We start from the raw sequence: 144,179 nt of genomic DNA, 5'->3' as shown, positions 1-144,179 counted from the left end.
GAGAGTTTTGTCTGATTTTGCTTTAATAGTTATTGATGGCATAGACACATTACACTAAAATCCTTAATTATTTTATTTCATGGAACAAACTTAACATTTTAGACAATACTGATAGCAATAATGAAATACATTTACCTGATCAATGTAATAAACTATATAAACAGTTTATGAAGTTTTTATATACAGTAGCCTGATGTACTGTATATTAATTTATTGACTCTCATTCTTGATGTTTTTGAAATTGACAGAATTTGCTCTTCAAACAAATTCTATTATTGTCTTTGTGTTGGGTGTGACCATGGTTGTTTCCAAATTCATACAGAGGCTATAGCGACGATCTAAATATCTCATTAAAGTGAGTGTTTAAATAGAATAGCGTTACCAACTGTGGAAAATTGACAGCCAGAGCCACTTTAAGTCAATATATTGCCAATGGCAAAGCTCAAATTAGTGAGCTCCTTATCACTTTTACCAGACAGGAGAGGAGTCTTGTGCTTTATTCTGAATGTAGTTTAATTGAGAGAAAATCTGTCTCTACTAGTGGAAATTAGTCTGTGTGAAGGATTATTACATTTTCAGGTCAGAGATAAGGATAATTTTATAGCTTGAGTTTGGGTAATGGTTAGACTTGGATCAAGGCTTGAGCTTGATTTGTGGTTTGACTTGGATTTGGACTTGATCTTGGTTTATGGTTAGTCTTGTATTTGGCATTGTCTAGTGTATGTCTAGAAATGGATCAGAACTTGAGCCAGGTTTGTTTTTAGACTTTGATTGGGCTTGAGCCTGTTTTATGGTTAGATTTGGATTTGCGCTAGTTCTAGCTTTAAAAGTTGCTGTAAATTCATATTGAGGACATGGACTGATGCTGGGGAAATGTAAGTGTCAGTATTTTGATTATAAGATTGAGACGAGTGTGTTTGGTTTTTTAACAATTTTTTTACTTTTACATTTATAATGAAAGGAGAGTCTTAGATAGAAGCTCTTCAGTTCTAACAAGTACAATAAGGGGCCATCTGTCCTGTGGGCCCAGGGCACTTACCCCTTTATTGAAATCTCCCTGTCTACAGCACATCAACTAGTTTGGTGCACTTTTATAGTGCATTATAGTTTCTGATGTATGCTTTTTTTTTCTTTTAAGCAAACATTTTTTTCAGTAAAAACCACCACTCCATACAATTTATACTAGATTTGTGTATACGTTTCTAGCAATAGGGTACATTTAACACTCCACATAATCTCTAATTACGGTAATTTATTTGATAACAAAGTGCAATGGCAGATCCTATATCATAACAACCGCACTCGGATCCTTTTATAACATTGTTTTCATTTATTTAAATTTGTTATGTGACGGTTATATGAAATAAGCACAGTAGCTTTAATAAATATGAAAGTTTACACTTTAATGTCTTGTATGCAAAAAGGGTGAACCAAGAATACTGGATTTGACTAATTATTGACTATGTTAATGTTTGTATTAGCTGAAAACAGCTATGTATGTAAAATGTTGATTCATTTTTGTTTATTTATATCCGAGGAAAATCTCAATGTTTGGAATATATACAATGGTAATAATGTGATTGTTTTATATGGTATCAGCACTCTAAAAAAATTTTTTATGTCTTTCTATAAAGTTAATTTACAATAAATAATCCCATTTCTGTAAGACTGCTGTAAATTTTTCTATTTAAATTTATGAATGAAACATGGGGGGTGGGGCGGTTACTAAATACCTTGCACAAATAATTAATATTCTCTGAATGAAATATTGACATGTTTGACAGAAGTTAGATGAAAAAATGTGTTATTTTAATGTTATGCACTTTTGAGTATATTCATCCCCTCTAGGTAGTATAGTCGTTGTGAAATTTTTATCTACTAAGCTAAATGTTGCTATACTGTCCTTTTGTAGCACTTTCACATATTATTTGACAAATCCATGCAATTGTGTAGAGGAAACAAAAAGAACACTAAAAAAAAGAAAATGTTGTGTTCCAGTAAGAAACCCAATAGAGAAGTTAGACTAAAGTTAAAGTATATAAAAATCAGCAGCGACTTGTATTCAAATTTGAATTACTTTTCAAAAGCAAAATGGTCACTGAAATGATTTGTGAAAACAATTATATAAATAAAACAGATCACATTTCACTCATATTTTGATTTTCAATAAGCAATGTAATCATTTAAACAAGATGTGGTGAGTATCTTTACCACATTATCAGTTTACTCTGATAATTTTACGTAAAGTTATGAACTTTATGATGATTTGGAAATGATTTACTGTGGAAAGAAATCTATCCAAGTTTTGTTGAGCATATCCATTGGGCACTACGTCAGCTAAAATGCATTTTCCCCCATTAATGTCAGACTAAACAATACACGTAATCATTTAAAATAATGGGCTTTTAGTATTAATATGGAGTGTTATATTATCCAATTCCAAGGAACGTAATATGTTCCAGAATACTCGATTGCCCCAGGTCTTAACTCATGGTAGTAGGGGCTTATTAAGGTTAGATACTGCTAAGTTTGGTGTACAGGATATGGTAGGAGGCAGATGGTAACATTCGAAATCTGAGTGATATCAGAAAGGCAGGCAAGATTAAGGTCCAGTAATCAGGCCAAGGTGAGGTTGGTCAGAGGTTAATAGCATGTCCGGTAATCAGGCCAAGGTTAGGGCAGGCAGAGGTTGATTGCAGTTTGGTAATCAGGCGGAGGTTAGTACAGAGAGATGTCAATAGCAAATCCAAAATAAGCTGATTTCAAGGGCAAGAGAAATAAGCAAACTACACTACATGGTCCTGGTCACAACAGAAAATATACACAGGATACCCAGACACAGCTCATTGAAGCAGACAGGAAGAGGTTTATAAAGGCTGAGGAACCAATGAGAGAGAGCACTAACAGGACATAATAGAAAACACTTATACTAATGGAAAACACTGCAGCTGTCTAGCAACCAGCTAGATGCTCACAGAAAAGATGCTGGTTGCCATTGCTCGGCAAACAGCTGAGGATGAGGCTGCACCTGCTGGCACTGATTGGATGTAGGGAACATAGTTGCCAATTCCGCTTATAACAAGCGGAATTGGGCTTCTTTTTTTCCCCGAGTTGCGGGTTTTTTTAGGCTGCCACTTGTTGCTTCTTTTTGGGCTTGGACACACTGCCCACACATGGTCTCCTCAGACTGCATTTTTTTTTCCTCTTTGGTCTGTTTACATTTAGTGATTGGAGTAATCACAGGTTTTGTTTTATGGGCAGGTGCAGCGATATTCCTCCAATAAAGTGGCATTTTTGTTTGTTGGTGGGCGGAGTCAGAATAGGACATGGAATAAATCACAGGAAGACAGATCTGCAACAACCTGCTGAAATAGGTGCTGTGTCTGTACTATTGCTGCACTTATAGAGGTAACACTGCTATATAACACCCCCCTCCCATTCAGTAGCTGCTCATGTCATATGACTGCTTTCAGAGCCCTATTTTATACTGTTATATCATAGGTCTGTCTGGTACAGACATACCAGTGTCCTTGCATACATTTTACTCAGTTCACGTATGTTGTGGATCTTGCCTTTTTTACTTGCCGGGCGATGCTGTGGTGTAATTATGGTTAATAAGAATCTGTGTGTATTTGGGGATGATTATTGAATCTGCAGCCATGTCAGTTTCCCCCATTTCAAAAGGGTAATTTACTGCATTTGCTTCTTGTTTTGCCATATCAGTGTAGAAATGTGTCCTCTTGTGTTTATAAAGGTTTACTAAATGGAGATTGAGTGTAGAAATTAGTGTTCTAGAAAAGTACCGTCCCTTGTAAGTTGGGCTTCTTTTTGGGCTTTTTAGGATTGGTTTGGGCTTGTTTCACAAAAAGGTTGCTTGTTTTTCATTTCAGAGTTGGCAACCCTGGTTGGAAACCAATTGCCTTTACAAGGCAACCATCTTGGTGAACAGCGGCACCCTTACTACTGTTAATACTGTGGGCCTGATACAAGTCCGGACATATGTGGTTTTGTGTAGCATATATTTTGCATGGGTTTGCATTGCGAATGCCCTGAAACACAATTGCATGGAATTCATATCTGCCCGCATCTGACACTTACGACACCTTACAACTTGAGAGGCTGAACAGCAGAGGGAAAGGGCGGACTAACTTAGGTCAAGTACAGGAAGAGCATGTTCTCGCAGATGCAACTAATTTAAAGTCTCCGTTTAGTGTAAATACACATGTTTTCAAACATATCTTTTGCATCGCTACAGGGCACCTCTACAATTCTGATTGGATGATTGCGACACCGTTTATTCGCTGTTTAGGAGGTATGTGAAAAGTTTGTCTTAATTTACTACCTTTCATGCGTCTCATTATCTAGCACAGAAAAACTATTGGAGATCTAATCTAATGACAAGTAGCGTATATTCACATTTTTATTTTTTATTTATTTAGTTCATTATTTTAAATTATTAGATGAAATTGAAAAAATTCCAAATATACTGACTATATTGATAAAAAAATTATAATTAAATTAGTTTTTTTTCATTGATTTGTTATATTTTTACCAGTTGTTACATTAAATTATGATTATATAAAAGTTATAATTGATTAAAATCCATGTATGTGCATTGTGATGTGAATTAATTAAATAAATAAGCGTAAATGTAGTGCACTTGTTCCAAAAGCCTACTTCCGCCTGTATGTCAGTCTACACTTAACATTAAAAGCACACACTGTTTTTATGGACCATATTTGCAACCCTATTCACATCGCAGCATATCTTAGGAAATGTTTGGATTTAAATATAGGTGGAAATATGCAAAAGTTGGATACTCCTTTCAAACAAGTAAAATAAGCACGTTTTGTGTTCCTACTTGAATCAGGCTCTTAGTAAGATAATGAGATTCTGTAAAATGGGTTCAAAAGTGTCCAAGAAGTCTTGTCAAAACTTTAAAATTGAAGATTAAAAACTGAAGGAGTTCAGAGTCTATTGTAGGGATGTGTTCAGTTGTGTGATTATATAATAGTTTGCATCTAATAATAAACTGAAAAATTTATTCAGATGGAGGAGGCAAATATGGAAAGGAAAAATCAGGCTGTGGTTCTTTTTTGTTGTGTTTTCTCTGTGAAGTTTTTAAGTTTCTTATCCAAGACAATATTTATTATAGAGAAATGCTGCTTTTGATGATTCCTCCTCCACCACCTCACGCATTGAAAAGTTAATGGAGATCAGAGGTACATTAAATGCATGTAGGAATTCTCTCTGCTACTTAAAGCAGCAATCCCATGATGATTTATTTTTTTTGATTTTTTTTTACATAACTCACTGTGGCAGGCTATAGTAAGAATGTTGATATTCATTCATTGAGTTATTCATTATTCCTTGGTTCGTTTCTTCAGGCTACTGTTAATGATATATGATTCTTTTTAAATCTTACGCCCTAAATACTTCCAGGAGACCTGCTCTGGGGCTAGCTCCCCCCTCAAATCTAAATCTGCTCCAGAGATTGGGTGGGTCTGACCTTGGGACAGCAGTCCCCTGACTTTTGCTGGAGCCCTCAGGGCTCCATTGTGGTGCTTTGCCTCCTGGAACATCTCCTGGATTCATTTGAAGTCCCATCTGAAGCTGCTGCCAACGGGATCTACTATGCGGCGGATATATACCTCCATTTAACTCAGGGACGCTCCTAAAGTCCCTCCACTGGACCACTAGGAATAGGGGACCCCACGGTTACTCAGCGCACCAGTTCCCTTGAATGGGAAGCAGAGCATTGGATAGAACACCACTGGAGGCTCCCTGATTCCCACTGGACCACCAGGGAAAGTAAAATTGATTTGTTATATATGCATTTGAAACACCTTTTTCAGTATATTTACATAGGTCTACAACCAGCACACAGAGCTGTAGCGTCAGACATTAACTCATTCTGCACTGCAGTGCCAGACATCAAACACATTTATTGTAAGTACATTTTTACATTAGGAGCATAGCTTATTAACATAGCGTATTAACACGTTTGGCCTCACAGTGCTGGTGTGGTGCCAGCCATTTTCCACCACCTGGGTGAACTTGGTCACATCTATATAAATCAGTTAGTAGATAAAGAAAAAATACAAAAGTTATTCCTGGTCAAATCTATGCATCTTCAAAACATAAAGATTGGTCTGGTCCTGAAAGGGCAAAAACATGTTATTCATTTAGTGGATTGCCTCCCAATTACGCTAGTTATTTTTTGCACTTGGTCTGGGCTTCTCTAACTCATAATCCACTTTTTCTCAACAGTTAGCATGTGATGTTTAACCCCTTGATCGATTGAGGCTTTTTTAACCCCTGTGCTGAGCCTATTTTGGCACATTTTAGGCTGGTCATGTTCCAACATCAAAATCAGTAGTTTGTATGTATAATACTCATACAAAGTGTACCTTGTTTTTTTTCAGAAGTCATTGAATTTGCAAACAGAAGTGAACTAAAAGAAAATGTGTGTATTTTCTTTTATAAACACCCCCAAGAAATACTTGCTTTGGCATCAATCCACTTTTCCAAAAAAGCACATTCTACACATAGGTTGCATTCTTTTGCTACATTTTCACTTTCTTGAATGAAATGGACAAAATGTGTAGGAAGAATATGGGTAGTCCAACAAGGCATACCATTTAGGCATATCATTTTGAAAATTAGACAACCTCCCACATGAAATAAGGATACCCCTGAGTTTATTGAAGCCAGGATGGGGGTGATCTGGCCAATATAACCTCTATAAGGGAAGGAGGGGAGATGTGGAAAAGATTGTCAGGATTGATGGAGCGAGGGGGAGGGTGTGAGATGGGACAGTGAGAGTAGGGCCCGTGAAGGTGGCGAGGAGAGAGGATGGGTATAGGAAACGAGCAGGGCGGCGTGTTAAAAGACAGGGGAACAGGGAGCAAGAGAAAGGGGCAAAGGAGACAGGAGGAGGGGTAAGGGAGGAACACAGAGGGGAGGGCAGCAAAGAAAAAAAGGGAGACCGTGGTGGATCAAAGCAGAATTTAGGACTAACAGAACAGAGTAAAACAGTAACAAATAAATAAGTAAAATGGTAAATAAGTCAATAAGTAAGTAAAACAGTAAATGAGTAAATGAGGAACACAGTAAAACAACCGAGTAAAACACGGAGAAAACAAAGGCAGTGGCAAAGACAATATAAAGTGAAGTAAGAGAAACTATGGTAAATTGAAATGAAACACATGGTAATAGCACTAATGGAGGGCTACAGAGAGCCGGTACCAGTTGTGGAGGAAGGAGAACACAGGAACAGGTGAGTTGAGACAGATCAGTAGACAGATAAGGTACGTCCAGGGAACAGGAGGGCCCAGAGGGCAGGTGGGTCCAAAGTTCAAGTGAAAATGATTAGTAGGAAGCTGATGGTATGAAGGGGGGAGGGGGGGCGAGACAGAAGGAGAGCTCGAAGTGTAGAGACAGAAGCAGGGAGCATCAGAAGCACCTAGAAGAAGATATATGTGTACATGTTTCCATCATAAGAGGATAAAACAGGTAATGCAGAACAATAATAAATAACCAAATAGCAATTGAAACAATAATGTACAGTAATAGTGAGTAAAGTGCAAGGCAGAGCAAATAGGATAGCCAGAAAATTAAACTGTAAATGCAGAGTAAATACAGGTAAAGCTATACATAGTACAATAACAGGCAGTGCAGATAGCAATCAGTAAAAGCAGAGGCGAGTGTTCACCGGTACAGGTAAATCCGGAGCATGAGTATCCACGGGAGCAGGATGGTCAGGATGAGAGTCCACGGGAGCAGGTTGAGAGTCCACGAGAACAGATGGATTAAGGTGGTGGAGTAGAGAGCAGTAGATCAGGCGAGTCAGGTACAGGAATGCAAACCAGGACCTGAGACCAGATTTAGGGAAGGAAAAGGAGTCCAGGTGAGACAGAGAGCAGAATCGGACAAACCAGGTGAGTTCAGATGCAGGGACAGCAAAAGTGGAGCTGCTGGGCAGGGGGTAGAGGAGCCAGGAAGTGGCCGTAGAGCAGGAGGGAACAAACAATAACTGCAATGGAGGCCAAACACTGGGTGGATAAATGGATCTCAGGGGTGCAATGGGCAGGAAAAGGGATCCAAAGTAGGTGTTAGGAACTTACCTCCGATCTGTTCAGCGCTTCTTCTGTTAGCGCTGCCGCACTTCCGGGTTCTCCCTGCTGCCGATCATGTGACTCCTGGGCGGGGAATTCAAACTCCTATATCTCCCCTGCTCTGACACGCTGCCTGTGTCAGAGCAATGTGTTTCCTGTTCCTGGCTACAGTTCCTGTGTCCTGACTCCTGTGAACCTGCTCCCTGTGTTTCCCTCTATTCCTCCTACTCCTGTGTACCTACCTGGCTGTGACCTGACTACTCTTTGGCTTATCCCTGGCACTACGCAACTGGACTATCTCCTGTGTACCGACTCGGCTGTGTTACCGACTATTCTCTGGCTCTCCCTCTGGCATCGTATACCTGATACCTTCTGTGTACCGACTCGGCTGTGTTACCAACTATTCTCTGGATCTCCCTCTGGCATCGTATACCTGATACCTTCTGTGTACCGACTCGGCTGTGTTACCAACTATTCTCTGGATTTCCCTCTGGTACCGTATATCTGATATTACCAGTGTACTGACCCGGTCGTCTCTCTGGACCCAAATCCTGCCACGCACCCATTGGCTCCGTGCATCTACCGGTTACTGTTCCAGACCTACAACGCCTGGAATTAACGGTTAGTGCCTGTACTTGCACCGCATTGTCTATTTTCTTGTCTGCCTGCCATCACTTAGAACCTTCTCCCTTACGTCAGTAGGCTAATCTGGGGGCCGCGACCTGCGGTTCTTCGGCAGCAAAGTCCACACTACCTTGCGGTGGTTCTTGGTGAAGACCGGAAGGCCGTTAGACTCCGCGCCCTAGGTAAGCCTGTGCTAATACTGACTAAGGCATCATAATCGTAACAGTAGGGAAGATCGTCAGAGGCAGGCAGGACCGGAGGAGTGAGAAAAGGCAATGGAGTTAGGACCAGGAGGCAACAGGAAGCTGGAACAGGAGATTGAATCAGGAGGAGTAAAGAGGCATCAGGACCGGAGGAGACATTATGAACGGAGAGTGGGTTCGAGCCACGTCCGGAGTAGGAGGTGATGGCAGCGGAGGGGAGCCAGAGCAGGAACAGCAGGTGACTTAAAGCAGGAAACAGCAGGCGGCACCGAAGCGGACGTATATATATCAAATTCAAATGAGAGTACCTAGGAATTTATTGAAGCCAGGAGATCTGTGCCATCCTCCCCCATCTTTGGACTTTTTAATATTTCCTGTAGTGTAGGGTATTATTGTCTTGTGATCATACATGATGGCCCACATCATATGTAATGGCCCACATCGTTTGAAAAAGAGGACAGTCCTCTTTTCAACCAGGGTATCCCTGAATCTGTAGGTGCTGGGATGTGGGAAATTGGTCATTTTTAGCTCCCTCGCTCCATCACCTAGGTCATTCTTTTCTGTAGGGCAGGGCTGAAAACCAGCACGCTCAGTGAGGACATCATGCACCGGAACGATGATGTTATCATTAGATGATTCTTTTCTCATTCTCCAACAACAGCAAATACAAGTGGGAATTGTCTTTTGCACTTTAGGTAGATGTGGAGGACAAGTTCCACTCATTCTTAGTACTGGAAGGGCTAATAAGGTGTTTTTTAAAAGAAATGTTGGAGGTATTTATAGCTATAATTCTACATAAATACCCATATGTATGCACAAATAATAATCCTACATCTTGTATACCTGCTTGAAAACATATTCCAAAATCTTAGCTTTAAGAAATAACAGTGTAATACTATTGCTTGTAATTATAGATTCATGTCACTTTGTTAAGGTATAAAAGGGTAATGATAACACATTCTGACTAGTCATGAGCAGAAAAGGCGTCTAAGGCAAAAAGTATTAAGCTTTTTTTTACATAATATGATTTTTTAAAAATAACATGTATTAATACCCCTTGCTTTTGTGTGTTGCAAATAGTGGGCAGCTTTATTTTAATACTTCAAAATCTGTCAATACATTTTAAATTTGCTCCCCTTGCAGCACAACATGGTTTTAACTAGGTGCAAAATTGCACTTTCTGGGTGTGAGTCATTAAGGAAAGCAAAGTATACAAAAGGAGTAACTTTGCACCTGGACAAAACCATGTTGCATTGGAGGGGGGGACGTAAATTTATAATGTGGGGACAGATTTATAGTTTGGATAGGGCATGTCCTAGATCAACTATAAAAATCATTGTAAAAATAAAGCTATCAAGTATTTGTGTGCTACGTGAAAAAACAGACAGTATTTAACTTATGTGCAAAATAATAAACTAATTTGCAGCCATTGCATTGTAACATGATTTGTCCCGCCGAACATTTAGCTTACATATTTATACAGTTTCATTAAGGAAAGTAAGGCACAAAAATTTGTACGTTTTCTCCTGGACAAAACTTTGCCTCATGCAAGGGGTGCAAATTAGTTTATTATTTTGCACATAAGTTAAATACTGTCTGTTTTTTTCATGTAACACAAAAATACTTGATAGCTTATTTGTACACTGAAATTTAAAATTGATCTAGGACATGCCCTACCGCAACCACAAATCTGTCCTCACATTTTAAATTTACCTCCCCCTCCATTACAACATGGTTTTGCCAAGGTACAAAGTTACTATTTGTTTTGCTTTACTTTCTCTAATCAATCAGGCCCTATATGTGTAAGCGTGCTAGTTGGTGATGTCCCAGGAGGATAGTGATTTAGGCCACAAAAAAGAAAATGGATGCATCCACATTGTATTTCTGACAGGTACATTTTTAAGGGCTTGTTCACACTTCAAGATCGTTTTACTCAGCCACACTCCGATATATGGCTAACCCCCAAATGTGTAGGTTTTTGGTTTTTTTTAAAGCATTTCACATTATAAAATTGGAGGCTCCTAACATTTAGCCTGCCTTCTAACACCTAAAGAATATTACTGTAAAGAGCTGGGGAGGGGGGCAATCAAACTGATGAAATGACTAGAGGAACGTAGAGCAGCACCCATTGGGAATAGAACTTAGAGGTTTTTGCCATTGTTTTGAGCACTGGAGAAGAGAGAAAGTAGGTCAAAGATAGCATATGTAGAGAGAGTAGGTCTCAAACTGGTGCATACTAGGGGTTCGTGTGTATGTGTGTACAGGTAGTGAATAAATAAATAGAAACACCAAACATATTGAAAACAAGGGCTTCCACACAGGATGTGTTAATTAAGTATATAATAACCCAGCATGGTCAGGGTCATATATAAAAATATTTGACTTTTCTGATTGCCTGTAATTATGGCTAGCAAGGTTGCATGTGGATTTCAGTGACCTTAAAAGAGGAGTGATTGCTTGGGCATGTTTTGTTTACTACTGTTTAACAGGTATTGGTATCTAAAGAGATGTCAGCTTAGAATTGTACATGGAACACTCCACTCGTTCTCTCTGAACCAACACCCACACTCTCCACCTCTCTTTCCTGAGTCTTTGCATTGTTCTCTCTACACTTTCAGGTAATGCTAGCACTTTTCCCTGCATAATCCGTTTACTCCTTGCCCTCTCTGCATTATTATTCCCATTTTAAGTACTCTTCCCTACACTCCGCAATATTCCAAGTAATCCCAGCACTCTTTACTGTATGTTCTGCTTCACTCCATTCCCAGCACTCTTCCAAACACTCTACATTACTCCAGTTGATCTCGGCACTCTTCACAGCATACACTGCTGCACTCCATTTGCAGCACTCTGCTACTTTGTGTTTTACTTCTACTACTGTTAATATATGTGCCTATTCTTTATATTGCACTTCTATTAGTCTTTCTGCATACAAACATGCCCCTGCACATAGAGAGTAAAAAATATTACACTCTTCACATCTTGCTTTCTCTGTTAACACGCACTCAGGGTAAATGCTGATGTTAAGAAAATACACTAAGAAAGAAACATTGAAACATAAAAAGCTAACCTGATAACCAAAAAGGGTTAAACATTTCTGTGTTTAAACTGGTTAACTGAGAACTCACATCTGAGAATGATTTACTGGTATTGTATATTTAATATCTTACCTCTGGAACTGTACTGTCTTGTATGTAAATATTTATACAGTATGTACTGTTTTTATTATACATTTTATGTTCTTTGTGAAGTAAAATATTATGTACTCTGTTTTTGTGTGTTCATGATAACTAAAAGTATAATTGAATTGATTGCTGATTAAGCCATTGATAGCTTGACAGCTCTAACTATGCAGTAATTTCTGAGAGCTTTGGCAAGGCAGCCATCTCTGAAACCTTGGGCAAGGCAGTGGCAGGAACCTCAGACAAGACAGTCATCGCTGAGACCTCGGTAAGGTAGTGATTGGAATCTTGAGTAATGCAGTCATCTCTGTGACTTTGGACAGGATGGATAGCAAAAAAAAAAACCCGGATGCAAGTGAAGAATGCTTATACTCCGGTCCGTAGACTAGGGCAACCATCTCAGACACCTTGGACAGGGTTGCAGTCCAGATCAGTCCCAATTGTAAAGCACTACGGAATTTGCTGGCACTATATAAATAAATGTTGATGATGATGTCTCACGGACAGTTCTGATACTTAAAGAGAACTTCAAATCTTAAAGTGAGCGAGAGATAAATTTGGGAATATAAATTTCTGACAATATTTGAACCAATAAAACAGGCATCAAATTAGCTCAAGTTATTTTATCCTAAGTACATCACCTATGTGGACCAAATGACAATTGAATGTTCATAGACTTTCAAACTCCTTACCTATTACATATTCGGACATAATCCTGAACACTATGGGCCAAGAAGTTGCGAATTTGAAATGTGCACACATATTTAGAATTTGGAGAGGGTGCTTCCTAGCTCAACTCTAAATTACATTATATTCCCTGTATGCAAAAAATTTATTTGCACACCTTAGATCTCAACATGGTTTATCCAAAAATCAAATTTGCACAGTTTAGCTGGATTTGTTTCTAACTGTAACTGAGGATCTATTAATTTATTTTAATCATTTGACACATTTAAATTATCATGTCCCATTCAACATCATTTGAAATATATTTGCAATATGAAAGGATCACAGACTACTAAAAGTTTACTGATTATCTTCTTTGGTTCAGCATTAAAATGATACATGTATACTTATTTTGCTTTTTTTCCCAGTTAAGAACAAAAGTACATAATTGTGCCTCTTATCTAATGGCTAAAAGAGAAATAACATTGTTCTTATCCTTTGATATAAATCTATACATTTTTGAGACTGATGAAGTACAATATGAAGAGCTAGAATGGCATTTCAGTTATACCAACTGAATTGACAAAAAATAAATAAGTGATAATTGAACCTTCAACCTAGGTTATTGGAAACTATTGCAGATTTATTGTTTAAATTCATAAATATAAATTACTGGCATAAACAATTTCATTAAAATCAGACAATATTGGGAGCATGACAAGATAAGTGTGGTAGCTCTCCTGTTAATATCCTTATCTGGTCGCTAAGTGTTATTTTTTCCATCCAGCAGGCCCCTAAAGTGTTGGCGGAGCAGTTCCTGTTTGTTGTCTCGGTGACAGTGAGCTACATAGAGGATTAGCCCCTCCTGGACCTATCATCTACCTAATACTCACAGGATCCATATTTACCTTACCTGAACCTGCAGAAATGACCCTTCCAGCGAGGTTGAGATGTTACAGGTGCTTTGCTGTGAAGCTGAAACCTGGTTGCCAGGCACACAATTCATTCATTAGGAAAGACTTGAGGCCTACTCATCATCTTGTCCCAGGCCTCCCTCCTCCTACCTGTACCCTCCAGACACTGGGAAACTCCAGCAGTTTAGGTTGGGATTACAGAAAATTGAGAATTACATTCACCGTTAATTTCCTTTTCTTAACATACTCCATGGCAGCCCTAACAATGGGTTAATACCCTAATCAGCTTAGTGTATGACAGGAAGAATTTTGCCCCACCTGGATTCTATTTAAGGCAGCTCCTTCTCTTCCTCAGTGTCTTTTGCAACTTCCCAAGCCATCCTATAACGTAACTATTAGAATAAGGGTGGGAAAATATAGGGCTGCCATGCAGTATGTCAAGGAAAGGAAATTAACGGTGAGTATAATTTTCAATTTTCCTTTCCCAACTACATGGCAGCCCTGACAATGGGATATACCAAAGCAGTACTATATTTGTGTGGGGGGGGGGGGGTGTCAACAAAAATTTATTTACACCGTTTACTGGAGAATTCTTCTCCCATACTGTGTCTCCGTTGAGGCTGAAACGTCAAGCAGATAATGCATCGACGACCATCCGGCTGCCTTACAGATGTCTGTTGTCGATGCATGGGTTCTATGCGCCCAGGAGGTTGCTACCGCCCTAGTTGAATGGCCTTCAGTATCTTGGGTACTGCATGCCCTTTCCCCCTGTAGGCTTGTGCAATCACTTCTCTAATCCACTTCGCCAATGTGGGTGTGGATGGGGCAAGCCCCTTGCGAGGATCTTCAGGAAGTGCAAAAAGTTGCTTTGTCTTCCTAAGCTTTTCTGTCTTGACAATGTAGGTAGATATGGCTGTCACCACTTCCAGAGTATGAAGCTGTCTCTCCTCACTATTAGTGGGATGAGGGTAGAGAGGCGGTAGTACCAATTCTTGATTGATGTGGAAGGAAGAGACAACCTTGGGTAGATACTCCGGGTTCGTCTTCAAAATCACCTTATCTTCATAGATGTTCATGAAGGGTTCCTCACACAATAAGGCGTATATGTCACCTATCCGGCGAGCCGAAGTGATTGCTACTAGAAAGAGCACTTTCCGAGTGAGCCATTTGAGAGAGATGTCCTGCAATGGTTCGAAGGGGTTAGTGGTTAAGGCATACAGGACAATATTAAGGTCCCAAGGGGCTAAGAATGGTTTCACTCTTGGTCGTAACCTCTTCAGTGCCTGAAAGAATTGGAAGATGAGATCCTGAGATAACAGCTTAGTATAAAGAAGGATGTTAAGAGCAGATATTTGCACCTTCAGTGTAGACGGGGCTAGTCCTTTCACAAAACAATCTTTCAGAAACTCTAACACATTTGGAACAGTAGTGTACATGGGATCCTTCGCCATGTTTTTCGCCCAACAAATATTTTTTTTAAAAAATTCTGTAATAAATTATAGAGGAATTATTTTTCTATGCCTGAATTAGAATGTCTATTACCTCATCTAAAACACCTTTGGATTTCAATAGTTGCCGCTCAGTCTCCATGCCATCAAACCAAGGGAGTCCGGATTTGGATTCAGAACCGGACCCTGATGTATGAGGTCTGGTCTAACCGACAGTGGCCATGGATGCTCCAGCAGCATTCTCCGTGCTACCGTGAACCAAGGGCGACACAGTCATGCTGGGAGGACTGCTATCACCCCAACTTTTCCTTAATTATCTTCCTGAGTACCTGAGGGATGAATGGAAAGGGAGGAAACACGTACACCAGCTTGAACTTCCACTGCATTGACAGGGTATCTATCCCTAGAGCCCTGTTGTCTCTGTGACGGGAGTAGAAGAGGGGTAATTTGGCATTGTTCCTTGTGGCCATAAGGTCTATTTCTGGCATTCCAAATCTGCGTCGTATACGATGAAAAACCTCTTTGTGCAACTCCCTTTCTCCTGGGTGGATTTGGTGTCTGCTTAAGTAGTCCGCCACTACGTTGTCTTTGCCTGCCACGTGAAGGGCTGAGAGAGATCTCAGCTTCATCTCTGCCCCTGCAATTAGTGTGGTTATTTCGGCAAGCATTGCTCTGCTCTTGGTACCACCCTACTTGTTTATAAAGGCAACTACAGTCCTGTTGTCGGAGAATACTCACAGATGTTGTCTTGCAAGTAGAATTGGTAGTACTGGACTGCACGCCAGACCGCTCATCTCCAAGATGTCCCCTGGAGAAGTCTCTCTTCGTCTTGCCAAGTGCCCTGTGTGACCATCGTCTGCATGTGAGCACCCCAACCTACTGAACTGGCGTCTGTGGTAAGAACACACCAGTCTGTCATCGAGAGAGTCACACATTGCTTTCTCAGGGCTCGGAGCTGCCACCAGCTTAGGGACTGTCTTGCCGATCTTGAGAGATTGATTTTGGAATCTAGAGAACCCATTGTGCGATCCCACTGTGCAAAGAGGTTTGCTTGAAGAATTCTCATAGGCCATCTTGCCCATGGAACGATTCCTATTGTTGAGGAAAACATTTCTAGGAGACAAAGACAGGTTCGTGCTGAAACTCGAGGTTGAATCTGAACTTGATGCATTAAGGACTGAATTTTGTCCAATCTTTCTTGAGAAAGACAGAACTTGTCCGTTCTTGTATTTATTTGCATTCCTAGAAACACAAGCTGTTGATTACTTGGGATGTAATCTCCAAGGCTGCTTCTGCTGACTTTGCTGAAATCAGGATGTTGTCCAGATACGACCACAAAGCCACTCCTCTCTCCCTGAGTGCCGCAATGAGAACTATAAGAACTTTGGTGAATGTTCTTGGAGACGTGGAATGGCCAAACGGAAGACAAGTAAACTGGAAGTGGCGGTCTGAATGCAAAATCTCAGGAATTGCTGGCGATGGGTCGTGAACGGAATATGAAAATATGCATCCTTTAAGTCTATTGCTGTCAGAAAATCTTCTGTTTCTATCTCTTTGAGGATTGAGTTCAGGAGCAAACGCAGGATTTGAGGAGGGGGGTTTCCACGCCACAAGTGGGCGTGTCCAGTATGTGTAGGGGCGTGGCCACACACATCGTGTCAAACACACAGATATGTAATCTGTCCCATACACAGACACACACAAACACACAGGATCAAACACACAAACATGTAAGCTGTCACATACACACACATACATAAACACACATGATCAAACACAGATATGTAAGCTGTCACATACACACACATACATAAACACATGATCAAACACACAGATATGTAAGCTGTCACATACATACATACATACATACACACATACATACATAAACACACAGGTTCAAACACACAGATATGTAAGCTGTCACATAAACACACACAGGATCAAACACACAGATATGTAAGCTGTCACATACACACACATACATAAACACACAGATATGTAAGCTGTCACATACACACACACACACAGGATAAAACACAGATATGTAAGCTGTCACATACACACACATACATAAACACACAGATATATAAGCTGTCACATACACACACATACATAAACACACAGATATGTAAGCTGTCACATACACACACACACACACAGGATAAAACACAGATATGTAAGCTGTCACATACACACACATACATAAACACACAGATATGTAAGCTGTCACATACACACACATACATAAACACACAGATATGTAAGCTGTCACATACACACACATACATAAACACACAGATATGTACACTGTCATATACACAGATAAGCACAGACACATTCAAACACACAGACATGTAAGCTGACACATACACTGACACAGACTCACACACATTGTTACCTTCGTCTTCTGCTGCTGCCTTCTGCATAACACCCATGCTGGCCGTGTGGGAGGAAGGGGCGGGGCCAAACTGCCGGCAGAGAGCTGTGCTCACACAGCAGGGGACTGACTGGGAGATGATTACAAGCAGTAGTGGCTGGTCCCGGGAGAGGGGCCAGCCACTGTAAGCATACGGCACCTCAGGTAGGACAGGGGTTTCTGGGGACTAGGAAACCCCCCCTGGGTGCGCCCCTGGAGTTGATAGATTCCATCCGAAAATGCTTTGCTTTGCATATAGTAATTGAGAGCTCGTAAATCTAATACCTTTCTGAAGGCACCTGATGCTTTCTGGACGAGGAACAGTCTGGAATAGAACCCAATGTTTTCCTGATTTGTCGGTACTGGTACGATAGCCTCTGTTTTCACCAGGCCTTATAGACTTTCTTTCAATGATTGCTGTTCCAAGAAGGACGTGGGACTTCTTGACTGGACAAACCTGTTTCCTTTTGGCCAGGTAAGGAACTCTATGGCATCCGGTGACTATCTCCTGGACCCACTTGTCTTGTGTTGTCTGATTCCAAATTTTTGCAAAGAGTGATATCCTGCCGCCCACTGGAGTAAGTGGAGACTGGATCTGTAGATATCATTGGCTTCTTTGCTGTCCTTGTTTCCCCCTTTTCGGTCTGAAGGGCCGAAAGCACTGTCTTGCCATATTATCTTGGTGGCTGGAATATTGTCTCCCAGGCCTATAGGCACTGACTTTTTAAATTGTTGCCTTGGAGTGTAAGAGAGGAATCCTCTCCATTTTTTGTCTTGTGGTAGATGATTAGCATTACCACTTGCTAGCCTCTTCATCAGATTATCCAGTTTTTCTCCAAATAAGAAATTACCTGCATATGGATGCGTTGTCAGATGGCTTTTGGATTGATGATCGGGACATAACCAAAGCGCTCACGGACGTAACCAAAGCGCCCACGGAAGTAACCAAAGCGCTCTTCCCGCCACAACTGCTGAGGCCATGCTCTTGGAAGAGAACACAATCATATCCAATGAGGCTTCATACAAGAAATCAATGCTTTTCTGCATAATCTCTAAGGATTTTATAAGATACAATCTATTTATCTTCTCTTCAATATCTGTTTGCAATGTGCTGGCCCACAACCTAAGGGCTCTAGATACCAAAGCCATGGCTATCCCAGACTTTAGAGTTATGCCTGAGGAGATATATAATTTCCTGAATGAAGTCTCCATTCTCCTATCCATGGCGTCTTTCAAGGGTCCCCCATCATCCCATGGGAGAGTAGTCCTTGAGGATAAACCAGCTATGGCTGAATCCACTTTAGGTACCGAACACCATTTCAACATATCCTCATCCTGGAAGGGTTACATGCGGTTCAGTCTCCCCATATTAGGATGACTTTGTCTAAGGCTTGCCACTCCTTAGAGATCAAGTCTTTTACCACCTTATGGGTATGGAATACTCTAGATTTTACTTGGTGTTCCGAGAACAATGCATCCTGAGTTTTGACCAGAACGGTCGGTTCCTCAATGCCTAGAGACTTGTTAATATGCTTAAGAATAACATTCACAGTATGCAAATTAAACATTCTGGGATCCTCTTTCACCACAGTCTCACTATCTGAGTCCGAATCCCACTGCTGAGGGGAACGGAATGTTTCAAAGGATGGCCCTGGCCTCACTTCCTCCATATCTTCTATAGAAATCCTGTCCCTCTTTGTTCCCCGAAAATCCTGCATCGCTTTTAACCATCCATGAAAAGAATTGCTTGAATTGTTCAGGGGGGCCAAGCTCTTCTTTTGTTTCAGGGGTGCATGACACACATAACGGATCAGTACAATCTTTCGGCAATCAGCCATCACAAAATGCACACACACAATTTTTCACTTTACACTTCCTTTTTCTTTACAGTCGGTTTATCTGATTTTTTATATGTCAAGTTGTTATCCACTGGCCAGTGTTGCATATTTTATGGTTCATTTTTAATAAAGTGTTTATATACATTCATTACCCACGGATGGTTGTATATTGATTGTGTTTATCAGTCATCAGCGCTGTTTTCTGTTGTGTTGTATTTTTTACATTTGAGATCTCATTGATCTCTTCAGCTGCAGATACTGATTTACACCTGATCTCCATTTTTTTAATCATCTCTCCGTGCGCCAGGTTTTTCTTGTTGTTTTCTCAAAAGGATCAGACCTTAAAGTGTCCACAACAATAGTGAGATCACAAGGTACCAAGAAGGATTTGATACCTAGGCTGAATTCTCTTCACTGCCTGAAAAGAATGATAATGACAATAAGACCGTCTTATACTGGTGGCCAGAAAAACACTGCAGATACCTGGGTTTTCAGGGTCAAAATAGCAATGGCCTTATTTAGGCCTTCCTGAAGTAAAACAATTGTGGAAATGTTATATATACACACAAAGAAGAACATCTAGTTAGAACTTTCCCCGTTCAAACAATATTCTGTGTATAACAAAATAAATTATGTAAAACAGGAGTATAAAATAACTTTGAATAGTGTAACAATATAATGCTCTTGCAAATGAAAATGGATTCTTGTATTGGAACAATAAAAAACAATCATACATATAAAAGTGAATACCACATTAACATTTTCCCTGTTCAAACATATCAAGCTGGTCACAAAAAAGGTTTTATATAAGACACCTGTGTATAGTGTAACCATATAATGCTCTTCAGGGAAGGGCTGACATATTTTAGCCCAGGGGGCAAGACTCAGCAGCCTATTTTAAAGGAAAAAAAATGCAGGTGGCTCAGTGACCCAGCCCAAGGTAGCCCACTATGGGACCGGCCTGGGGGGCTCATGCCCCCATGCCCCCCCCAGACCAACCTGCCCCTGATGCTCTTTCAAATTAAAATATTCAGTCCTTTTTCAAGAAACAAGTGAATATACATACAGTATGCATTCAATTATGTATATTAAACTATCCCATTCATTGCATCCTTTTGTCCATTGTCTATGTACTTCTTATTAGAAGACTGGATCTGCTGCAGAATCTGCACTTCAGAGATACTCCTGAAATATTTTGCCAGGAACCTCCGAAGCCAGGTAAGCCCACTACACCATAGAAAACACTTACTACCTGCAATTACTCTGGCAAGAGACAGGAAATAGAAACCAGGGAGGAGCAGCTGCACTATATAGGGTATTGGGTTTTTCCCCCTGTCTGTACTCAAGCTAAGAAGGGAATTAACCATTTTTTAGGCTACCATGTGGAGGATTGATGAGGAAATAGACATGGAAATTATCTCCTTTCCTAATAACAAAGCCCCAGCCTTGATTGAATACCTATTAGCCTATGTACGATTTATAAGTCTTATGTTCACCAACTATTGGAGGGTTATGAGGTTAATGCTAAGGATTTCCTTCCTCCTGCTCTGTCTGAGGCACAAATAATTAATACCTAAGTCCGAAAAGGAGCAAAAATGTACCGTGAGCCAGAGTCACAGACAGCCAAAAGTCCTAGACAACAATCTCAAATAAAGTAATCTCTCAAATTATCCACCCTGACCAGACAGGCTTCATGACAGTTAATATGATTACAGAGCCTAATTTTTTTGTCCAATAACATGATGCAATATATATTCCAAAGGGATGTTTTAGGAAAATCGATTAGAATCAATCTGTTTCAATTGTATTATGCCTCACAATTATCTCACATAAAAGTTTAGGTGCAGGGGTCTAGTGTGCAAGTTTTGCATGATTTTATTTAGTACACACATTTACAGTTCCTTTTTGGGGTCTGAAGGCAGAGGGTAAACATATCATTCCTTTGACAGGACAAGAACATGTATGAATAAGTACAGATACACCTCTGTAGGAAAAATTGGGATGCCAGGGAATGTGACTTGCTGGTCTAAGTCAAGTATAGCAACAGTTGATTTCATATACTCATTCTTGTATATCTAGCCATTTGAACAACTTAGAAAAAAATTTGAAGTTCCCAGTTTTTTTTTCCAGCACTTGCTGCTTAGGCATGCACTGGAGGCACAGTTTAAGATGAATGGACCAATTGCTAATTCCCCCTCCCACTCAGTAAAGAAGCTTCTACAGGCAATTGGGTCACAAATTAATATCATCTCTATATGTGTACTTGTTTGGGGTGGGGTGTAGTTATTTTCTAATGGCTTACATGTGTCAGTGGGGGAGGAGTTGGGTAATGGACCTGGGTAAACTTACAGATAAAGAATATTCTTTCTCCTTTGGACACCATGGCAACCATAGGGTAGCTTCTGTTTCCAAGCCAGGTAGAGTAATCCTCTTACTGTGTCTTTTCTGTCTGTAGAACAGGTATCTATGTGGTGGTTTTTTTTTTTTGTTTTCTGTAGGTAAGGGCTTGCCATCTATAGATGTCACAATGATGCAGCAGTGTCTGTTGCAAACGGAGGATAGTGCTGGCTACCCAGGCTCACCAGACTACTGTGAGCCTGGGTAGCAGATCCACTACTGTGAGCAGTGGATCTGCTGCAGTAATATGAATTTGGTGCAGATGTCCTTGATTTCGGCATCTCGTCCATGTGTATGCACCACAACAGAGGTTACAGTGACCAGAAATGGAGAACCAGGCAAGATGCAAGCATAGAGCTGCTGAAAGCATCCCTACAGCTGTTCTGATTGAGTCAGCTATACCCAGCAATGAATGGCCCATGAGTCAGAACCCAAATAACCAAGGGCATCTGCACATGGCAAGCACCTAAGTTAGTGGTGCTGTAAATACGTGCATTTGATAGTTAATGTCAGGTGGTAAATACTCTATTAAGAGCTTGTTTAAAAAATGAACAACAGGATGCATAAAGTTTGGTTAAGCCTTTAAATAATGGAGTTGAAGGAGTCCTTTGCACACAATGCAACTAGTAGCCAAGAGGAAAAATCTGCCTCCTGAGTCATGGAAGGAAGTATTAGTTAGATTCATGTTCCATTCAGAGTTTAAACAGATTCCTAGACAATAACATGTGATTTTCTCAGCCTATTTGAATATTATTCCAGTGATGGTTCTGGAGCAGGTGTTAAATTTGAACGAAATGGAAATTTAGTTTATACAAGTTTACAAATTTGTATGAATCATGTTCTAGAGTGTGTTATAATAATATAAAAAAAGAATCTATATATATTTTTTTTACACTATTATTCCTACTGTTAAGGGGGCAATGCAAGGAGGCAATGCCTGTACAATACTTTTTACAAAGGCTTGTATATTGTACAGGCGGTGCCTCCTTGCATTGCACACTTAACAGCAGGAATAATAGTGTCACCCTTGAAAGCGACATCATTCTGTGGTGCCGGGATGTTGATGGGTCGCAATTGTCAGTTTTTTAAACAGTCAATATTACCAGTATGTCAGGAATCAGACGTTTGCACTGATCATGTCGGGGTAAGTGTTGTCAGTGTTTCGTTAATCGTTTTAATGACTACCACCAGCTGCAAACACTTAAGGAAAATAAAAACAACATTTTATACAGATGTCAAAAGAGAAAGCTAGCAGAGGCGTGGTCTAACCGGCAAGAGGTCTGGATGTGCCTAATTGGAGCTCTATCCTCCGCAAAAATTTACCTGCCAAAACTCGCGCTGATACCCTTCTTTTGGGTAATCCCTGGCTTGATCCCTTCCCCTAAACACCTAGGTACACACAGAATTCTCTCTGAATCACCTGTGTACCTGGTCAGCATGTTCCTGAAGGCTCCCAGGACCAGACCCTGGGCATCATTTTAATCCATGCAATGTTCTGACACTCTCCTCCACTGCTCCTCAACAGTCACAGCTACCCTTGAATGCTAGTCCTTACAACAGGGAATTATTATGGCCTGCCGCTCTATAAGTCCAGTATAGCCCCTGCAAACACGCAGTGCATTACCTAGCATGGGTCCCGGCTTGTGTGACTAGCTCAGCCTTCCCTTGGATAACCCCTAGCCTTTCTTGTTTGTTCCTGCTCAGCAGGTTTGACTGGCTTGAGAGCAACTAGACATTTCCCCACCTCATCATGCTCCCTGCCCCCTCCTCTTCCTTGCCTGCAGAGCGCCTGTATCCGTATTTTGGCCTACCTTTTGATATTTGTTGTTCTTATGCTATTCAACTTGCTCTATTGCCTACCTCATCCCATTTTTAAATGTATGCTAATATACTTTTGTTTAACGTGAAGGGACTTAATAGTCTTAAAAAATCCCTTATCCACAAATCCGGCAAAGACCCAAATCTCTAATTTATGTTGCCCCAATCTCTAATAAATAATGATATTAAATTATTCTCTAAAACCCTGGCCACCAGATTGAATTAAATACTCCCATCTCTCATACACACAAACGAGTCGGATTTGTACCCAGTAGGAGAGCTGGAGAACGACACGAGAAGGACTATTGATCTTGTCCAGCAAATTAATAAATTTCAAACACCATCCTTGCTTTTGTCCCTGGACACAGGAAAAGCTTAAACATAAAGGGCCAGATTCTCTGGCCCTTTATGTTGCAGATTTGGGATAGTTGAGCTTTTTCAAGGTAAACAAACTCATCAGCCAGGTTAGTACACAACAGCAATCTCCCTGAGCTCCCTTGTTTTTGCATTACTTATAGAATCACTAGCTGATCTCATCAAGTGCAGTCCAAATATTGGGGGAGTGGAGGTAGGAGGAGAGCTACAAATCATCTCTATTTGATGATGAAGTTTAGCTCAATTGTATCGCCACTTATATCTCCTTTCCACATATGTACAAAGTTTTCAATACCCATTCGGCTGTATCGGGTTATAAAATAAATTATTGTAAGTCTGAAGCTCTCATTTTACATATCCCAGAAGTTTATAAGTCTTTTATCGCACATATATAATTTTAATTGGAGGACTAAAAAAATAAAATACTTAGGAATATACCTCACAACCTCCTGTTATTCACTATACAAAGAAAATTTTCCCACTCTCTTCTCGGACATCCAAAGGGATCTGCATGCCTGGAGGAGGTACACTATCTCCTGGTTTGGCGGTAAATTAATATTCTACCACAGCTTCTGTATGTATTCCAGTTCCGGTTCCCTGTACTGTTCAAAAACAACTACAGCATCTATCAATAAATTAATTTGGTCTCATAAGTCACCTCGGTTGAAATTTTCCACCCTAATATTAGATCTCCCAGAGAGTGGGCGGGGACCTAGCTGTCCCAAATGATGGCCTTGTTTTCCTCCATCTTCCATCCTCTGCTTGGTGGCTTCAAGTTGAAACTACTATCACAGGGGTTATTTCCTTAGCATCTATTTTAACTTCTCTAAAACTTTCTACCCCAGTGCTAGTGTCCCAGTAACTGCCGTTTCTACATCTACCTGGTTGTATTTCGTTAGAAGATTTGCAATGACTAGAATACTCTCTCTAATGACCGCTGCATCAGATAACCCTGATTTCCTACCAGGTTCACCCCCCCTCCTTGTAGCCACTCTTGGAGTTCATTTCCCGCAGGTCCACAAATAAGCAGACTTCTTTAATGGGCTACAATGGAGGTCTATGGACTCCTTGTCAGAGAGATATGGCCTGCCCCACCCTAGTGTCTTTGAATACTCAGTTATATTCCGATCTATACTTGCAACAAAATTAGTGTGATAACCCTGTGAGCATTCAGTGTCTCATTTCTCACATAGTGTGGATTATAGTACTTATTATAGCCCATGCTTTTGTTCCCCAGCTTACCAGACTACAACTGCATTGTCCAATAACATGTGGCTAAGGGGACATTGTAGTTCAGTGTACATATGTATATTGTGTATTATATATTGATGCCTTGCAGTAATGTTATTTATTGTCCTTAAGCTGAAGCCAGGAGGGTTATGGGTAAAGATCAGGAGGTGTCCACAATACATTCATTCTCCCCCCCCCCCCCCCCCCTCCTTCCTTCCTCTACAGGAAGCATGGAACAGCTGGGGACCCGGTGACATCACAAAGTAGTGTAAGGGGTTAATTTTAGGAAGGACTCACTGTTACCTTATCCTTGGAAGTAGGAGAAGCCAATTAGCATCAATTGTTCTCCTTAGGACTAGTCCAGACATTCTGTCTGCATCCCAGCAGGGGGCTTCTGTGAAAGGACAGCTCATCTTCACTGCCCTGTCCAAACCCCCTAGTCCTGCACTGGCCAATGGTTAAGAAGAATAGACCCAGGGGTTTGCCCAGGGAGGGGAAAGACTGTGGAAATTAGACCTGAGCTATAAGGAACGACTCCAGGGGGGGAAGGGTGTTCATTCTGGGATTTCATTCATGAAGGTGCAAGCCCTACTAGTTTTGAATTGTCGTTTTCTAACTAGAGTCTATATATGCAGCTGAGAGGGATCCATGGGCCGTGAAGTCTGGACAGCAGGTGACTATAATTCCTTAAGCTATTAGGGTAAGGGACAGATAATGTGGTAAATCTGCCTGGCATTTATTTACTGTGTGTACATAAGATTCTAGTGTTGTTTGTATGACAATAAATATACTGTTGTATTTTTATAACTGCATTTTGCCTAAGTGACCATACGAATCGTAGAAGGTACTGGGTAGACTTCCCTGGCATAGGAAGGCACCCGTGGGTGGCCAGCCAGCGTGAAGTGGGTAGCATTGGGCCAGATATACCCGGTATCTTCACATTTTGGTGGCAAGCAGTGGGGTCACTCAGTCCCAGGTCCTCTCTGGGTAGAGCTGCAGGGGAACTATATCGTGATACATTTCAGGCCTCTGCAAAGCAGTTAGCACTAGAAACCAGTTACCACATTATCCTGAACTTACTCCTAAAGGCTTTAAGGTAGAAAGTGTCACGAAAAGCGTTGTGGGCTTTAGGCGAGGGATGATGCCGCTTAAGTGCCGATTTGATAAGAAGAAGCGCACACTGCCAGAGGAGAGCGGAAGATGGAACCGTGTCTCAAAGAGGGGAAATCACAGTGAGGTGAACCCTGGAAGTAAAATGGGTGTGAGCTCTAGGAACAAGAGAGCAGATCACAGCCCAGTGTTGAAAAAGTTCCCAAAGGAAGGGATGCAGCAGTCCAATACAACCAGGAGAAAGGTGTACTGGGATGAAGGACTTTGGCAGTGTCTGCAGGATGGGGATATGGATGTGATGCACCAGCCCACCACAATGCAGCACATTTTGGATTATTGGTAGAGATGGGCGGATCCGGTTCCCCGAGAACCGAACCCACCCGAACTTTGGGTATCCGAGTACCAAGCTGAGTAGCTCGGTACTCTCCCGCCCGCTCCGAATCCAAATCGAGGCCGAACGTCATTGTGACATCGTCGGATCTCGTGGCTCGGTTCTCGCGATACTTCAAAATAATAAATACACGCCTCAACAGCAATCCATCGCCATTTAACAGAGGGAGAGAGCAGGGTGTAGTCACAGGCTGATTAGAGCAGGGACAGAGAATACAATATTCTTATTCCAATTGCTGTAACAAAAAATGCTAGAGAAGAGAGGAGGATAGAGGTTTATTTTTGTAAAATTTGGCACTCCCCAGTGCTTTTGGGGTGTCCCCCATAATTGTGCATAAATATTTCTGGCTGTCAAAAGTCATATCTGTCAGCAGTATCTACCAAATAATTTTTAGCACTTCCCAGTGCTTTTGGGGTGTCCCCCATAATTGTGCATAAATATTTCTGGCTGTCAAAATTACTAGCTGTCAGCAGTATCTACCAACTAATTTTTAGCACTCCCCAGTGCTTTTGGGTTGTCCCCCATAATTGTGCATAAATATTTCTGGCTGTCAAAAGTCATATCTGTCGGCAGTATCTTACCAAATAATTGTTACCACTACAAGTGCTTTGCGCTCAGAATGGATTCAAAGCAGTCCACATATGATCAGAATGAGCAACCAGGTTCTGTCACCAGTCCTGATGTTAGTGTTCCCAGTACGTCATCTGGGCAAGGCGATGTAAAACTACAGAGTGTTTCGAAATCAGTCCAAAAAACAAAATCCCAAAATTTTTTACTGTGTTGAAGCGAAAAAGAAGTGTTACTGAGCAAAAGTTAAGTGCCGATAAAAAAAAAATTGCCAACATGCCATTCTACACACGCAGTGGCAAAGAGAGAATGAGGCCTTCACCTTTGGCTATTAGTGGCAGATCCCTAAAAGTTACTGAGCCTACAATTGGTGCACAACTACTGTTACGCGTCAAAGCCGAGCTGCAAGATAACAGTAAGGCATTAGAGGATAATGTTTGCTCTGATTCACAAATGACACCAATCCCTGTGGAGAGTCTATCCAACAGTGGTATGTCTAATCGTGAGCATTCTGTTAGTGTACCCATAAAGAAGGGCCCTTTCAGCAGTTCTGCTGATGTGTACCTGTAGCCGGTGATACACAAATTGAGGATGCCACTTTGGAATTAGAAGAGGATGAGGGGGAGATTTGTGGAGGTGATGAGGGCGCTAATGAGGATGTTGATGATTATGATGCAGACAGATACCAAATTGCCTTTCTCAATTTCTATTTATATTCTAGATTATATAACGGCTGAATAGTTTTCTATTTTACTCCTAGTGGAGAGGGAATCTGATGCAGACAGATACCAAACTGCCTTTGTCCATTTCTTTGTATATTCGAATTTCTAGTTCTACAGTCTATGCAGGCTGCTTTTTTTATATTCAACTACAAGTGGAGGGCGGGGGGGGGCATAGATAGCCACCAAAGTACCGTGGTCCATTTAATTTTACTTTCTAGCTCCACAGTCTGTGCAGGCTGCTTTTTTTTATATTCAACTACAAGTGTAGGGTGTAATATACACCCAAAGACGATGGCTACATTGCCAATAATCAAAGATGGATGAGGTAGACAACCAGGTTTGACTGTATAATTTGCAGACAAGTGTTCGCATTAAGGACGGCCTACCAGGGATTAAACTGTTTTTTTCATAATTTATTAGCTTTAGAATTACCTCACTTATCTAAGAAACTGGAGGAGCACTAAATTAGGTTATTTTAGACCAAAAAAATGGTATTTTTTTCAAAAAATAGCAAAACAAAACCAAAACCAAAACACGCAAGGGCGGTTTTGCAAAACCAAAACACGAAGGTAATCCAGATCCAAAACCAAAACCAAAACACGGGGGTCAGTGACCATTTCTAATTATTGGGATAAGGAGTGCCCAAAGATTGTAATGTGGGAAGGAGCCAGTCTACAGGAGAAATTGGAGAACCTGTTGGATGTGTTCCTAATGTTGAAAAAGGAAGCAAGTGCCTGTAATTTTCGGGATGAACCAGAATGGGATGATTTTACACATGAAGTTATTTGTACTATGCAGAATCTGGCCAAGGGAAAATCCAGTTACAACAATATTCAGCAGTACAAACCAGATGGAAATGGACTATTACAGCACAGGGACATGCCTGATGAATCCCCTGCAAATGTACTAATAGAATCTGTCTCATTAACAGATTCTACAGATCCACTAGAGACAATGGGCCTGAGTCATTAAGGCAAAAAAGGAGTAAATGTTCTCTGGGACAAACCATGTTTCAATGCAAGGGGTGCAAATTAGTTTATTATTTTGCAAATAAGTTAAATACTGGCTGTTTTTTCATCTAACACACAAAAACTTAATACCTTTATTATTACACTGAAATTTAATGTTGATCTAGGACATGCCCTACCCCAACTATAAATCTGTCCCCACATTTTAAATTTACCTCCCCCTCCAATGCAACATGGTTTTGCCCAGGTGTAAATGATACTCCTTTTTTATGCTTTGCTCTCCTTAATGACTCAGGCCCAATGAGTATGGAGGAGCCGATAGTGGAATGCCAGATCCGGGGTGCACCTTACCTGTACTGCACGCACAGGGATATCCTCAAACGTCTTTTAAAAGATCAGGAGAATCCCATCAATGCCATTAGTGTTTATAGGAAATGGATGCTCACTTTAGGTCCCCACATACCTCTCTGGGAACAAATGCAATGTCTGCAACAGAGTTTTGAAGAATCAGAGGATGAGGTATGGCGGCAAGGATTTACGGACACTGAAATGTGGCAGGATCAGTGTTATCGAGTGAATACTGAAAAATGCCAATTGCAATCTCTTTTATCACGCTCTAAAAAAAATGGCTGCTCAGTCTGTTAATCAGGGGGAGGTCCACCCCAGTGGATTATACACAGTTGCCCAAGCTACTATCTTGGGGGAGACTGGAGAAGAACTGCTTGGTGATGATGTTGTACCTCTGACTACTCAGAAAGGATTAGGAGAAATCCTCCCAATTGGTGACTTGGATGAAAAAGAGCTACCAAGTAAGTACCATGTAGTAGCATCTTCTGATAATTTGCCAGTGTTATTGACACCTGAGACTGTGTCTGAGTTAGAACAGAATTACAGAAAAGACCAGTTATTCACCCCTGTTGTGTCTGATAATGTTTTATCTAATGAAGTAACGCAGGATACCGAATGTGTGCTCTCTGGTGCAAGTGATGTACAGCTGTACCCAATTGTGACAGAAGAGAATCATAAACTTGCTCAATATATGATCTCAGCAGAAATCATGATTACAGACTGTATGACAGAATTAATGGGAGAGGATAAAAAAATTGTAATGTCAGGGGCCACTACCATGGGGCCCTGGGAAAACTACACTTATACTTTTCCCTATGCAGAATTGGCAGATGAGGAGATGTTGACGGAGTGGGTGTCTGAGAGGGCTCCAGCACAGCAAGATTCACCAGCCCCACAAGCTTTGAATCATCGCACTCCAGCTCCAAATCTGGGAATCCAGGACCCAATACCAGAGGCCTGCACTGGACTATCCTCTTTGTTTTGCTGCCAGGAGGACGAGTCTGTGTCCAATGAGGATTCACACTACCCCGATGCGCCAGAGGTGAGGGAAGTACTGCAACAGTTGGATGTGGTAGCAGGAGAGGGGAGATGCACACCAACATACTTACAGGGGCACCCACATGTGGTTTGGGAGGAGGACAGAGGATTCCCCGTAAGCAAAGAATTAATGGAGCCACCATGTTTGCCTGCCACTGGGCAGTTGTCTCTTGAGTGTTTGGGGGAGGGGGGATTGGATCTTTGCCAGAAACAAACGGACAAGGAACCAGAAAGTTTGCCTGCCACTTGGCAGTTTTCACTCGAATATGTGGGGGAGGGGAGCATGGTCTCCAGAAACAGAGGACAGGCCAAGGGACTATTTGCAGTTGGGCAATTAAGGGTGGATAAGGCACCCAAGGGATGTTGGACTACAACTCTCCTACCATGGATGTGTGCACCGCTGTGGCCCAGTTTTATTGTTGACTCATCTTATGACACAGGGCAGCATAAACCCCCACTTCAGCTAGGTGGGAAGATTTGCCTGCAGCCATGGGACCCGGGTGGGAGATTGAGGAACTGTGTACTGCTGTCTACTTTGCCATCAGACCCAGGAGAAACCACGGCAGGCCAGAAACTTTGGACTTGGGAGAAAGGTTTACTTGGGGCAAGGGAGCCACTGGGGAACAAGGGCTAAAAAAGTAGGGGAAGTATATGTGACGAAATGAGTGTGATAACCCTGTGAGCATTCAGTGTCTCATTTCTCACATAATGTGGATTATAGTACTTTTTATAGCCCATGCTTTTGTTCTCCAGCTCACCAGACTACAACTGCATTGTCCAATAATATGTGGCTAAGGGGACATTGTAGTTCGGTGTACATATGTATATTGTGTATTATATATTGATGCCTTGCAGTAATGTTATTCATTGTCCTTAAGCTGAAGCCAGGAGGGTTATGGGTAAAGATCAGGAGGTGTCCACAATACATTCATTCTCCCCCCTTCCTCTACACGAAGCATGGAACAGCTGGGGACCTGGTGACATCACAAAGTAGTGTAAGGGGTTAATTTTAGGAAGGACACACTGTTACCTTATCCTTGGAGGTAGGGGAAGCCAACTAGCATCAATTGTTCTCCTTAGGACTAGTCCAGACATTCTGTCTGCATCCCAGCAGGGGGCTTCTATGAAAGGACAGCTCATCTTCACTGCCCTGTCCAAACCCCTAGTCCTGCACTGGCCAATTGTTAAGAAGAATAGACCCAGGGGTTTGCCCAGGGAGGGGAAAGACTGAAAATTAGACCTGAGCTATAAGGAACGACTCCAGGGGGGGTTCATTCTGGGATTTCATTCATGAAGGTGCAAGATCTGCTAGTTTTGAATTGTCGTTTTCTAACTAGAGTCTATATATGCAGCTGAGAGGGATCCATGGGCCGTGAAGTCTGGACAGCAGGCGACTATAATTCCTTAAGCTATTGGGGTAAGGGACTGATAATGTGGTAAATCTGCCTGGCATTTATTTACTGTGTGTACATAATATTCTAGTGTTTGTATGACAATAAATATACTGTGTATTTTTATAACTGCATTTTGCCTGAGTGACCATACGAATCCTAGAAGGTACCGGGTAGACTTCCCTGGCAAAGGAAGGCACCCGTGGGTGGCCAGCCAGCGTGAAGTGGGTAGCAATGGGCCAGATACACCCGGTATCTTCACAATACTCTATACCTAGATCTCTGATTCTTAAGGGCCAAACCCTTATTTGAGAAAATTTGTTACTACACTCCTGATAGACTATTTCTATTCTAAAATTCTTTAGATCTACCTCTGCAGCATCCTCTCTGGGACATGAAATTGATTAGGAGAGAGATCTAGGGCTCCTAACAAATGACATGTGAAACAGGATTAGGGATGTGGTCTCTTGGGCCTCTATCTCTACCCCGATTTACAAAAAAAACAAACCCTATAAAATCTATTCCAGATGGTATCTGGTACACTCAAGTTTAAAATATGATGTTTCCTGCTTTCTTACCTTTGAGCTGGAGGGTCTGTGGGATCAGAGGAGACTTTAGCCATATTTGGTGATGACCCAAGGTTTCAGAATTTTGGAGGGATATTCATAGCCTTATTGAGCAGATCTTGGATATTAAATTACACCTCTTCCCTTAGAGTGCCTGCTACGCCTCCTTGTTTGGGGACAGAGACTAAAACTTCTTTCACATGTTCTCAATGCTGTATTACCACCCTATCTCTCAGCTCCCATGCCCCTCCAAGCTTCTCAAGAGAATTGCCTACACTCGTTTCACACACTTTCTTATAGCAAAACAACCTATTGGATCCTCTTCAGTCAGGCTTTCGCTCTCAAAACTTCAGAGACTGTGCTGACCAAGGTTGTCAATGATTTGATCACAGCAAAAAGTAAAAACCATTACTCTCTTCTAATTCTCCTGGATCTTTCTGCTGCATTTGACCACTCTCTCCTCATACAAACGCTGCAATCCCTAGATCTTGAAGGCACGGTCCTATCCTGGTTCTCATCCTACCTATCTAATCTCTTTTTCAGTGTTAATTTCTCTGGATCCACCTCTGCTCCGCTTCCTTTATCAGTTGGAGTACCATAAGGCTCAGTCCTAGGTCCTCTGCTATTCTCTATCTACACCACTTCTCTTGGAAAACTAATAAGCTCCTTTGGATTTCAGTATCCTCTCCTGATCTTTCACCATCTGTGTTGTCCAGCGTTACTGACTGTCTTTCTGCCATTTCATCTTTAATCGCCAATTTAAACTCAATCTTTCAAAAACTGAATTAATAATATTCCCACCCAAAAACAGGAACTTCCTGCCTGACATTTCTATTAATAACATGACCATAAATCCCACCCCGCCAGCTTGCGGCCTAGTTGTAATCCTTGACTCACAACTATCATTTATTCCCCACATCAACTCTATATCTAAATCATGTTATATGCATCTAAAGAACATTTGCAGAATACGCACATATCTCACACAAGACACTGCAAAAACCTTAATTCATGCACTCATCATCTCCCACATTGACTATTACAATTCCATCCTTACTGGTCTTCCCAAAGTCAGACTTGAACCCCTACAAACTATTTTGCACGCAGCGGCTAGATTAATTTTCCTTGCAAACCGTTCTTCCTCTGCTGAGCCACTCTGTCAGTATCTACATTGGTTGCCTGTATTTCAACGAATCCAGTATAAAATTATTCTACTAACATACAAGGCCGTCAACAAAATTGCACCGACATACATTTCCTCACTTGTTTCAAAATATCTCCCAACTCGACACCTCCAGTCTGCGTCTTTCTTCCACTCTCATCACATCCTCCCACTTTCGGTTACAGGACTTTTTTCGGGCTGCACCCACCTTATGGAATTCCCTCCCTCGCACAGTAAGACTTTCCTCTAGTCTTCAAGCGTTCTCTGTAAACCCACCTCTTTAGACAAGCTTATATTTCTCAAGCACCATTTTAACCTCTCTAGGTTACCCTATTATCACCCTCTACACAGCTAACACAAGACAACAACCCTCTGACCAACATTGCTACACACAGCCCACTCAATACTTTTACCTTTGCATTCTAGCTGGTCTAGTGTGCAATATGATGTAGCACATGCCTTTGTGTTTCAAACTCCCATTTTCCTATAGATTGTAAGCTTGCGAGCAGGGTTCTCTTACCTCTCTTTCTGTATGTAATACTCTGTATTGTCTTATTAATGTTCCCAATTGTAAAGAGCTACGGAATTTGCTGGCGCTATATAAATAAATGTTGATGATGATGCTGTAAAATCCACCATAGCTAAATTCTGGAAGGACCCTAGCCCACTGCCTCTCTCCCCTCCCCTCTAGCATGTAAAGAACAAAATCTGTCTTGTTGCCTCTATGGAGCAAATCACTTATCTTCTGCAGGGAAAAGTGGATAATTATAATCCCTTATTGTCCATTAGCTTGACCCGTCGCATGAGATTGACGTGTGTTGACACTTTAAATCTAGTAATTCAATGCTGCCCTTGGATTGTCTTTTAGCTCTAGATCTCGTTTGGTTTACACCCTGAAAGGTGCTCTGCTACCAATTTAACCCCCTTTCTTTCCTCCCACTTTTTACATCATAAAATGACATGCTGCCCGATGTACTGCTCTTTTTAGTGTTATTTCTATTACCGGTTTTTTTATGTTGATAAACTTTTCTCTGTACCTGTTGTTTTCAAAATAAACCATAAAAAGGGAAAAGAAAAGCATTGACAATATGCAGAGAAACCGTTTCTGTGTGAAGCATCATTGTATACCATTGCTTTTTCAACAAGGACAATGCCCTGAGAAGTGGTGGCTAGCAAACCCTTCTGGTTGTACCCTGGGCTGTAGACGCTCTGTCAAAAAAATAGTCTAACCAACCTACCAATTAAAGGATCTCTGCTTTGTGGAAGGCAAATTGGACTCTTACATAGAAGACCTTTGCAGATAAATCTAACCACTGGCCACAAGATAGAAGGCCTGAGTAGTCTTCCTTGGCTCCTTTCTACTTAATAAATCTGAAGTTGTAAGCCAGCAAGACAATATTGCAGACAAATATGACTACTACATGCAAAGAAGTAAAATAATATAAGCACAAAAGCAGGTAACTAGCTTTAAATGATGCGGAGATGCAATAGTCATTTGGTTAGAAATTGTGACCAGAGTTGCTGCACTCCTGTATGGGGTTACAAGCTATTGCATGAAAGATCTCCCCACTGCCTGTAAGAAATGGGAAAAGGGTCCTTCCATGTCAGTTCACCCAGCCATGACACTCACAGACTCATCATAAAACTTGGTACACTCGATACTACCACTTATTTACTAACCCGTGTAAAAGTTATCTTCTCTAGGCCTTATAGTTTCTGAGATATAGGGGGTCAAAGTTATGTATAATTGCTCAGAAATGCTACTCCATTTTTAGTGTGAAGTGTCTCATAAAAAAAATTCACATCTCAGTGCCTAATCCACATATCACTTTGAAATTTTTATCCTTTGTCGATCACAATATGGGTATTCCAGAGGAAAAAAAGTTTTATCCATCTTGCCTGACTCCTAGTGATTTAAAAAAACATTTTAAAAAAATCAAGAGATTTTTGAGATGAAAATATTCTTGTGTTCAAAAAGCATTATCAACCTGAGGCAGATGAGTTAACATGTCCCCTTTTTTTTTTTTTAAACTAATCCGTAAAGTATACTTTAAAAGGCTATGAAAGAAAAATAATGGGATTTTGTTTTATTAAAATTTTCTCTTTTAAAAAAAAACAAAAACAAAAGTTTTGAATCGAGCTCCTACTTCATGGAGTAAAAAAAAGTTATGGAAATATTAAATGTTAGGGAGTATGCAGTCTGTCAAGCAAGAGTGCTTCTTAATGAAAAGGGAATGTTTGCTTGTCTGTATGAGTTTTTAATGTTTAATTAAAAAATGTTCTCTTTAAAAACAAAAAGTAATTGGTTACAATTTTGCAAACCAAGTGTTCCCCTTTTGGAATTTTAAACACCACCATGAAATTCCTCATAAGGCAAAATTTGCCCCTCTTGATTGTGCTTCTGTAATTTCTGAAACAATAGTAGCTGTCAGCATTCTCAAAAAGTGATGTCACTCAAGGCAGATTGGGGCATGTTTCAGCCTGCACTAACAGGTTCATTCTTGTTGAGCCTACTGTGGTAAATCAGTCCTCTGCTATCCGTTTTAAAGTGAAGGTGTTTTGTATCAGAAGATACCATTATACTAGTATGTTTTTTATTTTTTCCTGGGGTTATTTTGTGTTTTTCAATATTCACTTGGATAAAGCCGTTCCAGAATTTCTACCTATGGTAGTGTCCACATTAGCAAGTAGTAATTATCCACAGCCTAAGGATGATTGCAAAGAAAACTGCTTTTAATGGCTTAGTGGATAGCGCTTCTGCCTCACGGCACTGCGGCCATCAGTTTGAATCCCGGCCCTGGCATTATTTCTTTGTGAAGTTAGTATGTTCTTCCCGTGTTCGTGTGGGTTTCCTCCCGGACTCCAAAAACATACTCGTAGGTTCATTTGCTGCTACCAAAGTGTGTGTGTGTGTGTGTGTGTGTGTGTGTGTGTGTGTGTGTGTGTGTGTGTGTGTGTGTGTGTGTGTGTGTGTGTGTGTGTGTGTGTGTGTGTGTGTTAGGGAATTTATACTGTAAGCTCCAGTGGGGCTGGGATTGCTGTGAGTGACAAATATTCTCTGTAAATAAATGGTGATGATGATTCACTTGATCTAGTAACAGCAATCTCCATATATCTGCATAGGACAGAAGCATTCAGCAACACAGAACAGCTCCTCGTGTTTACAGCTGGGTCCAGAAGAGGGTATGCTCCCTCTAAACCATCTTCAGTTGGATCAAGGGTAAGAGATGCAAGGTGCCAGAGATCCTCAGTGCCCAAAAGTGGAAAAATCTTTGGCAAACAAGACTCAGGTTTTGGCAGTGCAGGTGCTGGTTGGTCATGTATTCATATCTTCAATGGTCGTTATCATGTGGATATCCTATCCACACTGGATACTCAGTCTGGAAGACATGTTATTAGTTTAATGTTCAAATAAATCTTTTGACTGCAACATATTTGACGGATTTGTTAGTTGAATGGCCCTACCTATTGTTCAGTTTTGACACATTCCATAGTTATGACTGAAATGGAGTAAGAAGAAGAAAAGATCAAATTATTTACTGTTAATTTTCTTCGACAGACTTTACACCAACACAATTTCCCACCCTTGCTTTTAATGCTGTGTTTATATTATATAGTAAGCTTGTGGAAGTCACTCAAAGACACAGGGGAAGATGAGGAGCTACCTTCTATGCCATCCAGAAGGGTGGTTTTTTTTGTTGCTCATCTCTACCTAACCTGGAAAGGAAAGATACCCATAGTTACAACTGCTATGGAGTCTCTCAACGAAAACGAATAGTAAATATTTTCTTTTTATTATGGGTTTTGTACAAGAGGCCACAATTTGAGCCAAATGCCAACAGGTACAGTTATATATTCGGCATAGTGTGTACGTTCCTACAGGTACAGTTATATATTCGGCATAGTGTGTACGTTCCTACCCTCTGGGTTAGCAAAAGTGGCAAGGTAAATAGCTGTAGATAAAGGAAAGACCAAATTGGATCATACAATTTTGGAATCAACACCATGATTTAAATACATCTACATAGAAATAGTGGAAAAAATTCAGTCCAATTACACATGTATATTTACATATATACATCCAACAAAATGAAACTTGTAAACTAGAAATGTCATATGCCACAAACCTCATTAGCAGGCAATGTTGCAGAGGCTGATAGCCCCTATCCATAAGCCAAACGCAGACAAAAGAAATTCTGTACAAATGCTGCTCTTGTAGGCTAATTTACTCTTTTGATTGTACATGTTGTAAGGCTACATGAAGGATGGTTGTAAAGCTATAACGCATAGTCTCCAATCAATATGCTTATAGATCATCCAATATTCCTCCTGAAGAGTGCACTTTGGCCGTGATGCCATTTGGGAGTATGACCTAGTCACACTCCCAAATGGCATCACGGCCAAAGCTATTTTTTTATTCACAGCAGACGACTCCACTGCAAAAATAATTTTTTTATAGTAGATCGTCCCTGCCCCATATCCGATGAGTTTTATAAATTTCAAGTGTTTATTGCATCATAGGAGGTCACCTATTCAAACTACCAAGACACATACATGACATTTTCACAAATAAAACCCCAAATAATTATTTAAATTTATTATTTAACCTTTTTGGTTCAATAGTATCTAATAAACATATCCACTTGGTCTCATTTTGCTCATATTTATGTGTAGTTTGTTAAAAATTATAGTGATTATTTCAGCATTTTATGTAATCTAATATGGTCTTTATAACACCTAGTCTATAACACCATAAGCCCGTTTAGCACTTTTCTAGGCTGCTTGTGTTATGCCAGTAATTTACATGTATGAGACTGGATAATAAACCTGCAATATTATTCTAATAACCTATGCAGAGTACTCAATTATTGGTCAGTGGATTATCATTGGTAAAAATTTGGACAAGCTAGAGCAGTCATAATTATTTTATGGTTTAGCACTTCAGTTGAGTTATACCATTATTCACATCACTACTTAGTATTTACCAACTTTCTAGAATTTAACATTTACTACACATTTAGCAAAAAGAGACAAGATAGCAGTGCTGGACACTGGATACTTTAGACGGACTAGGTCAAATCTGAGCAATGAAAGGGCATAATATCACAATTAAACCCCACAAAATAAATATTATTTAACTCTACCCAGAAGCAAATTTAATTTTGGTTGAGTCATCCTTTACAGACTAACACAAATCACTCTACTTATAAAGTACATGAATTGTGAAAATAAGTTTTCATAAGCATATTCACTTTAAGAAATGTACCGTTACAAATCAAATCATACAGTCAATTAGTTAAATTTGTCCTTTTTATTATAAAGCATCTCAGATGCATACTAAATAAGTCAAAAAGCAAATAGCTGAAGATACATTTTTACAATACATTTTATGTACAGGAACTAAAATTTCCAAAGTGGAATAACATCAAATGTGAATCACATTATAGACCTATACTATAATTACAGTCATTCACAGAGATTCCCTAGTTGCCTCTGTGAATATTTTTTTTTTTTAACTGTACAAGATGAACACACCGACATCTGAATGGTACAGTGAAAAAAGTTGATGTGCGATAAAAAAAAACAATCAACGGGTCCGACAAAAACCCTAGCAGTCTAAGCAGGAAATCCTTTTCTCCTCTGGCAGGATATTTTCAAATTGCTTGTATCGTTTACAAAGCCCTCTCCATGAGCTTTTCTACCCACTAGGATTCTGAATGAGAAGCGCATGTGGTTGGGCATGCTGGGTCAGAAGGGCCCAGGCAAGTGAGATTTTATGATTTTATTTGTCTTGCATAATTCCACCCAAAACCCAAGTTTGTAGTTTTGAGTGACGGTATCCCTTTAGCATTACAATCACAATTACCAATAGTTATATATACACTATTACATGGTTGTCCAACCCGCGGCCCGCATGCAGCCCAGCATGCCTGTAAATGTGGCCCAGCAGGAGTTTTGGTTGTGGCAAGGGGGCAGCGCTGAAAAAAAAATCATGCAAAAAAAAAAAAAAAATACTTACCTTGCGGTCACATCAGCTGGCGCTCCGGCTCCCTCCCTGGTCTCCTCCTCCGTGTGGCGCTCGCAGTGAATGTCGGGGATGATGTCATCACACCCAACATCCATTGCATAGCACAGCACAGAGTCACCCGCGCGAACTAGCAGCAGCAGTGAAAGATTATCCAGTATCTTATTGTTGTTACTCTGAATTTGGACTTTCTGCACCATGCAATTATTAACTAGCTGTGTTCTCTGTATGTATCTAATATAAATATTAAGAGATAATTGTATTTTTAATATTTTAAACCATTTTAAATGTGCAGTGCTGAGTAGGGTGAAAATATCACCCACTGTTATCCTCATCGGAGGCTGCTCCATGAGCCATTTTTCCCGCCACCCTATCTTTAAATCTCTGTAGATTTCTATTAGTCCTCCTGATGCTACCTATATCGGTGACCATTTCAAACTGGTCAATAAAAAAATGATTCATGGGTGCAGAAAGAGAGGAAAAAAACGTTTTTGCCATTTAATTCCCCGAACCCCACTAAGGGGCAGATGCAGGTAAGTTAAATTGTAGCTGGTAATGGGACTACTGCTTTAATCATGATTCTGCAACAGGTTTCCTAACTCTTACTAACTTTAGTTCCAAGTAAGTTTAATGTTAACTATGTTTTCTATGGTTTTTTGGATGATCAGCTATCGTTAGTGTTAGTGTATTTTATGTGCGGCCCAAACCAACTCGTCGTCTTCCAATGTGGCCCAGGGAAGCTAAAAGGTTGGACACCCCTGCACTATTACAAAAAAAGTAAACAAAAAACACCCCCTCCCCCACCACCATTATCAATAGGTCTTTCAATATTGGAGTCTGCTTGCCTTGTAAATTAGAATATGCACTCTTATTTTAATATGGTTGCTGCAATAGAACATGTAAATAATCCTAGATGAAGCCAGTTAGCTGCAAAAGTCAACAAATAATTTAAGAGTATCATTAAAATTACCAGAGCGCTTTATATGTCCATACAATGCAGAATCAAAAGCAACAATATGTACACAAGTGGCAAAGGACTAAGGAAAACTGTTTCCATGTCATCATGCTTTGCACGAGATTCGAAAAGGAATATGTTCAGACTAAACTATCAAACTGTGCAAAAAAAACAGAGATTCATAAAATGTATAGGATTTAAATGAAATGCAGATTACTACAGTTTAGTTTATACAGTCCTACACTGATGCTTTTTAATTCTATAAATGAAACATACTTTACAGGATTAATTATCTTTAAGATGTATAAGTAGTATACTTTTACATACGATATGCATGTCTTAAATGCATAGGAAATTAAAGCTTCCTACACAATCTGGCTCACATCACATCTGCTCAGAAATTCTAAGAATTGTGAAAATAAATAAATCAAGTTTTAGCAATACTGTGCAATATTCTGAAGAATTATATCTGAATATAGAATATTGTGTTAAATCCTGGAAATATATAGAACCTTTCTTAATTGATGGGAATCTGATATTCAATCTTGCATGGAAGGAGAGCGCATTAGTTCTGGTGTGCCTCATCTAATCAAAGGTTATTTAGGTCAAAAATATAATGCAAAATTCAAATTGACTATAAAGTAAGTACATTTGTTGCCTTTAACATGCTTCTTGAAAAATTTGGGGTGTGTGGAAATCAAATTTTATACAGCAGCTGGTAGCGTTTCACTAAGTAAATATGTTAAAAACAATTCTCATAATTAAGGGAAATTATTCAGGGGAAACTTTTTGCTTACATAATGGAGGATGCATTAAAGTGCTCTTTTTGCAGATTGTTACACTTGATCATTTTAGGGAATGATTTCAATAACATGCAGCCCATAGGATAAAGAATGTGTCCATTTGAAAATACAGTGCCTGTCCCCTCTGCACCTGTAAAATAGGTATCTGTCACCCTGCATGCCGTTCTCTTTGCGCTGAGTGGAACTCTGAAATCGTCCTGTAAGGAGGACCAGATGTCTAGACCGCGTTAAAGTGATGCTTACAGTGGGATCACACTGCAATACACACTGCAACAGACAGCCATACAAATCAGGGTCCCCTTTTAGGATGACAACAAAAAACAGATGGGAAACTTAGGCCATATGATGGTAGGCATAACATTCAAGTCGTCATGTCTTTTAAGCATTATGGTAAATGCACCATAACATGTGAAGGCATTGTCTGTTTTGAAACAAGCAGCAAAGGTATATTTAGCAAAAGACTCGCTTTAAAAATAAGTCACTCTTAAAAACATTAGCGATCAGTTAAAACCAAATTAAAATTTGGTAACCTATAATAATAATTATGCCTATGTTGGTAATTTGCAAGACTCTTAACTTGAATAAACCATTGATAAAACATTTTTAGCTAAACGTACTCTACAAAACCTTCACAAGCCAGTGTCAAAATTTACAGATTTACAATGTTGCTGTGAGTGATGTGCTTTGTTGGTTACCAAAACAAAAATTTACAAATACAAAATGGCTTTTTTCCTTACATACCAAAGTGCAAACTAATTAATAATAAACAAAGAAAAAAGGCACTTCTACCCTAAAGTGCAAAACAATCTTGAATTTAGGATCGCTTCACACATAAGGGATAAATTAAAAAGAATTCACTTTTCTTGAACGCACATAGACGCAACTTCTTGCATACAGCTTTCAACAGCTGGTGGAATGATCTTCTTTGCAGTCTCTTTCCATGTCTGTAGTGCCTGGTGTATGACAGCTGGGTCACTGGGAGCCAGGTCACAAAGCATGTACACAGACGCCAATTGGACACCCCATGGCATACCTGTATAACACAATAGAATACATACTTACACACATGACAGAATATAGTATTTTACTAGAACACTGTGGTAGAGTGGTACTAGTACTTTGTTCCACCTACATTACTTGTTGTTTTATGATTCATTGGTTTTAAAGAATTCAAGTGGTAAATGAAAACAAATAAATAGCTGTTCTGTCTAGTCCAGCGATGGCAAACAGATGGCCCTCCAAGCCTTGACCTGTGGCCCCCAGCTCCTTCCTGCTTTGTCAGATTTGTTTGCTATAGCTTGTAACACTTGTTTAAAATACCTGCTGATATGCTGTTACAGATAGGTGTCTCTTTCTTTTATTAAATGTATTGTTTTAACTTATTAAGGATAATGTGCGGCCCTTTTGAAGGCCGCTGAAGGTTTCAGTTGCCCATCACTAATCTAGTCTTTTTTTTTTTTAAACCAAAACAAAAATGTTATTCCTAACAGCACGACAATCATAATAGTGTAATGGAGGGTTCTAACTAGAGTTGAAATACTATGGAAACAATTTAAAATGACAAGAGTTTTTTTTTTTTGCATTAAACTTTTTATTAAACTAACAAACCATTACCTTCTTCATTTGCATGCTGGATGAATGCAATGATAACAGAACCAATATTCTTCACAGCAGTGACAAACCCTTCTTTCAAACCCATTTGACACAGAAGCCCTACAAGAAGAAATTAGAACACAGAATTTAACAGCCGATAACAATTTGTAGTTTTGGGTGAAGTTATCCTTTTAGCATTACAAACAGAATTCAAAATAGGTATTATTCAAGATATACCCTGTACCAGGTGGCATTGTTTTTTTTAAATCCAGTATTTTTATTGAAATTTTTTAAGATATAAACATACTAAACAACAAAAAGAAAAGAAAAACAAATCGCATACATATCGGAATTAAATGACGGAATTTACAAGATTACATTAAAGCATAATAATAATAAATGTGCTATATTCATTCAGGATCATACATCGTAAATGCTTATACATAAGTATGTTACACATGCAGGGTTTATTACATGGACTCAGATACTTATTATAAGAACTGCGGTAGCCATACATTTAAGTAGATCATCTGTACTAGATGACATAGGATAGAATGGAGACTCTAACCATCTGTACCATATATTCTCAAATTCCGTCAGAGCCTGTCTGCTAGTATAAACAAATCTCTCGTGCCTTATGGTGGTATTGACCAGTGCCTTCCAATTTTTAACCGTGGGACTTGTCGGGGCCAACCACAACCTCGCTACACACACCTTAGCCAACATCAATAACTGAAATGTACATTTTTGTCAGTTTATTAACTTTCCCCTTCAATCGGAGCCCAAAGAGACAAGTGGCCGGTGAACTAAGAGACACTTCAATTCCAGTAACCTGAATACATCTCCTGATCCTTCGCCAGAAAATTTGTATACATGAACACTCCCATAGAAGGTGTAATGATGAAGTATAACCTTTAGTATTGTCTGTAACCATTTCCCACTCCTTGTCTGATAAAGGGCCAATATCTATTTCCCACTGATTCCTCAAACCATCCAAATCATCTGCAGTGGATTCATACAGAAGACATGAATACATTCAAGAGATCAGACCTCTATAACCCAAGGCCTGTAATTGTTTCCTCAGTGGATCCACCCCAAACACCAAAGTCTCCCCTTTAAATTGTGTGTTTAGGGCGTGTCGTAACTGAAGGTAAGAATAAAACATTGTTCTGGGTACAGAGAATTCCCCAACCAACTGTTCGAAGGATTTAAGTACATTTGTATCATAAAGCTGACCTACCGACACCACTCCCTGGCCCTCTTCACTGTATTCAACTTCTCAAATTTTTTATTTCAAAGTTGTTGTTTTTTAATGTCGGCCTTGTAACTGGCGTCATTGTTAATGTCACACTAACGACATTGTATTGTATACATATTGTAAGTGTCAGCATTTAGCCTGCTGACATTTTCATGTCGACAGGTTAAGTGCCAGCATTCTCTCAATAGGAATTCTGTATGCTAATAGCCTTTGTTTTAAAATGTATTATGGTATTGGATTCTCTGCAAGACAATGTTTTATATGTGTCCCATAAATGGACTCGAGCCTCGTTTCTGCTTACATTAGTATAACATCGTTGATTATCCAAGCCTCATTTGTAGAATGCACATATCTGCTTATTGTATCCAAGCCTTGTTTTGAGAAAAGTGTGGCTCATGAGGAAGTAACCTCCTTCCTATTGCTATATGCAGACTCTAGCCTTGTTTTAATTTATGTGCAGTTGCCAGAAATAATGGAAATGCAGCATTAAGAGGGACTAGAATAAGCTTGGATTTAGTTCATATATTTAGCCTTGATAAAGACTCACAACTAGAGTCAAAATGCGTTGGCATACTGGAGAATTAACTCATCACCAAAAATTTCCTGGTGCTGTAGCTTGGAAGGAGAAAGAACTTTGGGTTTGTCATCTGTCCGCAATTCCTTTTGGCTGTCATGAACAGTACCTTCTGGTATGGGGATTCATTTCATCTGTGTATGGACTAGTTCCATATGTTTTTTAAAATTATGAGTGCAACTACTTTAAGTATTTGTTAATATAAAACGATAATGCACTATATACGTTTTTTCAGTTTGTCTCTGCATTCATTATGGAGCACCGATTGTGGAAAAGTCTGTACGCAATTTGATGTGGAGGATTTAAGAATAACGCTTACAAAAAAATACTTGTAATGGAACCTTATGAGGGAGGAGGTCTACAACCATCATGGAGTGGATATCTGAAGAGAGATTTAAACACCTTTGTGGAGATGAGTCTTTCATTTTGAACTTAATTTATAGATGGCATATTGGTGGTGGACTTTTATAATTTATTTGAAGATTTTACACTATATATACACAATCTGCTTTTGAATTTATATTCTAGCTTCAATTTTGTCTAAGCCACGTTTAAAGGATTGTATTTGGAGGAGTTACTCCCTTCAGAAGACAAAAGAGCATCTCTATGGTTTAACGTGAGCGATAGATGTACGTATAAACCTTGTTGTGTTAATTTGAATCTTTTGGGGACTTGGTGGAGTTTCCATTATATGTACCAGGCTGCACACATTAGGAGCGCCATAGCATATTCTTATTATACCATTATTTAGGTTTTCACTGTCGTTCGCATATGATCTTGCAGTGAGTGTACAAAATCTGTCATGTTATATCTTTTTCTCCAAGGCTCTAGGGGGACAAAAAAACATGGTTATATTTTACCTCAAGGCAGCAAGGAACTGGAATAGCCAACTCCTAAGCCCCCCTATAACCACCACTTCCCTGCTCTGCCTCAGTTTGCAAATAGCCAAAAATAGGAGACAAGAAAAGGAGCAGAGAAAAACAGAAATGACACATTCTGTGGTGGGTCTATGTCCCCTTACAGCCTCGGAGAAAGCGTTAGGGGGACGACAGACTGATCTTGTTCAGTAGAAGGGGAATCACATATGGTAGGATAGCCCGAAGCACCATCAACGGGAGAAGAGGAGTGCTTAAGAATAAACACTTCCAGCATCGGAAGGTGATCTGGATCTAAGAGCTCAGTAACAATTTGGGTTTTATATCCCAGGCTCATTAATCGCAAATAAACTTTCTTTAGATAAATATATATCTATATTTTACTGCAGCTCAGCTTATGAGAAATACGGATTGGAATTGGCGATTAGACCAAATGAGATTGTTCTCGTATTAAGTACATTTTAGGGTTTGGATTATCATTCACACCTAAACAAAGAATAGTTGTTTTCTATCAATACAAACATGTAATAATATTTATTGTATTTATTAGTATTAGGGTATCGATAACAACCATAGTACCAAAAGCTTTCTACTATTTACACATTAATGTTGTGCTGTGAAATATGAATTGCCAGAAGTTTTTTGGTTGTGAAACCAAATATTGTTATATATTATGTTGTTTTTTTATATGCATTTTTTACTTTTATTTATGAGCTATATTTTATAGTGTTATGCTTTTTCATCATTAAATTGTGGGAAATATACTAGAACGGTTCTCTTGTTACTGGTTCCGTTGGGTTGATTGTATTTGTACACATTACTGTGAGACACTTTATAGATCTCTTTTCTGCGTTGCCTAGTTCTCTTTTTTGGTGCACTCTGCAAACCCCATTATTCACTTTTTTCCCCAGATTTCCTTTCTAATTATGTAATGGTACCTATCTTCTCACTTTTTCATTTCAGCTAAAATTAAAAGCAGAAAAACATCATACCACCAATAACAACTTACCAACGAGGCGAAGCACAGTCGCAACGATTATATCTGGGACAAATGGGATATTCACGTTGCCCTTTTTACGTTTTACCCATTTGTCCAAAATTGGCCAAAGTTCTTTACTAAGGAAACATGAAAATACAGATAAGATCTGTGTTATTGTGCACTGTAAAACATTTTAAAATACAGTTTTGTTTATTCACAAATTATGTTGGGAGTATATAAAGTTGTATGTAAATGTTTGTACATTTCACTTAGAGATTCAGTGAAACCAAATCAATTTCACATGTTGGGAAAAAGAATAGTGTGAAGTATGGAATATACAGAGGTAAGACCACAACTTTTTTTTTTTTAATAAAAGTGTTCTGTAAGAAAGCCACCGAGATGTGCACCAGGGATGCCACATGCACTGTACGTCAACAAATAGATTTTCTTAGTTACAAAGGGGTAAATATATGAGAAATATTCTTCAAATCAGACAGTGTCTGAACATTTGTCAAATTGTAGCTCTCTGCACTGAATATTATTTTATTCAGAAAGCAGCTTTGTGTCATGCCCTAGGAACACAAATATAAACTAACAATATAAATACATGATGTGAAAGGTCAGCAGTAAGCTAAAGTGAAAAGAAAACAATTTGGGAAAAGTTACCGTATCTACAAGTCAATCAAATAGGTAATCTTAAATTTAATAACCATTCATTTTTTTTTTTTATAACAAATTTGTTGTCTCACATGTGCGACCGCTTATATAAATACAGTGCAATGTTTCTGATAAATGATTGTGTTTTGAAAACTGGCATTATAATAAAGATGAAGGACCACTAATACCTTATAACATTATCATGTGTCCAAATCCATTTACAGTGGTTGCACAAGAGATCAACAGCAAACACATATTCCCAAATGTTGTCTGTCAAATCTTCTCCATATTTCTCAGTTTGACAAAATTTCACATCAGGATACAGCTGTATTGCCATAAGAACACTAGACAGTATGACGTTTACATTCATAGGCGGTGTCTGCAAAATGGGATATAACATTGAAAATGTGACATTTCATTATGTATGCAAACAAGTCCAGAGATTATTAATTAATTTATTTATAAGGCACCACAGATTCCGTAGCACATAATACACACAAGTAGCACAGATGAGTGTGAGTAATAATATGGGGACCCACACACAGTGCAGCAAAAGCCCGTGACCAGACGAGATGTACGAGGGAGTCAGACACTAGACAGAGGTGGGACAATAGGTAAAGGACTATATATATATCTATATCTATATCAAAAGCTTAAGAGGGTCTATGGCGAGGACTCCTCCAGCAGACAGGGGTTGAGGATTTGATTTAAGCAGTCAGACAGATCCTTGATATTCAGGGTGTGGATTCAAAAGGAAAAAGAAGCAGTCAGTTTTTTTTCCTTCTTCCCCAGTTATTGGAACTCTTCGGTGAAGCTTGGCAAAAACGAGAAGTTTCTCTGAAGTAGCAAAAAAGAGCCATGGGAGATCCTGCTAAGAGTGGATGCTTCGATTGCCCATCTTGCCAAATCCACTACCATTCCTGTTCCAATTGCTGCTTCTTTAAAAGACAGCACACACAGGAAATGCGAGTGAATTTTAAAAACAAATTTAGTTGTAACAGGTTTCACGTTCAGACCCATTCTTGCAGTAGCTGGATAATCAAAGCAGTGAAAAAAAGGGCTAGACAACTCAGAATGCCGAGATCGTAGTTGACGCCACTGGCGGATTGTGTAAAGGAGGCGTTCGAGTATTTGGGGGACGCTGTCTTTGATGCAGGTCTGGGTCTATCCAGGACCTCTGCCTTAGTGGTAGCAGCCAGAAGTACTCTCTGGCTTCGATCATGGGAAGCAGATGCAGAGTCCCAAAAAGACTCTGGAAGCCTTGCCTTTTTGAGAAAACTGTCCTTTTCGGTTCTGCACTGAACAAGATCCTCTCTGGCCACAAGAGGAAAGAGCTCCATTCTTCCTGATACTACCCCAAAGGCTAGATGCCAGAGAATCTGGATTACTACTCAAGCTTATTTCTTGTACGCAAACCGGGCATGTCTTTCCAGCTCATCCTGAACCTGAAGTCACTATATTTACACTTGGGTGGACAAATTCAGGATGAAGTCCATATCATCAGTGATCAATGCCATTAAGAGACAAATTTCTCGCCTCCATGGACATAAAGGATGCATATCTCCACATCCGAATATGAAAAGGACATCACAGGCTTCTCAGGCTTGCGGTGGAGAAATCCCATTACCAGTTTCAGGGCACTACCCTTTGGTCTGGCTATAGTACCAAGGGTATTTACCAAAGTGATGGGATCAGGGCAGCTCTCTTAAGGACAAAATGGACGATTGTCTTACTGTACCTAGAATGCCTTTGGATAAAGGTGGACTGTGCCCCTCTTCTCCTGACCCATTTGAGTTTGACAGCGGAAACGCAGGAATCGCATGGATGGGTTATAAAACAGTCTTTTCCCAGCCCAGAGCATCATTTTTCTGGGTCTACTCTTCGACATCAAGCGTTAGAGAGTTTTTACCAGAGTAGAAGATTCTGGCTGTTCAAAAATAAGTAAAAGCCTTGTTGTCCCTCAGGCAAGTCTCCATTGCATGAAGCGGATGTGGAGAGTAGTATCTTGTTTCAAAGCGGTGCTGTTTGATTGCTTCCATTCCCAGACATTCTTGAACGAGATCCTAGCCAGGTGATTGTGGTATAACTGTCATTTGGCAACACTATTTTTCAAAAACTGTCCCCGAAGACCTGCAAATCCCTTCTGTGGTGGCTGAGGGAGAAGAATTTGAATCAGGGGTGACCTTTCTCTGGTCTGGGACTGGACTATCATAACCATTGATGTCAGCCTGCAGGATGGGAAGCGGTGACACTGGACCTCAGTCTTCAATGGTGGCTTTGGTCCCAAGAGGAAGCAAGGCTTCCCATAAACTTCCTCAAGCGAAAAGTGGTTCTAAACAAGGCGGGTGGGGGGGGGGTGATTTTGAACTTTATCCGGGAGGTACCGTGCAAGCACCAGGGATCTCCGAGCATTTCCTGGAAATATTCCAGGCCCCCTGGAAATATCAACTAGTGTATATTTTCCCTCCAATTCCCATGCTTCCTCAGGTACTAAAAAAGGCCAAAAGAGCGGATGTGCCAATTGTGGTAGCACCAGACTGGCTGAGAAGATCATGGTATGCAGATATTCTAAGCATTGCGGCAAAACTAACATGGAGAAGACTACCTATTGGAGAAGACCTTCTAAGCCAGAGCTCATTTTACGACCAGGACTTAGCATAGCTGGCTTTGACGGTTTTTGGTGGTTGCGGCCAGGATTTTTCATGCCAAGGGTCTACCCGAAGAAGGTCATATAGACCATGACCATGGGCAGGAAATCGGTCTGTTCTTAAAATGAACACATAGGGGCATATTCAATTGACGGCGGAATCGCCAAAAATCCCGCGCTCCAAAAATATTACCGTTAATACGGTAATCCTGCACGTAATAACCGTTAATACGGTAATTTACTCGCTGGATTTCAGCTCGCAGCTCAGGGAGCAGGAAAGAGACAGGAAAAAGACACCTAAGAAAGGAGGAGTCACACTAAAAATATCTTCTGAGGGCGTTTCCTTTTCTTGTCTCTGCTCAGCTGACTAGGAATTAACCCATTATTCAGATTTACCAGGGAATCCATTCAGGAAATTTATAATTCTTGCCATAATTTTATATATGTAAAAGTATTATGTTTAACAAACCATTTATTATATACATAAAAAACAAAAACAAACAAACAAACGGTAAATGTACAAACATTATTGCTAAAACCTATTTCAGTATCAAAATGGACATATACATATATATATTTTCGATGACTATTATAACTACAAAATGCACTCTCATTGTTTGTTTTAACCTTTGTATGAATTTTGAACACAAATGATTTTTGCTTGTGTAATGGACAAGGCATCAAGCAAAGCATTTTACATATATTTTATTAATATTTGTAGCAGAAGGTGTTTAAGAGCTGAAATTACCATATATAGGTTCAATCATCTATATAAACACCCCCTAGTTCATTCAGCAGAATGCAGGTTCTGTGCTAGAGAAAATGCAGCGCTTGAAACATATTGAAGAGCAACAACTGTGATAATGGTATAATCCATCCTGATTCCTACTCAGTGTCTATCTCTAGAATGAATGTTACATCACAATGTGTGGGGGAGAGCAGACCCAAAAATTCAGTGCTCAGTGCCTTGTCACTTATTTTTAAAGAGGCTGTAAATTTTTCAATTAATCACATGATCTATGAAAAGCCTGTTTTACTTATATTACTTTCTAAATTGTTGTTGCATTGTTTGGAGAAGAGCCATTACAGTGAGTGTTAGAGGTCTTGAGTTCTATAGAACTGAGTGACACAGGCATTAATAAACACATGGTTCAGCTAGTTCAGGGTACGCGAGATGTTTAGCAGGGGTGGGGGGGGGAAGGTGGTTAAAACAAATACAGAGATCACATTGTAGGTTCCATTACCACTTAATCAAATTATAAAATAGAGGATACTGTCCCTCTAAGGCTGGGTACACAATACTGTGTTTTCAGCCAATTATCGGGCCAATCAGATGATAAACAACTGATAAGCCCAATATCACAGTAGTGTGTACCTTAGAACGATGAACAGTTATCGTTCCAAAGCACATAAATTCGTTGATCGAGATTTTCATACTTCAAAATCTTCTTCAATGAAGAAACAATGTTGCATATGCACTCTGATGAAACAATGTGTGCATGCACTCTGAAAAATTGGAACAAACACATGAGTGGGGCGGGAGGGGCTGGGGGAGGGGCAGACACACTGAAGAGGAAACATCTCAAGTTGGAGCACTCCCAGAAAACAAGTCCAATTCTCTTCATGCTGGAGAATGCAAGCAGGTTTGGCAGGCAGCTCACACCCCTCAGTGGAGTATACCAGCGTGCAGTAATCGGTTCAAAACTCTACAAATCAGCAGCACAGCCCTGTAAATCCATCCCTCCCACTGGCTTCTTGACACAATCAACTCTTTTTTTTTTTACCCTCTTGCGTCCTGACAATATGTTTGGAAGACTGCGCGGTAGTAATGGATTTAGACCGTTTCCCTGGCAGACTCTGTAGGATGTAAGCACCTACAGGGATAGGAGGGGCTGCTTAAAATATGTAGATCAATCACTTTAGCCCTAACTGCACAGACATAATATATATACAGAGGGGTTTCTCTCTTCGCTCCCTTCTGCTGTGCAGGGGGTAATAGTAGCTTGGAGCTTATTCACTGCTGACGCTCTGTATATCTCCTGTACAGAGCGTCATCTGCTGGGTATCCCTGCGGCTCGGAGTTGCAGCCGATTGTTACGACAGATGAGCACAGATCTGAAGGTAATAGTTCAAAACGTGTAAGTGTGTACACATGCAAAGCCAGACTGATCGGAACTTCAGACGTTGGTACAATCGTTTTAGATAAAGAATTGGTCTAAAGTTTTTGTAGTGTGTACCTAGCTTTAGCATGTAGGTACATTGGGCTATTCTCTGCCTGGATTAGATAAACTTTAAAGTAGAGCAAGGCAACAACAAATGCATTTAAAACAGAGTAAAATGTATAATCTCTGTCACTGAATTGCCTGTTATTGCAAGGCAACAAATGCTGTATTGACCCTTTATATTAATACACTTCAATTGCAGCCAAAATGGCTGGGACTGGTACTTATATTTATTTTGTAATTTAGTACCCAAATGGCCAATCACTGACCAAAATATTCAACTTAAATCTGACAGTAGCCTATATATTGTTACTCTTGATACTGCAAAGAGCAGAAGAGCAAACTATGGAAGCGCGTGTGTGTGTGTGCGTGCGTTTTTGTTAGTCTCGGTAAACGTACTATGGGGAAGAACCGTCATATGTATTATACACATTACCAAGAGTTTATAATATAAAAGTTATAAAGGGATCTACTCTATTACATCACAGTTTATAGTACATGTAGAAAATGTTGAAGTTCATTACAACTTAAACATTTTGAAATAATAGCTGATTAACGAGTGTTTAGTTCACATGCACAAAAGACTTGTCTGTAAACTACAACCTTTTGAGGACAGTGTGAATATTACAAAACACCTTTTCACACTGGATGAAGGCGATTTTATATTTTTCACTATGTGATCGCATGTGGAGCATTTTTTCTGCAGCAGGAGTAAGTGGTAAATACTCAACTATTGCCCAAACTCAAGCTTCTGATGTCCCACATAATACACAAGTTGAACTTACCTTTTCCCAGTTAAGATAAGCACTTAGACAGGGGCCAACCTCTTCTTTTGTTAGGCTTTTAAGAACTGCCTGTATTGCCTTACTAATAACTCCATGCATGGATAATAGATCATTCCATGAACTGATTATGAACAGAAACAATTTGTCAGGCTCCGGGAAATCTAAAAACAGCAAGAATTAGATAAATTATACATAGTCAAGTCTTTTTTACTCAAGTCAGCTTTACGATTCATATCTTAAATTTTTGGACACTAGTGTTGGATCTTCACAGTAATTCACAGGATTTGAGATCTATACAAAAGTGGAGTTACTTGCTTTAAATTTAAGTTTTGAAGTTCATGTTTTCCACATAGTATGTACACCGTGAATGTTTCCAAAGCATCATTCATGTGCTGGAATTTTACCTAAACAGGTAGAATTTGAAACAGGTTTAATGGCATTAATGGAAAATTCACAGGGAAGGAGCATTGACATTTTTAAATGGTCAAAGAGCAACATTTGACCCATGGAACCTTCAGTAGGACCTTCAGGATCAAAGGATTGCTGTTTTAATAGTAGGATGCAACTCTCATTTAGTATGTTAACTTTTATCTTTCAAGAGCAAGTACCTGCGTCCATCATTTTTCTTAGCTGTCCTTCTACAAATCAATGTCTCCATTTCAAAATCTAGCTGGAGCAGCAGCAAGAATGGCTGAATGGCTGCTAGTCGCGCACACACGCACGCACACACGCACACACGCGCACACACACACACACACACACACACACGTTAAAAGGCAGAGGGGGAATAAGGAGACATTCCAAAGCTCCTCCCTACTCAATATGTTGTATTACATAGCATTAAATTATAACTTTGTGAACTCCACTAAAAATTTTATTTCAAACATTAGGTGGAGTTATTTAATATTTTGAGCCGGTTTTAGGGGGGGGTATTCAATTGTTCCTCCGGGCGCCGCCGGAACGAGCGCGTTAAAACTATTACCGTTCATACGGTAATTACTCGCTCAATTTCAGCTCGCTGCTCAGGCAGCTGCGAGCTGAAATTGAGCGAGTAATTACCGTATGAACGGTAATTACGCGCAATATTACCGTATAAACGGTAATAGTTTTAACGCGCTCGTACCGGCGGCGCCCGGAGGAACAATTGAATACCCCCCTCAGAGTTGGACACCGCACTGCACTTGCATAGTAAAACAAAAGCATAAGTTTGTGTTACTTGCACTTCACTATGCCTCAAAAGGCAGATCAGGGGAGTGAAAGTTGATTACATTAAGGGTGTGTACACCTATGTGTAGCACTCCCCCTGGAGAGCTGAATCTTCAGATACATCTGTTAGGACTCATAAAAAGTATGGTTCTTTAAGCTTTGGTGGAAATACACATGCTAATGAGGTTTCCCTCCCTTAACCGTCACAGTGTTGAAAAAAGCTGGGGCTTTTCCCAATCCCTTGGCTTTGGGATAAAGTGTAAAAATTTTTAAATACATGATGTTTGTGGAACTACAAGTCTAAGTAAACCCTGACTAAATGCTTGGGTATGCAAGTGCATGTAGAACTACAAATGCGAGAATGCCTATGGTTACCAAACAATGCTGACGCTTGCAAAACTACAAAGAGTCAGCATAACTTAAAACATGTAATTGCAGCAACCTAACTAATAGTAAATAAACACACGAACACCATCTGCATAAATCCTTCAGAAATACTCACCGAAATGAATGGTCTTCCACTTTAATGTACTCACAATCCATAGTGTGCGCTATTGTATTCTGTCCTGTAGTAATCCAATATTATTAAAAAAAACAAAAAGAAACCCGATAGACACCAAGAAACTGCTCAGAATGGAGCAGTGTTGTGTATGAATGAAAAGGAGCTTGTCTGCGAATTGCTAATCACAACAGCTTGCCTCAACTTGGCAGGAGTGTAAGAAAACTGCTTTGATTGGCTATTAGCCTATATATACCTATTGTCTATAAATCAACTACATTAATGACAATGAACTTTATTGATAAATGTAGCTCATTAGTATGATGTAGTTCATTAACAGACCATGAGGGGGTCTATGTGAATAGGCGATCAGAAGCAATCGACTGATGGACTGACAATTTATTTGCGTTGCTGCTCTGCCAGGAGCAGGTTCTTTACATCTATAAGGGTTTCCCTACCCGGAAATGATTATTATAAATATTCTTAATTTAAGAATACAAGAAATTGGAAAACAAGGGATTTTATGAGTGCTTATTTTTAATAAAGTATTTATTCAAGCAGCGTTGTAAGTTTATTTACTATTAGTTAGATTTGTTAAACTACATGTTCCAGTGGCCCTGGCTGGTAAAGCTTGCTGGCTCTTGTAGATCTACAAGCACTAGTATGCCCGCTAGGGCTTGTTGGGACTTGTAGTTCCACAATGTTTTCCAATCTTTTACCCTGCCTTCAAATAAAAAAAAAAAAAAGAAGTTTTTCACTTAATTTAAACAGCATGCATCAACAAGGTTAAAACAACTGACATATCTTTACCTCAAACCAAAATTGGCTGAAAGTGCACCTTGATGCAGCTGCATACTTACAAAGAATTTTGAGTTGCACGCTTCTTACCATACTCAAAATGCAATTCAAAACACATTTTGGTTGCATTTTTGCATATGGATGTTTATGTGTACATTCAGGCCTACTCTAAATCAGGCCATTTAGTTCCCCTTTGTAAACATTGCCTTAATGTGTAGTCTTTTTGACACAAAAGTATTTATCACCACATAAACATTACCTTAATAGACTAACAGTGCATATTGAATCTAGATGAAATGTCGGCATAAAAGTTTTACAAATACATGTGAATCCCATCAACAAGCCAAAACCATTAAAAAAAACAAAAAAACAACCTCTCATGATAGGCAGTGTTTGGAAAGAGTTCACATATAATCTTACCTTCTTTAAGTATACTATAACAGAGAATACGCGCTCTTTCAATGTCTCCGAGTTGACGACACAATCCTACATAAACTCTACAAAGTGCCTGAAGACATGCACTGTCCAACAATCTTTTTCCAGCTTTCAATTTTTTTAAAAGTACATGTAGGAAATGGTCAGCTATATCCTGAATGCACAAATAAAAAACAAAAAACAAAAACAAGTTTGCTATTTCATCAATGACACATTCATGTTTTTGCTCACATCTATGAAACAACGCTATAACAGGACTGAAAACATAATACAGAGGTGCTAATTTCCAGTCTTAAAAACAACAATAATGAACACATTCCAAGCTTTGGGATCATTGATTCCTCTGAAACATGAATATTCAAATTATAGTGGTTTATAAGAAAAAGGGGGACTGATCAAAAATGTCAAGATTCTAGAAGCCAGCCTAAAAATGTAAGAACCAGGCAAATATTTATACAGTATTTTCTAAGAATTAGCTGGCCAAACACATAGACTCCACCCTCTTTACATACAAACTCTCCCCTCCTATATGCATCATAACCTTTCTCTAGTCAGACCTTAATCCTGGGCCTGCTTGTTCAGAGTGAAACCAACTTGTGATCATTCCCCTTTTAAATTTACGGATGACGCTCCAGAATGTCAGGCAATGTGCACAGCATTCTGGGGCATTAATTAGATGCTGGTATTGGCAGTAAGTTTAGAGAGTCCATTACAGAGTCTTCTCCTTGAGCACAGCCTGACAAAGCAGCACTTGGCGGAGGGCGTTCTCATTCACACAGAGTACGGCTCTCCAGGTTAGGCGTCATAGCATATTTTTCAGATGCTACGGTTAGCCGGATTTGAGAAGCAAAATAGTGTGTGTGTGCTAGTGGGTTAAGTTGGCTAGACTTCATTAATGAAAAGTTACCTCATTATATGGAGTGAATCACTTTTGGCATTAATGTGAATTTATCAATGCAGTTGGGACATGACTACACAAAAAGCCAGCTATGGTCATTTTCCAATCACATTTACCAGCATGCCCATTAAAGGTCTAATAGATTTTTATTATCAAATCTATTTCATACAGATAATCATACAGCATTGCGTTATTAGCACTTGTTCATTTTTCCTTATCAAACTCCATGGCAGATCCTACGTATAGGTTTAGCCTCTAGTTAGTGGAGTATAGGCAGACAAAAAGTTGACACCCCCGAAAGGTATATAGTGCGACACCTCCTATCCTACCATGTCTCTTCAAAACAGAGCTAGGCAGAGTAGGGAGATGTGTTTCTTTTACCAGATTATGACTCAATTCCTGGAGAGGATCCGGAGTGTCCCTTTGCTGCTTCCTTCGGGACTAGCTCACTGGGACCTGTTTTCTCCTACCATAGTAGTAGATGCGGTAACAGACATTTGGCAAGTTTGAATTTTGCGCGTGTCAACATCACAGCATGACAGGAATGCCTGATGTATATTCAGATTAGGAGCTTAAGGAACAAGACTGCACGATACTGCATTGCTTGTCTGATACACATCCGCAAATATAGAGCCAGAGCCTGCATTCAAAAAGTTGATGGACACCCACACCAGGTAAGCCCTCGTAAGGGATATTGAAGTTCATATTTAGTTATAATTAGTTTAGGTTCTTACACAATTTCTTTTCCATGCTCTTTCAGAGCCTGTGGAGGGAAACAAAACTGGAAACACACATAAACACGTTCAATTAAGAATTATCAGATGATTATATGGAAACATAGTCTTTGAAGCGCATCCCTAAAGAAGATAGTTTGGTGCAACACTCAGAACAGTTTAAAGTGCTGAGAGACCAGAGGAGAAAAAAAAAATGTATCCAACAATAAAAGTAAGACAAATAAAGGGGTTAAAATAACAATATCCCATACAAGATTAGCCTGGGAGAACATACAGGAGTTGTCTTTAGAGTAATCTATAGTCGTGTGAGGCTACCTCATCTAATGTTGAAGAAGGAAAAGCTAAAGACTGTGACAAAAATCACGCATATTATTAAATGAATTATTAAACACATGGTATTCATAATACATGAAGTACTCATAGTACATGAAGGAATTACTTGACAGAGAATGGGTATAACTTGATAAGCAACACTCTAGCAACACAAAATTTGATATTATGTATCTTTTCAAGGAGGAGGAGATTAAAAGACTGAACCTAAAGTGGAATCTGCAGTAGCTTAATTGTACACAAAGACTGCTATATCACTAATAGATGGAGGCTCAATGAGCCACCAGAACCTAGATAAACAATCAATATGCCGATACAAAAGAAAAAACAAGTAGACAATACTGACTAAAAACATGGAGGCTGTAAGAAAAGGAATGGTTTTCTTACTTCAAGCATAACTAGATATTGTCACAATCACTACTAGAAGTGTAGCTTCCACTATAGTGACTAGAAGAGACCTCTGGCTACGTCCATGGACAGCAGATCAAAAGAAATCCCCAACGACTATGGTTCGATCCAGTCTCCAGCCACCCTGGTGGGCAAAAGGATTTCAAGGTATGTGGGAGCTTGGAAATGTGCTACACAGGACCACTGGGCCCAGAACATTCTAAACAATGGGTACAAGATACTCTTGGGCACTTTGTAAAATTTAATTTTTTTTGTAGTCACAAGAACCACAACCCCTGGTACAAAAGACAACATTATACAGTAGTTTACAAATATCGATAGAGCAACAGGTAATTTATCCAGAATCCTATGAATCTGAAGGGAACAGGATTTTATTGCAGACTGTTGTTTCTAGTATAAAAACAGTCTGAAAACTTCAAGGATGATATGGACTTGAGAAAACACAGTTTGTAAAGACCAAAAATAAACAAAAAACTTGTCTGCAAGTTCCATTGTGAAAGTAGGAGATTTCTTGCAATAAATATATTTACAGGGGGGCTACTACATTCCAATTGCACCTCAGTATCACCGCTTTCTCACATTATGTAGTATGGAACACCATTACCACTTGGCTTTTCAACTTTTCCAGGACATTCATAAAAGTGTTAGTGGTCCTGAAGGCAGCCCTCAGAAAGCAGGGAATTACAGTGCAATCATATCTAGAGGAATCTGAAAGCAATTCCAAAATCAAGACAAGCAAGGTAATTGTGTTTTTCAAAAACCTCTGGTGCCACCACAGCTGCAATTCCTTGGAGTACAGAAAAAAAATCAGCAGTTGGCTTATCTAGTCCAATCACAGAAACAGTCCTTGGTGAGGGAATGCCTCAAGCTCCTAGGTATGTTCTCAACAACAAGAATTCTTCCCTGGGTGACATGGCACATGTGGGGTTTGCAACTATTGAAACAATGAGAACACAACCCAAAATCTCTGAGGCAACCTCAAAGAATTACACAGAACACCTAGAGGTCTCTGTCATGGATCCTGAAAAGGAAATATGATCAATTTAACTTCCTTGAAGAACTCCATGATAACCCCAATTTTCCCACCCATCTTCTTTCGAGATATTTTTCACGGACAGCTTGGGAAGAAACTCAAAAGACAAGGACAGAGAGGAGGAGTCACGCCACATACCTAAAACTTAAGAGCTGCCACTATGAACTTCATTTATCAGGTAAACAAAATTTACATATATGTGTACTATTATTTATCTAAACTCCATCTATCTTGTATGATTAGCGTATTACTAGCGCACATAAGGATAATACTGTCAATTGTATGAAACTTATGTTGTAATGGTTTATTATTATTATGGTAAATCAATAAAGTATTGGGGGGGGGGGATAAAAAGAAGTAAACATGCATTTGGTGTATTGCATTTGCAAGACTTACTTTTTTGGAGCTGCTGAATTCATAAATCACTTCTTTTTCCTCATTTCTCATTACTGGAACTTTGGGAATAGTTCCGACATGAACATGGCTCCGAATTACTGGCAAAAGATCAAAACACAAGTCTTCTACCTTTTTAAGAGCATTGGTTATAACTTCTTCATCAACATTGCTGTCTTTTGGAACATCTGGAAGCAACTCACAGTAACTAATGTTTTGACAAGAACCTTCCAGTTTCAGTGCTTTGAAGTTCTTTTTTGCAGGAATTGTGAAACTGTCTTTGATGCTTTCTGCAAATGGAGATTCACTGTCTAGTCGAAGTCTTTTGGCACTTTTTGGCATGGAGAAAGAATTGGTTGCCTTCTTGTTTACTGCACAGCTGCTGGTTGGCTGTTGACCTGCACAAGAAGTTAGTTTGTCTTTACTGCTGTTTGCTTTTAAGTTGCTCCCAGTTTTGATGAATGCTGTTGAAGTTGATGTAATAGGTTTAAAGCCAATTATTTGGCTAACAGGTACAGTTTTGCAATCTCCAGGCAAACCCCGATTTAGTTGAACATTGCCCTTTAAGATGTTCAAAGTCCTGGCTCTTGCAGACAATTCTGGATACATTGTGTCTAGAATTTTGATAGAATTTTCTTGAACATTAGGTGTAGAGTTTCCAGGTGTAGAAAGTGGTAGTCTTCCAGGTACTGGAAGGGCATGCTTTGGGGTGGCAGAACAGAACTGTAAAGGAGAAGACAAAATTCTTCGGTTTGCTTTCTCAACAGGAGATGGCGTGGTAAATACTGGAGATTTTCGTTTCCGACCATCACATAATGGTGACATCAATGGTGGAAATGGAGTTCCCGGTAAAGGAGAAATGAAGCCATCAAGAGGAGATGGTAATGATGAGCGACTGGAAGAAGACATAATGGGCGACAGAGGGCGGAGACTTCTTGGTGGTGTTGCCAACAAAGGACCTAGTAGAGGTGGCAACGGTGGACCCATTTCTGACCTTACTTTGTTAATAGTTTCTGGTGAATGGTCTGTGTTGGTAGATGTATCAGCATTTGCTAGCACAATTTGTCCCACTTGTGCATTCTGTAAAACTGTTCCTCCATGGGAAAGTTTACGTGGGTGGATTTCTTTCCGTACACCTTGAAAATCAAAACCACTATCGTTGAACTTTTTGGATAGATCAAGACTGTCTGTTGCTTTCTCTGTATTTACACAGCCTTTGCCAACTATGTCTTCTGAGCCAGCACATACCCTATCTGAATGTGCCTTCTGTCCCTTGGTCATAGATACTACTCTATGTTCATACACATCATCAGGCCTATTAAAATTCCATATGAGATTTTTACCAGGTAATATTTTTCTACATTCTCTTTCAACACTACTGCTAATATTTTTTCCAGCATTGCTAATGCCAGATTGAAAGAAATCAGAAACCTGTGCAGGTGACACTTCCTTGCTTTTATCATCAAATGAACGCTCTACAGTATTTCCTTCAGTAGATGTGTCATTTGTTGACTCTACAATTAAAGCCTGACCATTCACTTTCAGATGATCTACCGAGACATCATTTTCTATTTTAATAGAATTAAAATAATTTGGAGAATCAACCTTTGAAGGAACTTGCACTGCACATTCATCATGGACCAATGGATCACATATTCTCAAGTGTCCTCCATCATTACACTTGTTAATATCTTTGGAATTAGTTTTGCAAAATTCAGCTATAGCTGGACTGCATGAGGCTGTCCGTGAATAGCTGACTTTACGAACTAGAAAATCATCTTCTGCTTCACTACTATCAAAAGAAGCATCACATACGTTAGCAGTTTCTTTAGTTTGTTTTTTTAAGCCACTACTTGATTCTGAAGGTATATGAAGAGGTTGCAATTCCACCAAAGGAATGTCTGGCATTACTTTAAATTGATTCTCTCTCAGAGGAATAAGTTCAGTGTTTGAAAGCAAACATTGGGCAGCACTTTTCTTTTTTGAAACACCAGAATCCAACTGAATGCAAGGGTCTTTATTTAGAGTTACTTCTTGACAGTTAGCTACATTTCTTAGTTCAGTTGTGGATTCTTTAGAATAAGTTTTTTTTAGCTCCTGGTCATTCATGTTGCTTACTTTTCCTAAAGACGAGTTTAGGTTTGACTGCCCTACTGAAGGTTCCTCAGAGCTGTCTCTTATGTGAACAGGATAATGTGATGGGTCATCATTTTCCATATGGTTGTGCTCGGCTTTATTTTCTACGTCATCTTCCTTATCCATGTCCACTGGTATCTTACTGTGATTAGCCACAGGAGACATACTTATGTCACGGCAAATATGGTTCTTTGGACAATCATAAATATCTTCAGCCTTAGCTGTGTGAATATCTGAGCCGCATTTGTCATTCAAGTGAAGTAAAGAAGGTGAAGAGGATTCGTGCATAAATGAACTTAACTGCCCATCAGTACAAAACACTATCTTTGCAGTAGTCTCTACCTGCACTGATCGTACTTCTGCTTTCTGGTCCACTAAGGAGGCAGACGGCTTATGGGAACTTGTAATTGAAGAAGACAGTTCAGTGTCTGTTAAAGTTCTTTTGCATTGTTCCTCTACACTATAGAATTTAGATGCACTGGCTGTTTTATGTGATTTAAAATTAAGGCTAATTTGTGCATCATATTTTGTCTCCAATAGTTTCTCATTTTGGTTTAAGCCTTTTTCCAGATCACAATCTTTCTTTCTTCCACATTCCAATTCTTCAGAGGCAAAACAAATGCTATCTTTGTTACTCAAGGATGCAGACAGAATTTTTTGTTTGTCCACATTTACATCTAATTCATGTGAGTTCTCATTAGGTTTCTGTAAATTATCTTTACATTTATGACTAGTTGAAGGCGATGTAGATTGCTTTATATCTATACAATTCCTGTCATGTGCATCAGAATTTGAAACAGCTGGCAGATGATGGTCACAGTTACAAAGCAAATGTGCTCCTTGCCCTGATGACACGGGTGGCTTTGGAATGGACTGTGTGTTAGTATTTTCAGGATGTGTAATATGTTGTTTAGACTCTTGAGTATGTGTGTATGAGAGATGCAAAACTGGCAAGCTGCCCAATTGCTCTAAATTATATTCAGTACCCATAGATGAACAAATAACAGAATTTACAGAATGAACATTTTCAAAACAATTCTCTGACTGGTTGCAGTCTGCACCAGTTGTATCCTCAAAAGGAGACAGACATGTGTCATTTGTCACATTTTCCTGAGTATTTACAGTAATTAATAGGCTAGAATTTTCACATTTTTCAGAGTTTATAGGTTGCAAACTTTCTTGATCACCATCCGGAACAGTAACACTGGAATCCTCCATGGAACTTAACTTGTTCTCATCTGCTGTCAAACTGTTAGGAACATGTAGGTCTCCAGTTCTATCAGATTCATGGTCATTAGATGCCAGTGTATGGCTGTTACCATCTATAGTTAAATCTTTTGGGCCATCTGTCTTGTTCGTATTTACAGATGGACTGCAAATGGCAGTCAAATCGGTTTTAGAACTAGAGTCATCTTCAGAACACTGCATTGTGTCAATTTCCAATTTGTTTACAAAATCTCCAGGTTTATTTTCTGCATCCAGAGGTATATTAAAATTAGCTACATTTATGATTTCAGTTGTGGGTCCTTCAGAAAGAACAGGTTTTTCTAAGTTATGTTCATGCAGGTCATCTAATTTTCCTGGAAACAAATCTACGTTCGTCTGCAGCAATGAAAGTTCCTCAGAGCTGTCTCTTCTGTTAACAGGATGATGTGACGTATCTTCATGCTCCATTTGGTTGTGTTCTGTCATCACCTCTTTAAACACAGACAATGTGTTTGACACAAGTCCAAAACTTACTTCATTCTCCAATATAGTTGGTTCTATAGCTTGCAAGTTTGTTTTCATTTCTGTAGTTGTGCAGAGGTCATCTTTAGAAGTAGAACCCTTTGTGATGTGGTATGTGAACTCATCTGTAGTTACTGCAACACTGTCACTTTGTTCATTTGAGCCATTGTATTGCTTAGTCACATTCTCAAGAACATCTCCTGTTTGTATATGTGAAATAGAGTTGCTCTGTTCTTGAACACAAACCAAGTTCTTATTTAATGTTGCAGAGTCCATTGCATTGTTTGCCACAATTTCACTACTGCCATCGCAGCTCTCAACATCACTAGAGTCTGTGAATTCTCCAAACACTTGCTGTAATAAAAAAAAAAAAAGAAGGTCAAAAGATTTGTTTAACATCCTTCAATAGATGTCACATTTATCTGAGGTATTGATATACAGTATAAAAAACATACAGGTTCAACATCCATGAGTGGAGTCCCTTAGGGAATAAATAGTTATTCTCAGGTTACAGAGTCACTGAAAAATTACTTATTCTAAATGTGATGCATGTTTTGTAGAGCTCTTCATGTGGAAATATTTATGTTAAGGAAGCTACAGGTACTTTAACCCAGTGTTCTCCCAAGAATATTTTGCCAGCCGAGTGGCATTAACAAGTAGCCAGGTTGGGGCAATATAATAATTAGCAATAATAATAAAAAAAAATGCTGAAGGTTATTGCCAAATCTTATTTTATTTATAAAGACTGGGGGTTATTACCTACTTGCAGACTGGACACAATTTTAATTTTTTTTTTTTTAAATTAATTCTTTCATGCCTGGCAGCTGAACCTCTGACTGCTTGGACTACCTGCTGGTCAGTGGTCTAACACACTCTGCTGGCTGCAGTGCTCACGCAGGGCTTATTATAATAGGGTAAACAATGGTTTGTCCTATTGTATTAAGACTACTTGGACTGCAAGAGCCGGGTGGCAAGTAAAAACAACCGGGTGGATCCCCTAGGATCCACCCGGTTGGAAATAGGAAATAGATCCTGGGGAGAACACTGGGTAAGAGGCTAGGCACCATAACTTATTGATCTTTCAAGAAACCATATATCAGGAATATGGTTGTTAAGGTTTAAGACCTACCTTTGTAGTCAATGGTGACAATTCTAATGGAGATAAAAGACGTGGGAGAGGTTTTACCCAGTTCATTACTTGCTGAACTTCTTCCATTTCATTTTCAAGATTAGAATTTACAGAATTGCCGTCACTCAGATCCCTTGGTACTAATAAGTCTGTAGTTGTATCCTCATAAAAGACACTGGCTCCATTGCATCCTGCTACAGCTGTCTCGGGAGTAGGCTTCCCCTTTGATTTTGTACACTTTGTTGAATCATGTGAGACTTGTACAAAAGCCAATTCTGAGAGTGTATTAAAATTCTGGCTTGATATTTCAGTGCTGCTGTGGCTAGATGGTAAAGTGCACTCAGCAGTGTGTGTGTAACTTCTCTCTTTTCTCACATATGTTTCTAAGATCAAACAAAACAGAAAAGGACAAATTTGGGTTAAGAGAACATCAAAATATTTATTAACCTTTATTTATATAGTACTGTACAGAGAATGTTTAATAATTCAGTCTGCCCCAATGAAGCTTAGAATCTAAATTCTCTACCACCCAAACCCACTATTATTAACCTACTAGTATGTTTATAGACTGTGGTAGGAAACCCCAGCATAAAAGAGGAATCCACGCAAAAAAACGGGGAGAACATACAAATAGTGCTTTGGTCACAATAGAATCAATGGCCTCTGTATTGTAAGGCAATGTGGTATCTGGCACCAAGATGTTAGCAGCAGATCCTTTAAGTCCTTTATGTTGTGAGGTGGGGCCTCCATGGCTCAGACTTGTTTTTCCAGCATATCCCACAGATGTTCGATCGGATTGAGTTCTGGGGAATTTGGAGGCCATGTCTGCAACAGTATTTAAGTTGGTGGTACATGTCAAAAGAGGATTTTTTACTTACCGTAAAATCCATTTCTCTATACCTATTTGGGGAACACTGCTAACCATTGGGTATAGAGGGCGTTGTGTAGGGAGTATGGCACTTAATTCTAACAGACTTGTGCTTCCCCTCTTTGCCCCATGAACTGAGACATCTCAGTTATTTTACTAGCAAAACCCTACGGATAGAACTAAAGTCCCATTCCACAGAACATATAACCAAAACAGTCAGAACAAGGGGTGGGAGCTCAGTGTCCCCCAAATGGGTTAAGAGAAATGCACTTTACGGTTAATAAAAAATAAATCGTCTTTTCTATGGCACATTCATTTTGGGGACACTGCTAACCATGGGGACGTTCCAAAGCTGCCCCTAAGGGTGATTATGCGTAGAACCAGCTGCGTGCAAAACTTTTCGACCAAAACTAGCGTCTTTGGAGACAGATGTTAAAGTTATAGGATCAGGTGAACATGTGGTCGAAGGACCAGGTAGCTGCCAGGCAAACTTGCTCTACCAAAGCTCCATTCCGCGCAGCCCAGGAGGCACTGACCAACCTGGTGGAGTGAGCCGTAACCTCACAACATAAGGAGAACACTCTGAGACACAGGCCTGATGAAGTCATCTTAAGCCATCTGGCAAATGTCTGTTTAGCTGCTAGCCATCGATGTGCGTCAGCTTCGCAAAGCACCAGAACACTGTCAGCCTTACACGCAGATGTTGTGCAATCCACATATATTCTCAAGGCACTGACCACATCCAGGAGATGGGAGAGAAAACCAATAGGTTTTGATGCACCCCTCAAAATAGAATATGTTATTATTATATGTTATTATTTTGATATTTAATTTAGAAGGGTAAACGGCACTCCCTCACAATTGGTGCGACTATCCCTTATCCCGTTTCCTTTTTTGCACATCCAGGAGATGCAAGGATTCTGGAGAACCCTCCTGTGAGTTTCAAGACAATGCAAGAATGACAATATCCTGGTTGATGTGGAACCTTGACACCACCTTAGGCTGGAAGGAAGCGGAGGTGCGCAAAACAGCTCTTTCCTCATGAAAAATGATGAAGGGCGTTCTGCAAGACAGGCCCGCCAACTCCGAAACCCGTCTGGCAGACGATATTGCATGGAGAAAAGCGACTTTCCACGTCAGGAACTTAAAAGGGACTGACTGTAATGGTTTAAAAGGCGACTTCTGTAACACTGTCAGAACCAAACTCTAGTCCCACGATTCCATGGTCTGAACAAAAGGGTGGTTGAATGTGAAGTACCCCCTGAAGAACAGCGAGAACCTCAGGTAACACAGCCAAACGTCTCTGAAAGAAGGTAGACATGGCAGATACCTAAACCTTAAGAGGGGCCAAACTCAAACCCTTGTACAGACCCATCTGTAGGTAGGACATTAACCTAGGCAAATGAAACAATGAGGTAGGAGCACCCTGTCATTCACACCAGCCTATTTGGGCTTTCAAGATCCGGTGAGAATTCCAGGAAGATGCCCGTTTCCTCATCGGCTGAATGACCCTGTCAGAGAAACCCTTTCTGTGGAGACTCGGGGTCTCAGCCAGTCGTACCAAGTCCTGATGGAAGAATGGACCCTGGCTCAGACAGTGTGTTCTGCACGAAAGCCTCAACTGCTGCTCCACGACCGCGCGCTGCCGATTTGCGTACCAGGACCGCCGTGGCCAATATTGAGCCAACAGTTAGCGATAACCCTTCCTGCTTTACCTTTTTCAGCACCCAAGGCAACATGGGATTCGGGGGAAAGAGATACACCAGACAGTAATATCACAGAATCGTCATTGCATCAACTTGGAACCCCTGGTGGTCCATGATTTAGGCACAATATTTCTTCAACTTGTGGTTCAGTGGAGAGGTCATCATGTCGACCTCCGGCATACCACACTTGTCCACAATAGGAGAGAACACCTCAGGATGGAGGGACCATTCCCTGGGATGAAGCAGAACTCTCCTTTATCATGAGATCGACAAGGTACGGAATAACCGTACCTCTACTTTACCTCTTTGTAACGTAAAAGTACAGCCATGACTGCCATCACCTTTGTGAACACCCATGGTGCAGTGGCCAGAGCAAAAGGGAGAGCCCTGAACTGGAAATCGTTTGAGCCCACCTGAGGAGGCTGTGGTGGTATGCTCATATTGTTATGTGAAGATATGCATCTTCGATGTCCAAGGATGCTAGGAATTTGTTCTGCTCCATGAAATTGATCATTAAGTGAACAAACTTCATTCTGAAACTGGGCATTCACAAAAGCAAATTGAGGTACTTCAAGTTCAGGATGGGACAAAAGTACTGATCTGGTTTCTGTACCAAGAAGAGGTTAGCGTAATAATCTTAACCTCTTTGCTTCCTCGCGACAATCAGACCTGAGGACAACAGGGATTGAATGGCCCCCTAAAGGACCACTCTCCTGGCTTTCTTTCGAGGAAGGGGAGTGGCAAGAAAATGCTGTGGTGGCACTAAAAGGTCCAGGATGTAACCTCTGTCCACAATGCCCCTTACCCAGGCGTCTGACGAAGAACTGATCCACTAGTCCCGAAAGATTAAGAGCCGAGCCCCCGCCACCACACTTCCAATAAGGGAAAGCCATGCAGGTGGCTTATCTGCTGGCTTGGGACCAGGGAGTCTTCCTGTCAAAGCCTGACTACCTCTCTAAGCGGGTCCCCGCAGGGCAAGCGACTGACCCATCAAAGAAGTGCCCAGAGATCTCCCGGTAAACAGAAATCTTTGGCCCATTGATTTATGGATAGGCACGGGTAGAAACAAGCTTTTCCCTACAGTGGCCCAAGAGATAATTTTGTCCAACTGCGGACCAATCCATTTTAAGGAGGTCCTCCACCCGGTCTACTGGAGGAATCATCCTCCCAGTCAGGTCCACATAATTAGACGTATTCAGAGTTTCCCCCTACACTTGAGGGGAATGGTCAGAATCAGGGTCTACCAAGGCGTGGACCTGAAAATGACCGTAGAGCTTTCGGTGTATAGTGGATGACTATATATTTAACAACCACTATAGGGATAAAGACACCCTAACCAATCCTTGAACAGACCTTCCAAGGTTCTGCATCCAAAAAGGGTTCTTGCAACGCTACCAAGCCGTCCAGTGCTCGCAAAGACACCTTTCTCCCTGAGGAAGGGTATCTGCAGACTGAGCCCCATGGGAGGTATAAGGAATTACATTTTCACCTACCGTCACTGAATGTGCTATATCACGTTTAAGTTCTGCAATGGATTTTGGCAGTTCTCTGGACCAGGCTAACTCCACCAGGTGCTCCGCATCCCCATCCCCATCGGCAGAGAGTCTGACTAGTCTAGTCTGCCTCTAAATAAAATAAATATATATATATATATATATATATATATATATATATATATATATATATATTTATATTATTATCTTTGACCTTTGACTTATAAGGCGTCACAAAGGGTCCGCAGCGCCATACATTACATATACAGAAAACAGAGAACCAAGACACAACATGAAACAAAAATATATACAAACACAGGTGACTGGGTTTAGCAAATCAGATTATTTCCTGGACAGATAGTGAAAGGGATGGTAGAAAATCAGCGAGAAGAAGGCCGAAGCTTAAGAAAACAGGGCTAGCGAAGCAGGCCAAGAGGTACAGAGGGTGATGGAATAGTAGAAGGAGCACACAAGGAAAGAGAGCTTACATCCTAAAGGGAAGAGGGAGACACAAATAGGGTGGTACTAACTGGGGGAGAGAGCCAGGACAAGGAAGTTAGGAGGAGTACTGATAGACTTGAATAAAGAAATGAGTCTTAAGCGCACGCTTGAAGCCTTTGAGTGTAGAGGCTAGCCTGATGGAACGTGGAAATTCGTTCCACAGCAGGGGAGCAGCCCGGGCAAAGTCCTGAAGACGAGAGTGAGAGGAGGTGATCAGTGAAGTAGTGAGACGGTGGTCACAGGCAGAGCAGAGGGGGCGGGTAGGAGTGTAGGTAGAGATGAGATTGGAGATGTAGGGAGGGGAAGATAAACCAAGAGCTTTAAAGGCGAGGGTGAGGAGTTTCAATTTAATTCTGTAGGATATGGGGAGCCAATGTAGTGACTGTTGGAGGAAGACTGCAGAGACAGAGCGGCGGGAGAGAAAAATGAGGCAGGCAGCAGCATTGAGGATAGACTCAAGAGGGTCAAGTCGAGAAACAGGTAGGCCAGAGAGAAGGAGGTTACAGTAGTCAAGGCGAGAGATAACAAGTGAGTGAACAAGGGTTTTCGTAGAGTGTGATATGGAGCGAGGGGAATGACAGGAAAAGAGGGTTGGAATTGGTCGCGAAGCAGAAACAAGAGGGGATTTGTCAGCAGACAGGAGACGAGGGGCACGGTAGCAAGAAGTAGGGGAGGAGTGGAGAAGGGGCAGATATGGGGGTTTATGAATGGGAGAGGCAGAGGGTAGGAGTGACGTGAGGGAGTAGATTACCTGGGGGGAAAAGAGAGGGAGGTGGTAAGTAGGAGCAGACTGACGTTGAGAGAAGAGCAGCGAAGGTGGCAAGAGGGAAAGGGTGTGAGTGGGGAAATGGAGGAGAGAAGAAAAGATGGAAGAGGGGGCAGCGTGTTAGATCAGGGGCCCAGAGGCACAGAAGAGAAGAGAGGAGTGAAATAGGGAGGGGAAAGGGAAGTGAGATGGGAGAGTGAGGAGGAGGATGAATATGGAAAGGTTGGACATGGGAAGCAGGTGGATAGAGGGAGTGGACAAAAGTGAGAGAGGAGTAAATCATGATAAAGGTAGAGAAGGTATGGAATAGAGAGTTGAAAGATTCAGAAATCAAGAATGGTAAGGGCCAACAAGTGGAGTGAGGAAATTGTGAGAGCACAAGAGGCGAGTAAAATGAAAAAGTGCAAGGGTAGAAGGAGAGAAAAGAGAAAGAAGAGATGTAAAGTATGAGTCAGGGAATAGGAAGCAGTAAGGACAGCAGAGATACCAGATGGGTGTGTTTAGAAAAAACAGTTAGATGAGACAGTGACATCAGGCTTGATTGGAAGGCAATAGTATAACATAAGAAATAATACAAGGTGCACTGAGCTGGTTATACAAGTCCACAGGACAAGAGGGAGCCAGTTCAAAGTTCAAGCTAAGTGGAGCAGCAGTGTGGATTAAAGTAGGAATCCAAGCAGCATAAGAGGAATCACCAAGTCATGATACTGCAGCAGGCCTGAATAAGTGTGAGAAACAGTTCAGCAGGGAGACACCAGGCAGTTGACAATCCAGGTGGTGAAGGTTATCAGATCTCAGGCTGAATGTGGAATGTTGTCCTTTTGTAGCAGTGTTTGCAGGTAAAAGGTTCCCCTCCTGTTCTCCTCTTGTATATCTCTAACTGTACTAGTTAATACACTTGGAAGAATTTCACTTAGAAGAATTCTCACTAGCCAACAGCCTCATAGGCTTAAACAGCCTAATACTGTTGTTTAAATAGGTTCAAATAACCATGTGACCACTTTCATGAGTTAACCCCCACTAATCACACACTACAAACAAAGTAATAAAATCCTTAAACAAAACAAACAATACCATATAACTAAAATCTACACAATTGATCTTTTACAGATAGCTTGTAGCAGTGGCTGAATGAGATATTTACCACATAACTAAAATCTGCACAAATGATCTTTTACAGAAATAATTTGATATATATATATATATATATATATATATATATATATATATATCAATCAATGACGTTTTGCCTCGTTTTCAATTCCAAAAAAGCGCGTAAGTACCGAGCTGGCTCGGCTCTCGGATATGCCAAGTTCGGGAGCCCGAGCATTTCTAGTACACACACACACACATATACACACACACACAGGTAGATAATATATTACACGCAATTTTTTGCTGCAGAGCAGTTGTGTGCACAATAATTAGTCTGTACGTAGATGGACCAGAGTACAGTACTAAATATTGGAAGATCAGTACTCAATCTATACCACAGAGAAAGTACACCGACAGCAACCTATATGGTTTTTTTTTCTGGATACTCAGAACAGTGTAAAGAGTATAGTCATAGGAGCAATATCACTGTAAGACAATACCATGGAGCAGAAAACATTTATTCCCCGAGGAGAACAAGTGCAATAAACCATGCATTACATGAGGCAAGGGAGCAGCGAGATAAATGGCGGGCTTTTACACAGAAAAAACCCAGCAAGAGGGGAGATACCACCTCCCAGTGAAGGTGAACCTCCCCCTGGAGTCTCCAACCCCTAACATGGCTGCCCAACAACTTGAGGAAAGAGCTGAAGTTCCCCTAAATGAGTTATCACCTGACTACCTTTCTCTCCAATTCAGTCTGATATCTGCAGGCAGCCGGTGATGACAACAGGCAGCCCAGTCACAGCCTGTAATAGAGTAGACTGGGGCTGCTGCTGCCGTGGGTCCTGGCGCGATTCCACTGCCCTGGTCAGCTTCTGGTGTCAATCACCACCTGATAGACATGTGTGTCTCTTGGAACAGTGAGAATAACTGAGAATACAACAGAATGCTGGACCTTGAGCTTGTCCTCAAAATAGACAGCTTAAACATCAGAGATTGAAACCAGGACATCAGCAGGAGCTCTGAGAATAGTCCCAGAGAACAGGCGCTTCAGCTCCGCAACAGAATACTTTTCTTCTTGAAACAGCACTCAGGTACAATGCAGTGTCTATATCACATAGGTAAATGTTTTATTACAAGTGTAAAAAGGTGTTTTCTTTTTCTACATAAATGTCCAACTGATATTTTTCAACTGACGTGGGGCTCTGTGTGCTGGCTGCACATATACCCAACATTTACAGAGCGCAGAGTCACCTGGATGCATATGGTTACAGCTAGTCCCTAAACAATACAAAAACAATGACCCTCAAACAAAAGAGCCAAATAACCACTGTAAATTAGCACCTCTGTAGCATTACCTGTGAATACATTGTCCAAAAACGGAGTGATACATAGAGATCAGTAATCCCTATGTGAATATGCATGTAATATGTACATACACAAGTATGTTTAAAAGAAGAAAAAAAAAAACACAAGGAAAGAGTGTACTCAAATCACAATTTCCATCACGCACAATTTTCTTCAGATTTGCCCATGTGGAAAAAATATGCATATAGACATCGTCCTTACAGTTTTTGTGCTTTCTTCTCAGGTTCTACTTTAGTTCCATGAGAAAACACATGAAATGTTAAAGGCTGTATGCTTGAATGAGGTCTATACTGAAAATAAACCATATCAATCTATATGCTTGCTGTCTTTTTCCTCTGTACGTTTGCAAGAATGGTCTGCATGTAGACCAAAACAGAGAAAAATTTCAAACACACGTAGACCATGTATCATGTATTGACTTACTCAACTGTCTGGAGTTGTTCATCTAAACAAAAATTCGATTTTGAAAAACAAAACAAAAACAACAACTGGAAACATGGATATTGAAAATTCATGCAAGAGTTGAGAAATTAATTGACAGGCCTAGTAAAAGGTACTGGTCCTCATATTTCTTATCCCAATGTCTGAGAGGGATCTAAAATCTGGCAGTTTCAGCATCTAATGATATGCACCACAGAAACTCATGTGATCTGTTCAGTGTTCCCGTCTTACATTGCTGCCAAAGTCCTGCATAAGAAAGAAGATGTATTGTACTATGGAGCTTAATAAACAGCACACACTGCCTTGCTAGCCTGTTACTTTACTTTAGATCATACTTGCGAACTCTCCTGGAATGTCCAGGAGACTCCCGCATTTCGGGTGGGTCTCCCGGGAGAGTGTGGCAATCTCCCGCTTCTGCCCGAATTAGGGCCAAAATGCCGCTATTCTCCAGGAATCGCAGCATTTGGCCCCGCCCCCGCTGTAAAATGACGCGGTTTGCATCGTTAAGTCACGGGGGCCAAAATGACGTGATTTCAGAGCCCCGCCCCCCCACCTGACCCAGAGAGCCTCCCAGACACCAACTCAAAAAAGTTGGTAAGTATGGGCAGCACGGTGGCTAAGTGTTTAGCACTTCTGCCTCACAGCGCTGGGGTCATGAGTTCAATTCCCATCCATGGCCTTATCTGTGTGGAGTTTGTATGGTCTCCCCGTGTTTGTGTGGGTTTTCTCCGGGTGCTCCGGTTTCCTCCCACACTCCAAAAACGTACTAATAGGTTAATTGGCTGCTATCAAAGTTGACCCTAGTCGATGTGTGTGTGTGTGTGTGTGTGTGTGTGTGTGTGTGTGTGTGTGTGTGTGTGTGTGTGTGTGTGTGTGTTAGGGAATTTAGACTGTAAGCTCCAATGGAGCAGGGACTGATGTGAATGAGTTCTCTGTACAGCGCTGCGGAATCAGTGGCGCTATATAAATAAATGGTGATGATGAAGTATGCTTTAGATAATGTAATGTGAGGTTACCTGCCACTAATCTGCTGCCCTTTGAACAGTTAATGATAGACATGGTACCAGGATGAACAGTAGAAGTAAAACTAACCGCTGAAAATGGAGATATCATGTTGTTCATGTCATGTTTCTAAAAATGTTACAGAATTTTCAAGCATGAAATTATCTGGCTAGAAGTTTAGGCTATGCATAACAGGCTTTATGCAATATTTGTTAGTAGTAGGCTGTATTGTTATCGCTTAAAAACCTTTAACAAAAAAACCAAAAAAGCCTGAAAATGCAGAGGATTCCAACAGCCCCAGTCTGTACACTGTATATCCTTATAGAATTCCCTCCCCCCTTCCTACACATAACTGCCCAGTCAGTGCTCAAGGGGAGCTACATGTGTTTGTATTACAGCAAACAAAATTGCACTATCCTCTCCCTTCGTATTATTTTTGATGAGCCCAATTAATACTACTGTAGATGACATTTGTTTTTCCCTCTCAAAGCCTTGTTTATGTCAACAGCAGAATAATTCTACTTTAGACAAAACCTAGAAAATAATATTGGTTTAAAATACAGTCATTTTTATAATCAAACAGTTGTATTGTGTTGTGCTTTCATTGATTGCATACTATACATGGCAATTCAAAATACAGAAAGCCCCAAATCACATGCATTCCAGATAATAGATGCTTCACGTGAATTCTAACAAATTCTGGAAAAATTTGGATGCACACAAAGATAATTAATTTCTTACCAAACATCAAGTGACCAGTATCACTTTTTTCTGTTGAAGAGTCTATACAACCCCAGAGTTCCTCCAGCAAAAACTTTATTTTTTCTAAACAACAAAAATTAAAATCATGCATTAGAACATTAAAAACATATACCTGAGGGTATATGGAGAAGGGAAACAGTTTTATGTTTATTTGACAGTCGCCAAAATACACAAGTCCTCTATACCTTAGACACATGGGAATTCCCAGTAGTTTACATACAACACACATACGTCTTAAAATAAAACTAAATGGTCACATGATGGTCACTTTAATATTGTAGGAATAGCCTGCTTTCAGTGTAAATGAGCTGATAAAAATATAAAATTTGCAAAAGAAAACTTTGGATGCTTTAAATTGATCGTTCAATATTTTTCCACAATATCCCAGACAAATGATAAAATTTGAGAGTGACCTAATAAGGAAACTATGTAAACAATGTAATAGGCACAGTCTACAAAGCATACTTTTCTAGCAATATTATGTTTTATATAAATAGTATTTTTAAATAGAGAAAAAAATGTAGCAGTGATGGTCAAGAAACAACCATTAAGAACCCCCCAAAACAAAAACGTATTAAAAATTGTTGTCTATAAATATAATAACCAAACTTGTTGTGTACTAGGTAATACTATTTTGACTTATAATTATTTAACTGGTGACTTTGGAACTACAAGCAATGTTCCCACTGTTTTAGGAAAAGAGTGAGAATATTAAATGTTACATTTGGTTTCAAATTTGACACTGCTCACCTGTTACATGTGGAAATAAGTTCACCCCTTTTCACAAATGTGTTATGCAAGCCATACAGGCTGCAATATCACAGGTGATCGCTGGCAATTGGCCCAATATCACAGCATGTTTAGCCTGAATTCTAGCCTGAGTAATCTGATCAAAATTATAATATTAATAATTGAGGATATTGGTAAATGCAGTCAGAAGCCAGCCATAGTAGCAGAAGTGATCCAGTCACACATGAAGCCAAAAGGAACAGGGACCTTGTCGGTCACAGCTCGGCGGAGTTAAAATCTGCTCATTTGCTCTATTTCTGGTGTGTTTGTGGACTACTCTCAAGGTCAGAGCAGCTGCATTGACTATTTAAATTTATTTAAACATTTACATATTACAAGTCAAAACATACTTCTGTCCAAATACTTACGTTTATCTAACATCACAACAGGCTCTTTATTGGCAACTTGGGTCTGTGCATTTTTCATTGCTAAAATGAAAGTGGGAAACAAAAATTTGTAAAAAAAACCCACAAAAACAAATAGATAAATAATAATAAAAAACAGCCGGATAAACAATACCTTTCTTACTCTTTTCCTTCTGGAAACCATCAAGTCTTTTCTGTAAAAATAAATAAAAGTCTGCAATTGCCATCCAAGTTATGCACAGAAATAGACTTTATTACAATACAAGTAGCAATTAAGATAAAAACAATAATAAAAATAAAGAAATAAAAGTTTCACCTGTATTTTCTTTAACTCCTTCTCAAGCACCTTCTTTTCCAACTGCAGCTTTTTAAAATCTTTAACATGTTTTGTAGCAGCCTCTAAAATGAAATAAAATATTGCACTCTCTTAAATGTCATACACAGGTGCATCAAAATGTGGACAATGTCAATATTACAAAAACCTCTAAAGGGGTATATTTACTAAACTGCGGGTTTGAAAAAATGGAGATGTTGCTAATAGCAACCAATCAGATTCTAGTTATTTATTTAGTACATTGTACAAAATGACACTGACACTTATCTTCTCCACTGATCTGCAGCAAAAAATATGTACGAATACTTTTTCTTTTAAGGCAATGTATATATTTCATCAGAATCTAAAGTATGTAATCACAGGAAAATAGGACAAACACGGAAAAAAGAGGATTTTTGTACTTACGTTAAATCCGTTTCTCTGATTCCGTCTGGGGGACACTGCTTACCATGGGTTGTGGAGGGGAGCACGGGAGTTGGCACCTAGCTAGTTAACTTTAGCACTGCTGACAGACCCCTCCCCTCTACAATCCCCCTGCCTCTTCCGTTAATTGAAAAGCCCCAAGGAGAAAGGCCAAACAATCAAGAGCACACAGAGGAAAAGCATAAGGGAGGGATCGCAGTGTCCCCCAGACGGAATCAGAGAAACGGAATCAGAGAAACGGATTTAACGCAAGTACAAAAATCCTCTTTTCTCTTTCATCCAGTCTGGGGGACACTGCTTACCATGGGGACGTTCTAAAGCAGCCCCCTAAGGGTGGGACCACTCTGAAAGCCCCGCTCGTAGAGCACTACGAGCGAAATTTGCATCCGCAGATACACTAAACTGATAAAATTTGGTAAAGGTGTGGACAAAGGACCAGGGGGCTGCCCTACAAAGCTGGTCCCCAGAAGCCCCATTTCTCGCTGCCCACAATGCCCCTACCGATCTGGTGGAATGGGCCGTAAGTCTCTCTGGCACAGGACGGTTAGCCCTTATGTAAGCCTGCTTAACGGTTGCCGTAATCCATCTTGCAATAGACTGTTTTGAGGCTGGCCAGCCTCTTTTATTAGAGTCATAAAGAACAAACAAAGAATCTGTACGCCTAACCTGGGAAGTTCTTTTAACATAAATACGGAGAGTCCTAACCACATCTAACTTTTCCATAGACTGCTGATCAGAATGAGAGGGCGATGAAATGACCAGAACCACAATTTCCTGGTTCAAATGGAAAGCCGAAACTACCTTTGGAACGAAAAACGGGGGAGTTCTTAATACCGCTCTGTCCTCGTGGAAAACCAGATATGGTTTTCAGCAAGACAGAGCTCCCAATTCTGAAACCCTGCGTGCAGACACAATTGCTAAAAGAAAAACGACCTTCCAGGTCAGACACCTAAAATCTGCCGGAAGTAATGGCTCAAAAGGAGTCCCTTTAAGCATATCAAGTACCAGGTTAAGATCCCATGGTGCTGTAGGTGGTACATAGGGAGGCTGAATATGTAAGACTCCCTGAAGGAAAGTCTTGACGTCTGGCAAATCCGCTAACTTCAGGTGAAAGAAAACTGAAAGCGCTGATACCTGAACTCTTAAGGAACCTAAATGGAGACCCACTTCCAGCCCATCCTGAAGAAAAGCCAATAAGCGAGGGAGAAGAAAAGAAGACGTGTGATAGGACTTATTATCGCACCATCTGATATAGGCTCGCCAAATATGGTGATCGATGCGAGCTGAAACCGGCTTTCGAGCTCACAGTAGAGTGTTCACTACACTGGGGGAGAAACCCCTAGCCTTCCAGAGCCTGGCTTCAACAGCCATGCCGTTAAACTGAGCTGAGGTAAGTTCTGGTGACGAAAGGGACCCTGCAGAAGAAGGTCGTCTTGCGACGGAAGACAATGTCATTGTCCTTCCACCATGGAGATTATGTCCGCGTACCACACTCGACGCGGCCATGAGGGAGCTATTAAAATTACCGGCAGACCGCCCTGACTCACTCGTCTGAGTACTCGAGGAAGCATGGGAATCGGGGGAAACAGATATCCCAACCTGAAATCCCATGACATGGTCATCACGTCCACCGGTACCGCTAAGGGGTCTCTCTTGCCCTTGCGCAAAACCTGTGAACCTTTTTGTTGTGTCTGGAGGCCATGAGATCTATATCCGAAAGACCCCACCTCTGAACTAGAGACTGAAATACTTCCGGATGGAGGGACCACTCCCCTGGCATCATCACATTGCGACTGAGGTAATCGGCCTCCCAATTTTTTATTCCTGGAATGAACACTACCGAGATTGCTGGAACATACTGTTCTGCCCAAAGAAATATCTGAGCTGCAACTCGCATTGCAGCTGCACTCCTGGTTCCTCCCTGTCTGTTGACTTATGCCACAGCCGTGGCATTGTCGGACTGAACCCTGACTGAGTGGCCCTGAAGGAGAGTCTGGGCCCCCCGAAGAGCCAAAAGAATTGCCTTCAACTCCAACGTGTTGATTGATAGGGCAGATTCCTGAACTGACCAAAGCCCCTGGAGCCGGAAATGTAGGACTACAGCCCCCCAACCTCTCAGGCTGGCGTCTGTTGTGGTAATGATCCATGACCATGGAGCAAAGGACCTGCCCACCGACATGTGATCCTGAATCAGCCACCACTGAAGCGATTCTCTTGCCCCCGGAGACAGCGAGATCCTCTGGAGATCCAAACGTAGGTGAGATCCTGACCATTTTGTCAACAGATCCCACTGGAAGCATCGAGAATGAGCCCGGCCGAAGGGAATCGTCTCGAAGGAGGCCACCATCTTTCCAAGTAACTCCATGCACAAATGAATTGAGGGACTGGGAGAGGACAGGCAGGAACACCTTCTGCTGACTGGTGTCCATGATGAGTCCTAGGAAGACCATGCGTTGGCATGGAACCACCTGGGATTTCCTTAAGTTTTATCAGCCACCCATGGCTCTCGAGGACAGCTATGGTGAGGGATAAGTGCTGATGTAAGGAAATCTCTGAGGAGGATTTGATGAGCAGATCGTCTAAATAGGGCACGACCTGAACTCCCCTTAAGTGAACGTGGAGGTGTGCGTCCTTTATGTCTATGGAAGCCATAAACTGATCTTTCTCTAAGCCGTTTATTACCGACCTCAAGGCCTCCATCCGAAATTTGTCCACTGGTAAGTGCACATTGAGGTTCTTTAGGTTTAAAATGGATCGAAAGGACCCGTCCGGTTTCCTGACCAGAAAAAGATTTGAATAAAATCCCTTTCCCTTCTGGTTGTCTGGGACCCTCCAAATAACTCTTTGCGAAAGAAGAGAGGCGACACAGGCCTGTATCGCCTGTCTTCTTTGTGGATCTCGGGGGAGCGGTGTTACAAAGAAACAATGTGGTACCGGACCCAGCAGATCTATCATGTACCCCCTTAATATAATGCCCCGAATGCAAGGGTCCTGGGATGACGCTGCCCATTGTCCCTGAAAAAGAGACAGACATCCCCCCACTGGCGCCACCTCCTGGAGAATAGAGTGGCAGTCAGGACGCAGGCTTCTCCTGAGTCTTGGAGGCCTGGCGCCTAGCTGCAAACGAGGACCTGCCTCTGACTGAGGAGCCTCGAGCATTCGGTTGTTTACCTCTAAATGACTGGCCCCTAGGCAAGGAGGTCCCCCGAAAAGGGCTGTCGAAAGGAGCTAAACCGCAGGGCCCGGCCACTAATTGTGTGCACCGGCAAAAAAGTGTTTTTGCCCCCCGTTGCCTGGGAAATCATAGTATCTAATTCCAGGCCGAACAAACCTGCTGCTGAAAAGAGAATGGTTTCAAGGGATTTTTCAGATTCTGAATCCCCCTCCCAGGATTTCAGCCATAACCTCGCTCACCTATTTAATCTCTCCCTCTCCACTGGCATCTTCCCCTCCTCCTTCAAACATGCTCTCGTATCCCCCATTCTTAAGAAACCTAATCTCGATCCCACTTCTCTCTCGAACTATCGCCCCATATCTCTTCTCCCTTTTGCCTCCAAAATTCTCGAAAGGCTTGTCTGCAGCCGTCTCACCTCCTACCTTTCTGAACACTCCCTCCTTGATCCTCTCCAGTCTGGCTTCCGCCCCCTTCACTCCACTGAAACTGCCCTGGCTAAAGTCACCAACGACCTCCTCTCTGCTAAAGCCAGCGGCCACTTCTCCCTTCTCATCCTCCTTGACCTCTCTGCAGCCTTCGACACCGTTGACCACCCCCTCCTCCTCCACACCCTCCAGTCTCTCGGCTTCTCCGGCCCAGTCCTGTCCTGGTTCACCTCTTACCTTGCTGACCGATCCTTCTCTGTCACCACCTCTGGGTCTCTCTCCCCCCCGTCCACCCTTCCTGTCGGGGTCCATCAGGGCTCTGTTCTCGGACCATTGCTCTTCTCTCTATACACCTCTTCCCTGGGTCAACTCATCAGCTCCTTCGGCTTTAACTACCACCTTTACGCTGACGACACTCAACTATACCTCTCCTCTCCTGATCTCTCTCCCTCCCTCCTCTCTAGGGTGTCCGCCTGCCTCTCTGCCATCTCCTCCTGGATGTCCTCCCGATTCCTCAAACTTAACCTCGCCAAAACTGAGCTCATAGTTTTTCCTCCCTCTCATACCTCATCCCCTTCTGACCTCTCCATCACTGTCGACAACTCCTCTATCTCCCCTGTCCCCCAACTTCGCTGCCTTGGTGTCATCCTCGACTCCTCTCTCTCCTTTGGCCCCCACATCCTCTCTTGCTAAATCCTGCCGCTTCCAGCTGCGTAACATCGCTCGCATTCGGCCCTTCCTCTCACAAGATGCCACCAAATGTCTCATCCACTCTCTGATCATCTCCCGCCTAGACTACTGCAACCTCCTCCTCACTGGCCTCCCCCACTCTCATCTTGCTCCCCTTCGATCTGTTCTTAACGCTGCTGCTAGACTTATTTTCCTTTCTCGCCGCACCTCTTCTGTCTCCCCCCTCTATCTAGCCCTTCACTGGCTCCCATTCCACTTCAGAATCCTTTTTAAGCTCCTCACACTCACCTACAAGGCCCTCGCCAACTCCACTGCGCCCTACATCTCCACCCTCCTCTCTATTCACACTCCATCCCGCCCTCTCCGTTCTGCCTCTGATCGTCGCCTCTCTTCCCCCCTTATTACCTCCTCCCACGCGCGTATCCAAGACTTCGCCAGCGCTGCCCCCCTCCACTGGAACAAGCTCCCTCCCTCCATCAGAACTTCCCCTAATCTGTCCAGTTTTAAACGGGCTTTAAAAACCCACCTTTTTCTTAAAGCCTTTCAGTCTCCCACTTAACTCCCTACCTTTTCTGCTGCCTCTCCTCCTTCTTTCCCCTTCCCCGCCCCTGTCCCCCTATTCTCCCTCTCTCCCCTGCGTCTCTTTGTCTGTCCACCCCTTCCCTTAGATTGTACGCTCCTCTGAGCAGGGCCACCTCTCCTCCTGTTTCCACCACTTCTAACTCTGCTCTCCAACTACTTTGCCCTCCTTCTCGACGACCCTCCTCCCCCCGTCCCCTCTGGGGGTCTCACTGTCTTCCGCCCCCTCCTTCTTGGGCTCCGTTGTTTGCCAATCCTCCCTCCCCCTTTCCCCACCCTCTCTAGCTGTGCGCTGAGCTTACTGAGTTACTGTGCTTACTGTTTACTGTACTGTGCTGTCTCACCTTGTATTGTAATTCGTTTTGTCCCTGTACGGCGCCACGGACACCTTGTGGCGCCCTATAAATAAAAATTAATAATAATAATAATAATAATAATAATAATAATAATAATAATAACAACGTTCTTCTTGCTGAAATTGACGCAGCTTGAATGGAGGAGGACACAGGCGCTGTGCTCTGAGCCGCCTCATAAAGGTACCCCGATGCCTCTTTCAAATGTAAAGCTAGGGGAAGTAATTCTGAGTTCTGTAAGGCCTCTGCCAGTTGTTCTGCCCATGCTTCCATGGCTTTAGCAACCCAAGCTGAAGCAATTGTGGGTCAAAAGGAAGAACCCGCTGCTAGAAAAATAGATTTTAATTGAGATTCCACTCTGCGGTCAGTGGCGTCTTGCAGAGTTGCTGTGCCCGGGACTGGTAGGAGAGTGTGTCGGGCCAAACGGGCTACTGGAGTATCTACTTTAGGGATTCCCTCCCAGCGAGCCACGTCCTCCTCCTGCAATGGATACAGGGAAGAGAATCTCCTTGGAACAGAGAACCTTTTATCAGGCTGTTTCCAGGCTCCCTCTGCAATATCTCTGAGTTCTACAGAAGGGGGAAACCGAATAACCTTTCTTTTGGCCTTCTTAAAAAAGACTTCTCTCTCTAGGACTAGGATCCTCCATTTCTGGGAGGTCCAACGCCTGTCTCACGGCTAAGACCAAATCATCAATAAACTGATTATCTAGTGTTTTCTTCCTGTTCCAATGGTTGAACCTGATCAGGATCAAAAATTGTTTCCCCTTCCTCTTCTGAAAATCCCTCAGAATCTGAAAGGACCATAAGAGGAATAGCAGATCTAAGGCGCTTTCTTTTAGCATGGGACAAGTCTGGGGAGTCACGCAACTGGTTTAGCCTGTCTAAACCCTTTATAAATGTTGAGGACCATGCAGGCAGGGGGCTGGTCCGTAAGTAAAGAGGAAGGTCCTGCTATAGCCGTTTCAGTAGAAACTGTGGCAGTAGGAAGCCCCAAGGGTGTAAAGGCATTATTAGACACCGCAGAGGCTGCCACACTTATCAGTAACTGAGTAGATTGAGAGATCATCTGTGCTAAAGAGGAAACAGACTGTGTCAGGGAAGCCACCCAGGCCGGTTCCTCTGTCAGTGGGGCTGGAATGAACTGGGTTTGCGCAGAGGGGAGCCCTCCTTCACAGCCAGAGCAGAGCGCCAACAGGTCCTTCTGCCCACATGGTAATTTAACCTTACATCTAGAAAATGTAAAATATTTAGCCATAGGGCTTTTTCCTTTATCTGACTCTTACAAAGGAAAGGCACACCAAACACACCAGATAAAGAGAGATTGAGAGACACAGAGCAAGAAACAAGTAATCAACTAATCTATAATAAAAGTTGTACTTGTACGTGTGTAAACAGACAGTGTGATATTTGGGCAAGTAAGAGAACCACAATATAACCCTTACTGGCCTCCCTTTGTAAACCAGAAAATACAGTTTGCTTGTAAATGGTTAAAGAAATGTTTTGGTACTTAGCCAAAAGGGCCACACAGGGGAGAAGTCCAACAGCAGTGTCTTGGTGCCTGCTCCCTCCAAGATAAGTTCCTTCTCGGGCTTCTCTGGCGCCAGAAGACCGGACTGTACCACTTGTGCTGAAGAGCAGGGGAGCTCTCTGTACTAGTTCTCCCTCTTCCGGCATTCTTGTCTCTCTCTTTTCTTTTTTTTTTTTAAAGGGAACTTATCCTCTCAGCAGAGTAATGGAGACCCTTAAAAAAAGAAGTCTCGTGCAGCGTTAGATACCCCGATGCCTCCTCCTTTTTTCTGAGGAGGGATCTTGGTATAGCCCCCGATCTCTCCTCCTTCCTTCTGTTCCTCCACGTACCGATGACATTTAACATGGCCGCCGGCAATGTATTCCGATAACCGGCGCTCTATGCCTGCAGTGACAGCGCCGGTTATCGGGGGAGCCTCCGAGAGTGACAGCGGTCCATGAGACCGCTTGTCACTCTGCAATCTGACCGCCTATGCTGTGCCATTGAGAGCAGTCTGCTCCCTCTGACAGAGCCCGGTCATTGCTGCATCTTTTCTGGGAGTGTGCGATCTCTAATAGAACACACTCTCAGCTCTGCCCTCAAAACCTAACTATTACTAATAAAATAAAAATTAATACAATTAAAGTTAATGAAAAATAATACTAAAAATAAAAATGAAATAACTAGCTGTAAAGAAAAACCTGCCCAACTCCTTTGGGCACCTGGAAAAAACTGGAGAGGCAGGGGGATTGTAAAGGGGAGGGGTCTGTCAGCAGTGCTAAAGTTAACTAGCTAGGTGCCAACTCCGGTGCTCCCCTCCACAACCCATGGTAAGCAGTGTCCCCCAGACTGGATGAAAGAGAAAGCACAATACTATACATCAGCACTTGTATTTATTGCCTTGCAACCTACATCAGACAAGTTTTTTTTATCAGAGAGAGAGAGAGTGTGTGTGTGTGTGTGTGTGTGTGTGTGTGTGTGTGTGTGTGTGTGTGTGTGTGTATGTGTGTGTTTGTGTGGTAGTGGTTTTATACTGTAGGCTCTAATGGACAGGAACTGATGTGAATGATAAAAATATTCTATGCAAAGGGCTACATAATACGATGGCTCTATATTATCAAGAAGAATAATAAATGTCTCTAAAAATAACACAGCCGTCGCGGAATCCTTAAAAAAAAAAAAAAAAAAAAAAAAAAAAACCCTCCAAACTCTGGCATGCCCCCACATTAGACCAAGAGAGATCACCTGACCGTCAGAGGGAAAGAGAGAACAAAAACAAAAAACCTACAAAAAAAAACCACCACATGCGCAATGGGCTCTACTGCTAGGGGTTGGAATCACTGCACTGCTATGGAGGCTAGTGGCATCCCTCTACTTGTAAAGATGTGCCTTCAGTTACATTATCCAAAGGGCCTATCTTGTCAGCTATGACAGAATAAAGGCAATCCTGCCAATCAGTGGCTCTCCCTTAAAGACTGAGCAGCACAGCACTGAAGGGGGGCCTGGTTAGTAACGGCTAACCACTGTGAGGCTGAAATAATAGGATTTTTATACTTACGTAAAATCCATTTCTCTTAGTCCATTGGGGACACCAGGGACAGTGAGGTATAGATTAGGGACAGGGAGCGAACTGGCACTTTAAACTTGTGCTAAATAAGCCCTAGCTCCTCCCTCTTTATACCCCACTTCTTGTTAGCCTCAGTTATATGTTTAACCAAGCCCACAGAAAGCGGAGATACAGAGTAAACAGGGAACAGAGAACAATAACATTCTCTCAAAAACAAGAAAACATGTCAAACAGTAGGAAAAAACAGAAAGTTAAGGGTGGGCACCCGGTGTCCTTCAACGGACTAAGAGAAACAAATTTTACGAAAGTATAAAAATCCTATTTTCTCTATCCTCCTTTGGGGGACATCGGGGACATCCCAAGGCCATATCACGGGAGGGAACGCTCAGAAGAAACGGCACAAAGCACCTTTCTTCCAAAACTTGCATCCTTGGATGCAAACATATTAAACTTATAAAACAGAGTGAATGGGTGTACAGAAGACACCGTTGCCGCCCTACACAGCTGTTCACTCATGGCACCATGACACGCCGCCCAGGAAGCACTGACAGATCTTGTAGAGTGCACCTGAAGATTATCTGGAATAGGCTGTCCACCCCACTATAAACCTGACGGATTACAGCCGTAATCCGCCACGCAATAGTCACCTTGAAAGCTGGCCAGCCACTCGTGTGCATCATAGAGAATCAGAAGATCCTCAGTCTTGTGCACATCCTGAGTCCTACGCACATAAATGCGCAAGGCTCGGACGACATCGAGAGAAGAAATAGAAACTTCGTCCTCTGAAGACGTAGACAAGACAGGAATAACAATGTCTTGAAATCTAGACACTACTTTACGGAGAAAGAAAGGCTTGGTTTGAAGAACTGCCCTGTTCTCATGAAAAGCAAGAAGAGGAGACTTGCAAGATAAAGCAGCAAGCTCTGAAACTCTTCTTGCCGAAAAGATAGCCAGGTCAGAAATTTAAATTCCACTGTATTCAAAAGGCAGATACTGTAAAGCATTCAACATTAAATTTAAATCCCATGGTGCTATCGAAGGAATATAGGGATGTTGCACATGGAGCACCCCCTGAATGAAAGTGTGCACATGAGGCATGACAGTCTTCTTTGAAAAAAAACAAAAAACTAAAGGATTGACACCTGACTTAAGAGAACTAAGGCACAAACCTGCGTCCAGACCATCCTGCAAAAACATAAGCAACCTGGATAAACGAAAAGAGGTAGAATAACCCTTCTTTTCACACCAGGAAATATGTCCTCCAGACTCGATGATAAATTTTTGTTGAACCCGGTTTACCAACCCGAAGCATGGTTTGCACCACACACTCTGAAAAATCTTTAGCTCGTAGGATCATGCATCGCCGTTAAAGCCAAACGTTCCAAACCTAGATGACAAAAGGGTGAGTTAATAGCTCTGGACGTAGCGGCAGACACCACGACTGACCTCCCGCCATGGAGAACACATCTGTGTACCAGGCCCTCCGAGACCAATCCAGCACTACTAGAAGGGCTGGAATATCCTCTCTCCTTACCTTTTTTTTACACCTGTGGAAGCATGCCAACCGGTGGAAAAAGGTACACTAAGCGATACCTCTGAGGAACAGACACAACATCTACCAAGACAGCCAGAGAATATCTTGCGCGGGAGCAGAAGAGGTGGACCGTGTGGTTCAACCAAGACACCATCATGTCAACGTCTGCTTGACCGCACCTGTCTACCAACTGGTAAAACACCGCCAGATGGAGGAACCATTCGCCCGGATGCAGAGTCTGCCTGCTTAGGAAATAGGCTTCCCAATTTTCTATTCCGGGAATAAAGATGGCCATAACCACCGTAACATGAGTTTCAGCCTACTGAAAGATGGTGTGCGTCTCTCGCATGACTAAGGGACTCTTGGTGCCGCCCTGGTGATTGAGGTATGCCACAGCTGTGGCATTGTCCGACTGAATCTTCACCGTCCTTCCCTGCAGCAAATGTTGCATGCTTGAATTGTCTCAAGAGCCTTTTTAGACTCAACAGCAGCCTCCCAGGACTTAAGCCAGAGAGTCCGACGAGCCAAACCGCAGAGGCAGATATTCGTGCCCCTATCAGTCCCTCATCCAGGGCCACCACCCCTAAAAAAAAATCTGTCGCCCTTTGAATTTACTCCACCAACGGAAGTAATTCAGAGGACGGTATCCTTGCCAACAAACCTTCAGACAGCTGTTCTGACCAGCGTTCTACAGCTTTGTTGACCCATGCCAAAAGGTAAAGCGGACAGCAGAGGCACCCACCTCCACGGAAATAGACTTAAGGCCTCAACCTTACGGTCTGTACCAACTTTAAGAGTGGTTGCGTTGGGAAGAGGGATAATAGTCACCTTGCCAAACTTACAATTGGAGCATCCACACATGGAGGCTCCTCACATTTTGCAAGAACCTCGGGAGGAAAGGGATAGCATGACTGCAGCCGATGAGACACCTGGAACTTTCCGATCTGGGGAAGCCCAAGGCTCAGCCAACAAATCTTCTAACTGGGAAGAAGCAGGGAAAGACAAAAATTGCTTTGTCCGCCGTGCAAAAAGACAAGGTACCGCAGTGACAGGGACAGTCGCCTCAGGAATATCAAGTACCTGACGCACAGCCTGTATAAATTCTTCCACACTCTGATGATCAGAATGAATCTCTTCCACCACAGAAGGAGTGTTCATGTCCGAATCCACTGCAAATTCGCCCTTCTCATCCTGGGAAGAACAGTCAGAATATAACTCAATTCCCTGCAGGGGTGCTGATACACGCTTGCGCTTACATGAGGAGGATGGTGTAGCAGATTGCAACATTCACTTTAAAGAGGAGGAGACGGAAACTAAACCCTGTACTGAGGACGTCAGCCCCCGTATCCAGGCTATTTCTACAGAATCTGCTGCCACAGTTCCAGCCGGACCTTAACTTAGCGAACCAGCATCCACTTCACTCTCCATAAAGGAAGCGGGATAAGAAGAAGGACCACCCACTGACTGAGACCGCACCAATTGGGCAAGTCAAGCCACAGTATTGGTAAGAGACCGAGCCCAGACGGGCTCCGCCGAGTCAGAACCAGCACCTGCTGGTGCACATAACATGTGATCTTGAGACTGACAGGCTACGCACAAGGTGTGCACGCCTGACTGTCCGGACAGTAACATAGCATTACTGGCGGCACAGGTGAACTTCAACATAGAAGTTACCACAGCCTTAGCCCGCACGGATTTTCCCCTATCTGAAATGGTAACAGATGGGACAAAAACACACAGATGACAGTCAAATAAACAGTGAAAAAACAAAACAAAAAAACACAGTATGTAAAGACAAGCAGCACACAAATCTAGTACAGAGAGGGAGCTTGCAATACAGCCAAACAGTCCCACCTTCTAAAAGACAAAACCCTGGGAAACAACCACCCCCAACCCTTTACCTTACAGGACAGAAAAAGGGAGAAGCCGGAGCTGAAAAAATGGCTGCCTATTCTAGTGTCTGCACACAATGGAGTGAGAGACCACCAAGAAGGAAGTAAGTTGGGGAAAAACAACCCCCAATCCCCAGGGTCCAGCACTGGATTTTCAGGCATCCAGCAGGACAACCCCCTCTACCAATCAAATGCCTAGCAGAGCTCACTATCTTAGTGACCCTAGTCTGACCCAGTCCCCTAAGCAAAAATAGATTTATTTTTTTTTTAAACCCTATGACTGCCCCTAGTAAGAGGCAGCCTAGCTTAGGGGACCCACTGCAATTAATGCTTAAAGTGCCAGTTCACCCTGTCCCTACTCTATAACCCAATGTCCCTGGTGTCCCCCTAAGGACGATAGAGAAATTATAATACTTGGTCACAATAATAATAGCAGAGTGATGCACACCTGGGGACATAGCGGCATATGGCGAGATTAAAGGCATTTGCAGCCAAATTTACAGACTTAAAAGTGTTATAATACCAAAATTGCAGGCACATGCGAAGTTGGACAAATTGCGAGAAGGACTCCACCAGGAGAACATATGCCATGTTTACATCAAACATACAACAGATACACTGTTACTCACTTTTTTATACATTTGTTTTGAGAAATACGTATTCGCTATTAGATTGGAATAATAATAAAAAAAGTGTCTGATCTGTTATCTCTCCTTCTCGTGTACAAATGAATAAAAAAACAAAACAAAAAAACCTAGTGCTTGCAACCACTATCATCATGCATTTGCACTTGCAATAAAACAGTTTTGGCAAATGTATATGGTTCTCTGTGCGGGTCTGTCTCTGTTTGCAATTTAATGCCCTTACTGTACTTGGCCTATGTTAGAGTGCCCCTTTCCTCCCCCATCCTGTCTCTCCAGACACAAATGCCAGATTTAAGCAAATATGCATATGTGTGTGGCCTGTTTTGTGAGCATGCACAATACAAATTTGCGTGTTTTATGCTATGCAATCTAGCATATGTCAAACTCAGCATGAGCCCCATAGTATGCAACCTGATCTGTAATGGAGCACAAAATTGTGCAAAATTTAACTACACTATGGTGCTGCAAAAAGAGTATGATTTCCCTCAAGGTCCTAAACAATTTGAAATTGCCTGGAAAAAAAAGGGATCATGGTTTTTGTGGAGGCAAGTGTACTCTGTAAATTCATCTTTTACCAACAATAATATATTTAAATATAAATAATGGTTGAATACTAACACCTACAAAAAGTGTGCTTATTCATCTAAACGGTAATTAATGATGTGATTTATTTTTTTGCTTGTACGTGCCTAATATAGCATTATGTTCACTTACCAATCTAATGCAATATTATAAAAACACATTGGATAAAATTGGAACAATATGATGCTTCCTTTCTGCTCATGAAATAAATGTTAAGATAATTTGAGACAAGTAGAAACTAGTCATTTAGTTCCCTGGAAGTTTAGGATGCGAGAAATATTGTAGCATAAATTATCAGCAGCTATTTCAGATCCATTTGAAAAGCCTTTGGCAAATTGAAACTTAATCTTAAAATGTACCTACTTTGGTTACCCTGAATTTGTAGGTGTATGATATTGAGGCTTTCATCTGGACACATACCCATGAAAGCATTACCATAGGTGGATATATCAAAAAGGCTGAACCATTAATATACCTGTGATCCAAAGAGGAAAGCCACAAAACATTCACGATTAATGAGGTCTGAAGGTGACTATGAAGAAAAACTAAACATATAGGGCCAGATTAATCTTCGGATGTAAGAACATCCTAATGTATGTATTTAATGTTATAAAAAAAACATTTTTATAAATTAATTATATATATTTATTTATTATAACTAGTAATTTCTTTTATAATTTTTTTTCCATGCGTTCTGATTGGACTTTATATTGCACATATGCATGTGTGTATCCTGCACGCTGTTCTCTCTGTCTACATATGGCAAATATTGTTTAAGCAAAGTGTACTTCTAGCCAGATTCAAATGTAAACGTACAGTATCTTGAGATCCACTTGTATTTGAATAGTGGTGTATGCATGCTCAAGGTCTGTGGTCATTTTTTAAACGCAAAGTGTGTGCAGGTTGTATTTGAAGATGAATCACGGCCATAATGTTTACTCCCAGTAACATATGTTCAAAAAACAATGTACAATAAAGCAAGATCAGATAAATCTGCTTCCAAATAATCACAGAATACCAAGGCATTCTTCAAGAAGTCTTCAAACAATGGAGATACATGAAGGGAATAATTTCAGCTGCAACACCAGAAATGGCAACAGCACCACTCACACTGAACGTGACCCAATGAGTGTTTTATTACCAAATGCTTCTCCTTCCAAATCCCATTTTCAACCATTTTTTACCATAAATTAACTCTCCAGTTACTTGCTTTATACAAGCTGATTCTCCTGATTAGCTAGAAAAATGTTGGGGTAACATCATCCAATTTATTATATTTAACATTCTAAAGGTTTTAGAATAATTATAGACTCCTTAAACTTTTAGAATGAAATAATGTAGCCAGAGTGGCACATTACCTTCCATTTTCTTTAATTTCACTTCCAGTTTCTTCTTCCTATGGGAGGTTAACAATCTATTAATATATTAACTCAAAGATCATGATTAACTGTTATAAAAAAGGGAAAATTGAGAATCTCCACCAAAACATATAACATATTATAACACAGGATAAATCCCTATTTTAAACATGAGGTAACGCTGGTTTTCAGTTACATTGCAGCTTTGCGCTGTTAGTTTCCCTTTGTACTGTAATAATAGCTCTCCGAGATCATTGTCTATTAACTAGTCTCACCTGAGCACAGTACACTTGGGGCCTTGTATAGAGTTGGATGCAATTTACACTAAAAACATAAGCCAAAATTACATCAATTTAAAAGACGTAATCTAGTTGGTATTCTGACCCTACATACTACGCAAAATGTGTACATTTCAGTAAGATATGTTAAAGTGTATCACCCACTAAAAGCTTAAGCCCGCCACAAAACAAATTCACCTGTAGTGCTGCCAGCCTCGGCTGGTATTGGCAAAATCTGAGGGCAAAAAGTATGGCATCCCCTAAAATTGCCAAAACCAGCACTAGGCTATGCCAGTCAGGGCTGGTGGCACTATAGCAGGAAACAAACGCAGTGTGGGGTCCGCTGCCATAATACCAACCAGCCCTAGGCTGTTGAACACAAGTCTAAATTTCCTAGTGGGATCAGGCTCGCAAAATGAAAACACCTAAAAAAAATAAAAAAAGTTACATTTATAATTTTGCCCGTGGTACACTACTGATATTTTAGGTGTATATCCTCTTCAATGTTAACTCAGTGATGGACATCTTGCAGGACATTGGTTAGGCATATTTAAATTGCATGCACATGAGTATTTGGAACTGTACAATTCACCACTGATTTCAAAAACCCTACTAGGAGGGTGAAATTTTGACTGAAGGGAAGAAGTCAGTCAATCTACAAGCCAGTGCTCCAAGAAAAGTAATGGAGTTGCCTAAATTATTGATGTATTTATTATTTTGCGTGCATTCTGTTGAAATCAATGTATAAAGTATTTTTCATATCTTATAAAAACAGCAATCACTTGTATGTTTTTAGCATGAATGACTGGCAGGCTGTAAGAATATTGTTGGTATTTACCATATTCCTTTAATTTCTACAGCCTGCTAATGACTCCTCTGATGCTTCTGGGTTACTGTGGCAATGACAGTCACATGGTACATGATGTAGTGAACAGAGGCTTTGGAACACCCCTTCAATCTTTGAGTGCTATATGCACCACAACATTCACCTTATCCTACACATACAAACTGCAGGATTGCTGCTTTAAAATGCCCTGGTGTCACCTAGTTCACCAACTCTCTCTTGAATTCTACATTCCACCCTGGCTGAAGTATATAAAAGTGAAACATACGTAATATCACTTCTTTCACACTCTTCTTTGACTTTGACATACTCCAGTTGTGTTTGCTGATAAATCTTCAGTGTAGACTGTAAAATAAAAAACATACTGGATTTAGAACATTCAGGACAATAGTAAATAATTAGCCCATTAAAATTCTGTTTTTCAGTTTGGGAGTGGAGGGCAGAAATTGCATGAGAAGTATCAATGCTGTATGATGTTAATGGCAATATGCTAATTTTTCTGTCCCATATGCCCTAGTGTAGATAAAAACCCTTTTTTTTGTTGCAATTTTTATTTAACAATCCAACAAGAATCAAGTCACATTACATTCTCAAAATAAACTCTGTTACAACATACTCGTTGGTGTTTTCTCCATAACAAATAAAAAAAAAGTCTAATGTGAGAATAAGATACATTTCATCAACAATCTATTATAGTTTATGAAAATTTACAAGAGACTTTCAAATTACTTAATGAATGTACTCAAACGAAAGTTAGCAACCAACCATGACACGACTTAGAGCTAGGAAGAGCAGACCACAGCAAATTCCACTCTGGTTAGCGAAGAACAAGAAACAGCCTACAGTTGGCACAAGCACACCAAGGGCTAGATTTACCAAGCTGCGGGTTTGAAAAAGTGGAGATGTTGCCTATAGCAACCAATCAGATTCTAGCTGTCATTTTGTAGAAGGTACTAAATAAATGACAGCTAGAATCTGATTGGTTGCTATAGGCAACATCACCACTTTTTTAAACCCGCAGCTTAGTAAATCTAGCCCCAAAACTGGTCAGTTGAAGATTGGAAAAAAGTTCCTTAATCTGACGAATCTTGATTTCTGCTGCGACATGCAGATGGTAGGGTCAGAATTTGGCGTAAACACCATGAATCCTACCTAGTGTCAATAGTGCAGGCTGACTGTAGTGGTGTGGTAAATGTTTCCTTGGCATGCAAAGCCCTTAGAAGATGGGTAGACTGTGGCCATAAAGGGATGCACATGGTCCATACAATACTTAGGTAGGCTGTGACATTTAAACAATGCTCATTTGTTATTAAAGAGCCTAATGCGTGCCAAAGAAACATTCCCCAAACCATTACACCACCACCAGCAACCTGCAGAGTTGACAAAAGGCAGGATGTATTCATAGATTCATGTTGTTTACACCAACATTTATCCAGCTTTTGTCCTGTGTAAAATTGACACTTGCATGATGCCTTCTATAAATTTTCCATTACTGTGCTACTGTGTAACAGCATGCAACTGGGGGCATGTATTAACCTGTGCCCACTGTAGCGTCTCTAGTGAGAGTCTGTTTGTCATTTGCATTTGTTTGTTGTACACAAGACTGAGCACCAAGAGAAAAACATGTTCATTATACCAGGTATGGTATGGGTGTGGCAATTAAAATTTATACATTCCATTCCCCACCTGCCAATATGAAACGTAACATGCCACATGAAGCCCTGTCCTCGAATACTAACACATAAACGAACATGTCACTACTTCCCACAAGATCGTATCTCATATAATCTGTACTGATCTGAAAAAGCAAGAAATGAAAATTGAATATGACAGAGTTCTCTGGCCCTCGTCAAGCGCACCTTAAAATATACTGCTACGTTTCTATGTATGACATACCGTCTTCTCTTCCAGTTCAGCTCTCAAAGATTTGAGTTCCTCTTCATTTTGTTCCTGGGGGGATATTTTCTGTAACATTTGTTCTAGTTGACATCTTAAGGTTTCATTTGCCCTAAAGCATCATGTAAAAACATCACATTTAAGAATTTGGACACAAGTATGGTAAGTTTGTGTTTTTAAGGGAAAAAGCACTAAGCTTAATTTATTATGTTAACTATGGTAAAATATCCATTACAAAATGTGCCGACCTTTGAACTGAAATTATGCCAACTTTAGTTTTGAGCCTGTAACTGAAAGACAGAGAGGGTCTCAATGCAGCCACTTCATAATGGGATATAGCTTACCTTTTAAATTAAAAAAGACCTCTGCAAAAAAAGCATGAATTTCTATAAGTATGATGGTGCTTGTTTTAGAAACATCCTTCCTTTACATTCAAAACAATTGCACCATTCACATATCATTTGGACATCGACAGGTAAATTAAGTCTACTTTACCTGTGTTCTATGGTCTCTGTTATTAAATAAACGGTAGAAATATATTGATCAAATTTAATTATTCCTATATGATGATCTGTACTGGTGAAGTGTTAATAAAGTATTACAAATACAAATAGGGGCTGCACTCGTCCATTAAGCCTAAAGCAAGTAGATGCATATGACCAGATTTCAAGGTTTTAGTGGTATACTCTTTCTTTTAATAAAAGGGTTCTACGTTTTGTATTGTAGGCTAGATGTCAAGATGTTTAGCTGTGTGGAATATGTTAATAAAGAAAAACAGTTACCTTTCTGCATACTGAAGATGTATTTTCTAGTTAAGGTAAAAACACAAAAATATGAAATATTACATTTCCTAGTCTAGAGCGTCAAAACCCTTTTAATAACATGGTGCAAAGCAATCAATTGTCTCCAATGCAAGCTTCAGTTGGTGCAAAAGAAAAGAAAAAAGATAAATACTTATAAAAGCAAAGGTTTGATTGGCTAGTAATATGCTATTTGCATCATAGTAATTACTAAGCCTACAAAATAACTTGTTTTCTCAAATATATCCCCACTCATTTATGTGAAATCACAAATAATCACATAAAAACACATGAAGGGGGTGGGGGGCTCAGGGGAATCAAAAAAATAACTATACTAAAAACAAAAACCTCTTTTTACTAATCATGAAATCTATTAAAAGGCAAATCAACCGAAAAATCATCAGCTCACCAAACAAAAATATATTGCCAGACATTTCAAAGTCATTCTAACAGAGGAGGTGCACAACCTTTTTTCTTAGTTTGGGGGGCTATATGTGGAGAGCGTACTAATGCCACCAGTCATCTCTGTGTAGTAACATCCACCTCCCCCCCCACCCCACAAGTAGAAGTACAAGTGCCAGAACCAGACACACACTCCTACAAAGAAGCAAGTTCATCTGCACATTACATACCTGTTGTCCCAGGTAACAAAACTTTGTGAAACTAAGCACCTCAAAAGTATTGAAGTAGTGAATCATGGCAAGACTCAATCATTCCCACTTGTTCACCCCCCACAGCCCCATTGAGATGGGGCAATCTGGGAAAAATACAGTAATACTAGATTAAGTCTCGCTGTATCTGTCTTTCACGTCTCTTCATACATGCATAGAGCTGCCAACATCTAAATAGATTTAAACTAAATATTAGTTTAAATACTCTTCAATGGATGTTAATTTACAAAGCCACACTTGTGTTGCCATCCCTGAAACGTGTAGCTCCAAGGAGACATACACAAATAAAACTTGCTAGCTGGTACACTTTAATATTACAGAACATTTCCAGTAAAGGATATCGTCACACTTCTGTTGATATTCTGCAAGTAGGTGGCTGAAAAACAGATACAAAATTAGACACAAATAACATATAGCCTAGCTTCTTGCATGCAAATAACTATATACTTATGTGGAGCAATAAAATCTTCCATATTCAGGTACAACTGATCATAAATCTTCTGCAGTTGAAAAATTAAATAAGTAAATAAAGTTACTTTAAATTACATGCAGCCTGCAAGCATGTATTTATGGTATATGCTGCATAACCTATATAAATGGAAATCAATGAGACTAGGGAGAAGAAACCTGTACTATACTATAGTCATAGGTTTTAAAGTTTGTTCTATAATTTAAATGGATAAGGAGAAAAGTTAAGTCCTAGTAACACTTATATAGTCCTTGTCCAGTGTAAAATTTGGCACATAAATGTGATCCATAGCCAACTTATACAGTTTAATACCACTCTTTAAATAAAATACCAGGCTTTCAAAAGTAAATTTTAGTGTACATTAATGCATTATTGCTAGACAATTGACAGAATGCCAGTTATACATTTTCCATTTCTTTACTACTGTGTAACCTAACATGCAACTGGGGCTTTTATGGGGAAGGGGTGGGGCTGGGATAAAGGGAAACTTTGCTATTGCCAATAACAACAATTCTAATACATGTTTTCATTTTCCAAAATTCACTAGATCAGGGGTCGGCAACCCGCGGCTCCGGAGCCGCATGCGTCTCTTTCAGCCATCTGCTGCGGCTCTGGAGTCCGGGGGGTAAATGTATTAACATGCGGGTTCTTCAACACCCGCGAGTTCAGCGTCTTCGGCGATTAAATTTAAAGCGGCGCTGCCTTGTAAAGGGAAGTTTCCCTTTACAAGGCAGTGCCGCTTTAAATTTAGTCGCCGAAGACGCTGAACACGCGGGTGTTGAAGAACCCGCATGTTAATACATTTACCCCCGGGTGTCAGTGGCAAAGGGGGTGACAGAGCGCCTCTCTGTCACCCCCTTTGCTAAACTAATTATTATTTAAAAATATAAAAAAGTAATGGGAGTAATGTAATGTAATGGGCGTCAGCGTCATTCAGTTAACAGAGAGCGCACCGAGGAGGAGCAGAGAAGATCCAGGATCGGGACACCACCTGAGTGAAGGTAAGTAAATAGTAAATCAAAAAAATATTTTCTTGGGGCCTGCATAATAAAAAAAGGTACCTACAAGAGGGGGCTACATTATAAAAAAGGGACCTACAAGAGGGGGCTGCATAATAAGGGTTTTGTGGCTCCCAAGGCTTTATTTCTATGAAACGTATAGTGCATCCAACAGCAGAGAAGTTATGTCAAAATTCCAACAAGTGGAGTATTTTAAAACCCTGAGCCTCAGCACAAAACATTTTCACAGAACATCATGTCTTCAGGAATTGATGTCCAGCTATCTATTAAGCATACCATTTATAATGGCTATCCCTCCTAAATGGCAATATAAATGTGGTCTTTTCTTTGTCCATACCTGCCCATTCTATACTGCATCATTCAAACTGTGGAAATGTAAGATAGAGGGAGCCACAAGAAAATTTGCCAGCCTATGTGGCCAAGCACCAGTTTTTAATATAGAAGCCACATTGGTAACAGATTCACCTTGAATATGTATTTTTGTGGTGCTTAGGGGTTTTAAACAACACCCCTCGTGGGAAAGTGAACGCGTCTTTTAAAATCCATCTGTCAAATGGTAATCAATTATCTGAAAGTAGCCTACTGTTATCCTATATCAGAGAAACCGGTGAGCCAAATCCTTAATGATGAACCCCATCAATAGGAGGAAAAAAGAGCAAAAGCCAAAACAAAAATCAAGAAACCATGACATGTTCAGTATCTTACAGAAGTGTCTGATTGGCTTAAAGGATTTTTTTATTTTTTTTTAAAACTATTTAAAGAGGAAATAGTTGGAAGAATACAAATATATTGAACATAAGAATATTGGCTTAAAGTTTTTTCATCTAATGTTATTTTACCTCATTTGTTGGTATTGTACTGGTAGAGGACAATAAGAGAAATGCATGCAAAACCACTCTACACAGCAATAATGTCTGGGGTTAACTGGATATACACCTATTTTGAACAATTTTAAAATGAGTTGCATAATGTACTTGACTTCACTACAAAAAAAGGCAATTTCACAACAACTGTATTCAAACATACTTACTCTGAGTCTATTATTTTTTGCTTGAGCGCAATCAAAGCTGCAACATATTCATTCAAATTCTGGAATTGCAAAAAAATTATAAGCAATAAGTAGTCCAGATAGAAATTTACACAGTGTCCACCAATTATAAGAAGCTACTTTATAATTCTTATTTCCTCAACTCCAAATGTATACCGCAAAGCAAAATTCTTTGAAAATCCTCATATTAGCCAAACACCACACCTAGGGGTATATTTACTAAACTGCAGGTTTGAAAAAGTGTAGATGTTGCTTTTAGCAACCAAATTATAGTTAGCATTTATTTAGCACATTCTACAAAATAACAGCTAGAATGTGATTGGTTGCTATAGGCAACATCTCCACTTTTTCAAACATACCCCCAAATCTTCATCAGAAATTAAAAGTCAAAAAATGTTCACCCAAGTTAAATATTCAATTAGGAACAAAAGAAACTTACTCCCTTATAGCTCTAACGAATCATGCACAAGCCATTTATGTTCATATACAGATCAACTGACACATTTATGCAATGCATCAGAAGATATAAATATATTTTTATTTTTTTTAACACATATTAAGATATTATATTGATCAATATATTTTCATTTTTTTTTTACTCAGAGCTACACTGGAGCAAAAATAGAAAAAGTTTGGTCTAGTTATGGGGTCAATACAATGTTATTTGTACATGTTCTCCAGTGTGGAGAGCACCGACTGCTCTTCTATAGGGCTTACACCCAATGATCGTATTTTCAATATTCATAAAACACATGAAAATGGGTATTACACCAACAGCCATTGTAAGCCTTTTTTTCGGTAAGCTTCGAAGATCTCTAAAACGAAAGTAAAACACCAGTGGGTATTAGGAACATATGGTCTATTAGCTTTGTTATGAACTTTTCTGTAAATAAATTCAATGGGATGCAAACCATAACAAGGCTTTTAAATAATGTTTAAAATATAATTCACTAAAATAATGTGTACATTCAACACAATTAACTTGCTCTCTAAACTATCAATTAGGATTTCCATTAACATTTGTTTTCAACTAAGTATAGGAAAATGATCTAAATTCCAACAAGCATGTGACCCAAGTTTAAATCTAAAACCATGCAATCACATACAATTGTAGTTATGTGTGCAGATCATCACACTTGTTATTCCACTATAAGAAGAAAACAAATATTCACTATTCTATGTCTTATATGGAGCATAAAGATATTGTTTTGTTTTTTGAGCATTGCAGTTTATGTCAATTATGCTTACTTACTAACGGCTGTGTGGGAATTCATTCAGTGCATTTCTGTTAACTAAGACTACAAGTGTTGGCGCTATCTACATGAATGACAAAAAATTTACAATAAATACTTTGCTACATAGCAAAAACCATTTATAGTCCCAATCGTCCTTAGTGCTGAAGGGGTGAAAAGTGTGAATTGTAATCATGCTAATGAAGTCTAATGAGCCTACAAATTACTCTACATTGAGCATAAATTGCAAATGGCATTGTGCACTGTAGGACAAAAACTGTGAAACAACTGCTCATATTTTAATTTACAATCAGAGTTAAATAAAAGATTAGACTGTAGCTTGTATGTCTAAACTGTACAAGTATGTAGTTCCTTCAGAAACAAACACATCTGATACATGTATGGACAGTTTTGCAGAATGAATCCAAGCCACCATCAATGTGGTAAAAAAGACCAATAAAAAGTCACAAAACAAAGCCATCTTGCACAACACAAAGAAACTGTCAGTAGGTTTCCTTATTTTGCAATTAGAATAAGAAAAGCATTAAATCAAAGGTATGATGACTAAGTGGGTTCTGTGGATACTGTTTCAGTATGCAATACCTGCTGTAAGGATGTACAATTTTGACAGGACCCTGCCGCCTCAGAAGCAATTCCAGCAGTTTTTGAGTGGGTCTCTCCGGGCATCATGATGAGGATTTGTGATCCTCTCTTGGACAGTGGGGAATACAGGAACTAAACCTGAAAAATTACACAATTACAATAGCTACTCAGATTTTAGGCAATTTCAAATTTGTGAAAGACCTCAAGCACACATTGCAAATGTAATTTTATTTGTGTATATAAACTAATTTGCAAATAATGACCCAATACACAAAGATAAGTTAAAGCATTATACTGGCAATATTTAAAGTGATACACTACACTATCTTGCACAAAATAACTGTTGTTTCTTTATCAAACCTGTATGCATGTATGGGTTTCAGATTTTGTAAAATCTTGCAAATGCGTCTGCTATAGTATTAATCTTCTACATTAAACTTATTTTATCAACCTTCTGTAAATACAAACAGTCTGCTAAATTTGCAAGAAGATATTCTGATGCTCACATATTGACTACTGCTCAGTCCTGTACTTGTTGCACCTTAGAAATTTGTAGTTATAGGATGAGAACTGAATGTCTATATATAGAATGGGGTGTTCTATAAAAGCATGAATTACTTTTCTGTAGGAAACTGTCCTTTACAATTCATATTCTAGAATATTATATTTCTAATACTCCACCAATTCTGTCTTTTTCTAAGCTAAGCAGTAAAAATAACACCTCTAGAGTGCCACAAAATAAAAAATAGAAAGCGACCAAGAAACAAAGAGTCTATTTCCTTTAGAATATACTTTTTCTGATAATAAATATTAAAATAAGGACTTTTATATATAGTAAAGACCTAACAGAATAGGATGTTAACGTTGTATAATTTTCTCAAATGTCACTTTAAGAAAATGTGCCGATTCCTACAATTTTATAGAATATCCACCATAATTGCATAGAGATACACAATGTACATAAACAACAATAAGAATGCTGATCAATCCCCATCCTGAAAACCCATATAGCACTTTCCAGTTTAACAGTAAAAACAAACAGCACAATCCATATAGACAAATGTATTAACACATATATAAAATAAATATATGAGCCTAAGCAACCACTACATGTATGATAATAGTAATCTCTGCAGAAACATCACACTCTGGAGCAGAGAGTACAATAAACAAGTCACACAGCTCAATCACCATGTTGACACATAACAGTGGAACACGCAAAGAGTAAACATTCACTATGAGTGCCAAATATGGGCTTCCATATTTTACACAAGATTCCCTCCATTAGAATGACAAGGATACACAGACTCACCGTCCAGCTGTATCGCTTCAACCGGTACAGAACCATGTTGCGTCGCGATGTAACGGGTACTACTGTATGTCCCGGAAGTAGTGAGTCTTCCAGCAAAACACTTCCCTGCCGCGATCAGCCCACTAATCTACTAACAACCAATGGGCGCTGTGGGTGCAGCCCATCAGTAGTAAAACACCCCTCAACACGACGTGAGACGAGACAAGAGTTTACGTTGGCCAGAGGCAGGGCAGCGGCATTTACACACGTGATTGGTTTCGGCGCGTTCTCTCCTTGCCGGGATTTTGTATGTGACTGGCCGTGTCAGAGAGAGAGCAGAGGACTGCTTGCTGGAGCTGATGTGGGGACGGCTAATTATTGATTTAATTGTTGAACTTGGACTTTGTTGCCAACAGTAGTGGTGTCATTGGGATCACCACTATACAGGTCTATTTCTTGAAATGAGAAAAGCCCACACTCTGATTCAAAACTGGTGTTATTTATTGCCAGATATAGGGGTCTATGCATCAATGCAGTGCAAATACTAAATATGCATCGCGGCATATCTTTAAGCACTGCTCAAATACATCATGCTGGGGTTATTCTGAGAGCCACAGTGAAGTAACTCCATGCTGTGAACTGGTATTCCTATTTACCAGCATCCTAGCACTGCTAGTGAACAGAGGAAGTGCTATGTGCACAGCACCTCTGTAACTGATTCTGTGAAGCCGAAGAGGCTTAAGAAGAATCTCATAGGAAACGAAACGGAACACAATCCTGATGTGGTGTTACTTTTCTGCGCAATGCAAAGCTTCATTCAAAACATCACAGTCCCCATAGTAATCTAGAGAGGATTGCGATGCTGCACAATATTTACCTAAACAGGAGATTTTAGCTGTATTTTAACACTAATATATTAAATGATGCAAGGCTATCCACCCTGTGTCCCCCACCTCTCTTGTGTCTAATTACCTTTCCTCTGTGTCCCTGCACCTCTCCCTTATGTATACTTTGTGTACTTACATTTTCCATCAATCTCCATAATCTTATAATAAAACTTTCCAAAATGGCTCTCATATATTCCATGTTACTCTTTATCTTTCCTCGATCTGTTTACTTTCTCTGTTCCTATCTGCCCCTATTTTCATGGCAGGTATCCCCCTCTCGCTCTTTTTTTCTCCTCTCATCCTGCTTTTCTTGCTCCTCCGTTACTCCCTGATTCTCTCTATCCTTGCTCCTGCTCCTATTACCTCTCACTAGTGAATTCACACTTTTGCCCTTTATCATGCTGTGCCCCCTCCTCTATCGCACTGTATCCCCTCCTTGATTACAATACTGCCTGCTCTGTTCTTTACTTACCTTTCTATGACTTTCAGTGTTCTCCCCAGAAAATTTTGCCAGCTGGGTGGCATTAAGAAGTAGTCTGGTGTGGGCAGTTGTATACTTTGCAATAATATTGAAAAAATGTTTGAGGATATTGCCAACACCTGCCAGGACTAGTTTGACTGGTGGTCAGTGATCTAACACACACTTCTAGCTATAGTGCTCACATAGTACCTGTTCTAATAGGAGAAACAATGGTCTATTCCGGCGGTTCCCAAACTGTACGCCGCGGCTCCCAGGGGTGCTAGTCCTAGAAAAAAGAAAGCAAACAGAAACTTACCAATCCGCCGGGCACCGGGACCCAGCAGACTCCTCTCTCCCACAGCTGTCACTGAATGACGTCAGTAGCAAGCTGCGGGAGAGATGAGGCTGCTAGGGCTGGCGCGGGGCAGAGTGAGGGGGACAGAGAGCAGAGAATGGAAACAGCAGAGGAGGGGGGACAGTGTGTCAGAGGGCAGAGGGGGCACCGTGAGAGAGGGCAGTGTGCCTGGATGCACAAGGGGCAGAGTGTCTGGATGCAGAGGGGCATTTTTGCATACAACTAAATAAGTATTTCTGTCGTGACCTAAATACTTATTACAATTTTTTGACCCAACTACTTCTAAAACAGGACTGCTCAGTAATTATTTTGGAGGGGTGCCTTGAAAAAATTTGGAGACTCTAAGGGTGCCGCGAACTGCAAAAGTTTGGGAACCACTGGTCTATTCTATTATAATAGGACTCTGTTGGGCTCCAAGAGCTGGGTGGCAAGTAAAAACAGCTGGAAGGAACACTCGGCAAATAGGTGCTGGGGAAAAGACTGACCTTTTATTTTGTCTTCTTTTCCTCTTCTTCTGGCTCCTTTCTGTGCCACTCCTCACTGATAGTGTTGAGGGAGGAGGGCGCTGCATCCGGGTTTTTACAGGACTGGTGATGTAAGGAAGTGGGGTGAAGAAGTGCTGGTACCTAATGACCCACTTTGAGCACTGTATATTTAATAAATATATATTTTTGTTACCCATCTTGGTAGCGGTGTCCCCTGTGATCTAGTGAAGACAGGAAGGGGGCAGCCTTGAGCTTTACTGAGCATGCATAGACAGTAAGTTTGGCTCTCAGCTGGTTCTTCCTGTGACATCTAAACTGTAAAGAAGTCATAATTGAAGCTGCATACTTATTATGTTCACTTATATATAAAGTGACCAGAGGCACAAAAATATATATATGAGCAACCTGATCTCTGACATTGCCCACACTAACTGCATAAGCTCTGTCATACTGCCTGTATGTTACAGTCAGTATCAACTGTTAGCAACTGTGTATATGTCATCTGTTGCAGCGAGTTGTGAAATAAAACCAACAAATCGGTTAAGTTTAAAAGCTTCTTGTGATTTAATATCTACTACTACGCCGCTGACACCTATTACATATAACAGCACAAGTACCCTGTTAATAGGTTTCTGCCAATAGGTTATGGTACCCAAGACCCTACGTTGAAAAAAGCGCTTAGATATAAATAGAACATTACAGAAATAAAAGGAAGCTGTTTTTCAGAAAAGTCATTTATTTTAGTACACAGTACAAATGCAGAATACAGGAGCCAGTATGTACTACGCAAAATTAACAGAGTCCAATCACTGATGAAGTAGATAGAGTCATGGGTGCCACAGGCTTTGCTGTAGAGCAGCATATATATTTTATCATCAATGGAAAGGAGTCAGCACGAGACGTGGACCGCCCAGCAGGTAGCATATGAGAACAAAGGTCTAATGAGAAGAATTAACTTGGGGCATACATTATATGGGATAAAATTAATTGCCTGTAAGAATATGAACGGATATATAGACAAAATGTCAATAGCTCAGCAAATAGCATCTGTGGGAGCATAGGTGGGTGATGAGAAGTTTGCAATGGCAATGCTGCAGAATTTTACGCCAGAATTAGATTTCCTGGTGGTATCTTTAGAGTCAGATGATAAAACGAATTCCAGTTCACACTAATGTTGAAAGTTCTGCATTACTCACAAAAAGGCCCAAGTACAAATGCTTTATATGGAACAAAATGGTTTAAAGCATTAGAGTGCAGTTTGAGATATGCAAATAGTGAAATTGAATGATTATTGATTTAATATCTATCATGTGCTAAGCTTTAGAAAATAATGTGCTATAGCCTTAAAAAAAAATAAGCAGATATTTTACTCAGAATGAGAAAAGACAAAGATTGAAGTTTTAAAAATGTTGCAAAAGATGTTCTCAGAGAATATGGACAATTCAAGGGCGCACAAACTGAACGTACCGTTCTATGTAAAAGTAACAAGAATGATGGCAAAATGCCTGAGAAGATAAAAACATAAATGAGAAAGATGCAGAGTATGCATAATTAACTTGTCGTTTTTAATAATTTTACTGTTTTATGATTGGTTCTTACGCTTCTATACCTCTAATAATTTACTGCCTTATAATTGGTAGTTAAACTACTATACCCCTATTTGACTGTATAAATAAAGAGTCTGAGGGAACCTCTGATTGGAACAGAATCAGAATTACTCAGCATTATATCATACAGGTGTTGTGTGTTTTTCTGTTCACCAGTCGACTGAAACTATAGGGAGATCTGACTGACATTGAAGGGAATTGAAAGAAGTATCGGTGAACCCCGATACCTCAAAATTTCTGGGGGCTAGCGTCCAAGATGCCTGTTAGGAACTCCCAAGTCAGTACAATGAAACTCGGGAACTACTCAGAAGGCCAGGTGTTCGCTGGAGCCCCTAGTGGTGGGGACAGACTGGGCTGCGGGCCGACCGAGGGTCGAGTAGCGTATACTGACTTAAAGGAGTTTCCCAGAAGTGGAGTGATTGGTGGGTTGTAGTATAACAGAAATCCAAGGTCCAAAGGTCACAGGCACAGATGCAATATCCAAGGGCAAGCGAAGGGTCAAACTCACAGGCAGAGAAGCAAAATCCGAATTCCAGGCAAAAGGTCAAGGTCAGAAGAGAAGGGTCACAGGTCCAATAACAAGCAGGGGTCAAACACGGATGGTCAAATTTAAGGTAGCAGGAACCTAAACGGATAGTACAAGCAGGCAGCAGGACTGAGGACAGAACGCTATAACCGGCAGTGAGGCTGCAGATCTCCCTGCCTTAAATAGTACAGATGGCCAATCAGGACCCAGTTCAGAATGTGTCCTCAGCTGCAGTATAATGGATATGCAGAGCCTGCAGCCAATCATGTCTAGAGAGTGCCAGCAATAATGAAGCCAAAATCAGCCTTGATTGGCTGAACTTGAGAGACATGCAGGGCTGGCCCTACCTACACTTATGCGCACGCGCCCGGCTGTTTGACAGCTGGCCGAGCGCGGAGTCAGTGAGACCAAGGCGTCCCGGTGGTTGCCCAGGCAACCGGGATACAGAAACCGGAAGTGACGCCCTGGTTGCTGTAGCAACGGCCGGGACGTCACTAGGAGCAGCAGGATAGTCGCGGCGGTGCCCGGAGCCGCCGCGACCACTAACAGTACCCCCCCCTTGAGGAGGGGTCAAGGAACCCCAACATCCAGGCTTTGTGGGGAACTTCTTGAAAAATTCTTTAACGAGTCTTCCAGCGTGGAGACGCCTATGCGGTATCTAACATCGCTCCTCAGGGCCATAACCCTTCCAATGAACGAGGAATTGGACTTGACCTTGAACCCTCCTAGAATCAAGGATTTTTTCAATAGCATATTCGTGGTCTCTGTTCACCATCAGAGGCCTGGGCCTGTTAGAGAGAGACCGATTAAACTTGCTGGGAGCAGCGACTTTCTTCAGAAGTGAACAATGAAAGGTCGCAGGTATTTTTAAGGAAGTGGGTAGTTTCAATCTAAATGCCACTGGATTAATTTTCCTCTCAATTGGAAACGGTCCGATGTATCGGGGCCCCAGCTTCCTACAAGGTTGCCGCAACTTGATGTTCTGTGTGGATAACCAAACGTGATCCCCCACTTTCAATGAACAGGGTCTACGGTGACGGTCAGCGAAGATCTAGGATTTTCGGGAAGCTTGACCTAGTGCAGCGTGCATTTTTTTCCAGACGGACCTTAGCCTGGCCGTAAAAGCAGGCGTTCCGGAATCCTCACAGGGAACAGTAGTAGAGAATGAATTGGATTTTGGGTGAAACCCGAAGTTGCAGAAAAACGGGGACGTGTGAATAGTGGAATGGCTAGAATTATTGTACGCGAATTCTGCCCAGGGCAAAAGAGAGGACCAATTATCGTGAAATTTAGACACATTAATGCGCAAAAACTGTTCCAGAGCTTGGTTCGTCCTCTCTGTCTGTCCATTCGACTGAGGATGATATGCTGAAGACAGACTGATAGAGATCCCGATGGACTTACAAAAGGCTTTCCAAAACCGGGCAATAAACTGGGATCCTCGATCTGATACTATATCTTCAGGAGTCCCATGAAGACGAAAAATATGCATCAAAAACAAGGTGGCCAGGGTCCTGGCATCCGGTAGCTTGGGCAAAGATATAAAATGTGCCATCTTACTGAACCGATCGACAACTACCAGGATGGTGTTATGTCCTGCGGATACTGGTAGGTCAACAATGAAATCCATCGACAGATGGGTCCAAGGCCTGCTCGGCGCCGGCAAGGGTAACAATAGCCCAGAAGGACAGTTCCTATTGGTCTTGTTTTTAGCACACTCAGGACAAGCCCGAACATAATTCTCCACATCGTCTGACAAAGTGGGCCACCACAACCAACGAGAAAGAACCTCAATAGTCCTACGGATTCCCGGATGGCCAGCAGAGCAGTTGTGGCCTTCAATGAGAACAGATTTTCTTAAATGGACGGGGACAAATAATTTGTTGACCGGTGTCTGAACTGGAGCGATTCTCTGGAAGCGCCGGATAGTTGCTCCTAGATCCTGGGTGAGACCAAGATGAACAGCAGTTGTAGGAACAATAGAAAACGGGTCCGGAGACTGAGGATGATGGGCTAAAAAACTTCGGGACAAGGAATCGGCCTTAGTATTTTTAGAACATGGACGGAATGTAATAATGAAGTTAAATCTGGTGAAAAATAAGGCCCAGCGGGCCTGCCTAGGATTCAGAGTTTTAGCGGTCTGAATGTATTGGAGGTTTTTATGGTCCGTGAAGATGGTGATGGTATGGGTAGCTCCCTCTAACCAATGTCGCCATTCCTCCAGTGCCAACTTAATGGCCAACAATTCACGATTGCCGACATCATAATTACATTCGGCAGCTAAATTTTTTTTAGAAAAGAATGCACAAGGATGTAATTTTTTGCTCCTTGGGTCTTTTTGAGAAAGGATAGCGCCAGCACCGATATCAGAAGCGTCCACCTCTACAATGAACGGAAGTTCCGGATCAGGATGTCTCAGCACTGGAGCAGAAATGAAAGCGGCTTTGAGTGCCGAGAAACTCGCCAATGCCTCCGAAGGCCACTTCGCTGGGTTAGCTCCCTTTCGAGTGAGAGCAGTGATAGGAGCCACTAATGAGGGAAAAGAGTCAATAAACCTACGGTAATAATTTGCGAATCCAAGGAACCTCTGGATCGCCTTCAGATTAAGTAGGGAGGACCCAATCCTGGATTGCTCGAACTTTGGCAGGGTCCATTGCGAATCCTGATGAGGAGATGATATATCCCAGGAATGACACAGTGCCCACCTCAAATTCACATTTCTGCCTTTTTGCATACAGGTGATGTTCCCGTAATTTCAGCAGAACTTGGCGAACATGCTGACGGTGCTGAAGTAAAGACTCAGAGTAGATTAAAATATCATGCAGATACACAACTACTGTTTTACCCAGGAACTCTCGTAAAACGTCGTTGACCAGGTCCTGGAAAACCGCCGGAGCGTTGCATAACCCGAATGGCATCACGAGATATTCATAATGTCCCGACTGGGTATTGAAGGCAGTCTTCCATCTATCCCCTTTCTTGATTCGAATAAGATTGTACGCCCCTCTGAGGTCAATCTTCGAAAATATAGTGGCAGATTTTAATTGATCAAACAACACCGAAATCAATGGTAACGGGTACATATTCTTAATAGTGATGTTATTCAGTCCACGGAAATCGATGCATGGTCTAAGACTGCCATCTTTTTTTGACACGAAAAAACAACCTGCGCCTACGGGAGATTTAGAAGGACGTATGAATCCTTTTTTCAGGTTTTTCTCCACGTATAGCTCCATGGCCTGAGTATCTGGAATGGACAAGGAATATAACCGCCCTTTGGGCAACTTGGAACCCGGGAACAAATCAATGGCGCAGTCATACTCTCGATGTGGTGGAATGGAATCAGCTTTTCTTTTGCAGAACACATCAGAGAAGTCCTGGTAGGGTACCGGCAACAAGTCTGGACTAGGCTGTAAGATTTTAAGCGGCAGGGTCAAGCAAGACGTGGAACACTCGGGACTCCAACGAGTAATCTCTCCACTTTTCCAGTTGATAAGGGGATTATGACTGCGAAGCCAGGGATACCCCAATATCAAAGGAGCAGAGGGACAACTAATAAGATAGAAGGAGAGCTCCTCTGTATGGAGAACTCCTACAGACAACCGAACCATTGGAGTCCTAGCGAGAATCCTTCCCCCAGGCAAGGGGTTACCATCCAAACCACACGTGGTGATGCTTGATATGCGGAATATCAAGCGTCTGAGCCAAATGTATATCCAGGAAATTACCAGCCGCACCACTGTCAAGAAAAGCTTTCAGGTCCATGGATCTACCACGGAAAGTTAGACGTCCAGGGACTAATAAAGAGTTTTCTGAAGAGGTAATCTGAAGAACCAAGCGCACCTCTTCACCTGCACTTAGGCTTTGGAGTTTCCCGGCTTATTGGGACATGAGCGAACTAAGTGGCCTGGTTGACCACAATGCATACACAGGCCTAGTGAGCGTCTTCTGGAGCGCTCCTCCGAAGGCAAGCGGTAAGCGCTCAATTGCATGGGTTCAGAGGAATCGGGCAAAGTGTTATCGGGGCTAGTGAAAACGTCCATCGGAACAGAGGACTCCCGTTCAGCCTTCCTCTCTCTGATCCGACGATCAATTTTTATGACAAGTTGCATCAAGTTCTCCAGCGTATCGGATACTGGACTAAGGAATCCTTAATCTGCTCGGTAACTCCTAAGCGAAATTGACTTCGCAATGCTGGGTCGTTCCAGGCGCTATCAGTGGACCATCGCCGAAATTCCGCACAATACTCTTCCGCTGAGCGACGTCCTTGCCTTAGCGTACGGAGATGAGCCTCAGCTGAGGCTACCCTGTCCGTACAATAACCCTAGAGCTTGAAAAAAGGCATCCACAGACTGTAAGGCTGGACTTGTGGAAGGCAAGGAGAAGGCCCAAGACTGAGGGTCGCCCTGGAGTAATGAGATGATGATCCCTACCCTCTGTTGTTCGGAACCAGAGGAACATGGTTTCAGACGAAAGTACAACTTGCAGCTCTCTTTGAAATTACGGAAGGCTGGCCTGCCTCCAGAGAATCGGTCAGGCAAATTCATCTTAGGCTTCGGTGTGTCACCAGCGGGAACTTGCTGGAGCTGCCGGCCTCTGGAAGCCTCTTCTTGGACTGCCAGGCGCTGGGATAAAGTCTGCACCACTTTTGAAACCGCCTGTATCTGGTTGGCCAGAATCTGGGCTGGGGACAGATTCGACTCCTTTCCGTCCATGGCCGTATGATACCAATCTTCCTGGCCGGTTATAATGTTAGGAACTCCCAAGTCAGTACAGTGAAACTCGGGAACTACTCAGAAGGCCAGATGTTCGCTGGAGCCCCTAGTGGTGGGGACAGACTGGGCTGCGGGCCGACCGAGGGTCGAGTAGCGTATACTGACTTAAAGGAGTTTCCCAGAAGTGGAGCGATTGGTGGACTGTAGTATAAGAGAAATCCAAGGTCCAAAGGTCACAGGCATAGATGCAATATCCAAGGGCAAGCGAAGGGTCAAACTCAGGCAGAGAAGCAAAATCCGAATTCCAGGCAAAGGTCAAGGTCAGAAGAGAAGGGTCACAGGTCCAATAACAAGCAGGGGTCAAACACGGGTGGTCAAATCTAAGGTAGCAGGAACCTAAACGGATAGTACAAGGAGGCAGCAGGACTGAGGACAGAACGCTATAACCGGCAGTGAGGCTGCAGACCTCACTGCCTTAAATAGTACAGATGGCCAATCAGAACCCAGTTCAGAATGTGTCCTCAGCTGCAGTATAATGGATATGCAGAGCCTGCAGCCAATCATGTCTAGAGAGTGCCAGCAATAATGAAGCCAAAATCAGCCTTGATTGGCTGAACTTGAGAGACATGCAGGGCTGGCCCTACCTACACTTATGCGCACGCGCCCGGCTGTTTGACAGCTGGCCGGGCGCAGAGTCAGTGAGACCAAGGCATCCCGGTTGTTGCCCAGGCAACCGGGACACAGAAACCGGAAGTGACGCCCTGGTTGCCGTAACAACGGCCGGGACATCACTAGGAGCAGCAGGAGAGTCGCGGCGGTGCCCGGAGCCGCCGCGACCACTAACAATGCCCCAATATCTCCACACCTGACGCTAGACTCCACTGATGTCCATAGAACTACTGAACTAAATTCTGTACGGTGAGTAAGAAAAGTAGATTTCTACCTTCTTAGTTCAGTATTTCTTTGTATGTCTAAGGAAAGTCAGTTGAGGTGATTAGAGGGTATTCTATGAACCCAATGATCAGTCAGAGGAAAGGATAATAAAATTATAAATGTATGGATACTGTAGATTATGATGGATGTAGACAATTTTATTCAGGTTGCAAGGGACCTAGACTAGAGTATGTTACAACTACAAATGCATATTACGGTTTTGTAAGTAATGAAAAAACTATATTTTACGTTAGGGTGCCATTTGAATGAAGAAATACTACATACTGGCCACAAAATCATCTGTTACCAGATTATAAACCTATATGTCCATATACTGACTTGAGGGGAAGAATCGGATCAGCCATAAGTGCCAGCCTTTTAATCTACAGCCGATAAAACTCACATCTGGTGTTCCTATGGCAGACGAGGAGGTGAATGATTAAAGACACTTGAAGTCTGTACAAAGGGGAAAATTATATTACCTTATTCCGCTTACAAGACATTGTATCCCAGATACTCACAGTACTGTGACCAGTAACCCAGTAATGGGGGCACAGAATATTAAGATGTCTATTATAGGTAAACCCATCGATATAATGAAGGAGAGAGAAGGTAGTACAGCTCTTAAAAGAAGTCATAAAGTACTCAAAAGAACAAGATTTCAGGATTTCCCCCAGAAGGAACATTAGACTTGGAGAAATGGTCTCGGTTTTATTTGAATAATAAAGAATGGATAAAAAGGCTTGGCTGTGAAGATCAGGTCAATGTGTGGATATGCTAAATGTACGTTTGATGCTGCGCAGCTGATAGCGTGATATGTGCCCCCCCCCCTTATTCTGTGTAAAAGATTTCAGTGTGTTGAGATAAGAAGAATAATATATTGAAGCTAACTTGTATTTAGTTTAATGCTGGGACTTCTAGTTCCACAGCTGTGGGCTGGAAGATATCAGTCAATTTTTCTCTCTCTGTATGCTCTGTGTTACTGCATGTTAGGGAGATCCGTGTTTGTCTGTCTTGTCCGTTTTTTTTTTGTTTTTTTTTACAAGAGACATGTTTCAAGGTTAAAAAAGTTGTACATTTTGTAAATAATATAATGCCTGCCTGCTTAATTCTAAGCTTTTAAAGAGATGCAAAACAAGTGTTGAAATGTTTGCTCCGTCATTACACGATTCAGTGGACGGACAAGTTGGCTGGGGTCCAACAAGCCGTTTCTGTATTTGAACAAAATAATTATGTTTCTGAAGTTGAGAAAAATAGCTTTCTCTTTAATGAAGTTGAGAATTGTGGGAGTGAGCTTTTACATGCAGACATGCAGATATTAAAAGCTGTTTTAATCAGTTTGAAAATGGCACGGATGTATGTTCTCCGAAATTAGGAGGGTTTGTTATGCCCATAAAGAAATGTTACGGGATAAAATGTCGTCTGTGAGCGAGAATTGTGAATATATATATTTGTACTTTAAACATGGAAATCACAGAATCTGGAAATATGTGTGAATATTTGGTTTACAAAGAGATGATGAGAAAGGAGTGGCTTTGAACACTCGTCCAGGTCACGTCACTTTGACATTCCCTGTTTGTGAGATTAGGGACTGCCCCTTTGAGGAAATCATATTTTCATGGCATGGAACGCATAACGTCACAGTTATTAGCAACCCTTCACTGGAAAAAAAAAAAAATGTTTACTAGTTACTTAACAATAGTGTACTGAAGTTGACAAGCATGTTACATGCAATACACACTGATTGGGAAATGAGAATTCATGATAGTTATTGTAATCCCTAATGAATGAATGTTAATCACTATGCAAAAGTTTTTTTCTCTCTTCACAGAATGTCTCCAGCTGTAAAGACCATTTTAATCCAGATTGAATTTATCCAACGTCCAATGAATAGAAGTTTGAATGAAGGATTTAAATAACATAGACTCTGCTGAGCAATGATTACCTTGTTTTGGAAAGAGATATTAGAGTTTATGGGCTATTCGCATAGCAAATGCATGAACTAGGTGGTTTTTCTGTATGTCGTAGGTCAGACGGTATGTTTTTAAAGAGAAAAGGAGAAATGGACTAACATAGTTGAATATGAAATAGTATTTGGGTTTGTTTTTGTTTTGTTTTTTGTTTTTTTAACCAAATTTTATATCAGGTGGTTTGAAAGAAAGTAATGCGATTTAGTGTCAAATTATGTCAGATAACAAAAGGTTTTTATTTTTATCCTCATAACAATTTTGAGTCAATCAGTGTTGTAAACACATTCACTGCCGTTATTTACTGTGCTATAATAGTAATATACTGCAAGTCCTTCTTTGTATCTTGGGTATGGTAATGCATTGTTGGGAATTCAATGTTTGTACAAAAATGAAAAAAACCTTAAGACTTTATGAGCTATTATCTGTGTTCTTGCATTAGCATTTCTGGGTGATAGTAAGACATTTACACTCTCCGCTGAGCAAAACCAAATGTTTAACCAATTTTAAGCTAAAGCAACTTCAGCACCAGCACTGGCTTTGCCAGATCGTGACAGAGCTACTCAAGCACACGAAGTTGAAGGTTTTACTCGAGATAAAGCCCAACATCGCAGACTATTTAAGACCAGATTCCTCAATGACTTTTCTGAAACATATCATCAACAATTGTTCCTTATAAGACCAGAAGCAGTAACAATGGAAATGCAATACATGCTCCAAGTCCTGGAAAGTATAGAAGACCGGGAAAAGGAGAAGCAGAGGAAAGTCAAAGACAAGTCCCAAACCGTTCATGTGGTCCAAGAAAATCAAGTCTGGAAGGTTCGTACAGACACAAGGGGCTAGATTTACTAAGCTGCAGGTTTGAAAAAGTGGGGATGTTGCCTATAGCAACCAATCAGATTCTAGCTTTCATTTATTTAGTGCTTTCTACAAAATGACAGCTAGAAGCTGATTGGTTGCTATAGGCAACATCCCCACTTTTTCAAACCCGCAGCTTAGTAAATCTAGCCCAAGAGGTGCACATGAGAAACAAATAAAGGAAAAAGGAAACATGACTCTGGCAGAAATGAAAAAACAAGGAGTTTGTTTCTTTTGCAAACAAAGAGGCCACATGAAAAGAGATTGCATTAAGCATAAGAAATGGCTGGAAAGAAGAAATCAACAAGCTACAGACTAGTGATGGGAAATCTAGTTCATTTTGAAGATTAGTTCATTCTGATCTAGTTCACACAAAAGATTAGTTCATTTCACTCAGTAGTTCATTTCACTCATTTGACTTAGTAGTTCATTTCACTCAGTAGTTCATTTCACTCATTTGACTCAGTAGTTCATTTAGCTCAGTTAGTTCAGTTAGATCACTGGCTCTGGAACACTGCTGAGAGAAGTAATTGGAGACATAGATCAGGGGGTAAATGTATCAAGCTGAGAGTTTTTCGGCGTGTTTGAAAAGTGGAGATGTTGCCTATAGCAACCAATCAGATTCTAGCTATCATTTTGTAGAATGTACTAAATAAATGATAGCTAGAATCTGATTGGTTTTTCAAACCCACTGGAAAACTCTCAGCTTGATACATTTACCCCCTAGTCTATTACACATACTGTAGGCATATATACTACATCTCATTAGATGAGTTATAGTCCTGTTAAAATGATCAGATAAGTTTAATATGTCAGATCATTTTCAATATTTTAAAAAGGGCAATCACTTATACAAAAACTAGTAGTGACATGTTGAGCTCTGCAAAGTTAATTACATTTTCATTATTATTTTTTATTTCCATAATATGCAAATGAAAAAGACCCAAATTCAGAGTATTATAAAGTGTCACTTTTTTGCTTTTAAAATTGAGATCAGTGCAATCAGGATATAGGGGAGATGTATCAAACCTTAGGGGGGATTTTTTACAGCTGTAAAAAGACCCCAAATAGGCATCACGTCACTGGGGGCGGGGCCAAAATGGCACAATTCATGAAGCCCCGCCCCCTACGCCAATACTCCGCTCCAGGAACTCCCAGACGTAACCAACATAGTGTTGGCAATTATGACTAATCAGCTTCTGTCATTTATCTAGCAGAGTCTATAAAATGACAGAAACTGATTAGTTGCTATGGGCAACGCTTCCACTTTATCTCTCTTGAAGGTTTAATACATCTCCCCTGTATACATGGTGCAGTAAACAGAACTACAGTATATAACATGCAGCACTCAGCAGTGCAGTGTGTCTTGAGCTGACAGGGAAGGGAATGTATCCTGTGACTCATGAGCTAAATGATCTGCATGATTGAAAAGATTCGAAAGAGTGGAAAGATTCGAAAGAGTGGAATGATTTGAAGAGTGAAATGATTTGAAGACTCGTATGAGTCACTGAGTGAAATTAACTAGATCAGGCCTGTCCAACCTGCGGCCCTCCAGATGTTGTGAAACTACAAGTCCCAGCATGCCCTTCCAGTTATCAACAGGTTGTCTACTGGCAAAGCATGCTGGGGCTTGTAGTTTCACAACACCTGGAGGGCCGCAGGCTGGACAGGCCTGAACTAGATGAACTAATGAACTCCTGAGAGAATGACTCATGACTCATAGTCAGTGATCAGCTCCAGAGTTTCACACAATGTCTGAGCACAGCAGTGCCACCTTTGGTAGTTTAGAGGTACTGACTCATGAGTATTAAATGAGAGAGCTGAATAGAAACATAAGAGCCAGTGTACATGAGACAGTGAGTGAGGCTGCTGGAGCTGCTCTGCTTTATCTCTAACTCCTCCCACTTGTTATAGTTCCTGGTGAACTAATCTTTGTCAGAGCTGTGAACTAAATGATTTAGTTCACTTTGAAGATTAGTTCATTTGAACTAATCATTCGTGAACTACCCATCACTACTACAGACCAACAACTGGCATAGGAAATTGGCACTCCAACATACCTCCGGCTCACATATAATCAAACTCTGAAAGATGACTTGACTAAAGGCCTAGTGAATGTCATATTACCTAATGGTCAAGAATGTGAGTGTCTAATTGATACTGGAGCAAGACGCACTGTATTAAGAAAACAGGAGGTACCTCAACAACTATTAACAGAAATTGATTTACCTGCTACAGGCCTAGCAAGAAAAGAAATAAAATTAACAGAAAGTAAACCAGTCACACTTTTAGTAGGTGAAGAGACAATTGAAGTACCAGTACAATTTATCACTTCCTCATCTTGTCCCTATAATCTGTTGGGAGCAGATATACTTTCAAAGATACAAGCCAGTATCAAATACACCCCAACTGGAGTAAAACTCACAAGTCAACTCCCTCTTCTCCAGTCCAAGAAGAGTTTACAGCAGCAATCTACATGCTAGACCAGATTAGCACATGTCACAAGGATAAGACTGTTAATCTACCAGATTGGCTCAACATAGTACCAGACAAATTATGGTCCAAAGGAAAACAGGATGTAGGTACACTTAAAGTAAGTCCTGTAAAACTGACACTAAAACCAGGAACACATCCTGTCTCAATTAAACAGTACCCACTTGCTGCAGCTTAAACCAAAGAGATCTCAGAACAAATACAAGAATACCTACAAATAGGGGTGTTAAGAAAATGTCGCTCTCCTTATTCCACACCCCTATTCCCAGTAAAGAAACGAGATGTCGGACAAGGGGTCAATACCGGGCAATACCAGATGGTTTATGACCTAAGAGAGGTCAACAAAAGATTACTGATCAACAATCCCATTGTGCCCAACCCCTACACTTTGCTCAATCAGATACCTCCAAATGCAAAATGGTTCTTGGTAATCGACTTGGCTAACGCTTTCTTCTCAGTCCTCATTACAGAAGATAGTCAACTTCTTCTAGCCTTCACCCATGATGGAAACCAATACTGTTGGACAAGACTCCCTCATGGAGGAGCCACCGGCCTATCAGAATTTTTTTCAGAAGCAATGGCACTAATCCTCCAAGGATGGAGGCCTATCAATCCAACTACTCAACTCATTCAATATGTAGATGATCTCAAGGTGGCTGCGGAAACTGAAGAAGAATGCAAAACAGAAACAATGTCATTACTTTGTTTCCTGGCTGAACAAGACTGCAGAGTATCACCAAGCAAGTTGCAACTAGTACAGGAAAAACTAATATTATTGGCACATTGTATCACTGCAGGAGCCAGACATCTTACAACTGAAAGAGTTAAAGTTATACGATACATGATAACACCAAAAACAGTCAAAGAAATCAGAGCCTTTTTGGGGCTCCTCGGGTATTGCAAAGAGTGGATTCCCCTCAGCTTCAATTCTTATGCAACCACTGTATGAATGCTTGAGGAAACAACAGGGAACAGAACCGCCCAATATAACTGAAATAGAGAACGTAGTACAAGCCTTGAAACACGCCATCTCTACTGCACCAGCACTTGGACTACCAGACTACCTGAAACCATTCACATTGTTCTGCCAAGAACAGTCAAGACATGCTCTAGAGGTCCTCATACAGAAACATGGAACGAATCAAAGGCCACTGGCCTATTATTCGGCACAACTCGATCCAGTTATAAGAGGCTCTCCATCATGTATACAAGCAGTAGCAGCGGCAGCAATACTGAAAGAGAAGGTAGCAGATATGGTATTGGACCATGCACTTATTATTCAAGTTCCACATGCAGTCACAGAAATTCTCAATCAAGCAAAGATAAGACATTTGTTTGCAGCTAGACTAACTAAATATGAGGTAGCCTTGCTCAGCGCCTCACATGTAACAATTACCAGATGCACAGTCCTTAATCCAGCAACCCTGCTCCCCACTGATGATTCAAAAGAGGGGAGTAAGGGGAGTTACAAAGGAGATGAATCATCAGACGGGATATGAGGACCTGAGTGATGCATCTGAAGCATCTGAAGAAGAAACTGAAGAAGCTGAAGAAATACACACACTTATTTTTTTCCCCATGACTGTTTGGAACTTAGAAAATTCGAAACTTCAGCTTTGCAAAATGTCACTGACACACCACATTTAGATGCAACCCTAACTCTTTATGTAGATGAATCTAGATACTACATGGATGGAGTTCCATACACAGGATATGCCATCACTACTGAGGAAGAGGTGCTTCAATCGGGAACACTGTCTAATGGAACATCAGCACAAGAAGCAGAATTGATAGCTCTAACTAAGACTTGTGTATATACAGAAGGACAAATAGCCAATGTATATACAGATTCACGTTATGCCTGGGGAGTGGCGCAAGATTTCAGTCCCAATTGGAAAAGTAGAGACTTTCAAGGGTCAAATGGAAAACCCATCAAACACGCCAACTTAATTAATGAGCTATTTAGAGCATTGGAACTCCCTAAACAAGTGGGAATTATAAAAGTTCAAGCTCACACTAAAGAACAAACTCCAGAAGCAAGAGGAAATAATTTTGCAGATCAGGCAGCAAAAAAGGCAGCCCTCCAACTAAAGTATACTACTTTTCTAGCAGACTCAATGGAAGGGGACGCAGACAAATTTAAATTTCTAGACCTACAAAGCTTTAAAGACTTTCAGAAACAAGCATTAAAGGAAGAAAAGTATAAGTGGGAAAAAGAAGGTGCACAGCTTGATGAGCAAGAAAGATGGTCAAAGGAAAATAAATGGTGCCTACCAAGAGCTTTATACCCAGTTATGATTCAAATTGCATATGGACAAGTACATCATTCTGAGGGGGAGTACTGACATTGGATTGCTATTTGGAGGTCTCTGGGGTACCTCTTTGGTAAGTTAGCTCTCAATTTAAAAACACATATGTATGGCCCAAATATATGGGACTCTCATTGTTTAGAGTAGGACCACCCTATTAGCAAAAGCACCTTGGCGTGGTGGGTGGCTTCAACATACATTTGCAAATGTGTGCAACTGAGACTTTTGCATTTTTATCTACAGTAGAAATAGCAGATCTGGTGCTGGCTATAGCAGTGTGCTGGGGGAATTTGTCTCTGTTTTTTCCTTTTAGGATAACCCCACCCTTTCATGCACCTGTTATAGCCTATAAATTGATTTGAGCAACTACCAGTTCTGTATCATTCCAAACAAGCAATGACTAATAGGGTATGGAAAAACTGGATTTTCGCTGGATTCAACTCTGCGGCCACAAACTATGTGGCAGCATGCTGGATATGTGGAATACACAATCTAGGGCAAAGAGTAAAGACCCCAGGAGGAAGCATTCCAAAGGCTTTCTATCTCTTTCAGAGACTTCAGTTCGACTATATACAACTTCCTAAATGTGGTACCTACGAGTATGTGTTAGTAGGAATAGCTACTGCCAAAAATACAGTAAAGAAATTAATCTCAGAAGTCATCTGTAGATATGGCATACCTGAAGTTATTGAATCAGATAGAGACCCTAATTTTGATACAGTTACCCATAAACTGCAACCTAGGGACTGGGTGGTCGTGAGAAAGCACGTCAGAAGAAGTCTTGAACCCAGATAAAAGGGTCCTTATCAAGTCCTGTTGAGAACTTCCATGGCAGTGAAAGTACAGGGAAAAAGACACCTGGATTCACGCATCACACTGCAAAGTCTTCAAATCAGGGGAGTCTTGTTCTGATAAATAGAAATGTACTGTCTTATGGTATTGATATGTCTTGCCAGAATATTTGTGCTTGAAGTAGGGGTCAAGGCCTCCCTAACCCAGTGTGAAACAAACAGATAAGTGACAAATTGTCTATGCCACTCTGAGAAACAGAAGGGGCAAGAGTGCTCAACAATTTGCACTCATAGGAGAATAAACTTTGAAAATGCCTTTGTGAATACATAACCTCATTGGCAAAGTTGTCAGCAATGATTCATTTTGGATATTGGGAATATTGCCATTAGTAGCAAAGGGTTTGGCAATCCTGCTGATTGTATATGTGGTAGTGAAAATTGTTACTGTATATGGCTGATTAAGAAATTACTGACACTTGATTGTTGTTCCTGCAGGAAAAATAATGAGCTTCCTGAACCAGTAATGATCACAGAAATTTCTACAAGTTTAATGCCTGAGACAAACAGTGAACTCTCACTCACCAGACTGTGAGTGCCATTTCTCCTGTGTTCAGGAACCGTGGCCGTCCGCTATCCCGAGGGTCTGCGCATGTGCAGCCCTTATGAAACCTTCAGTACCTGTTGCTTTTAATTAATTGGATGATCAGGCAACCCTCCCTATATAAACCACCTGTGATCATTACCTAGTTGCCTGATCTTGGAGTCTCATTCCCCATGAGCCTCTGAAGGTGTTCCTGTGTTTCCTCGTGTATTCAGCTCCAGCTGATTCCTGTCTACTACGATTGTGGTTTCCTGACCACTTCAACTCTCCTGTGTTCATCGTGTCTGCACTCAGCTGATTCTTATCTGCTACTGCTGCCGGATTCCAGACCGCCTCAACTCTCCTGTGTTCAGCGTGTCTGCTCTCCGCTGCCTCCGTTACTACTGCCGGGTTCCAGACCGTCTCAACTCTCCTGTGTTCATCGTGTCAGCTCTCCACTGATTCCTATCTGCTACTGCTGCCGGATTCCAGACCGTCTCTACTCTCCTGTGTTCAGCGTGTCTCCCCTCCGCTGCCTTCGCTACTACTGCCGGATTCCAGACCGCCTCTACTCTCCTGTGTTCAGCGTGTCTCCCCTCTGCTGCCTCCGCTACTACTGCCGGATACCAGACAGCCTCAACTCTCCCGTGTGCATCATGTTTCCAGTTTTACTTACTACTGCTTCCTGAGTATTGCTCCTTTGATTACCGGTTACCTTTCGTGCGCTGCACCAACCTGATTACCGCTTCCATCCTCCAGTGGTCTCTCCTCCTGCCGGCGTTCAGCCTTTCAGGTATCCCTGCACTTCTCCTTGACAGCCTGCTCTCCTGAACCGCGGTATGCATACTTTCCATTGACTTTGCTATTGTATTGCATATCCGTCTGGACTGTGTTGTGTTCATCACCGGAGTCTTCCATCTACTGAAGCTATTGTTACTATTGACTTTGTTTCCTATTACCTGGATCTCTATAGTGACTTTGTATACTTCAAGCAGCGCTTGTCAGTTATTATTGTGTTGGGGTTATCATCGTGGGATCAAGTTCCGTGTGCCCCCGTGTATCCTCTGTATTCCATTCATCTCCTCTTGCCCCTCCTCACATATATATAGCAGTGGTACAACTTGCTGAACGCAGACCACTGATTCCTGTTTCCCATTGGCACCAATTTCAAGTATCCTCTCACATAAGCTGTGGTACAACTTGCTGTACGCAGACCACTGACTTCCCCCGTTACCTACTTGCACCTGGAACCCATTCCTTCACTATAGACAGTGGTACAACTTGCTATACGCAGACCACTGACTTTCACTACTTCCTCTCTACTCCTGGACATTCCTCCTCACTATAGCAGTGGTACAACTTGCTGTACGCAGACCACTGACTCTCCTCACGTTTACTTGTCCATCTGGTTCCTCGTGTTCATACATCTAAGTCATTACCAGTTGCTGCTAGTCATAGACTTTCCTTGAGCATTCTCTCACCATATGCTGATTCTCCTGTTCCGTTGTCACCCTGCTACCAGAGGACCATAGTACCAGCTATATTACTCTGGTAAGAACATCATCTGGTGATATCCTGGGCAAAGACTCCTAGTGCCCGTGACAGTAAGATCAGGCCATGACAGACCCAGGATCATAACCTACAGCTAAAGAGATGCTGCAGTATCTGGTTACCCGTATTGAACAACAGGATGTTCGCCAACAACAATTGCTGCAATGTTGCCAGGCGTTAGCCTCCCAAGGAACTTCTGCGCAAAATATCACAGCTACTGTTGATGCTCCTGTGCCTTCATCCGTTTCCCCAGTGCCATCCCAGGTGTCTACTGCTTCCACGCTACACCTGCCTACTCCTTCAAAATATGATGGAGACCCCAAAACATGCAGGGGTTTTCTAAATCAATGCTCAGTTCATTTTGAGCTTCAACCTCACAATTTCTCTACTCATCGTTCCAGAATGGCCTATCTCATTTCTTTGTTTTCCGGACAAGCTCTCGCATGGGCTCCCCTCTGTGGGAAAGAAACGATCCATTATTACAAGATAGTGCCAAATTTATTTCCACGTTTCGAAGTGTATTTGATGAACCTGGTCGTGTTATTTCGGCTGCATCCAGCATCCTCCGTTTACGTCAGGGTTCTCGTACTGTAGCCCAGTACGTCATTCAATTTCGGATATTAGCCTCTGAACCTCAGTGGAACACTGAAGCTTTAATTGCCGCCTTCTGGCAGGGGCTTTCTGATAAAATTAAAGATGCACTGACTACTCAAGAATTACCTACTTCTCTAGAAGATTTGATTTCTCTTTGCCATCGTGTAGACATGAGATTTCGTGAAAGAGAGTCTGAAAAAACAACTTCATATAAAGCACCTCTTCGCTCAAGTCCTCAAGTTCGCCAAGTTTCATCTCCGGTAGTACCTATGGAGATAGGTCGCTCCAAATTAACTTTAGAGGAGAGGGACCGAAGAGTAAAAAATAGACTTTGTATCTATTGTGCTGATTCTACTCATATGCTCAATTCATGCCCTAAAAAATCGGGAAATGCCAGGCCCTAACCAGTTCTGGAGAGGTGAAGTTAGGGTCCCTGGAGTCCTCCCCATGTTCTACGAAATTAAAAGTTTGTGCTTTTGATGTTACTGTTTCCTTTGCTACCAAATCTTTCATGTGCCAAGCACTTATTGACTCTGGAGCAGCAGGAAATTTTATTTCTAAATCCCTCGTGAATCAATGGTCCCTACCAGTGATTACTTTGAAAATACCAATTACTGTGACTGCTATCGATGGATCACGCATTATTAATGGTCTCATCACCCAGAGTACGTCTCCAGTAACCCTTCAAATTGGTGTATTACACCAGGAGGAAATTTCATTTTTAATTCTTCCTGTTACTACCAGTCCGATTGTATAAGGCCTTCCATGGCTTCAACGTCACTCTCCTCAGATTGACTGACACACTCCTCAAGTTACGTCTTGGGGGCCTGAATGTCATCATCGTTGCCTCTCTCAAGTCGTCCCTCTCAAGATACAGCAATCCTCCATTTCACCTTGTTCACCGGGACTTCCTCCTCAGTATGCTTCTTTTGCCGATGTATTTGATAAACTTCAGTCTGAACGTCTTCCTCCTCATCGTTCGTGGGACTGTCCAAGTGATCTTCAACCTGGCAAGACTCCTCCCAGGGGTCGTGTGTATCCACTTTCGTTACCTGAAACTCAAGCCACATCTGAGTACATCAAAGAGAATCTCCAGCGAGGATTTATTCGACCTTCTACCTCTCCCGCTGGAGCAGATTTTTTCTTCGTAAAAAAGAAGGATGGGTCATTACGTCCTTGCATATATTTCTGTGGACTTAACGCCATAACTATCAAAAATCGGTATCCCATTCCATTAATTACTGAGTTATTTGATCGTATCAAGGGAGCCCGGATCTTTACCAAGTTGGATCTTCGTGGTGCCTATAATTTAATTCGAATCAGGTCCGGTGACGAATGGAAGACAGCTTTCAACACCAGAGACGGGCATTATGAATATATAGTAATGCCCTTCGGGTTATGTAATGCCCCCGCTGTTTTCCAGGGTTTCATTAATGAGATCTTCCGGGACTTGTTATATGTTTGTGTCGTCGTCTATCTGGACGACATACTAATCTATTCTCAGGACCTGCCTTATCATCAACATGTGGCAGAGGTCCTTTCCAGACTCCGAAAAAATTCATTATTCTGCAAGTTAGAAAAATGTTAATTCGAGTTGCCCCAGATTCCATTTCTGGCATATATTGTCTCCGGAGTTGGTCTTCAGATGGATCCAGAAAAGGTGAATGCTGTATTACATTGGCCTCAGCCAACTACTCTTCGTGCAATTCAGCGTTTTTTAGGTTTTGCCAATTACTGTAGAGGCTTCATTCAAGATTTTTCCTCGATTGCATCTCCTATTGTGGCCCTAACTCGTAAAGGGGCCAATACTAAACAATGGTCCTCTGAGGCCCTTCAAGCTCTCCAGTTTCTCAAAGAGTCCTTCTCCGCTCCTGTTCTTCGACAGCCTGATGTGACGCTTCCCTTCTTCCTAGAGGTAGAATGTTGGCTTAGGAGCCATTCTCTCCCAAAGATCGGAGCAACAAAAATTCCATCCTTGTGCCTTTTACTCTCGGGGTCTTCTGCCTGCAGAGAAGAATTATACCATCGGGGACAAGGAGTTGCTGGCTATAAAAGTAGCATTAGAGGAATGGAGATATTTGTTGGAAGGAGCTCGTCATCCTGTGACAATTTTTACTGATCATAAGAATTTGTCATATTTATAGTCTGCTCAATGTTTGAATCCTGGTCAAGCAAGATGGTCTCTTTTTCTTTTCTCGTTTTGAACTAATCATAACCTTCAAACCAGCTGCAAAAAATAAAAAAGCAGACGCCCTATCTCGAGCTTTTGTGACGTCCTCAGACGTTGAAGATGGTCCTAACCACTCTATATTAGACCCCAAATGTGTTTCTCTGGCTGCTTCTTCCACTAAGGTGCTACCATTTGGGAGAACCCTCGTGCCTCCTGCTCTTAGGAAGAAAATCCTTTCGTGGTTTCACTCTTCTCGTTTTTCTGGACATTCTGGTGAACGCAAGACTTTTGAAATTCTTTCTCGAAGTTACTGGTGGCCTTCTATGAGGAGAGATGTCAAAGATTTTGTGGCTGCTTGTGAATTGTGTTCCCAGTTTAAGACTCCCCGCAGAACTCCAGCGGGTTTGCTTCAACCACTACCCATTCCTTCCATGGCGTGGACCCATATTAGTATGGACTTTGTTACTGATCTTCCTCCTAGTAAAAAGTGCAATACTATTTGGGTAGTGGTGGATAGATTTTCGAAGATGGCACATTTCGTTCTTTTGACCGGTTTACCTTCTTCATCTACTCTGGCTGATTATTTCATCAAAGAAATCTTCCATATTCATGGATGTCCTTCCGAGATTGTTTCAGATAGAGGAGTGCAATTCGTTTCCAGATTCTTTGTAAGACCTTTGGTATCCGATTATCACTCTCATCCTCCTACCATCTTCAATCAAACGGACAAACCGAAAGGGTCAATCAAGATCTTGAGACTTTTATAAGGATGTTCTCTTCAGCCAACCAAGACAACTGGGTAAATTTGCTTCCATGGGCTGAATTCGCTCATAACAACATGTATCATGAATCATCTGCTAAAACTCCATTCTTTGTGGTTTACGGTCACCATCCGTCTTTTCCGGAATTTCCTGCCCTCCCTCCCACCCAAGTTCCTGCTGTAGAGACTGTTTGTCAGACCTTCAAAAATATTTGGTCTCAGGTCAAAACCTGTTTAAAGAAGACATCTGCCAGATATAAGTCTTTTGCAGATAAAAAGAGACTGGCTATTCCACCACTTAAAATCGGAGATCGTGTATGGTTATCAACCAAAAATATTCGTTTGAAGGTCCCATCTATGAAGTTCGCTCCTCGTTTTATTGGTCCATATAGGATCATTCAAGTGATAAATCCAGTTTGTTTCAAATTTCTACTACCTAAGAACCTTCGTATTTCCAATGCCTTCCATGTGTCTTTGCTCAAACCTCTTATCATTAACCGTTTCTCGGTCCCTCCTTCAGCACCTCGGCCAGTTCAAATTCATCAAGAGGAGGACTTTGAGCTTACTCACATATTGAATGCAAAAATTTCGCGAGGAGTTCTTCGTTTCCTCGTTCATTGGAAGGGCTTTGGTCCTGAGGAGCGGTCATGGATCAAAGCAGAAGATCTCAACACTCCAGCTCTTCTTAAGAAGTTTTATTCCAAGTTTCCGGACAAACCCGGTTCCAGGTGTTCTGTGCCCACCTTTAAAAGGGGGGGTACTGTCACTCACCGGACTGTGATGTGAGTGCCATTTCCCGTGTGTTCAGGAACCGTGGCCGTCCGCCATCCTGAGGGTCTGCGTATGTGCAGCCCTTATCAAACCTTCAGTACCTGTTGCTTTTAATTGATTGGATGATCAGGCAACCCTCCCTATTTATACCACCTGTGATCATTACCTGGTTGCCTGATCTTGGAGTCTCATTCCCCATGAGCCTCTGAAGGTGTTCCTGTGTTCCTCATGTATTCAGCTCCTGCTGATTCCTGTTTACTGCTATTGTGGTTTCCAGACCACTTCAACTCTTCTGTGTTCATCGTGCCTGTACTCAGCTGATTCCTATCTGCTATTACTACCGGACTCCTGTTCGTTTCAACTCTCCTGTGTTCATCGTGCCTGCACTCAGCTGATTCCTATCTGCTGCCTCCGTTACTACTACAGAGTTCCTGATCATCTCAACTCTCCTGGGTTTATCGTGTCAGCTCTCCGCTGCCTCCGTTACTACTACAGAGTTCCTGATCGTCTCAACGCTCCTGTGTTTATCGTGTCAGCTCTCCGCTGCTTCCGTTACTACTACAGGGTTACAGACCGCCTCTACTCTCCCGTGTTCAGCGTGCCTTCTCTCCGCTGCCTCCACCACTACTACTGGATACCAGACAGCCTCAACTCTCCCGTATTCTTCATGTTTCCAGTTCCACTTACTACTGCTTCCTGAGTATTGCTTCGTTGATTCTGGATTACCTGCCGTGCGCTGCATCAACCTGATTACCGCTTCCACCCTCCAGTGGTCTCTCCTCCTGCCGGCCTTCAGCCGTTCAGGTATGCCTGCACGTCTCTCTGACAGCCTGCTCTCCTGAACCGCGGTATGCATACTTTCAATTGACTTTGCTTTTGTATTGCATATCCATCTGGACTGAGTTGTGTCCTCCTCCGGAAGCCTCCTATCCACTGAAGCTATTGTTACCATTGACTTTGTTTCCTATTGCCTGGATAGCTATTGTGACTTTGTATACTTCTAGCAGTGCTTGTCAGTTATCGTTGTATTGTGAATATCATCGTGGGATTCAGTTCTGTATGCCCCATGTATACTCTGCTTTACATTCATCTCCTCGTGCCCCTCCTCACATATATATATAGCAGTGGTACAACTTGCTGACGCAGACCACTGACTCCTGTTCCCTGTGACACCAGTTTCAAGTATCCTCTCACGTAAGCAGTGGTACAACTTGCTATACGCAGACCACTGACTTCCCCGTTACCTACTTTCACCTGGATTCCATTCCTTCACTATAGACAGCGGTACAACTTGCTATACGCAGACCGCTGACTCTCACTATCTCCTCGCTACTCCTAGACATTCCTCCTCACTATAGCAGTGGTACAACTTGCTATACGCAGACCACTGACTTTCCTCACGTTTCCTTGTCCAGCTGGTTCCTCGTGTACATTCATCTACTCATTACCAGTTGCTGCTAGTCATAGACTTTCCTCGAGCATTCTCTCACCATCTGCTGTTTCTCCTGTTCCATTGTCACCCTGCTACCAGAGAACCATAGTACCAACTATATTACTCTGGTAAGAACATCATCTGGTGATACCCTGGGCAAAGACTCCTAGTGCCCGTGACACAAAAGCTTAAAAATGACTAAAATGTCATCAACAAACAGCGAGGGGGTGGAGGAGATAAAACAGGTCCCCTACTAAAACGCTGTTGAAAGCTTGATGTATGGTATTGTTGGAACACGTCCTGACATAACACATGCAGTAAGTCAGTTTGCCATAAATCCTGGAAGACTACACTGGATTGCAATTAAAATAATCCTGAGATAACTGAAAGGCAAAAGCCATTTAAGGTTGAAAATTACAAAATCTAAAAATTCAACTTTAGATACTTTCTCTAATGCTGATTGTCGATCAGATGAGGATGACCGTTGTTCATACACAGGATATTGTCAGGCATCGTCCTTACATTTCCACTGTGTGACGGGATCGGTCGGCCGCCTTCTCTGTCCGGCACTTCAAGCTCTTCTCTACTTTGATTGTGTGACCGGATGGGCTTACTTCGCCACCTGGTCTGTAGGGGCGGAGGAGTAACAGAGCGATGTACTTCCTGCACAGTTTCCTTCTCACCGTCAGAAACAGACCATTACTGACCACTCCTAATGGTGTCACCTTGCCACCAGACACTCACCAACTGCGGACTAGTTGTGAGAATTCGACTGCCAACACTAGACTCCTTTGCGGCATCCAAAACTGCATACTTCTGGGGTAGTTGGTATAGCTGCTGTAATGCCTCATGCTGTGGGATGGCTGGTACCTCCTGACCGCTTACTATGTTTAAGGGCTACTGGGTAGCAGGCAGAGCTGTGATGCAGAGATGCTGGGTTCAACACAGGACAGCCGGGGAATAGAGTGTAAGCTCTTATCTGTTGGTCACAGGATACAGCTGGTAATGTTCAGTGATGGTTTATTGATCGAGTCCTGACAAGGGCTTTTCTACACCAGTTTGAGGTACTGGTGATTATCTAGAAGTCAGATGGAAAATTATACATTTTAGATGTGCTCCTTTTATTCACATTCTGATACAAGTTAGCAGGGGTTTACACCGCCCACTGATCCTAGAAGGCTCTGCAAAGAATGAGATATTATATCAGATACTTAGTATCAGGATGCAATATGTTTTCCAAACTTGGATTTAAATGCAATGCAAAGTTAACAAAATTGACACTAATCTGATATATCCTAAAACTTGCTGGTTGCATTAGTCAGACAGGTTCTAAGATACAGGATGAAAACTACACATGAAAGAAAGGTAACAACTTCCTGCGGTGCATTTAGGCTAAAGCAAGTGTGAAAAAGGTCTAATTAGCCTTAATGGAGATTTCCTCTCAAAGCTATACAACAGATTTCCTAAAGAAATGCTTGGTATAATACATTAGAAATCATTACATTTCCTATAATGAAATACACATAATATAAAAAGATATCAGTACATTTGCAATTACATAAATCAGCGCACTGCGCTAATAATTTGAATGTATTTATGCAATAAGTTATTTATAAATGATCCAGCCACAGATTGCTTTTATCACTATTCTCACCCGCGGATCTGCTAATCCTAAGTGTTGGACTCCGGAAGCCATCTCAGCCTTTGCTTCCTTGAAATAGGTGTTCTCTTCCGCTTCGGTTCTCGCTCAACCTGATCAAAATAGATTTTTTTTTCCTGGACCTTGATGCCTCTTCTTTGGAGTGGGTGCCGTCCCCTCTCAGGAGTCTTCCGCGCAAGTTTCTTGTCATTGCGGATTATTTTCCAAAAATTTTCCCTTTGTGAGCATAATGATGGAATAGGTGACAGGGAATTGCTTGCTATCAAATCTGCATTAGAGTACTGGTGTCACCTCCTCAAAGGAGTTAACCATCTTGTTACTTTATTTACAGACCACAAAAATATTTACTTGCGAGATGCTTGCTGCATAAACCAACGGCAGTCTCGGTGGTCTTCACTCTTTGCTCATTTCAACTTTAGACTTATCTTCTGTCCTGGTACTAAGAATACTCGGGCAGATGCCTTGTCTCAAACTTTTGATAATTCGAATCTCCTCTCCAACCCCGTACCTCAACCCATATTAGATCCTACCAACATTGTAGCTCTGACCAAGACTTCTACAAAGACTCCCCCGGTCAGGTGCTTGTATTTAGAACCTCACCATCACTTCAATGCTCTACGAAGGGCCCATTCTACTAAGTTTGCTGGCCATGCAGTTTTTAAGAAAACCTATGCGCCTCTCTCCCAGTACTACTGGTGGCCCACCCTTCACCTGGATGTTCGCAAATTTGTTTCCACCTGTGTGGTATGCTCCTTCCATAAGACTCCCAGCGCTCTACATTAGGTCTGCCTCTTCAACTTCCCATTCCAGAGCATCCTTGGGTCAGTAGCTCAATGGATTTTATTACTGACTTACCTCCCAGTAATGGGTTCAACACCATATGGGTGGCTGTGGACAGATTTTCAAAGATGGCTCACTTCATTACCTTGAAAGGTCTAGCTTCTGCTTGCGTTTTAGCCCAACACTTTATCAAGGAGATGTTTCATATTCATGGTTGCCTGTTGGAGATCATATCTGATTGGGATGTTAAATCTGTGTCCGATTTCTGGAGAGCGTTCTGCAGTGTTCTAGGGGTTGACCTGAACTTTTCCTCGGGGTACCATTCTTAAACCAACAGTCAGACCGAATATATATATATATATATATATATATATATATATATACATATATATATATATATATATATATATATATATAAGTAAACCAAGATCTTGAACTATTTCTCTGTTGTTTTTCCTCGGAAGACCAATCTGTTTGGTGCAATTTACTTCCTTGGGCTGAATTCGCCCATAATAACCATATTCATGACTTCTCCGGTACCTCCACTTTATTCACTTTGTTTGGCACTCATCCCATTCTGAATGACTTTTCCCCTCCTCCTCCTTCTAAAGTTCCTGCATCTGATTCCCTGGAACAAGATTTTTCTCGCATTTGGACTCAGAGCAAAGGAAGATTAGTTGAGTCCCAACAATATAAACGCTCTGCGGATCAACATAGAAAGGCTATTCCTATCCTTCACATCGGGGACAAAGTGTGGCTTTCTACTCGAAATTTGAAGCTCAGAGTTCCTTCGATGAAGCTAGCTCCGTGTTTTATCGGACCTTTTAATATTATCCAAGTCATCAATCCCGTGATCTACCATGTTCGCCTTCATCTCTCCATCAGAATTCACAATACTTTTCATACAGTATATCTTTACTCAAGCCTTTGGAGCTCAATAATTTTTTTCCTGAACCTTCCCGTCCATCTTCCAATTTGACGACCCCTGGTGAAGAGTATGAGATATCTTGGACTTTCGCCGCCTTCATTGGCGCCCTCAATATCTTGTCCACTGGAAGGTTTTTGGTCCAGAGGAGGGGTAGACAAAGAGAACCCACTGTTGCCTGCTCCACCACCAAGGCGGAATGCATGGAATTAACAGAAACGGCAAATGAAGCTTTATGGCTGAAAGAGACTTTAAAAACCGTATAAAGAACCAAGGGTTTTAGCAATGATATGTGGAAAGTATTGTGTAACTTGAGAGATGGAGGTTACTGTAGTTTGTAGACTGTACAACTGTAGACACAGCATTGATAACAGGGGAGGCCATTGAAGCGGGGAGCTAATCTCATAGAAGGAACTTGAAGATTCAGGTTATGGGTAGTAAGCCATACACTGTACCCGACTTGCAGCATGGAAAGAAAGGTAATAGGAACGATGAAGGTGGAAAAATCTTTAATACATTGTTGGTAATAGCTAAGCCAATGAAACATTGAGTATCCTTCAATCCAGAGGGTTGGGGCCAGTTAAGAATTCCTTCCACCTTCTTAGGATCCTTCTGAAGATCTGAACCAGATACAAGATATTCCAGGAAGAGCCCTTGGGGAAGCTCAAAGAGACATATATAATTTGCAAAAAAGAGCCAATTTTGGCGCAATCGACAAAGGACCTCCTTGAAATGATTTCAGTGAGAGGATAGGTCTTACGAGAAAATTAGTATATTGTCAAGATAAATCACTAACGGTAGAGCAAGTCCCAGAAGATTTCATTAACAAATTCCTGAAAAACCGCTGGGGCATTGTATAACCCGAAAGGCATTACAAGATACTCATAGTGCCGATCCCGAGTATTAAAAGCAGTTTTCCATTCGTCACCCTGGTGGATGTGGATCAGATTGTAAACTCCCTTAAGATCAGGTTTGGAGAAAATCCGGGCATAACGGATATGATCGAATAATTCCAAGATGAGAGGAACAGGATAACAGTTCTTAATCATGATGGTGTTTAACTGATGGGATCAATGCATGGTCTTAACGAGCCGTCCCTTTTTTTGCCGAAGAAATATCCCGTTCCAGCCAGTGAGGAAGATTTATCACTGAACCCTCAAAGTTTTTCTGAAATATAGTCAGACATGGCTTGGGTCTCCGGTAAAGACAAAGGATATATTCTTCCCCTGGGAATGTTCTTACCAGAGATACGATCAATAGGACAGTCCCAAGGCCAATGTGGAGGTAATTCTTCAGAGGCTGACTTGCTGAAAACATTGTGGAAGGCTGAGTATAGCTCAGGTAACCCAGGAATTGAGGCAAGGGTAAGGCAGGGTAGATGGGACTCGGCACGAGATACCTACGAGAGGCAATACTTGTTACAGAAGGCCCCCCAGGAGATGACTTGAGCACGGTGCCAATTGAACTGGGGGAATGGGTTCTCAGCCAAGGTAACCCCAAGATAATAGGATTGACTGACTGTGTTAGGATCAGAACCTTGATCCCCTCTGAGTGACAAGCTCCTACCTGCAAAAGAACTGGGCTGGTGACACAAGAGATAGAACTGTTTGTGACACGATTACCATCTACTGCAGTCAAGACCAAGGGTTGCGGAAATGGCGACAAAGGTGGATGAAACTTGGCTGCTATGTCGGAAGAAATTAGGTCCCCAGTGGATCCGAAGTCCACAAGGCGAGCAAATCATGGGAACCATCAGCAGAGGTCAGGGTTACCGGCATCAGGAAATCTGGATTTTTCAGAGAACAGGGAGTAACGGACTCGGATTTTAGGACGACCCCCTGATATCACCTAGGAGGGAGCCTTTCCCGGCCTCGTAGGACAGGAGGATAGTAGATGATCAACCTTTTCCCAATAGAGGCAGAGACGGTTCTTGAATCGCTGTTCCCTCTCTTCAGGAGTGAGACAAGAGTATAGCTTCCTTGGAGACAGGAAGAGGAGAAGTAGTGGAATATTGGAAGCAAGGTGCCAGGTGTGGGGAGAATCACTGAATGCAGGCCTTTTCTTGGAAATGCTCTCTGTGGTGGATGTCTACCTTGACACAGAGGGAGATCAGCTCATCCAAGTTGCTCAGAGGCTGGAGAAGCAGTGAAGACTGAAGACACAGGATGTACCACGGTGGTAGGGTACCTGGTAGACTCAGGAAGCATGAGACACTGGATGAACCGCAGATGGCTGGATACCTGGTTTACTCAGGAGGCATGAGGCACAAGGTACTGGAAGAACCATGGTAGACAGGACAAAGAGTCAAAGTCAGGAGAGCCACGAAGGTTGCTAAGCAACAGGACGTGCCTGGCCTGGAAGAGACAGGCGGCTGTCCCCGAGCAGAAAGAGAACTGTGGGGACGGTGCCTGACACTTACCTTCTTTTGAGTCCAGGGGATGCCCCGTTCCATGCTGCAAGCCAAAGGCTGGGCTGGCTGGCTACTCGGGGGAACACTAGTCTGCTCCTGGAACAGATCTGGTGTAACTATTTTGAATTTGGGGCCTATTACAGAACTTGGTGGTTTGTGTGCATTTTGTTGTTAGTAATGTCAGGTACTCTTGTAAAACCTGTGCAAAAGATGTTTAATTTGGACAATCGGGAAATTCTGCTTAAGCATATTTACATATTTATTGGTCAGAACAGCCATCCATAAAGTCTCATAAATCAAAACCCAAATTTTTGATAAATGTAATGTAAAAGGTACTTTTCTTTGCACAGCAGGTGGTGAATGAGCTGATTTATAAAGAAAGGACTTGGTTTAGTTTGAATAAGTTAGAACATATGTATTAATTTTGGACCTTGCTCAGAAGTGGAACATGGTACAAAATTGTATGCACCTGTCGCTTGCATGTTACTATATATACTAGTTTATACTAATATATATCAAATTATTACTATATTGAAGATTGGGGTCCCATAAGAGATGCAATGCATAGGAAGATGGACAGTTGTTTTAAAAAATCTTCATATTTCATCTGGAACCACTTTGAAATCTGGTGTAGCAATGGTGTCATTGGCAAGTGCCCTTAGGTTATGGGAAGAGAAACTTTATACAGCTATTTGAGAGAAAGCTAACATACAATACATGTTGAAAAGCATTGAAGTAATGTAGAATAGAGTATTTGTGTGAAACAATTTTAGATACCATTGTTTTTTCGATAAGGACAATGGCCTCAGCAGCGGTGTCTACAAGAGCCTGATGGGTGCGCCCTTGATTGTCAGATGCTCTGACAAAAATAGTCTTGCTAGTCCTTTATTTGAAGTATCCCTGCTTTTTGGAGACAAATTGGACACTCTTATACATAAGTTCTCTAGGGGTAAATATAACCACTTACCACAATATAGGAAAACTTAAGTATTCTTCCTTGGCTTGTCATCACTTCAGAGAAGTTATAACCAGGGATACAATATAGAAGACAAACTATGCATATTGCCTCCAAACAGTTCTTTGGGGTTTTTAGGCTTAAAGAAGGGTAAAATCAGAAGACTCCAGAATGACTATTGTCAGGAAGAACCAGCACTAAGAGGTGCGGGGAGGAGCATTATAAAGGGGTGCCAATGAGAGACAACCAATGGATGAGCGGAGTAGGTGAGAACAGGTGAGACAGTCACTCGTGCTTGGGCAGAGCCACTGACAGCCTGAGGAGAAAGCGGGAAATCTGGAAACGGGTAGGCGCACTGGTTGCTGGGTGGCAGCCGCGGAAGAGTGGCGTGTGACAGTAGCTCCCCCTTTAAAGGTGGTCGTCAAATACCTAAGACCAGATTTACTGGAAAATTTAGCATGATACTTCTTCAATAGTAAAGGTGCTTTGACGTTAGAGGCACGCACCTAAGAATGCTCCTCGGGACCAAAGCCCTTCCAGTCCACGAGGTATTTCATCCCGCCTTTAGAATTCTTGGAGTACAGAATTTGTTTGTTCTCAAATTCATCGGATTGCTGAAGCTCAGGGTGGTGAGCAGAAGTCACAGGAGATGAAAAGCGGGTGATGAGAGGTCTCAATAAGTAAATATGGAATGCATTAGAAATGCGAAGAGCAGAGGGTAGTTGAAGTTTGAAACAACATCTTGTAAGGACCTATTTTCCGGGGGGCAGATTTCATACACAGTACTTTCAGCCGGATATTCTTGGTAGATATTCATACTCTGTTGCCAACTTTCATGGGGGAAACAGCTCTGCGTTTCTTATCAGCAAACAACGTATAGCGAGTAGAAGATTTCTTTAATGCTCTTCGGAACCTGAGACCATGTAAATAGAAAATCCTTCCATAGAAAATGAACTGCAGGAACCTGGGTTGGCGGTAAGGCTGAGAATTCCGGAATGAGAGGATGTCTTCCATATACAATAAAGAACGGAGTGGCTGTGATGGATTCGTGAAAGGCGTTATTGTGCACAAATTCGGCCCATGGCAACATGTTGACCCAATTGTCCTGATTAGCGGAGCAGAAGATCCTGAGGAATGTTTCCAGATCTTGATTAACCCTCTCGGTCTGGCCGTTGGTCTGAGTATGATAGGAGAAATAAACTTTTAGGCGGATGCCCAAGAGGTGACACAGAGATCTCCAGAATTTTGATAAGTATTGGACTCCGCAGTCAGAGACAATTTCCATGTAAGCGAAAAATCTCTTTAACAAAATGTTAAGCCAATACTGCTGAAGAAGGTAAGCCAATCAAGGGAACAAAATGTGCCATTTTAGAAAAGCGATCCACAATTACCCAGATGGTGTTACATTTTCTGCTAGTGGGTACCTCCGTGATGAACTCCATAGATATATGGGTCCATGGTTTAGTGGGTAATGGGAGAGGATGGAGAAGGCCCAGCGGAGGTTGACAGGGGGATTTGTGTTGAGCACACACAGCGCAGACGACTACGAACTCTTTAACTTTAGACTGGTATTTTGGCCCCCAGTACTAGCGAGAAGTCAATTCACAGGTCTTGCGAGTCCCTAGGTGTCCAGCAAAATGTGAGGCATGGAACCACGTTAGAAGTCTCTTTCATAGGTAGGGAGGGTCAAACATTTTCCCTGGAGGAGGAGTGGACAGAGTAGCCGCTTTGAGGCAGGTGGGACGTTCAAAGAAATCAATCATGCAATACTGTTCGTTTCATAAAGGGAGAAACATTCCATTGTAAATACAATCAATATACATGTACATAAACATTGTTGAATTTTTTTATGGGTTCCACTTGAGGAGGTTTAACGACACCATGACACAAACATTCTAAGATATGTGTGCCCGATATTAATATATTATAGCTTTGTAACATGGAACAAGGCAAAATTGTAATAATGATAACAATAGTTGTGAAAATAAATATGCCACCATCTCCCAATGAGAGGAGCAGACACAACATTACAGCTTCCCCCCCCCCCAACCCATCATCAGGGTGTGGAGGGACCAGGGGAAGAGGACAGGCCCGCCCTATCATCTCATACAAAAATTGGAGGGTCTCGAAGAAATACCCTTGTTTCATACCACAGTGTCTGGTGAAAGCATTCATAAAGTTGGTTTCATAGTTGGGAAGGTAGGATATTAATATAGCTTTCCCATGTCTCAAAACATTTGCGAGTTAGAGTACTCTTCTAGAGAGAAGCTTCCAGCCAGTCCATTCTCAGGAGAAAGTACATCTTTTCTTTAAATAGATCGATTGTTGGAGGGGAGTTCTGGATCCACATATGGAGGATCGATTTCCTAGCTGCTGCAGATATCGCCATAAGCAACCTTCTTCCTCCTACAGAGGTTGGCGTATCAGAAGGCAAAATACCCAGTATTGCCCAATCAGGAGTGAGTGGCAAATAATTAACTAAATCTGCAGTTGCAAACCTCCATACCCGGGTCCAGAAGGCCTTGATCAAAGTACATGCCCATAAACAATGGTATAGATCTGCTTGGGTTTCACCACATTTAGGGCACCTAGAGTCAGCTGAAAGACCAATAATATTTCAACGATGCAGTGAGAGGTAACCCCTATGGAATATGTTGAGGAACATCTTTGCATATATAGAAGCTGAGAAAAGCTTTATCGAAGTGGCCAGCCCCTTCAACAACACCTGCTCTGTTAATTGGAGGAAATGGCGCAATCATCCACTCAGGCCCGAATTTATTTTAGTGTGATCTATTATAGTTCTCAGAAAAGCATAGTTAGATGAGATTGCTCCTCTCTTGGAGGAAACAGCTAATAATAAAGTATCAAGAGGGTTATCCCAATCCACTGCTGTGAAGAGCGATATCACCTCTCGGACATAGTGCTGGACCTGAATGAAAGAAAGTCCACGTGGACCCAAAAATGGAAACAGCTCCAGTGCCTCCACATGGCGGAGTGGCTTTCTCCCAGTCCTGTTCAACAGCTGCCCAACTGTCCGCAGTCCTTCCCTCTCCCACACAATGAAGGGGCGAGCCGCCATGTTTGAAACGCGGGATTTTTGATAAACTGTAAATGTATGGATTTATAGGGATTGAGGTGAAGTTTATGTCTTAGTATATGCCAAATTTTTCTAACCGAAAGAACAAGAGGGTTTTCAAGAGTATTAGAGGGCAATTCCTGGTCATGTAAGTGAAGAAAAGCCTTTAAATTAATATCCGAAAGAAATTGTTTTTCTACTGCTAAATTAGTATAAGTGCTCTGATCCATTATCCAATCCTTCAGATATCGCAGATGAGCTGCATGGCTATACTGAACTATGACCGGGAAATTTATGCCTCCATTTGTCTTGGGTTGTTGAAGTTTGATAAGGCTAATCCTGGGGCGCTTCTTTTTCCAAATAAATTTACGGAAAAGATAATTAATTTGCTGTGCATCTTTTTTTGTTAGAAGGAGTGGTAACGTTTGTAATGGATATAGTAATCGCGGAAACTACATCATATTCAGGAGGTTTGCCCTGCCCAGGTAGGATACTTTGAGTCGTTCCCAACCCTCTAACTCCCTTTGCATGTCTGTTATGACTTTGCTAATATTAAGATTATAGAGAGTGGTATTGACCTATTTGCCCACTGCAGCCCAAGGGGCCGAGCCCATTGAGGCTCTGCTGGGCCTCTCCCCAAATAAATAGCCGTTGACTTTTCAAGATTTACTTCGAACCCTGAAACTGACCCTATTTCCATAATTTTCTCCATCAGCGGACCCAGACAAGACTCTGGATTTGAGATATGAAGCAGAATATCGTCAGCAAATGCTGTAATTTTTGTGCACTCTGTGCCAACCGGGATGCCCTTCATCTGGGACCACTGCTGGTTAATTCTCAGCATTGGGTGTAGCGATAAGTTAAACAACAGTGGGGACATCGGTCATCCCTGTCGAGTGCCTCTTGTCATCACTAGTGGGTCTCCCAGTAATGTATTAATGATTAGAGACGTTGATGGGGTTTCATAGAAATAATCTATCATTGCTATAAGATCTTGACCAAATTCCCTCTCATTCAATACGGCTGATAAGAAAGACCAGGACACTGTATCAAATGCCTTATGAACATCTAAGCTGAGAAGCATGTTGGATGAGCAGGGATCTTGGGAATTATTGAAGCTATTGCAGTATGAATACCACGCACCGAGTGGCGTCCGTGCACAAAACCTAACTGGTGTGAGGTCAACAGGGAGGGCGTTTGGCCATTATACGGGAAAGAATTTTAAAATCCAGATTTAGCAGAGTTATAGGGCGATATGAGGACATTAACATAGGATCTTTATTTGGCTTTGGTATTAGAGTAGTGTATGCCTGGTTGAAGGATGGGTAATGGTGCCGGTGAATTGTCCGATATAGTTCCAGTAGGGTAGGAACTATCTCTACTTTTAGGAGTTTAAAATATTCACCTGTAAATCCATCAGGGCCAGGGGATTTATGAAGCTTCAGATCTGAGATAGTATCCGAGATCTCTTGAGATGAAATCTCTGTATTTAATAATTCCTGTTGTTCAGGAGACAGTTTCGGCAGATTAGCTTCTTGCAACATTTCACTCAGGAGTGCATCATTAGATGGAGTAGTTGTATATATAGTGTCTGGTAATATTTTAAGAAGGCTCCCACTATTACTTTAGATTTAGTGAGGGGCAGTGAGGATTCTGGTGTTTTGATAGCCACTATATGGCTTCTACGTCTAAAAGGCTTTGAGAGGTTTGCCAGAAGTCTACGAATTCTATTGCCCCACCTATAGTATCTATTTTTTGTGTAATCTATTCTAGATTGAACTTGGGCCAGTAAGAAATGTTCTAATGTTTGTTTTGCCTGTTTATAGCTAGCATATGTTATATCTTTAGGATCAGAAACATAGGCATTGTACTGAGTTTGCATTGTTTGTGAAAGGGATTGGTATATTTTATTCAATTCTTTTTTCCGATTGGCCATGTATGCTATTATATTCCCTCGCAGGACTGCCTTAGATGCCTCCCAGAATAATATAGGGTTGTCAAAATATTCAATGTTATTGTCTTGGTAATCCAACCAATGGTATTTAAGGTGCTGTTTGAAATTCTCTGAAGTATATAAATAGGATGGGAATCGCCAAGTAGAATTCCGTTGTCCTTCCAAGGACAAACGGAGCGTTATTGTTACAGGGGCATGGTCAGATATAAGTATAGAGCCAATATCGGTCTTGATGACCTCAGTTACTAAAGAATCAGCTATTAGTATATAGTCAAGCCTAGAAAAAGAATTATGCACTCCCGAACGAAATGTAAAAGATTTATCGGAAGGATTTAGCAGTCTTCATGGGTCTGTGAGATTATGTGCCATCTTTAGGGTAGAAATTTGAGTCCATAGTTCCGATCTGAGATTTTGGGGAACAGGATTTTTATCTACAGTTGGGTCATCTACCACATTAAAATCACCCCCTATTATTAGATTTGGCGTTTCTCTTGAGGCAACCAATTGAGATATAAAGTGGAAAAATTCTTTTTGATTTGCGTTAGGGGCATATATGTTTAGGAGTGTATATTTGTAATCATGGATTTGGACGTCAAGTAATATATATCTGCCATTTGGATCAATTACCCTGTCTGAAATGGTATAGGAGACATTCCTCCCGAACAACACGGCCACTCCCCTGGACTTATTTTTGTATGGGGCTGATATACACTCAGCAATCCAAGTATCTTTAAGGCTAGAGTCATCCCCCATTTTCCAATGTGTTTCCTGCAAGAAGATGATATCGGGCTTATGGCGCTTAAGGTGTGTTATAACTCTTTTTTGCTTTATAGCGGTATTTAGACCGTCCACATTCCACGAAATTACCTTCAGCGGTGGAGGAGGACGAGGAGAGTAAACTATGTCAGAATGTGTAGACGACATGGTCAGCTCGCCCCCCCACCCGGGGATTGGTTACTTAAGAACTGCAGCCCTTCTTGATGTAGTCTTAAGATGACAGGAAGCAGGCGTGTCTCCAACCTTTCAAATAGATTCTGGTCTCCTTCGCCGGTTCCTATTCTCCTGGTCATCAATTTTATCCATTAGTTGTTGTAAAGTTTGGGAGTGGCTATCAACCTTCCCCTCTAGCGATTGGTTTTTATCTTCCACGTCACTGGTACGTTGTTCCAATTCAGCAATGCGGGTTGTATTAGCCGCAATAGTAGATAGGATATTCTGAACCATATCATGCAAAGCCTGAAACTGTTTATCAATCTGGGGCATGAATATGGCCGAGAATTCCATTGCTGAGATGAAAGGAGAGGTATTCTGCGATAGGGCTACTGTGGGGTCAGGATTATTTGATTGGACAGTATCTGACAATGGGGGGGAGGCGCTGGAGAGGGAACAGGTTTGTTAGTTTGTGATTTTGGCTTTCCCATTGGGGAAAGGGAAACTTTGGGTGCACTTGTCCCTGTTTTTTGTTTATGTAAGTATCTTTCCATGGGATGAATAAGATAACTGGAAAAGGGAAACCCCCGTTAAGGTGGTGTGCCTAGGTTGTCAGTTTTTAGGTAAAAGTTTACATTTACTTCTCTTCTTAAAATATTACATTTACATTGTTTATTTGAGTAAGTAAGTCACTTGATATAGTTGAATTTTCTTTAGGGATAGAAATTTACATTTTCTTCTCTACTCAAAAGACTACATGAAAAGTTACATTTATATTTTTTAGCTAAACAATAGGTACACGGGCGTTGTGCTCAAAGTTTTAGCTAATGATATTAAAACACCATATATTAATCTAAAGATATTTGGCAACCATTGCCACAACGTGGCAGCAGAGTCACAACTTATATGAATTGCAGCCTGTTCAAAACTACTCTATGAGATTTTATCACATTCTCAATACCAGTATAGGTCTTAACAACTATGCAGGATATTACAACTTTTTAAACAAGTATTCAAATCTTGAAGAAAAAAAAAGAAAAATAATAAACTAGAGAAAGACAAGATCTCCTTATATATAAGTTGGCAACTTTCTACCTCACAGTTTCAACGAAGGCTCTTCTGAGGAGACATTTACAGTAAACTGAAACAACAGCAAAAAAATAGATCTAAACCTAGTTAGCCGGGACACAGTCAGAAGATGTCACAATGTTAGGCACAGATCAGGTTCTCTTCTCCTTTTCTCCTTCATGCAGCAGGGAATGTGGAGTGCCTCCGCAGTGTCCGTTGCGCTTGCCCCAAGAAAGGTGTCTGCTGCCTCGCTGCTGGTCAATTTCCTTGATTTCTTGGGCCCGCTGCTGGGATCTCACCCCTCGCACCTGCCGCCCAATCTCAGCCACCAGATCTAGTACCTACAGCACAGCCGTCCGGCATGCAATGGGGCCTCTCGCTTGACCCGGTCCTGGCTCAGTCTCCACTTCACTCCACCACCGCCAGACCCTCCAGCCCGACTTCCGGCAACTTCCGCCTCACTCTCTCTCCCGGACCGGTCTCTTCACACCGAGGTCTCGCCGAGTGTACCTCTTGCGCCTGCAACCTATCTTCCACTGCCAAAGTCAGACCCTCCAGCACGGAACCAGGTAAGTGTCAGCGCTTTCAGGCTCGCGCCTTTGTTTTCGGTCAGGTCACCGCTATCCTCCACTGGGGAGGTTGTATAGGTGTAAGCGTTTCCCACTTCAATTTAGCTTGCTTGGGGAGTTATAATATTTTTCCCCAGTCGACTGATATATACACAAGCAGGGCAGGGAGTTCCAACTTGGTACTTGCAAGTGTATCCGCCTTGTGGCGAGGAAGTTAGCGTGGCTCTCCCTCAGAGCCGGACTCCGGGGATGTACAATAGGTGGGTTCCGTACTTTTATAAAGATCTTGTGCACTCCTGGGTTTATTGTCAGCCAGATTCTGATTATTTTAGAGCGCCCCAGACCACTGATGCCAATAGATGGTGATTTCTTATACGGAGGCCGATTAAGAAGTGGCCATTCCAGATGCCCCGCCCACCGGAAGTTTTCGCACTCACTATTTTGTCAGCTCCTGCCATTGCTCTCTCAGTGGAACTTTCCTGACACAGTCCAACACTAGATGCTGCCAAATGGGGTTGTGAGAGAGAGCCCAGGTTTGCTTGTCACCAGCAGTGCTGCTTTGTTGACAGCTCCAACAATCAAAACCCCTCAACAACCTCCCCCGCTGTTGCATCGAGCACTCATCCAGCCCAGATTCCTCCTTGGTCAGCACTCACAGAGCAGTAGGATGTATGTACCAGCTTATTGATAAATATGTACATGTGTGTCACGAGCCGCGGCTGTACTCACAGCCGCCGCGGCTCGCTTCCAGTCATTTCCGACGAAGACCCGACTGTTGCCAAGGCAACGGTCGGATGCCTCTTGTTCAGTGCCACGTCCCGGCTTAGCCTCCCTGCCGGTTATAGCTTCTGTGTACAGTCTTGCTGACCTGCTCCTGCTTCCTAGTCCCTGCCCTGTGGATACTCCGTTTGCTTTCCTGTGTATGACCCCCTGCTTGGATTATTGGACGCTCTGCCTGTTTTCTCGTGACCCTGACCTTTCTTGCCTGTACCTTGGACCTTGCTACCGTGCCTGTGACCCCGACCTTTGGCGTGTTTACCGACTATTTCTTCTTGCAAGTAACCCCTGACCTCGGCATGTTCTCTGGATACACTGTCTGCCATAACTCTCTGTTCCTGGGTTCTCCACAGCCGGTACACATTTCACGACCGTCCGTTTGTCTGCAGCCAAGTCTGTCCCCACCACTAGTGGCAACAGTGAACACCAGACTTCCGGAGCAGACTCTGGGTTTTGTTGTACCGGCTGGAGGGGTTCCTAACAATGTGCTTACTCTTCTAGCCCACATCAAGTGTTTAGATGACACGAGCACAGCCGCTGGGACAGCATTGCTCCCCAGATGTCACTGACATCACTTGGCTCCTGCTCTTCGGGCACATTATTGCATGTATACATTGCCCCATTGTTAGTCGCAGCTTGGGATTTTCTTGAGAGAATGGAAAATGGACCTGTTCTTTTGACACACTATTTGTGACTGATCCCTGCTGGAAAACCGCTAAAATGTGTAATTTCAATGTGAGACTGGTGGACATGTTAACTTGGATGTCATTATATGTCTGGAGCTGGTACTACGTTACAGTGAACTGTAATAATATCACTATGCATTATATGAAAAAAAATGTGATAAAAATGTATTTCTTCTGGAGAAAAATCAACTGCAATTCTGAGTTAGGCAGAAATAACTTTCTTAAGGAGAACTGATTAGCTAAAAAACTATATGTTTTCCCTAGAAAATATAAAACCACAGATTGAAAACTTAGTGTCACGAATCAATGTAGAAATACAGCTAAGGAGCCATGAATAAGGTGAAAAAACATACAAGTTTATTGCTGAAGAGTCTGAACAGATGATGTAATAATAGTCTTGCAGAAATTACCAGGTATACAGCAGTTGCAGGTAAACGGGAGTGTGGAAAGATTCCAGGCAGCAAGTACAGGGAAATGCACAGGAAAGTACCAGGTTCACAGATGAAACAGGTCAGCAGAATGTATGTTGAGATCCCAATGCAACATAATCACAGGAGCAAAGCAGGAGGAAGAAACCACAGGGTGTAACATCAATAACCAGCAATGAATGCTGGGAGAGACAGGTGTATATATAGGGGAAATGAGAACACACCCAGGTGCATGGGATAATTGGTGAACAGGTTAACCCCTAAAGCAAACAAGAAAGGCACAATAGCAGCATCTCTGGTAATCTGTGCTCCTTCAAACATGCACTCAAAACTCACCTCTTTCTCAAAGCCTACCAACCATCCACTTAACCCCCATCTCCTCCACTCATTCTCCCCTCTCTCCCATTCCCTCAACTGGCTCCTCTTGTGCCTGGTCTGTTTAACCCTCCCTTAGGATGTAAGCTCGCTTGAGCAGGGCCCTCTTCCCTCCTGTCTCCTTACCCGTTCTTCTGCTCCGTGTATAGTCTACTGTTTGTACTATGTGCGGCGCTGCGGAAACCTTGTGGCGCCTAACAAATAAATGATAATAGTAATAATAATAATAATCAGAGGTACTGCTGCAATAACAATAAGCACAAAAGGCAGGAGCTGCCAGGCAAAGCAGCATGTAATGCATAAGCTACAGGCAGATCCTGACACTTAGGACGTAATTCAGGTCTAAACGCAACTTGCTCGTAAATGGCGTTTAAAAAAA

At 41.4% G+C, this 144,179-nt stretch overlaps 2 protein-coding genes across 2 annotated transcripts in view; one reads left to right on the top strand and one right to left on the bottom strand.

The window, feature by feature from the left end:
• The window catches only part of GALNT12 (polypeptide N-acetylgalactosaminyltransferase 12), a 77,477-nt gene extending 76,904 nt beyond the window's left edge, over positions 1 to 573 (top strand). The window contains exon 10 of the mRNA XM_075212835.1: positions 1 to 573. This exon is cut by the window's left edge and continues 941 nt beyond it. The gene's annotated coding sequence lies outside the window, so the exon portion shown is untranslated.
• Positions 574 to 36,396: 35,823 nt separating this feature from the next.
• Positions 36,397 to 101,067, bottom strand: ICE1 (interactor of little elongation complex ELL subunit 1). Its single transcript, XM_075212832.1, has 21 exons — positions 100,985 to 101,067; positions 99,673 to 99,810; positions 97,820 to 97,878; positions 95,643 to 95,677; positions 94,613 to 94,631; positions 93,831 to 93,942; positions 92,203 to 92,279; positions 90,813 to 90,850; positions 76,064 to 76,146; positions 75,902 to 75,941; positions 75,751 to 75,810; positions 74,573 to 74,656; positions 64,592 to 64,974; positions 59,602 to 63,816; positions 55,788 to 55,956; positions 52,865 to 53,025; positions 47,399 to 47,589; positions 46,584 to 46,690; positions 42,889 to 42,987; positions 42,148 to 42,307; positions 36,397 to 36,871 (listed from the first exon to the last, which is right to left on the bottom strand). Exons 2-21 carry the CDS (start codon positions 99,757 to 99,759, stop codon positions 36,850 to 36,852), a joined length of 6,201 nt encoding a protein of 2,066 aa, XP_075068933.1. The 5' UTR covers positions 99,760 to 99,810; positions 100,985 to 101,067; the 3' UTR covers positions 36,397 to 36,849.
• Between the last annotated feature and the right edge of the window lie 43,112 nt (positions 101,068 to 144,179).

The sequence above is a fragment of the Mixophyes fleayi genome, chromosome 5 (genome assembly GCF_038048845.1).
Source record: "Mixophyes fleayi isolate aMixFle1 chromosome 5, aMixFle1.hap1, whole genome shotgun sequence".
Taxonomy (NCBI): domain Eukaryota; kingdom Metazoa; phylum Chordata; class Amphibia; order Anura; family Limnodynastidae; genus Mixophyes; species Mixophyes fleayi.
This window is presented reverse-complemented; position numbering and strand designations above follow the sequence as displayed.

Excerpts from the sequence above, each read along its gene's own strand:
- ICE1 (XM_075212832.1), bottom strand. The coding sequence starts at position 99,759 with ATGATGCCCGGAGAGACCCACTCAAAAACTGCTGGAATTGCTTCTGAG. Across the intron at positions 64,975-74,572 it reads TACTGGTCACTTGATGTTTG|AAACATATGTGAGAAAAGAG; the intron begins GTAAGAAATTAA and ends GTTTGATCTTAG. Across the intron at positions 55,957-59,601 it reads AATTCAGCAGCTCCAAAAAA|GATATAGCTGACCATTTCCT; the intron begins GTAAGTCTTGCA and ends TTGTGCATTCAG.